The sequence below is a fragment of the Scomber scombrus genome, chromosome 8, assembly GCF_963691925.1.
Source record: "Scomber scombrus chromosome 8, fScoSco1.1, whole genome shotgun sequence".
In the NCBI taxonomy this organism is placed as follows: domain Eukaryota; kingdom Metazoa; phylum Chordata; class Actinopteri; order Scombriformes; family Scombridae; genus Scomber; species Scomber scombrus.
In genome coordinates, this window is record NC_084977.1 from 14,407,269 (window position 1) to 14,549,197 (window position 141,929).

General features: G+C 39.8%; 13 protein-coding genes and 1 long non-coding RNA gene across 16 annotated transcripts in view; 7 read left to right on the top strand and 7 right to left on the bottom strand.

Annotated features, from left to right (window-relative positions):
* Positions 1-7,380: 7,380 nt before the first annotated feature.
* On the bottom strand, positions 7,381-8,640 carry LOC133985120 (C2 calcium-dependent domain-containing protein 4C). Its single transcript, XM_062424687.1, has one exon. It carries the CDS (start codon positions 8,638-8,640, stop codon positions 7,381-7,383), a length of 1,260 nt encoding a protein of 419 aa, XP_062280671.1.
* A 10,483-nt stretch (positions 8,641-19,123) lies between these two features.
* LOC133984928 (estradiol 17-beta-dehydrogenase 1-like) lies at positions 19,124-21,602 on the bottom strand. The gene is made up of 6 exons (XM_062424444.1): positions 21,506-21,602; positions 20,952-21,113; positions 20,688-20,867; positions 20,439-20,532; positions 20,130-20,313; positions 19,124-19,279 (listed from the first exon to the last, which is right to left on the bottom strand). Exons 1-6 carry the CDS (start codon positions 21,600-21,602, stop codon positions 19,124-19,126), a joined length of 873 nt encoding a protein of 290 aa, XP_062280428.1.
* A 3,636-nt stretch (positions 21,603-25,238) lies between these two features.
* cdc34a (cell division cycle 34 homolog (S. cerevisiae) a) lies at positions 25,239-40,247 on the bottom strand. The gene is made up of 5 exons (XM_062424780.1): positions 39,837-40,247; positions 29,618-29,704; positions 29,317-29,414; positions 27,798-27,932; positions 25,239-27,671 (listed from the first exon to the last, which is right to left on the bottom strand). Exons 1-5 carry the CDS (start codon positions 40,017-40,019, stop codon positions 27,449-27,451), a joined length of 726 nt encoding a protein of 241 aa, XP_062280764.1. The 5' UTR covers positions 40,020-40,247; the 3' UTR covers positions 25,239-27,448.
* Positions 40,248-41,218: 971 nt separating this feature from the next.
* Positions 41,219-67,667, bottom strand: ap3d1 (adaptor related protein complex 3 subunit delta 1). 2 transcript variants are annotated; one of them, XM_062424781.1, is made up of 33 exons: positions 67,378-67,667; positions 63,502-63,597; positions 61,911-61,991; positions 61,648-61,728; positions 61,400-61,507; positions 61,137-61,266; positions 60,286-60,425; positions 59,327-59,400; positions 59,156-59,205; positions 58,846-58,895; positions 58,398-58,446; positions 56,841-56,986; positions 56,242-56,390; positions 55,892-56,122; positions 55,565-55,796; positions 55,267-55,412; positions 54,837-54,978; positions 54,472-54,543; positions 54,174-54,249; positions 53,788-53,987; positions 53,413-53,486; positions 51,242-51,410; positions 50,846-50,989; positions 50,364-50,417; positions 48,323-48,436; positions 47,868-48,029; positions 47,455-47,502; positions 46,244-46,433; positions 45,986-46,074; positions 45,370-45,455; positions 44,740-44,861; positions 44,380-44,459; positions 41,219-44,238 (listed from the first exon to the last, which is right to left on the bottom strand). In XM_062424781.1, exons 1-33 carry the CDS (start codon positions 67,471-67,473, stop codon positions 44,143-44,145), a joined length of 3,777 nt encoding a protein of 1,258 aa, XP_062280765.1. In that variant the 5' UTR covers positions 67,474-67,667; the 3' UTR covers positions 41,219-44,142. The 2 variants fall into 2 exon arrangements, with proteins under 2 accessions (XP_062280765.1, XP_062280766.1); XM_062424782.1 differs by lacking the exon at positions 50,364-50,417.
* A 1,060-nt stretch (positions 67,668-68,727) lies between these two features.
* hdgfl2 (HDGF like 2) lies at positions 68,728-75,930 on the bottom strand. The gene is made up of 16 exons (XM_062424046.1): positions 75,724-75,930; positions 75,114-75,190; positions 74,043-74,184; positions 73,340-73,528; positions 73,117-73,236; positions 72,863-72,931; positions 72,589-72,769; positions 72,370-72,454; positions 71,934-72,225; positions 71,658-71,791; positions 71,484-71,551; positions 71,312-71,382; positions 71,093-71,194; positions 70,322-70,478; positions 70,052-70,169; positions 68,728-69,914 (listed from the first exon to the last, which is right to left on the bottom strand). Exons 1-16 carry the CDS (start codon positions 75,793-75,795, stop codon positions 69,815-69,817), a joined length of 1,977 nt encoding a protein of 658 aa, XP_062280030.1. The 5' UTR covers positions 75,796-75,930; the 3' UTR covers positions 68,728-69,814.
* A 1,485-nt stretch (positions 75,931-77,415) lies between these two features.
* Positions 77,416-79,663, top strand: fh (fumarate hydratase). Its single transcript, XM_062423673.1, has one exon. It carries the CDS (start codon positions 77,459-77,461, stop codon positions 78,965-78,967), a length of 1,509 nt encoding a protein of 502 aa, XP_062279657.1. The 5' UTR covers positions 77,416-77,458; the 3' UTR covers positions 78,968-79,663.
* Positions 79,664-79,807: 144 nt separating this feature from the next.
* Positions 79,808-83,810, bottom strand: fam32a (family with sequence similarity 32 member A). Its single transcript, XM_062423677.1, has 4 exons — positions 83,597-83,810; positions 81,386-81,530; positions 80,445-80,498; positions 79,808-80,049 (listed from the first exon to the last, which is right to left on the bottom strand). The coding sequence occupies exons 1-4, from the start codon at positions 83,668-83,670 to the stop codon at positions 79,981-79,983; spliced, it is 342 nt and encodes a 113-aa protein (XP_062279661.1). The 5' UTR covers positions 83,671-83,810; the 3' UTR covers positions 79,808-79,980.
* On the top strand, positions 80,521-82,847 carry LOC133984381 (uncharacterized). The gene is made up of 3 exons (XR_009925409.1): positions 80,521-81,054; positions 81,558-81,656; positions 81,748-82,847. It is a non-coding gene; the product is annotated as an uncharacterized LOC133984381 (long non-coding RNA).
* mrpl54 (mitochondrial ribosomal protein L54) lies at positions 83,794-86,807 on the top strand. Its single transcript, XM_062423674.1, has 3 exons — positions 83,794-84,028; positions 85,206-85,362; positions 85,984-86,807. The coding sequence occupies exons 1-3, from the start codon at positions 83,911-83,913 to the stop codon at positions 86,114-86,116; spliced, it is 408 nt and encodes a 135-aa protein (XP_062279658.1). The 5' UTR covers positions 83,794-83,910; the 3' UTR covers positions 86,117-86,807.
* A 4,757-nt stretch (positions 86,808-91,564) lies between these two features.
* malt2 (MALT paracaspase 2) lies at positions 91,565-99,282 on the top strand. The gene is made up of 16 exons (XM_062423764.1): positions 91,565-91,788; positions 92,234-92,404; positions 92,615-92,781; positions 93,711-93,841; positions 94,093-94,249; positions 94,364-94,548; positions 95,113-95,209; positions 95,412-95,462; positions 95,940-96,143; positions 96,492-96,669; positions 96,780-96,854; positions 97,054-97,181; positions 97,508-97,657; positions 97,832-97,989; positions 98,191-98,328; positions 98,596-99,282. Exons 2-16 carry the CDS (start codon positions 92,268-92,270, stop codon positions 98,821-98,823), a joined length of 2,184 nt encoding a protein of 727 aa, XP_062279748.1. The 5' UTR covers positions 91,565-91,788; positions 92,234-92,267; the 3' UTR covers positions 98,824-99,282.
* Positions 99,283-99,408: 126 nt separating this feature from the next.
* Positions 99,409-108,647, top strand: safb (scaffold attachment factor B). 2 transcript variants are annotated; one of them, XM_062423762.1, is made up of 21 exons: positions 99,409-99,665; positions 99,985-100,075; positions 101,418-101,482; positions 101,618-101,821; positions 101,908-101,967; positions 102,074-102,113; positions 102,918-103,344; positions 103,712-103,755; positions 103,842-103,951; positions 104,076-104,225; positions 104,865-104,953; positions 105,160-105,209; positions 105,318-105,397; positions 105,538-105,680; positions 105,881-105,986; positions 106,162-106,370; positions 106,517-106,694; positions 106,803-106,885; positions 107,200-107,258; positions 107,457-107,511; positions 107,653-108,647. In XM_062423762.1, exons 1-21 carry the CDS (start codon positions 99,513-99,515, stop codon positions 107,768-107,770), a joined length of 2,514 nt encoding a protein of 837 aa, XP_062279746.1. In that variant the 5' UTR covers positions 99,409-99,512; the 3' UTR covers positions 107,771-108,647. The 2 variants fall into 2 exon arrangements, with proteins under 2 accessions (XP_062279746.1, XP_062279747.1); XM_062423763.1 differs by having other exon boundaries at positions 106,174-106,370.
* Positions 108,648-117,729: 9,082 nt separating this feature from the next.
* Positions 117,730-125,660, top strand: lpla (lipoprotein lipase a). The gene is made up of 10 exons (XM_062423672.1): positions 117,730-117,949; positions 118,836-119,029; positions 119,498-119,677; positions 120,292-120,403; positions 121,351-121,593; positions 122,345-122,587; positions 123,323-123,443; positions 123,691-123,873; positions 124,011-124,121; positions 124,482-125,660. Exons 1-10 carry the CDS (start codon positions 117,850-117,852, stop codon positions 124,531-124,533), a joined length of 1,539 nt encoding a protein of 512 aa, XP_062279656.1. The 5' UTR covers positions 117,730-117,849; the 3' UTR covers positions 124,534-125,660.
* Positions 125,661-133,615: 7,955 nt separating this feature from the next.
* Positions 133,616-139,906, top strand: LOC133985372 (lipoprotein lipase). Its single transcript, XM_062424999.1, has 10 exons — positions 133,616-133,817; positions 134,745-134,941; positions 135,253-135,432; positions 135,896-136,007; positions 136,129-136,362; positions 137,085-137,327; positions 137,646-137,766; positions 138,016-138,234; positions 138,391-138,498; positions 138,587-139,906. The coding sequence occupies exons 1-10, from the start codon at positions 133,718-133,720 to the stop codon at positions 138,606-138,608; spliced, it is 1,536 nt and encodes a 511-aa protein (XP_062280983.1). The 5' UTR covers positions 133,616-133,717; the 3' UTR covers positions 138,609-139,906.
* A 24-nt stretch (positions 139,907-139,930) lies between these two features.
* The window catches only part of si:ch1073-396h14.1 (disintegrin and metalloproteinase domain-containing protein 10), a 28,905-nt gene continuing 26,906 nt past the window's right edge, over positions 139,931-141,929 (bottom strand). The window contains exon 14 of the mRNA XM_062424998.1: positions 139,931-141,023. Within this exon, the coding sequence (XP_062280982.1) occupies positions 140,919-141,023 (105 nt within the window). The 3' untranslated portion in view covers positions 139,931-140,918. The remainder of the gene's footprint in view (positions 141,024-141,929) is intronic.

A 141,929-nucleotide genomic window follows, 5' to 3' on the forward strand; every position in this document is an offset into this window, starting at 1 on the left:
TCATATCTGTGATTAGTGAAGCTGTAATGTTAACGTTAGCATGAGATTACCAGGTGATGACATTGTATGTGGCTCTGTTTTGGAAGAGGGGGAGGTGGAAGACTGCTTTGGTAACATATGATTTTCCTGTAGGCATAGGAACATGAGACTCTGTTAAAAATAATAAATTAATTAATAATAAGTCAATGGTTGATAGTTGTGTGTGTTAGGCTAACTTCTGTATTTTGTGTCGGGCTGTGTGGGTAACTAATGACTGTAGTAGTTATAAATGCAGACCATCTGATTGGCTGATGCCCTGAGTCATGTATAATATTAATATACTCATATGTTATGACTTGGTAATTATTATTAATAACATCTTGATGATATTTACTAGCTACTGGTCTGGCAGCTGTCTTTGCACATGACACTTAACTTTGGAAGAGAGATGTTTTTTCTAAAGTATTCTACATTTGTGTTTTTGACACTGCTGTGCTCTACTGATACATGATATTGTGGGTGCTGATATTTTGATTTATTAACCAGGTCCTTTTGTGTAATAAAAGCTGGTTAAAATACATGAAAAAGTACTTGTCCCCATTTTTTATTTCATAATGATAATATTTAATGATTTTTCACTGCTGCATTGAAAATGTCCCCGATTTTCATTTCAAAAATCTGGTCACCTTAATATACCTTTATCTTTAAACTATAGCTCTCTCTTCATATTTTTTTATGGTAATAATTGTTTTATTATAAACTCATTCTGTCAAAGTGGTTTACTCCTGAAAACAGCTCTCTAGAGACCAAAATCTAATGAATATCACAACTAACAGGCATTCACTCTCCCCTCAGGTTGAATTGTAATAACTGATGATCCTCTGACTTTATACATTATAGCCTACACAAATAATTAACATTATACCTAAACATCACTGTGTTAGCATCACCATGAGTGTTAGCATGCCAACATAACCATTTGGCTATTATTATTGCTAGCATACTCTAAAGTAGTATTAATATCAGTTGGGGGCAGCACATGTAAACATAGTACAATGTGAATGTTGTGTTTATACTAATTTTACTACTGTAGTTGCTAATTTTATCTGTCTGATGTTTAGTGAAGGACAGCCAGCAAACATTTTTTTCAGAACATCTGAGAACATCGCTTTGGGAAACATTTTTCACTATTTTCTGATATTTTATAGAGCAAACAAATTCATCAAGGAAATAACTGAAAGATTAATCTGTTTTGCAGCAACAGCGTTCTTCACAGTGGTGAGACTGCACCAAAACAGTCACATTGTGGGCTGTAAAACCAAAACAATGACCTGAAAGATACAAATACTCTGTTGAGCCATATAAAACATTAATTAGTGCAGTTTCAAAGATGTTTTAATAATGTGACACTGGCAGCAGTTATTGCTGTTTTTTCCCTGATGAGTAACAGCTCCTATCTCCTCCTGCCTCCCACACATTTCCTCTCTAAACAGGCAGCACCAGGTCTGACTCCTCCCTGAGACTAATGGTGATTGTGCAGTATTTTTAACCTGCCAATTAATGATCGCAGGCAGTGATGAGATGCTTACCGTTGCCGCTTGTGTAGGCTATCCTGTAATGCTAATTTAGGGCAGAAGAGGGACAAGGGTTGAGAGGCCTGAAAAGAGGCCTGAAAACTCTGTTGGATAATGGGATTTTAGGTGGGAGGACGTTATTAACAAGACTTTGGGCTAGTCTGAGGGAGCATGAGTGTCACATTACTGTGGTGAATCAAGTAATTAGAAAGACAGAAAGGACAGCAGCAAATCAGCTCGAGATGGGGGAACGTGGTGGTGATACTGTGCTGACTTGAAATGTTGAGAGTTTATTCAGAGTTAGAGGCACGCTGCATCCTTCAGTCACAAGTATATGTAACACCATTCTTAATGATGTCCAGATAAAATGTCTGTATAGTTGCCTTTGGTGCTTATCAGACTGTGAATATGCTGTAAACAATAAACAACAGAATTGTCCTGCATTCAAATTTACCTCTAACTGTATGATCCCAAACAGAAACACATCCTTCACAGTCACTGTGATTAGAGAACAAAAAGTGTCATAGCAAGCTCTGATCAAATCTATCTTCAGTTTTTTTACTTTTCCTCTACAATTTGATTTTTAGAGCCAATACTTGGATCATTTGAACATTTGTTAACAACTCATAGACAATGTGACCCTGATTACACACTGAAACCACTGGTTTCATCTTATAGTGTCCAAATCTCCTAATCTTCTTCTGAAAAGTAAGTAAAGCTGCCAAATACATGTAGTTGAGTGGAAAGTACAATATTTCCCTCCAAAATGTAGTGGAGTGGAAGTATCATAACACAGACATAGTACTTGTAGTTACCCACATATGCAAAAACCAGTATAACATACATGTACATTTCAATTTGAGTTCCTGCATTATAAAAAGATAACCTGTCATGTTTAATAAAATAACACATTTATAAGTCATATTTAATACTTCATTTTATACAACTTGAAATTAAATAATTTTAAATAGAAAATAATCTGTGCATGTCACTGTACAAAGGTAAAAAAAAAACTTAAAAGTTAAAAGTATCTTCCTATCCTCAAACCATCTTAGTAATTCTATGGAAGTGCCCTTTAAAAGAACATCCAACAGGTTGGATTTTTTGTTGCAGCGTTACAGTAATGCACAAACTGGATCCGAAATGATCCACTAATACAGATGATATTTTTGACTGTTATTGGCTTACTACAGATATATTGTCACTGTTTATATATTGTCAATAAACAGCAACAAGAAATGTTTGATATGTTATATCTTCGTGTATTATTGTCCTAAAGGTTTATTAATTAGAGTGAAATATATATTGTTATAGGTTATTTTAAATAATTTCTAAAGTTTACTGTTCAGTATGTGATGTTATATTTACTGTATCAAACATGTTTGATTATAAAATGTATTATTCAACTGTAAAATATTCTGACCTAAAACCTTTTTATCTAATTTTATAGATATTTGATGTACTGATGTAAAGCAAAACAATATTGGCCAATAGATGTCTATTATTCTTAAATATCAATAATATATTGACTTCATAATAACGACATAAGCAGTAATATTGTGGAACTTTTCCTTTAATTAAAGTATTTCACACAACAGTAACAGCACATGGAAACCAGCTCCTATTGTTTATCTAAGTCTGGAGAGAAATTAAAGATTTTAGTGTCAAGTATCGGACTGGCACTTTTCAGTTTCATTTTTCAGAAACACCTGTCAAGACAGGAAGACTTGAGAGACACTTCAGTATACACTATATACAGTATATTAAAACAAAACTTCATTAAATGTGACTGATGACTTTTGGCTGGATTGCTATCAAATTTGTGGTCCATAGAGAATAAATCCTGATGACTTAGGTGGTCAACTGAACTGGTAAAAATTCCCCCTTGACCCTCATGTCACTTAGAATGTCAGAACAGCTTTTAAAGACTTTTAAAAACTATTGCTTGGTGATCAACGTCCCAGCACACTGACATCCTGGAGACGACAAGACTTTGGCAAGTAACTGTGCCCAGCCAATCAATACCAAGAAACTTGTTATTTACTTGCTTTTACTTTGCAACATTCTCAAATGTGAAACATAATGTGTATGTTTTCTTTCACAGTTTATGTCTTTTCTGAAACCATTCAGAAAAAAGGGAAAGTGAGACTCTGAGTCTAAAATGGGTTTCTTATCAAATATTTTCTTGTGGATTTTCCAAAACACAGGTGGCTTGTAGTTATACTTAGCCAGTACAAAGGAGTCCAAGAAAACATTCAAATTACTTCTGTCAAGTCAAGAGTAATAGAGACATAGTAAACTTAATTTCCCTTGAACCATTTCCTTAACAGAGAACAATTTTTTTCTTTATTTATTTCTTCAGAAAGGTTATGGATAACGTTGTTCTGTTCACACATGACCAAAATGTTCAACACGTGCAGAATATGAACCTGTGACGAGGCCACATTTTGACTGAAGTCAGCCCTGCCATATGTGGTCAGATAACTGTTTACTGGTTTTCGTTACTCTTTACAGTTCTGTTAAATGATAAGCCACATGAAAACAGTCAAAGCGATCACTTATAAAAATATGACTCAGTTGGACAAAATCTGCAAAACACGTCACCCATATCTCAGGTGTATTATTACAAATATTACTGTTGGCAGCAAATCCTCATCTAGAATCAGAGCACAAGGTGACCCACTAGTTGTACAATAAGAACCTACTAAAGTTTAGTACTGACACATACTGAAGTCATGCTTGAAGAAACCTCAGAGAGGGTTTGGTAACAACAGGGCTGAGTACAATTAAGGAAGTTTTGAGTAGAAAATACAATAACTGTACGAGCAGGCACTGTAAGTTTGCACACAAAGCCAGGTATGCAACAAGGATTACAACAGATCACTGACTGTCACACCATAATAAAGTCAACCAGCAGTGTCACTGTATAGAAAGTATATAGAGCATATCAATAGCAGTGCTACAAGTGCGCTAGAAACACCAGGTGAGACTAATCCTCACAGAATGAAATTGAAGCTTTGGGGCAATATGTAGGAGACCTCACTAATTTGCATCACTCTGATGTCTCTGACTTCTTTTTTCTCCGCAGTCTGTCTCCTCCACTGAGCACTCGAGGCTGCAATCACATGCAATTTCTTCTAATTCCTCAGAAGGACAGCAGAGTACACTGAGAGAAAAGAGGGCTGCTGTTCATGTCAAAACACGTAATATTGTTTTCCTTGTGGCCTCGTTTCACGTATTTCTTTCTTGGCATGCCCATCCCCATGGCGATTGAAATGCCTCTCATCAGCACTCACATACTGGTGCATAATTGGCATTTCACTGACAATTGTAGAAACTAGTACATAGTTGTATACAGTACAAATTCAACACATGTATTAATTATTTTTTAAACAATCCATAGCCATTTTACAAAATACTACATGTTGTACATAGAAAATTAACAGCTTTGGACAAAATGTCATGCTAATAATCAAAACACACACACACACTCTTTCTCTCTCATACATAGTAAGGCTTTAGGGTTTCATAAAACTTTAAGCATGTCATGCAAACGCCAGTGTGTGACGTATTCATGCCATGCAACTGGTACTCGGCACTGTGACATAAGTGCTCTCTTCTTCTCTCACATGAGACATTTAATACATGTACATGCACACAAGTATTTGTCCACTGCCAATACTTTGACTAAGGCAACAGCCTGCTTGCATAAATTGACTGTTTACATGGCTGATGTTTTTATTTTGTTTACACAGTAAAAAAGATGAAAATGACTTTTGATAACCTTGAATATCCAGAATTCGTCTACCAGTGATACTTCTGTTAAAATTAAAATGCCATCCTTCACTTTAGGAAAAAAAAGATGATGAAGAATTTGACATGTTTAACTGAAGGATGTCAGTGACAGCACATAGTTTTAGATTTTTCAGGGCAGTAATTGAGAATTGGGAGGTACAAGTGATCCTGTGGGACTTGAGTGAAGCAGAGTGGAAAGAAATGTTAAGATCTTTCACGTGGCTTACTGCGCAGTTATAACTGTATTCATGGTGTTGAGAATCTAATACTTGCCAATATATTGCCTGAATGTAGAGTGGAGATGCTGTGTCTCAATTTGGCGAGAGCCTGTTGCCTAGCTGCACAAGATTGAATCAAGGTGCCCACACTGAATGAGGCATACGTGACAGACAGCCAGCAGGTGGAACATCCATGCATATAAATGCAGCACCAGTCAAAAAGTTTGGACACAATTCATTCAAGTGGATGGGAAGGTGTGTCCAAATTTTTTACTCATTCTCACATCCTGGTCCATTTAGTCCACTTACACCAACTCACTGAGCCGGGTATCATGCAGTAAAGATGTAACTGGTGGCTATTAAAGACCACTGACTACATTTCTGAGCACTAAAAAACATTTTTTATCAAACAAGTAAAGAAACCTTCTTGTATACAATTTCAAAAATCAATCGTCTTTCAAGATTTGAAAGACTGAATGTTGCAGAAGAATCAAGTAAAACTAAATTTGACTTTGCTTTTTCTGCTTTACTTGAAGTTAATTTGAATTGAAAACAGCTTAAATGTTCTTACTGCACTGGAAGATTTTTTAAATTATAACAAGAAAAATAAACTTTAAAGATACCCTGTGGAGCTTTTGACCACTAGTAGTGCTCTGGAGCAATGATTTTGTGAGTGGGTCCCCTCACTCTCCATTTTTATTGTGCACGTGCATCATAGTACTCAATACAAAAACAACTGTCTGCTGATTGAGAGCTAGTGGCAGTAACCACTAAATATTAAACATAGTAATGTTCAAACAAAGGCAGTGAAGAAAAAGACAGCAAGCAAACATTGAATGTAAAACAATGCATGATTTAAAATATTACAAAATGGTTTTAAGAGGAAGGAAATGAATTTAACATGTTTGTTAGACCTGAATGTAAACATAACTTTAGTTTGTTTACAAGAAAACTCCACAGGGCATCTTTAAGTACTAAATGACAAATTACAAAGTGTAGAGATGTTTTGAATTAAATTTACTTTCTAATAGTTTTACTTTCTAATAAATAAGAACATGATTATCCGAGCCGAATCAAATTATGGCATTCACAGGGCTTAGACTTACTTGCATTATCAATCACATTATAATTCAATTTGTGATGTGCATGTAAATTTGGCTATTGTGCCGGCTCTGTTTGTCCCTCGCCCTCTCCTGGGGGGTGGGCCATTGCAACTGGGATCAAAGGGTCATTTGCACATCAGGATGTAGTGCCACTTCAAAGCATGCGCTGATTCACAAAAGCATCTTTGTGCTGAACACGCGGCGTAGCATCGAATCGCCTCCTGTGCTACTGTGGATTTATGTCACATTACAATAATAAAACCATGCCACATGAAACGTACACAGTGCAGGCAGGGACACAGACAGGCTGATGCACAGGTGTCGTCCAACCTTTGAAACAGACATGGCTGAGACAGTTGGCTAGGAGACAAGTCCAGAAAAAAAAAAACCCCTTTTATCTGTCAAATTCATCTTATGCTGTGGAGCCCAGCTTGGTTTAATGAGCATTCATTATTGGGAGAAGGAACCAGGCAAATCTTGACCACCATACATCCCGCATCTGCAATGTATTTTCTGAGCTTTGCCTCTTTTTTTAGATCTCAGAATAAAGTACCTCCTCCTTTTAGGAATCTGTCTCACTTCTTGGAAACTGTTTGTCTCCTTTCATCTTATAAAAACAGCAGATTGTATAGAAACCAGTGCAAACATCTTATATAACTTTTAATCAGTGTCCTTGGTTTTTTCCTCCTTTGACCTCCAGGTCCTGTGGCTTTAGAGCCCTGCAAGCAGCTTTGTTAGCGGCACTTCTCGCTCTCCCAGCAGTGTGTCCCTCTTGAGGCTGGTGCCTTTGTTTACCACTTTGAACTTAACTGACAGGTTCTTCACCTGCACTGAGCTTATCGAGTCAAAGAAGAAGTCCTCGTTGAAGACAGGGTTGCGGCTGTTCTTGATGATGTTGCTCCTTTGCTTCTGCAGCTTGCCCGGGTTCAGGTAGACGGACACGCAGCAGTTGATGCTCTTGATGTCAAAGTGCTTGTCATAAAGACTCTCCGCTACCAGGACTCGGATGAGCAGGCGGGAGGTGCTGGAGTCATAGTTGGCGCTGATCCTCACCGCCCCACCTTTGTGCAGGTTGATGGTGTGCTCTCTTTGCAGCCCATGGTCTGACCCTCCTGCACCGCCATGGAGGGAGGGGACATGGAGACGTCGCTGAATGTTGGGGCTGGGCTCAGCCGAGCTGCACTCATCAGTGGAGAGGGAGCTGTGGCGAGCGAACGTCCGCTTGGCTTTCACCACCTTTGCCTGTGTCTCATGGGTAAAGATCTTGAGCAGGGAGGCGGAGCGGGATAGCAGAGGAGAGCTGAAGGGAGAGGACTCAGCTGAGGAGCAGGTGTCACTTTCCCCACCACTGAAGTATCGATACGGATTCATGTGAGAAGAGTTGAAGTCAGCTGGATTCAGATGATTTCCTCCTTCACTGCTTTTCCCCTGAGTCTTTCTCTGGGTGTTTGGGGAGGTGATGGGGCTGGAAATGTCACTGTGGAATAGTGACTCTTTACGGCGGGTATGGGGGCTTTCCTTCAATGTCGCAAAGCCATATGAGGTTTGGGTCTTGGGAACATAAGGTAGGGACATGGCGGTCTGTGACTGGGGATCTGCATTGGTGTCTCCAGCCACAACATCATCAGCGCTCTCTATCTGTATGATGTGGCGGTTTGCCGCTCTCAACAAGTTCTTTGTGTCCCCAGCGATCTTGGCTACCAAACGTGGGCTTCTTGGGCTGCTGATCTTCTTCCCACTGCTAATGGTTTGCTCTGAAGTGGACGGCTGCAGTCCCTCATTGGGCTTCAAGCTTGGAATCTCGGGCTCTGGAGGGCAGCTGACCAGCTTCGGTGGGATGAAAAAGTCAGGGATCTTGTCAGGGGTGAGGACGTTGCTGTAGGCTGGTGCAACGCCTTTCTTGTCTCCATTTTCACCCTGTCGCAGCACACTAGTCTCCACCGACCCTCGGATCTTATCCAGAACCCACATGGTCCCACCAGACAGTGGGATGTGTGGGCGTGTGGAGTCGGTGCAGTCACGTGTATCTGCAATTAATAACACAGGGGGAGATGTAAACGATCAGAGGATGGTTAGTCCACGGAGAGAAGAAAGAAAAAAAGCTCCGAGATACAAATGCTGTCTAAGAAACCTCAAGAATTTAAGAGGATTAAGAGTGAATAAAGCAGAAAATACAAAAGCAAAATTACACCACTGAATTTGAGCTTCACTATTGAAGCTCTTGACTGGAGAACTTATGTTGTGAAAGCTCACACAAAGATATACACTGCAGCTTTAAAAGAGCATTATTTAAGTCTGTAGGCTGCTTAAATTTTAGGACAGGGACTAATAGCCAACAGATCTTACATATTATGTAGGATTTTTCTAAAAAGCAACCCACTAGAATTTTGTAGGATGTATGTATCTACAGAGACTCTGCCTGTATTTTCTTTGCTGTATTTTGCTGTATTCGGGAGACTTCTATACCTCAAGCTTTGGGCCAATAACAGCATGCAGGGTGTGAGGTCAGGACTTTAATGTAGCACCTAGGTTACATGACTGTCTCCGTCTCTCTCCTCTGCTTCACTCTGCTCTCTGTGTCTGTGTCATGGATGTATAAGGAACTGCAGGTATGTGTGTCAGTTTGACCAAAGGTGGGCCTGAGCTACACACACACACACACACACACAGTTGCAGTTGCATTCACACAAAATTCTGCAATGCGGCATCTTCCCGCAGGGTTGTGGGGAAGTCTGGATGTGTTTATCTGTACTTTAGAACATAACCAATGTGACACAGAAAAGGACATTTATATTAACATATTTATCTAATTTACAGCTTTGTCCTGCAGTGCTGCTTGCTCTCATCATTCACTCTCTACCTCACTCAACCATTGCTGCTCTCTCTCTCTCTCTCTCTCTCTCTCTCTCTCTCTCTCTCTCTCTCTCTCTCTCTCTCTCTCTCTCTAGCTTGTTGAGCAGTGGAGGAGGGGCCAACTTTGAATGTTGCATGTTTACAAACGCCAATTCACAAATCCTGCATAGTATGCTTTTAATAAGCAGCAATGTGAAATTTGAATAAATTATACAAGATCAACCAAAATTCAATTATAATACGATAGCCTATACAAAAAAAATAAAGAAAAGAAAAGAAAAGAAAGAAAAGACAGAGTCAACCTATTTTAGACAGTAGAGTGGCTTAATTTATTGGTCATATAATTACAGAGTAGCCTACAGAGAGTAGATTAAGATCAAAGCTGGAGCAACTTTACTTTTTCCATATGATTCCTAATATTTATAAAGGACACAATCTAAAGTCCCTCCTTCTATTAATCCTCATGCGTATTAATTATGTATAAAATAGGTGTGCTCTGTCCTCACTCGACAAGGCTGTTTTTGTGCATTTTATTCTTAAAAAACTAACAAAATAACTGTCTAAAACGGTTTTTTCTGCGTTATTTAAAAGAAAAATCATAAAATAATCATTCACAGTCAATTTTTTTAATATTAATGATCCAATAACAACCTAAATATTTTGATCCAAAAAGTTGAGGGAAAATATTGCATAAAAGTTACTAATTAAATGTCAGTTCAACAGGTGCGAGAAAGCTTCCTCCCGTTGCGGACCAGTCCGCTCTCCAAAACGCCTAAAATGAAATGTGGCCATGAAAACACACACACACAAACACACACTGCTTCTGTATGTACATTAAGAGAACAATATACTCACAGAGCAATAAAAAAAGGGCACACACTCTTCTCTTTCCTCTTGCTCCTTTGGTAACAGGTGTTTTCTCTTCGGGTCCTCCTCTGTGCGCTCCGCGGCGCTGCTCTGATCCTCTGAGTGTCTCTGCTCCGGAGCGCCCGTCGTGCGTTTTATAGACGGCACAGAGCTCCAGCTGACCAATAAGATCAAACAGTGCGTTTCCGTGTTTCCCAGCAGAAACAGCCAGAGACACATTTGTCATATAATCAAGGGCAGAGGAACCTTACAGGTGACTTTAACATGTTATAACCAGTTCAGTCACAGCCAGGTTTTCACAGTCAGTGCAGCTCCAAATTGAACAAATCTGATGTTTTATGATAATATTTGTGTTGCTATGACATATTATCTGAGTATCAGACATTACTGTCACATTTTCTCCATTTATTTTCGGTTTTTGATTGTTCTTAGCTACACTGTTGTTTCTCAACCCTGCAGCCTGACTCTCTCATTCTCTGAACTCAGATTGAACTTTTAATCTATCAGACACTTTATTCATAAACTCCGGCCTCATCCAATTTGTTTTTGTTTGTTTGTTTTTTCACTTCAACAAACAGCACAGAGCTTTTGTGTCAGCAAATAATTATATACAAAAAGACTGTGCCTGTTTGAACAGGAAAAGAACATGCAGCTGAGCAGACAATGCATGCACCTGTGTGCTGTGTGGTCTGATTCAATTTACAGCAGCTTTTTTTCCCACTCCTCTTTTTTGTCTGTCTGTCTTCGAGTTTAAACCGACTGATCGGTTTCCCTGGAAACTTTACTATAGCAACAAATACATGTGTCTGTCTAAAATAGGAAGGGCCCCACTGACTTCATTGATCTGCAGGACAAAAAAGCACTTTATTTGTCCAGATTGCTTGGTTTTCAGTCATGTGTCATGCAGCCCGATACAGCCACTGCTTTATCAGACATCAGTTGCACAGAGACAATAATAGCACTGCATTGACTTGTCAACAAACACTGCAGTCGGTCTGGATAGGATTTTAGAAATGTAGGTTTCAGTAGCTGTAAGTCAATACTGTATGGCGACAGTGAGGACACTGGCAACAACACTCACACATCACCTTTACAAACTGATGACTGACAAACATTTACTGTGAATAGCCCTTGAATAGGTGTCTGCTCTGCCTGTCTCTGCCTCACTCAGATGGATAATGAAAGGAGCTTGATTGTTGTGGATGGACATGGCCTTCTTATCAAAGCTAATTGGGAGCTTGCAGAGAAAAACAAGCAGCGCTTTACAATGGATGAGCAATTAGATTTAACTTGCATTTGATTTTTTTTTTCAGTCTGTGAAATGATGTCCTGTGAAATACACAAATCTTTTGTTGTGTGTTCATGTAGGAGCCATCCTTTATAGTTGGAAGACGATTTGAACGTGTTTTTAGGGACTTTAAACCTGCATTAATGGATTTTTTTTGGCCACTGTGGGGCAATTGTGAAAACAACATTCATATAACTTTCTGCCTTCAAAAGGAACTCATAGGATAAACCAGGCTAATTGTTTTATACAAAGTAACACGTGTATTGTGGATAAGATCAACAATAGCTTACAACTTATTTTTCCAAACATTTGTTTATTTTATAATATTGTGAGGAGATATCTGGACAACCCTGTTAGTGACTGTTTGTACACGCCCGGGTGGTGGGCCAATTAAGGAGAGAGTCCAGGGCCGTTTTTTAGTCCCAGTCCCTGGAAGTCATGTACACCAGGGGTCCTCAAACTATTTTGGAGTCAGGGACTCCTTACAGGGGAAAACATTTCAACGATTAATAAGATGTGCTTATTTGTACTCTTAGATGCCATTGGTACTTACTATTTGTATTCTAAAACGTTTCAACCTAAATAGTCCAGACCTGTTTCAAAGTGAAAAACAGGAAGACACTTCAGTTTAAATCATGTTAATACCACTTAAATACTTTTAAACAGAAGGTCATTTTGCTCAAATTGCATTTGGACTCAACTTAATAGCATTTATACTTTTAAAGTAATTGAGAAAATGAACAACCTAGCCTAGTGCTAATAAACCCAGACATTTAAAAGTGACCTTCAGTAAGTGGTTCAACTTTAAAATAATGTACTTATTGCTCTTTATTCAAAGCTCTGAACAAATCAAAAGAAGTTATCATAACAGTGTTACAGAACACATTATAGTAATTAGACCTATGACTTCAGATGATTTGATTGAAATATTTGCATTAGGCTACATCTTATTCTTAGCTCACACAATTTAACAATAACTCACTTGATGAGCTCACCTAAATGGATGAGATGAGTGAGTCTGTCTGTCACCACACAGTTTCTCCATCCTTGAAGTGATGAATGACAGGCAGACTCTAAGATCATTCTCTGCATGCAAACCAGCCCTGTGCTTAGTCTTGATAGCAGTCATACTGAAGAATGATGACACACAGAGGTAAGTGTTAGGAAAGGGGAGCAATATTCGCATGGCCTCAGCAGTGACTTAAGGGAGGTCCAAAAGGCTGCATAAGGCATCTGCTGGAATCAGGCCTTCAGTGTCCTATAATAGGATAAATCCAACAGCTCCTCTTCTGCCCTACCAGTAAGGAAACCCTTTACTGCTGGGGAAAAGGGGTCCTACACCCAGTCCCAGGCAACAGTATTCACATTGGAGAAGTAGGAACTGAAGTGCTCTCTCAGTGCAGTAATGGGAGAGGTGGCTATCTCACTAACTATAGCCACAGACAGGCTGGGTGTGTGTGTGGAGAAACTCAGTTATTTGGGCAACATGTCTGTTACTCAGTCTTGTATCCTTCTTCTCCATAACTCTGTTTTCTTCATGGAGGGAATGAAGCCTCCTTCGATAGAGAAGATGAAGCTGTTGTGCAAGTTGAATGCTTCAGTAAGATAGGCCAGTTTCGCTTTTTGTCTTCTATCATAAAGTTTGACATTTCACTGCGTAGCTCAAACACCTGCTGCAAAACTTCACCACAAGACAGCCATCACAGTTCAGAATGATGTAGTAGTACATCATTCCCAGCATCCACCTCTCCACAAATTTGCCAAAGCAAATGTGATTTCCGTTGACTTGATCAAATTAATTGCAGTCACAACTGTGTTAAAAACACAGACTGGACTGCCAATGCGGGCCCTACTTTGAGAATCACACCCTCTTAGCTGCAAACAGTGTACACAAGGAGCAATGTTACCATTCATTTGGAGTCGTGGAGTCTGCCAAAAACAACACTATATAGCGAGTGAACCAACAGTAAAGTTGCAACAATGAGCTGATACTTGCTTTAAAGCTCTGTAAAGCTGAGTGGAGCTGCAGAGTCAGGTGATAATTCTCAATAGGTTGATCACTAGTCATTTGATACATTGTTATTGTAAAAAAATATAAATTACTGCCCCTTTATGTCAGGTTGGTATGTTATGTCTACACCAAAATGTATGGATACAAGCTATCAGGCACATAAAACATTTAACAGTGATAAATTCTATTTTTATAACTTTTTGACATTCAGAGACATATAACATATATTAACCCACATGCAAACATAACCATGTATGTTTACACATGTGTACCTGCAAATATGCAAGCACAAAAATCCAAGTCAATAGAGGACGATAAACTTGCCACATGACATTTCTCACCAGGTGATGAAAGAGAACCCGGATGTTATGGTTCAACATGTAGTTGCAAAGATACACATCAGGGCAGCCCGAGCATAGCATGTAAACAATGTCCGCTATTCAAGATCTGAGTGGAGATAATTACACATCTTGTCTTCTGAGGTCCTCCCAGAGGTCATTGTCTGATGCAGTCAACCAGTGAAAAAAGTTACTTAACATATAGATTGCAGAAGCACATTTGGACCCTCACCCACTGCTATCTGTCATCCATAAGGGCCTGAAAGCCAGCAGAGAGTCAATCTTCATCACTGAGCACCCTATACACACAAGACCTGTTACACAAATACAACATTTTTGAAATAGGTTTCAGAACTGAAAAAAAGTAAACCTGTAATAATTAGCAATGCTGCCCCAGGATTCACAGTTTACTATTGGTTTAACTGATGCTTATTTCCATTATTTATTCATCTTTTAGTCTATAAATTGTCAGAAAAATGTGCATCACAATTTTCCAGAGCCCAGGGCAATAACAAATATGTGAACATTTAAAAAAAATTAAATATATATACAGTATATATATTATATAGATTTATATAACACAGAGAAAAGCATGAGTGGTTATTGATGTTGACCCATTTTGTCTCAGTTTTTGATGAAAATATATGTAGGCATTTAACTACTGAGTAAACATTCTCTGCATCAGAGCATTAAAATATCCTTTATGTCACCACCAAAATCAAAGAAAATTTAATCACAAAACAAAGCTGCAGAAAAATATTCCTGTCCATCAACTCATCAGCTATTTGCTTCAAAACTGCAGTTAACCACAGAGCCTTAAGCTTCATTGTTTTACAATATAAATTATTGTAAAACAAATTAAAAGAATATCATCAATATAACATAAATGGAAAAATAAATGAAAATGTATCAAAATGGAAACTGTCTGTAGAGGACTATCTGAATGCTAAACTCCACACTCACACTGTTAACAGCTTCCTTTACAAAATAATGAGATCGATACACAAAGTGTCTGAGAATCCTCAGTGTGAGATGAGGACGATGCTACAACCTGAGAAAAGGTTAATGTGTCTGTTCTGCTCTCATTAAGGGGCTGGACTCTACATCTCTGTCTGTCCGAAAATGTAAATAAATAAATAAATAAAAAATAATGAAAAGTACAAGTAGCCTATGCGACAGTAAGAGCACTTCCTCACTGGATAACACAGATCTGTTTCAGTGAGGCTGTGCCTGCTTTTTCTGTCTGTGGAGAGACAGATGTAACTACACGTCGGCCGTGACGGAGGCAATTGCATGTGGAAAAAAAGCAGCTGGAGGAGTCAATACAGTGTTTCACCAGTGTGGAGCGATATCCTGCTGATGTCTGATTGGCTTCCTGGAAGGACAGGAAGGGAGAGTTTGGGGAGGTACGCAGAAACGTGGCCGCCGGACTGAACAAGAGCTACACAATAGCTCAGCTGGAGGTCTGGTGTACCTCAAGGTTTGTGTGTGTGTGTGTCTGCACTGACTCTTAGCACATATGGTTACTCATTATGGTCGAGCAGGGGGGGGAAAAAAAAGAGGTCTGACATGTCATAGGGTCCATTTTTACCCCACTCCCTTGAATTGTTGCCATCCTCATTCCTTTCAACCCATTACCTGTCTTCGAAACAACTTGTGTTGCCTAGGAGACACCTCATATCCTGACATATGGATCAATCCTTCCTTCCCCAACTGTATTCTCTTCGTTTCATCTCACATTTTTTCACCTCTCTGGTGTGTTATGGTTCAACTGGTTTGGTCATTCCTCGAGCCATCCAGTTATCTACTGGTCAACGAGGGCTCTGACTCAGTGCCTTCCAGTCATGGGAGCCCAGAGATCGCTGCCAAAGTGCCAGCTGGAGCAGGGGACAGAGTAACACATGTGACTCACAGTCAGTGTGATACTGCTGAGGTCTGGATTGTAACATCTGACTCTCTTCCAGTAGATGGGTTTATACCCTGCAGTTTAAGCAAAGTGTTATCCTTTCAGACAAACTCAAAAACAGTGTGCGGTGTATGAAAGGAACCAGAAAGAGAGTGCGATAGAGAGCGAGAGAGGCAATTCTGCAAATGCCAGGACCATTTGGGCATCTTGCTTTTTTCGGTCCACTGAACTGGCATTTGGATTGGACACACGCAGGGCAAAAGGTCATACCTGTCCACACAGGAAACTAATTTGATGGACTCCGCAGCAAAGATGCTATATATCTGCAGGGAGGTGGGGGGAAAGGGCGGGGAGGTGGCAATCGGGGGCTGATGGGATGACCTAGGAGCTTAGGGGAGAGTGGGTTAAAGGATGCAAAACAAAAGAAAGCAACATTGATCAGAGACAGGAGAGATTACTCTGAAACGCCAGCGTATATATCGATTTACATTCTTTTCAGGTGAGACCCCTCCTGGATTGATGATTTTCATTTTCAAACACCATATTACAGGAATCCATAGGTGGGTCGACTTTAAAGGAAGAATAATGTGTAGATAATAAAGCATATAACTCATGAGCAGCAGCATAAATGGTCACTGCATGTGTGCATTACCTGAGGGTACCTTGACACTTTGATATGAGAGAGTTAAATAAATGGCGCATATAACACACACGCATGCACATACACACACTTTGTCTGTACATGTGGGAGAATAGCAGGACTGGGGGGAAAAAGGCATGACACTGACAAACTGCTCACATTGATCTAGAGACAAGCTTATGCTGCCCTCTGGAGGCATGAAGAAGTCAAACAATAAATTCTTAAATGTTTGGTTTGAGTGTCCAGGTGAGGGGAGTGTCAGTAAAATCCTTCAAGTCTCCACCATCCTGGTTATTGGGGTGACTGCAGGGTACAGGGCTTATCATATACACCCCACACACTTTCAACACACCACAGCAGGAAAGGCAACTCTCCAAAATTTGTCAAAAACTACTACTGAATGCAGTCAAACATACACCAAGTGGAAAGCTGTAATTCACCAGTTTTTATTTACAAACAAGGGAATTAATCCATCAAAGATGAGGGAAAAAAATCACACAAAGACATTCCCAGTTAATGCAGTTAATATACGATGATTTATCTCAAACTCTCTCTAAGAAAAACTCTTTGGTGGTTGTGCAATTATTCGAGCAAGAACAAATCATGTCGCACCTCAGATTTCTTGCAGCAAGTCTCCTCTGAGCCATAGCTGTTGGATAAATGCTGTGTAGACAAACCATTGTGCTGTGGATCAAATTATTTATTTTGTTCTTAATGTTTAAAAAGCACAGAAATACCAGGAGAGTAAAAGGACAAAATAATCTAACAGTTATCAATACACAGTATAATGTGCCAAAAGTTGGGTGAGCATTCCTATGTTAAATGATACAGTCAGATTGTTCTTTGTCTTTCTTTCTGTTAACTGCTAAAATCTTACTTGTGTAATCAGCTCCATATTGTGATAATCAATAACATTTAAGATAATTAAAATAGCAGGGGAGTCACATGCTGAAAGGCCAAGTTCAATAAACCCGTAAATGACCACAAGGTGGCGCAAACAGTCCCTTAGATGGCAGCAAATGGAAGGAAGACACCTGTGCACAACGTTTGCTTACTTGCCTTTGCTGATAATAAAACTGCAGTAATTTTAAATATTTTGTTAACTGAAGGGCATCCCAGCCACAGATGGCTGTAGGGGGCCGAATGACCCAAAGTAACCTACTGCTGTCTTTTTATGCACAGGATGAATGTAAAACAAAGTCCTGATGGTTTTTATAGAGCTACTGTACCATGCAACCATGAGGCTGCAGTCTGACCAGAAGAAGGATGTATGTAGGTCTGAGGTGCAGGAGGACGACCTCAAGAGTCTGGACAGACATCAATATGACTGAATGGGATATAATGAAACTCTGTTTATGAACTGTTGCACTAAAGCACTGAAAAAACTTGGCCCCAACAAATTCTCACCCCTCTGCCAACACAGGAACAAGTCTACCACCCCAAACTAAACTGGTCTGTTTACCGGCCACCCCTCCACCCCCCGCCCCTCACCCGTACCCTCCCAACATACACACACACACACACACCCACACACACACAAAATAGCACCAGCCACTTTATCATTATTGTTATTATATATTTTATTGATGTCTACCTCACCGTCTGAGAGAAACATAATTTCAATCCTCTACATGTCCTGTACATGTAGCAGGATCGACAATAAAGTAGACTTTGAACTTTTGAACTTTTGAATGCCTTGTGACGCATAACATCTAAAGCTAAAGATCCTCTATTGTTTCCCCTTGCTAAAGAGAGAGAGGTTCAGGTACAGTAATCACAACAACAACATGAACAATCTGCAATGAGTGTAAAAAAAATGATTTGAGTCATTTTAGTTTATATCAAATACTTTATTCATGTATCCCTTAATAGGTGATGTAAGGCAAGCATTTAAGCAAACAACAGTAAAGGAAGACAACATTCAATATCTAATATCATTTACAAAAGTCACATGTTCATCACATTTTGCTTTCACTGCCAGTGGAGAAACTCCTGGGAGCCTGATTATGTTTTCAATTCATGCCTTGGAATCAGGAAGTTGTCCCTGTTCACTTAAAATAGCTAATCAAAAATTACAGAAGAGGATTTGCATTAACAATGGGCCTTTTTTACAGGAGACATTTTGACATATAACAGTCAGTAGGAAAAGCATAATAACAGCATGCTGGTTGGATTCTGTGTAGCTGCTTCAGTCCTTCAGGTCCAGGAGTTGAGCATATTGGCCCACCATCACTGTCACAGTTTACTGGGGGACTTGGATAGGACAGAGCCAATGTGATTAGTAGCACATGTGCTTTTCCTGCTATGAAAAGTCAAAATGTCTGCTGTGAAGAAGGCCTACAGTATGTTCTGATAACCTCTCCGGAAGCAATATATGCCTACAAGTAGTATGTAGTATGTGTAGTATGAACACTATATATATGACAGGAATGCAAAAGCTACTGTATCACTCAAAATATAATTCTTATCAATTCTTTATTCATCAAGAAGACCAAGCCAGCAGCTAAAGTTAAGAGCCTAGCTGAAATCAAGGCATGTGCAAAAGTGGAAGTTACTGTTCCTCAGCTGAGAAAATGTGTTTGCTCATAGCTCTGATGTACTGCAAGCCATCTGGTTCTGTGATCTTCAGTTTGGTTAGAGGTGGCATGGATCCACTGGTGAAGTATCTGAATGCAGGGCTGGGTGACTGGATGCTATCTAGAAACACCTTGGAGACAAAAATAAACACATCCCATACAGTTAAATATACAGGTGCACATTTATCAATTCATATTTGCTGTGATAAACTCATCTTATATCAGTAGAGGAAGAAGTATTCAGATCTTTTACTTAAATACAGGTAGGAAAATGTTCAAAAATGTATTTTATGACTGTATGTATAAGCAGAAAAATTTAATATAAGAACTTAATATGCAGTCCCTGTTGGTGTTACATTATATTATTAGATGACCACTGATATATTTACATGTATGCAGAATTTTAATGTTGTGTTTGGTTGAACTACTTTACATAGTGTTGTGTACACTTATCTAAAGTTTAGCATCACACACACCTCAAAGATTTTGTGACATTTTGAACTGCAAGTAACAGCAACTGTCAAATGAATGTAGTCAAATGTGTGAAGTACAGCCCTCTGTGGAGGCAAATCCGGAACTGTGCAATCCACACATGTTCATTTCAAAGGAGGAGTTCATGCAGATTGGCAGTTGGTGAACATTTTTATTGAATCTATTTTTATTTCAGATTTCTGGCAAGAGAAATTGATTCAGAGCTGTATGAAAGGATTATAATAGTTTGTAAACCAGCATTTAGACTTGCTTCATACACCTTGAATTGTTTCATGTGAACATTTCGGTGTTCCAAGATGCTCTTTCATTTTCTACACTAACAACAATTTAAGAAAAAATACCAAATTCTTATTGGGCCCAATAGCTTCATCTAACGTTATAGTTACACGGCTTGGCCACTATGTAAAGTTGCCTTTAAACACCCAAATTATCTAAACCACATTTAAAACATTAAATTAACTAATAAACACATATAGACACACAACATACCTTTACAATGTCCTCAGTGTCCTGTGCTGCATTTTGGAAAACAGAGCCACAGTGCTGCAGGTATTTTTCATACATGCTAAGTGTTTGAGTATCGACCTGTTGGAGAGATGTGTCCCCGAGCTCCGCCTTCTGCAGGTTGACCAGGAAGTCGGTGTTGACTGGACCACACTCAATGAGACTCACACTGAATGATAAAGCATCCAGTCAATGGTCTCACTTAATCAAAATTTATGAGAGGGAGACAGCCAGACTAAACACTCATCAGTCTTTAAACTAAGGATACGAGATGCAGAAAACTTGCCAACTCACTGGATGTTGAAGTGTTGCAGGAGGACTGCCAAACTCTCACATGCTCCCTCTATTGCAAATTTACTGGCACAGTACACCTCATTAAAAGGTAGACCTGTGACAGAGACAATTGCCAAGAGTTATTTTGGAAATTTCATGCATGGCAGTAAGCATCATAATTTTCTTACATGATTCCAACAAATTATTACAAAAACTGCATGAGGAACATTGTTGACATTTGGTCACTGCTCAACCATTTGTTTGTCTCACCGTGAAGCCCTCCAGTGCTGCCGGTGACCAGGATGCGGCCCTGACCCTGAACCTTCATCTCAGGCAGGAAGGCCTGAATAGTCTGGATGGTGCCCAGGAGGTTGACCTCCAGGATACATCTCATCGAGTCCAAGGACTGGATCTCCAGTGGCCCCATCAAACCCACACCGGCATTACACACTACATGGACCAAAGAAAGCCCATTAACACACACAAATTACAATCCTGATCCCAACACACAGAGAAACGACCTCACTGACATACCCAGGATGTCTACTCGTTTCTCCACAACCCTGTCCCTCGCATCCAGGATGGACTGTTGGTCGGTCACATCCATCTGGAGAATATCCAAAGTGTCCTTGTGCAGGCCTTTCACACACTCTAAAAGACGCTCCTTCTTGGCCAGATTTCTCATGGTGGCATAGACTAAACAAATAAGACAAGATAAAATAATTCTTTACTAGTCCCACGACAGTGAAATTTACAGCGTTACAGCAGCAAACTGGATAGCAAACGTAAATAAAAAAACTAAAGAACAATAAAGAATTAACAATTACAAAATTAACAATAGATTATAGGAAACATAAGATAGGGACAATTTAACAGAGGAAATATTTTTAAAAAATTATTAGAATAAACAAGAATATTGGTACTGTCAGAAGATAATATACCTAAGTGTGATATTGATATTGCACACAGACACACACACTGGACTCGAATGATGTTGAACATTAAAAAGCATTCAATCAATCTGTTGCAGAATATGGGGGGAAGAAGTCGAATGAGTTGCAGTGTCATGTCCAGGTAGTTTTAGTTACCTTTGTATGTTTTGTCCGGGTTGGACGCTAGTCGGACCGCCAGGCTGAGACCGATCCCAGAGGAGCACCCAGTGATGAACACCACCTTCCTGTCCATGTCCAGAGAGCAGCTGGAGCAAACAGAAGACACCTTGAAATGAGCCCGAGGATAAGACAGACCCATGGGAAAACTCACATGTTTTCACATCTTTTGCCATTGCAAGGCCAGTTAATCCTATCCTCCAATTGTCAGCATGTCCTCCCACTTTTTCTCATGTCCTTGTGAGTAATGTTGATGATGTTTTTTTTTCCATTGACACCTGTGGAGGAAATCTGAAAAATAAAGAGTTGACACAATGACCAAGTTGTCTTTGTGTTATTTTAATAAGCACTTTGCAAAGGATCAGTGTACAGTTATGACTGAGTGTAAGTGTAGACTGATGCTGGTTGAAAATGTTTTCCTATGTTTTATACAGCAAGGAAACAAAGGAAGCAGAGTCAGGATGTGCATAGGTGTACTGGGTGCCACCAGGAACTACCCACCAGTTGCATGAAACTCCGTTCTGTTAAGAAGAAACAGAGTCAGATTTATTTCATTTAGTTATCATTTGAAAATAATTCATAGAAAAACTTGGTGCGCAAAGTCAAGTCAAGTTTACTTAGAGATGACATTTTATAGGACAGGCGTAGACTCCATGTGCTCAAAATAAAAAGCAAAAAACTGGCAAATGGGATCATACATGTCAAAAACAGGTAAGATGAGAACTCATAAGATAAGAAGGTATAACATATATTAAAACATTTAATATTACTGATTCAAAGATCAGTTTTAGCTTTCAACTACATGCTTTAAACCTAACAAAAAGCTTGTGAAAAAATAAGTTTTAGTCCATTTTTAAAAGACTACACTTATAGCAGACATTAATTCAAGTGGTAGAGAATGCAGAGTAGGACCATAATGACTGAGGGTCAAGGTTCAGTGAAGAGAGTTCTTTGCTTGATGATCTTGGGAATCTGCCTGCTATGACTCAGCATTTCAACAATGTATGAAGGAACTATTCATAGATATAAAAACACTAAGTATTTTAAAGTCAGTTATTTGTTTTACTGGGAGCCAGCAAAGAGAAGATGAAATAGGAGTGATGTGTTCAAACGCTTGGGGTTTAACAATAATACACATACAGTACAATATACTGTACCTATTGGTTTGCACTAGTGTCATTAGCACTAGGTGGCAGCAAAATATCAGAACATCAGCCCTGTACCGAATCATGAACACAGCCACACTGACCTCTGATTGCTCCATTGACCACATCAAAACAATGAGGCTGGAAACAGTCAGCTAGAAGCATAATGGGCCTGAGTTCAAGGGTTCAAGGAGGGAAATAGCTGAGTGTTGTTCTCTGATTTGGTGATTTGAATTCTTTTCCCAGGTTTGTATTTGTTGATTAGTCTAATATAGGGCTTTCATTCACTGATGCCATCAAACTCTGTTTTGATTGAAATAGTCGAACCATACAGCGATGCCTTTATTATTATTTGTATGTGTGATAAAATAATCTCACTTCCAAAGTCTACTTATTCCAATTTTATTTATTTATTTTTTTTTTTTACATCTTCATCAGCTGATGAAAGCTCAGAAAAAGTTAGTAAGTGGACCTTTAAGTCAAGAGTATCATCACACACACGGTTCCCAAGATCATGACTGAACTTCCATGCCAAAAATGTTGAAATAATGTTGAAATGGTCTTTAACACAGAAGAGAAAGGTCTGGTAAGTCAGTGATTTCAGTGTCAAGTGTTAAACTTAGATACTTTTTTGTGTCTAAATTAATGTTGTTGAGTCATCTGTTAGCACAATCATTTGGAGTTATGCATTTCACTGACTGATTATTCAGATATACGGTCACCTGACAACAAACAATGACAGTTTTTTTTAAATGTATCAATATCATATATATGTATATAAATCATATCATATATCATATATATCAATTTAAATACTAAACAATAATATTAAATACATGATATAATTTTTTAATTGATTTTAGCACAAATTATGCAGCAGTTGAAAAGGTCCAAACAATGCACAGACAGTAGAATAAGAGGAATAAGTAGCAGAATAATAAAGAGTAAGATGAACAACAAAGATTTAGTGCCAGCGCACCTCATTGCTGGACTCCAGATGCAAATCAGATTGATCATTTGGTTTCTATTAAGCAATATCATAACATATTAACTCTCAAGTGTCTGTAAAGATTCATAATCTAAACAAGTTGTAATGTCATGTCATGAAATATTTACCTGTCCACACACAATATGTGGACTGTGAGACCATAGAAAAGCTTCTCATAATATCAAATTTCCATATTCCATAACTGGCAATCTGATTTGTGTATACTATACTATTATAGCTCTACATGATCAGAAAGATAGTGATATGCTCAAGGGGTGGGATGCACTTAATAGGTGCTTTTAAAGAAAAAGGGCTAAAAGAAAGTGTTCAAACATGTACAAATCATCAAACTTTAGGCACTCTTCATGTGTTCAGGCACACACATGTAGAGGAATTTTAATAATACCTGAGCCTTATCTCCTGGTGGTGATCTGCATGGTTGTAACCATATGTTTTTACAATTTCTTAATGAACCATCTAACCAAAACTTCTGCTCCTTTAACAGTCTGAAGTTTGCTTTTTTTGTACATTTTTGACCATTCTTAATCTTTTTCACTATATGCCAGAAAGCACTTTTTAAGGACAGACCTACAAAAACACACAGAAAAGTCTTACCATTGTTTCTTCCATGTCTTTACATTTCCTGGAAACAAGAAGGGAAAAAGAAGAGACTATATCTTTTTCTTAAATCCCCTTGTCAGAAACAGAAAGATGATAATTTAGGAAGCATCAGGAAATCCTTTAGAATGCTCCACCACCCTGAGTCTCACAGGGTGACTACTGGGTACAGATATCATCATGCACTTCCCTCACACTGTAGTTCCACTAGAGTTTCAGAAACCATTACGTGAGAGTGAAAAAGAATAACATGAGTCTTACCTCTCAGAGCTAGCCCTGAGTTTCATTCATATGTCACTGACTCGCACCACTCAGTGTCTATAAGAGAACACAGGAGAGGGAGAAATAAATAAATACACCTTTAAAACTCAATTATTTTCAGCTCTTTACCCCCCTAACCCAAAAAAATTAAATAAAATCAATCAATATCTAATAAAGATCTTTATTTCAGATTTTAAATAGATTTACAAACCATAAGAAAAAAGAAAATATAAACAAGAAGAAAAAAAAAACATCAAGTGATCGTCAAAATATCCACATGTGCATATCAAGGTAGAGATTGTAAACAGTCCTTTGAAGCCGGGTGAAGCCAGAAAGGGAGACTCCCCGGGGTCAGGTTCACTCAGTTGGAAAAGGATGTTTGTTTGTTTGTTTGTTTGTTGGTTGTTGTTTCTTTTCTTTCCTGAGGTGCTTGTTGTTGTTTTATTGTAATTAACTGCTTGGGTCCCCCCCTCCCCTCAGTGATGCTGCCACCAATCAGAGCTCAGAGAACTGGAGGGGGGGGGGCGAGCAGGGAGGAAAGACGATAGAAGTAACAGTAGTTTGACAAAAATGAAATATCATTCACCCGAAACATCGAAACACAGGGTGGAAGGAGGATCATTTGAGGGCGGTGTAATGCTAATCAGTCAATTATTGAGTGTTTAATATTTAGGGATGCGTCAGTTTGGTACTGTACAACTTTTTCTGTTTTTTCTTTTTTCTTTTTTTGTTGACATTTCTGTCATCCATTGGTACATTTATTTGTTCTTCCATAAACAATCCTGGGTTTTTAACAATCAGGTCAATATTCTTAGCACTTAATACATATAAGATAGAAAACATTGCAGCTCACACCACAATTTGGAAGTAAAAGATTACATCAAAACAGCAAAAGAAGCCCCCCCCCCAAAAAAACAGACAACCCTCAGCCCATTCACAATTCAACCGTTTTAGATAGAAATCGAGGCGAGGACCTTTGTCCTTGGACACAATCCGGGACCCTTATAGCAGATCTAAAACCACAAACACGTCATAACAGCATGCTAGTGAAGAACCACATTCTCCTGTTCATGCTCAAAGATCAACCCTCTACACCCCCACCCCATGCCTTCTCTCGTTTGTGCGCTTCTTCTCCACACCTCTCGCCTTGTTAAATGAGCGCATCTTATAAACGATCAGAGAATAATCACACACACATACGCACGCACTCACACACACACAACAGAAACATGGTTACAGCCGTGATGTTGACAGTTTTATCAGAAATACTGTTGGGTGGTGGTAACGTTTGTCTTTGTCCTGGCGGTGAGACAGACAAACAGTCTACATATACATCGGACACATTTTCCTTCTCGTGAATCACTCACGCTGCTACCTGATCTCCAGTGAGGTAACAGGGATCATTGATTCAGGTGAGTCAAGATGGCTGCGGCCAAATTGGGGTTACAAAACAAAAACACATCCTGTACATGCAGTCACCGCTAGGGGGTGTGCTCTGTGAAGGCTGGTGTCCAATCTTCTTCTGCTCTGGAGACTTGTGCTACTCTGGCTTAGAATAACAAACCACCGAACAAGTACAAACAGAAAAAAACGGATACGACTGCACATGTCTGTCTCTAACCGAGGACACAGTCAGTCCGAAACCCTCGCAGATACAGACTTGGGGTTGAGAGCTGTCAGACCAGTCTGGCTCGAGGTGTTCCAGCCATTGTTCGAAAGGCTCAGCTTTACTGCCACGTTTAAAGCACTGCATATGAAGTAGATTGAAGCACTGACTGCATAGGTTTTTAAATACAGTACATTGGATTTCATGAGCAGCAGCCTTTGCCAACCGTTTCTTGATGCGTCCAGGCCTCTAGTAGCAGGTGCGTGTACGCCGAAGGCTGCGTGGTGGTCGGTAGAGGACGTTTGTGGGATTCTCATCTACATTCCATTCTTCAGTTCAGCTGTTCGATCTTACCTTTCTCACTCACATATAACCCCGAACAAATCTGACAGGTGCTGCTATAAATAAAAGTTGTTCCATCAGGAGGGCGCTGTTTGCACAGTATTTCCCCCACCTGAGACCTTGTGAGCCTGAATGCATCCCCCGACCCCGACCCCTATACAAGTCATTCAGGTCTGCGAGAAAAAGGGAGTGAGGGAAGGCACGAGGGAGTGAACGGCTTTTTGAAATGGATAACTTCCCTGTATGGAGCAGCACAAGCCCTGCGGCTCAAAAAGGTCAGAGGTGAAGCATGAAAGGGCTTCAAACCAGAGGTCACACACACACTTATACACACACACTTACACACTCGCACGGCTCAGAGACGGAAGTGACTCAGCTTTTAAACACACGCACAAAATTGCACTGTACGCCTATTTCTCCTAAATTAGCTCCCTCTGCTTGTTTTACTCTGATCTGACTTGTGGCATTGCTTTCCTCCCGACTGATGACGTCAAGAAAAGGCGCGACCGATCCTTGGCCAAATTTTTAAAAGAAACTTGGCCATCAGACAGGCTTTGTTCCACTCAAAGCCAAACGGGGGGCAGGACTTTGAGATAAAGCGCTTTGGGGGAATTCAAACCAGTTCTTGTTATCAGTGCAGACGAGGAAGTCAAATCTCAATCTGTTTATGTGTGTAACCTCTACTCAGAAATTAAAAATTAAAAAAAGAAACATAAAACAAAACGAAAACAACTGTGTAGCTTTCTTTTCTTCAATGCATCTGGTTTTAGTGTGCATATTGTTGACTGCACGTGTGACAGGTGGACAGGGGGCCTGTGCTAAGTGAGGATGATGGGGTTCAGGAATGGGTGGGGGTGCCAGGGGTGGGATTAAAGTTCAGTTCATGACAGAAGAGGGAAGGAGGGGTGGGGGAAGTGGTCGGGGAAGACGAGGGGCGGGAGTGACATCACAGGGAGACGAGGTCAGGAGTCCTCCGTGCCCGAGTCATCTTCGTCATAGCAACAGTCCTCGTCGTCATCCTCGTCGTCGTCCTCTAGGTCCTCGTCGTCGTAGTAATCATCGTATAACAGGTTGGAACCGTCGTCTGTGGGTGGGACTTGGGTGCGGACGCAGTACTCGTCCAACGTGATGGGAACCTTGACGCCGTCCCGCTCTGCGTCGGCTTTGGTAGCGAGCACCTGCTTCCTGTGAGGTGGAAAGAAACGAGAGAATGAGATAAGGCTTTGGCCCTGGTACTCTGTGTACTTGCAGCACTGACAAGCTCCCAAATTAAGTGGGAAGAGTGCTCTCTGCGTGTTTTTTTCAGGGTACCTGATGATCTCGATGTACTCTCTGTCCTTGCCCTTGCTGTCCCTCCACTTGCGGTACATGACGGACGCGTCCACGTTGGCCGGGGAAAAGGTGTTGGGCTCATTGAGCAGAGAGATCACGCTGAGCAGGATGGTCCTGAGAGAGAGTGGAGAGAGATTAAAATAGAGGAAAGGTGAAACAAATACAGGAGGAGGAACAGGAAATGGGGGGAGGGAAGGGAAGAGAAGGTGGAGGTAAGACGAGACAACAGACATTGAGAACACGGGACAAAGAGGTGTACAGAGACGGAAAAAAACAAAGACAGATGGACAGAGAGGAGGAGGGTGGGAGATGAAGGTTAGGGTTTGACAACCAATCTGCTAAACTCCTGAACATCCATTTGTCTCTGCTGTCATCTGCTGAATTTAGCTCTCAACTCCAACAGTCACTCATTACAGATACTAACAAACATTATTTATACTTTACCAAGAGACTGATCAGCATATAAAGGGAGTAAACGGCTTGGCAGGTACAGTTTATCTGCTTCCTAAAACTTTTTTCATATGTGTGATCTTCCCCCAGTTCTCTCACAAGCTTTCCTCTCTCTCTACTTGGACCAAACTGTGGGACTGTTTTGTGTTTGTTGTACTCAACCGGCTCGGGAGTTACAGAGGCATCATTTCTGTGAACACAGTTCTCTGCAGCTATGAGAGTTTGTGTATGTGAAGAATATAAACTGTACAAGAAAAAGCTGCAGGGGTTGAATAAATTAATGTGTGTCGAGTAAATATCTGAAATACAGAGTTATGAATTACACATCATGCTTGAAAACAACTGTCTAACTTTATATTTTAAGCAGAGCCAGTACCTGCAGATTATAAACTACTTACAGTAGCATTACTGCCACTAGATCTTACATAAGTGGAGGGCGATAACAAATGGAGTAAAACCTGGGACGGAAATGTTGTGTGTCTGTTGAGTCGGTCAGTTTTTAATCACATTAGCGATTTTAATAACAATGATCCGAATGATGTTTCTACTCAAAAGCTTACATTTCTCTGGTGAATTCTGGATTCAATCAGCCACTGAAAACATCCACAATGAAGACATTTCCAAAAAGCTGGTGCCTTCAGCTGCATTAGGACAATGCTTACTTTGGCAAACCAAAGATGACTAAGGAAACGTTTCAGGCTGCCTGTCATACCCCAACAAGGTCATTACTAGGATTATTTGAAATTCAGGGACACTGTATCAATATAAATCCTGCGAGGAAGGTAAGACTTGTGCTGGGGTTTGGATAGTGGAAGGAAGTACCTCTAGTAATGTTTAAAAACTGGCTACAAGCTGCAATTGACACTGACATGTTTTGCTCAGCCTTCAGCCTTTACTGATTGGTGAACGACGACATATGAGGAACAGTGTAGTTCTGTACACATCAGCATCAATGACAACACCCGCACACTGACTCCAAACCTTTTTTAACCTTGCTGTCCATGTCTCAGTCTACATATACTGGGAGGGAAAACATCATATCGCGTACCTGACGTTCTGTGTGGGGTTCCACCTCTCTGAGGGCAGCTCCCCGCTCTGTGGGTCGTCCACCGGTGGGTGCAGAATAGAGATGCACACATCCCCGTTCTAGTGGACACAAGATTATATATCAGCATGTTTAGATAATGTTTTAGTTACTACCACTTAGATGCAGTTTATACTTATAAATACAATATCAGGACACTTGTATACAGTCTTTATTAAATATCTTAATATATGAATGCTTTCTATATTTTATAATATATTTAATCTTATATTTGGTTTTGTCTCAGCATTTTAAGGGTCGTTACCTCGTAAATGTTAGGGTGCCACATTTTGGTGAGGAAACGGAAAGCAGGTGGAGAGTACGGATAGTCGACGGGGAACTTGATCCGAGCCTGAGGGCGAGAGAGGATACATATTAGCAACATGAGAGGCAGGCTTCTTCCTTTCTGACAGACAAGTCATGACTACTTCACACCAAACTGTTACCATTTAGGAAAACCGTTTCCACTAGAGGACATATCCTTTATGTTTTTTCAGCACACTTGTGGTGTCACTTGCCTAAAGAAAAAGCTACAGTGCGTACTGGCTTGGCATCACACACAGAATACTTGTGCTAAAACTATCCTGCTGATGGACACAGACACACTCGCAGTCTCCCAGGGCTGAATCCTATATGCAAGTCTGTACAATGCCACATACACACACATACACACACAGACAGACAGCTGCTGAGGAGTGAGGGCTTCATTCTGAAAGCTTTTCTTAACAAAGACCTATGTTTGCAGCACCGGCGGCAATGAGAGGCTTCTGAATGAAACACCTCCGCAATCAGAGCAGATCAGCTTCAATGGTGATTGAGAGAAAACCTAAAAATAGTAGCTGTGGAGTCATGGCTAACCCTACTGAGGTGGCTGGGCACGGAGGAGCTAATGACAGTGTAATGTAATATGGTGTGCAGGGAGGGGGGCTCGCAGTGCATTCAGCTGCCGAGTGTGCGCAGCTTAGAGAAACACCGGGCGAGTGAGGGGGCTGGTTGGTTGGTGGTGTGAAGACATTGTGGGGGTTTGTCCTCTCCAGCTGTCACTGCAACCCAAGACAATCCAGTACTCACACCCGTGTTCTGCTATTATATGTGCTTGCACTAACACCACACTCACCCACTTCACACAAACACACACACACATACTGTATAAAGACAACTATGAGTTGTGTGTGAAGGACCCCTCCCTCCTGTTCCATAAGGCGTGCTATGGGAGGGATTGGGGGGACACACACACACACCGACTACACTGATTACACACACGTCACTCACAGCATGAAACCTTCTGCTGATCCCCCGTCATACACAAGCACACGCACACACACACACACTTGCCCACATTTGCTGATTCGGCATGGTCAGCTGGTCCTCGCCACAGTGAACCAATGAGCAGGAGGGAGGGGAGATGGTGATGGGGTAGTAGTGGGAGGAGGTTGAAGAGGGGGGGGTGTTCAGTAAGAATAAAAGGGGGTTGTGCTCTATATAATAATACTTTTGCTCTAACATTAAGCTTTTATCCCTCTTTGCATGCACTGAAGCCTTTAACCCTGAACCAATCATCAACGCACAGAACCAGATGCTACGAGTGGGAGCGGTAATAGTCACAGAATCTGCTGTTGTTTACCGCACCCGTTAGAGCTGAATAAACCTGCTCTCACTGTATTAAAAGCAGAGCGGAGAGGAAACACTGACACAGTCCTGAGAGAATGCCGCTTGTAGGAAAAAAAAAAAAACACAAAACAAAAACAATAAAATCCCCGGGTCTGACGGACTCTGCCAGAAAGCTGGCGGCCCTCAGAGTGCAGGGTTCAAGCCAACATTGTACACATTACAGGCTGGCAGCAGTGCAGCACATAGCAGCCAGGAGGAGGAGGAGGAGGGCCAGGCGGCCACAGTGAGGGCTTGGTCTGTCTTCCAAAACAATATAAAAGCATCTAGATCATATCTGTGCACTGGCTGAGAACTGGACAAAGAAAATCCTAGCTTGTATAGTTAGGAAACCTCCCTCTCTCCATCCGTCCACATCATGTCTGACTCACTTTTTTTGTTGACCTAATAAGAAACAGCTTGGCAGATACAGGATTTTTTAAATAAATCCCACCCATGGTAGCTCTCATCAGTGGCCGTTCAGCGTGACTCTCAGAATTTAAAAAGGTAATGGAAATGGTGCAGAGGAGAACTAGAAAGCATCCCGGCAAAGTGTAAACCTGTGCCAGTAGGCAATGTGGGCTGTTTGTGCTCCAACCCGCCCACCCAAAAGAAAACCCAACAAAAACCCACAAGAAGTAATAGAACGAAAAGCTCTTTAGCAGCTTGACCGGAAAGTTTGAGATGTTTAGTGCACAGTTCTTTGAGCTACCTTGGAAACAAAAAGACAGTCAAACATGAAAGATAAGATATATTATGTCCAACTTTGAGGCAAATGTACCGCTTACTTACAGTATATTGAGAAGAAGAAACGGTGCATCGATATTAAATTAAAAAAAAACTGATGCTTGTTGCTGGGTGACCTGTCCATCAACACTGACGGTAAAACAGCTTAATTTATCACAAACTTGCAAGTCTGAATGCGAACTAGTAAAGCAGGAAGGTAGGCATATGCATTAAGGATAAGCATTGATCCCTGTAAGAAGGTAAGAGCATGATTTCACAACGCGGCCTATAGCCAGAAGGCTTTAAAACCATTTTCCTTGTAACATAATGCCACAAACTCTATACAAACCAGAGCTATGCATACAAATAGCATTTAGACAGGCTGCGTGGCTCCTTCACTATGCTGCATCTCATCAACCAGACTGAGGAGCAGAAACACGAGGCCGAGGAGCACTTGTGATGACTCGGCAGGGTCTTAGAAAGCTAATATCAGTTTTCTGCTTCTCTTTTGAGCTTCCAGGGATCATTCATGTTTGAACGGGTCCATATCTGTGCTCACTTTCTCCCGAGAGGTTTCTGGATCAAACACGTAACAGGTACCAGAGAAGGAGGTGTCGCTTCTAATGAGAACTCTGCTTATCACAGAGTGCTGGTACATTTTGTTGCAACATGCTACTGCTGGCTTGCAAGGTCAGAAAGTGATTTGCTCTGAGAGGTGGACATGAACTTTCCCGTCGAGCACACAAAAATACGAAAAAGAATACAGGATGTCAGATTGATCTTTCTATGAAGAATCTTTCTTGGATTGTGACCTAAAAAAAAAAGAAAAAAGAACTGCCTTGAAGAGAAGGACAGAGAGCAGGAAGGAGGGAGGACATGCCCACCCTGTGGAGAATGACAAGCGAAGTAAACCAGGTCAATGCGAAGACCCTGAACCGAACAAATCATTCTGTTCTCCCGGTGCACCTCCTTACCTTCTCTCTCACACACACCCCACACTGTTGCACTGAATTCCTCACACACACACACACACACACACACACACACACACACACACACACACACACACACACACACACACACACACACACACACACACACACACACACACACACACACACACACACACACACACACACACACACACACGACCCAGAGATTATCATGTTCATACCCAACAGGCCCCTGCCTCATTAACACAGCTCTCCAACCGCAAGGAGGAGGAAGTAGAGGAGAAGTTATAAGGATCAAAAGCTGGAGTTTTGTTACACACTGAAATTTCAAACAGCTTACGCAGTGTTGTTTCAGAGGTGTGATTACCACACGGGTGCAGGAAGAGAAACAGAGCACACAGCCAGGCTTCAGGGGAAGGTTATAAGTGTCTGCTGGGGCCTCACACTCACCTCTGCTCGCAGGAGGCTCCCCTTTCAAAGGGGGCACCATTGCAAGGAAGGGCCCTGCCTTCCCTTGATCCGGCCGTTTCTCTATTCCCTCTCTTTTCCTCTGCCCTGCTCTTATTTCTGTGTGACACAGCCAGAGGGGGGAAACATGACTCCGCCAGCCCAGCCAAGCCCTCTGAAACCGGGTTGGATCCTCTTGCCCGTACCCTCCCCTCCGCTGCTGCTGCAAGGCTAACATGGAGCCTGTGCGAGTGAAGCAGCATGAACCAGAGAGAGAAGGAAGGCAGGCTCAGACACAGTCAGCTGCTCAGCACAACTGTCAGCTGACAAATGTAGCGACAGGCAGGCCTGGGCCGCAACCGGAGGGAAAAACACACCTTTTTCACCGTTTTCTAGGAATAACTGGTCTGTCACCATTTAGTGACAGAATGACTTTAAGCTAGCACACATGAAGGCGTCCAGAGCTGCAACGATTAGCCGATTAATCTATAGACAAAAAATTCACCAGCAACTATTTTGATAATCGGTTAATCAGTATGAGTCATATTTTAATGGGAAAAAAGTTAAAAGTCCTAAATGTGAATATTTCCTGGCTTCTTTAGTCTTCTATGACAGTAAACTGAATATTTGATTTTTTTTTCTTTGCACCATTTCTGGACATTTTATAAAGGAAATAAATCATCGAGGGATTGCTGAGACCCCATTTACATCATAATTACATCCTACAAGAATTAAGTCCTATGTCGCCCCTCTCTCTCTCTCACACACACACACACACTATAGTTTATGCTGTACATCACTACGAGAAACCTCTCTATGAAACACACCCAGATTACCTCATATTTGTAGATATAGGACACAGTGTATCTTTCTGCTGTTCTGACACAAAACGGAGCTCGAAGAGGTCAAATCTGAATCGACAGTCTCTGGGGTGGCAGAAAAAGCAAAGTCATAGCTCTCGAGCAGAGTTTATGGAGCTGCACAAGTCTTCAGGGCTGCTGTTGTTTTATAAACCCAAGATGGAGATAAAAAAAAAGTGCAGTAATTAGTAATGGCTCGCTGTGAAGTCACAAAACATATCAATTATGTTTTGTGACTTATTAACTCTTCAGATATTCTTTCATTTTGATCATTTCATGTGATTATATTGTAGGTATCAGAGAAAATCTCAGAGAAGCAGAACTGGGATCCAAATCAGCAGCAAGTAGCTTGTCGGCTACTTTTTTGAGGAAATGCAAACATCTCAAACAAATAAACAACCAGTGAAGCAAAGGGAATACGCTTGGTTGAATTTTTCCAGATGAAATGTTAAATTCAGGCAAGTAAGATGTTGGTTGATCTTAAAAAAAAGAGTTTCATAAAAGCAAAGTGTCACTTCCTGATTTTACAAAACTGTCCTGCTGTCAAAAAACTGTGAGGAGAGAACAGACGGAGACGGAAGAGAAAGAAGAGCTTACAGAATAAAGGAGTCCGACTGTGTGTCAGTTTGCTTTTCCCTCTGGGCTCAAAGGTCCTCATGAGAAGTTAAATTTAGATTAACGGACAATATATTAAACAGGTTCTGGAAGTAAAATGTATCGGCCTTACTTGAGACTCACACCTGAAATCTGAGAGGCAAGTTTAAATGTCAAACTTACATACATTTAGACTCAGACTGTTTATCATTTCACAGTTTAATGTGTACAACATTTTCAGGTTTAACTTACTGTGCAACATTCAAGCCTCTTATGATGATTTATGCGCACTGAGCAATTACAATTTTGTACAGGAAGCCGATATGATCACACCACTGCCATGTTATTAATTCAATATAGGGATGTCCCGATCCAGCTTTTTGCACTTCCGATCAGATACCGATATTGTAGCTTCTAGCATCGGCCGATACCGATACCGGCCGATCCAAGCATGTATTAAAGATTAAAGATATTTACTTATTTTGTTGTTATACTCATGTTGAAAAGGGTTTTACTTTTAAGAACAACTAGCCAACTTAATTAGGTTAGTTTGAATAATCCACAATGGTTGGTAATGAGAAGCTGACCTGTTTATTCTTAACAGGGTTAAATAAACACAAAATAGACAAAATAATAAATAGTCAATTAACCACACAAACTGAATTGGCATCAGTGCTCTGCTCTTGAACAACAAGAGTGTAAACCAAGGCTTAAAAAGCCATCAGTGCAAACAATATTGTAAACTGTATTAAAAAAGTAAAACACACAAAAAAGCTGAGTAGAAAATAAATAGTGGGATGCTGGACAGGTCGCTAGGTGTGCTGAAAAACGCGGACCGGATTTAGGGGGGAAAAGCTGAAAAAAACTGGAATGGATTACCTACATCGGTGTGCTGGAAAACACGGACCGGAGTTTTGAAAACAAACTGGATCGGGAGTCCGGATCGGGATTTTCCCGTGCAGGCCGATCCGATATTGATATGCATTATTTGCTAATATCAGCGGCCGATCCGATCCAAATATCGGATCGGGAAATCCCTAATTCAATATGTTGACTTTTGATCATTGATTATATTTGCTAACTTAAACTTGTATATAAATGTCATAAAAACACTAGGCTGGTGGTACCGGTGAGGATTTCTGGCTCAGCAACACGTGGTGTGTTTACGAGAATTTTAAGGTGTCCTTTCATACATTTTTTGTGTTGTGTTGTATGTTTAATGTTTTATAAAATCAAAAATGGGTCATGATTGGGAACATTGTAGTCACAACTCATTTATTTTAATAAATTATTTGTGTCTTGTGCTCTTTGTGCGTTTTGTGCAGTTCAGTATGTATTTATCGTTGAGGCCCATAAAGGGACAGTGACTACAAGGCTAGAAATGCTGCAAGCAATATAGAGCATTAGCTCATGCTATGTGCTAGCTGCAACTACTGATAATTTTCATTTTCTGATCTACTGTTTATTTTCTCGATTCATCTTTCAGTCTGTAAATATGTTTCTATAAATTGTGGAACTAAATTAAATTCACAGTGTCTGTTGAGCCCCCTGTGATGTGTTCAGGTTGCTTGTTTTGTCCAAACAACAGTTCAAAAATTGAAGACATTAAATTTACTGTCATATATGACAAAGAAAAGCAGACGATCTTCAAATCTGGAAAGCTGAAACCAGAGAATATTTGGGATTTTTGCTTGAAAAATAACAATTATTTGACTATCAAAAGAGTTGCAGGTTAACTTTCTGTCGATGAATCAACTAATCGCAGCAGTTCAACATGTCTCTAAACAAAGAGACATTAAATACATAAATGGTATTAGTTAAAGACCAATGATCTACCAGTGATCCACCAGTAAATACTCTCAGCTAGAACACAACTTTGAAATCAGGACATTTTTTATGTCTTGGTCAGGAGTAGAAATCGTAAACCTGACAGCATTTCAGATCATTTTAATTTTACATCTACATGATTAACATTTTAAAACAAAGTGTCCATATTTAAAGCTCAGGTTAACACTGTGTTTGAGTACATAAATCAGGAAGTTTACACATCATAATCACTGAATCTACTGGACATATAAACTGAATGAATAACAACATGCAAAGTAAGTCACTGTTAAACACTGTCCACTCTGAGCACAGATGACCTGGCTGCTCTGCTTCATACATGTCCCAGGACCCTGACTGGCCCCCTGCCAGAAACCACCAGACCCTCAGAGCCTGCAGTGATAGTTCACTTGACAAAGCTGAAGACATGCACACAAAGGACTCTAAGTGCTGATCAACGCTCAGTTTATGTAGTGTTTACTTGTTTATGGTGGATCTTCGTTATCTAACAGTCCGAGTGACATTTTGATATGTCACAGTCCACTTTGTGCCTGCAGTCATGATATATTTGTCAGCTCGACTGTGTGAGCTACACCCAAAATAAAAGGCCTGACTCAGCCAGGTTTCATGTGATGTCACTACCTGCCCTGTTTCTGATGAACACGCACATACAGTGTGTCATAAGTGCATGTTTGTGTGGCTAACCTAGTCAGGACAGGCTGTTTGCTTTGTTGATTTTTTTAAGGAATATGGCGAACTGGTTGGATGGAAACCTAGCACAGAACAATGAGTCACAGCCATGCGGTGGATTTCACAGCCAGGCTGTGCATTCCTGGCCCGACAAAGGAATCCTGTACACAGCACCCCACACAGAGACACTGCACTGTCTACGGTAGCCTGGCTGTGGCCCTCTGCGTCTGTTTACAGGCTTGAAAAAGACCAGGGGCGAAATGAACAGGCTTCTAAAGTACTGGATTCACAGAGCAGCGAGCACTGTGCAGCTCAAGTGATGGTTTACAATCAGAGAGCAGTTACAATATGCTGGGACACAGTGGGAGCCGTCACTTATACATTACAATTGAGCTATTATATGAAAACAACTATGGCTAATGCGAGACTTAGCATCATGAGCCCAAAACAAAAAGCCTTTGTAAAGACACCATTTATGTGTGTTTCATTATTATTATTATTATTATTATTATTATTATTATTATTATCATTATTGGCTTCTTTACAGACAAATTTAAATCTTGTTTTATGGCCCTGACCTATATTATTCCTGTTTTTTCCCCTCAGTAGGATGGCACTATTGTACCACTTTAATAGAAACTCATTCTCTTTTGTTTAATATACAAGAAAATAATCTAGGGCACGTTTGAAGCAGACCAACCAGCGCTTTATTTGACGTTGCTAGTTGAGGTAATGAATCAAAGTACTTCATCGGACAAATACCCATGTTAGACTTGAAACAGTGAGCAAAAAACCCCTCAGTATTTCATACAGGAAAATAATACACATAACACACACAATGATATCATAATGTGATGATATAACCTCACAAAGTACATTAAGAAACTACTGTAAAACATAAATATGACAGGTAGTGTGTTTAAATTTGTATAGTTATTCTCTTCACTGGGGCAATCTATTTCCATCTAATATTGTGTTGTGCTATTTTGTAATGCTTTGTAGCAATTTTTTCCCCCAATGAAATCTGCTTCAGGATATATTTTTAAAGACATTTAAATTCAGATTAGTTCTTGATTGAGCTTTTAATAGAAATATTTTACCTAACAGTGTCATTGTATTTATTATTTGGGGACAGTTTATATCCAGAAGGCCCAACATAATGTTTAAAGATGTATGTTTAAAATAAATGTGTGGCCTTAACCAATTTTGGATATTGGTCCACATACTTGCAACATAGACAACCTCCCCCTCGTTACAGAATCTACATAATGATTGTTCAATGCTACACATGTTAAGTTGTTTTTTGATAGCAGTAATTTCATAAAATATCTTCAATTGAGAGATTCTAGAGTATGAATGTATTTGTTGTTTTATAAATTATTCTGTCTAAATTGTTTCTAAGGTTTTAAAATATTAAATTCAGACTGTATGCAGGAAAGCAGTGAGGCCTCTGCTATGTAAAATGAAATGATTAATTATTTACTGTTGTTTTGGATAGCCATTTCTGATACCTTGTAATAGGTGCACAGACCTGCTGTCTGCATCCACAATTTTTTTAGTTTTCGTTTTGAGTTAGTTGAGAAAGCTGAAAGCACATGATTTAAGAATATAGCATATCTGACCATACACATGACAAGTATTAAAAGACAAACAAACAAAAAACAATACCCTCAGCATTTTGTAACATCTGAAATTGATTTGTACACACTTGTTTACGTTTGACTCAAATGGACAGTCTCTGCTATGGCAACACATGCAAGGCCAGGCTATATTTACATTGCAGGGTGTGTAGCCCACGGTAGCAAATATGAGTCCATCTGCACGTAGCGCCAACTTTTAGCTGAACAAAAAATACAAACAACCAGTAGTTAACATGTCAAGGATCAGAGCCATGCCAGTGTCTGAACAGCTGATGTTGCGTCACCTAAAGAAAAACACGTACACCATTCAGCATTAACCTAAGAGCCAGAGAAAAAAGTTTTAACCTAGATTTTATTCAACTGAGACATTTCAGAAGCTGATAACTCTTTATCAGTATCACAAAGACTCACAGAATTAGAATAACAGATCTGTGAAACCAACATATCTTCACTCTCAGAGGAGGAAGAGTGCTTGAAAACAAACTGAATAGATTATGAGCTGTCATAAATCAGACAAACAATGATGACTGGGGCTTTCTGCATTTCAAAAGCAAGGTTTATGTGCTTTATGGTGATTTGAATAAACAAACAAAAGAAGCCTCTCCAACCTGGGGGCTATTGATGAACTTAGTAGTGACTAACACAAAGGAAATGATTGAATCAGTTAAGATGATGAACTGGGCTAATCATACTAACATTTAAACTCAAGGCAGTTATGCTGACAACCTTTTGTTTCCTCTTAATACAAAGTTTAGTCTGTCAAACGTGATGTGTCGACCGTCACTATAAAAAAAGAGAGACCTTCACTTGATCTCTATTTAAAAAGAAAAATAGGCTAAAGACAAAGAAAAGTAACAATGTTTGCTTTGTGGGAGCACTAAAATGTGATCTTTCTGACTCAACTGAGTACATTTAAAGTTGGACAAAGACGAGAAAAAGCTGTTTTTTAGTCACAATAAAACAGGAAACTGACAGTCAGCTAAGTTAACGATATCAGCCGCTGTTCATGAAGACGGGTAATGTTACATGGAGGTGTTTGAATCAACCTTTCTTTACTGGCTAAAGAACAATAGATCGACTGCTAGCTAACATTAGCTACTCACCTTAAAATAACCACCCTCGTAGTGTGTGTTTGGGGGTCCGAATATCGCTACTTCCCAGTTGTACATGTCCGACTCGTCCACCAAAGTTATCTTGAACCCTTCGACCGGCTCGTCTTGGAGACTTTTCATCTCCAGCATTAGTGCTTTTTGGGAACTGGCTACATGATGTCCATGCTGAGCCATATTCCACAACGATTTGTATAAATATATATCAGCGACCCAAGGACAAAGCTAGCTCGATACAAACAACAGCTCACAGAGAAGAAGGGGGCAGGAGAAGCAGCGGGGACGCGTTAACGTTACTTTCCGTTTGTATGCTTCCTAAACGGGACCTGACAAACGCGACTCGGCTGTATTTGGTCAGAGCTGGTGTGCCTTCCTCTGTTGTTGTGAACAATCCTGGGGAGCCCCAGTTATTACCGATCATCTGAACCTACTGCTGTCAATGCACACATATTAGCTAATCAGTTTCCGGTTGCGACTGTCGAAATAGTCTCTCCTCCCCCACCGGCATTCCGTAGAGAACCGCCCTACTCTGTCTCTGATTGGCTAGCACCCGTCGCCACCCGTCGTTGATTGGATTGGGTGAGACGGTTGGGTCAGGACGATAGATAGAACATTGATGTTCTATCTATCGCTCTGGGTTGGGTTAGATAAGAAAATCAGTGTCACAGCCAATCAGAGGCAGAGCAGGGCGGGTTTTCTCAGAATGCGGGTGGGAAACAAGAACGCTTTTTATTTAACCGGTCTGCTAGAAGATGTGTTAATTTTATATTGAACAACATTACCATTTATTTTGTTGTTATATATAGTTAACGAGGCTAAACTAGACTAACACCAAATGTTGTTAATTTTTTATAGTCCATTTTATTTGGAATTATATCAAAATTACACCAAAACGTAACATATTTCTGATATATAATGTTAAATATTTGCTGTGTATTTTATCTAAATTGTCGGAACGTATACACTCTGAATAATATGCGCTAGATAGTGGGGGTTTATTTTGTAAGTCTTACAAAGGAAGCTTGGGTTTTTATCCGTTAGCTTGACAGTGTTGCTAACCATGGCTAGCCTCTTTTTCCCTCTCTGTTTTTTTCGGGTATGTTAGTATCATGTATAAAATTAGATCGGCCGTGTCACATTTGCGCCCCAAACTACTTGTAAATAAAATAATAAAACCAAAACAAGTGGCTTTATCAGTTAAACTTTACTCAACTCAGCTGCTTACTGTCAATCAGTAAAAAAATGTCTCGATTACTTCTGCTGTCACGCAAGGTTTTCTGGGAATTGAAGTTTAAAGCAATCTCATGCTATTTATATCAAATGTCCCAGTGCTTCTTGAACACACCTCTGCTACATAATCACTCATACTCTGAAAATATATTCAACATTTTGTTTTATGTGGGTGTTTATTGGTTCACTGTAACACACACAAAAGACTACAACAGCTTCTTACAGTCTTTATTTTTAATTTCGGGTGGAGTTTCTTTAAAGGGAATGAAGATAATTTATGTTGTCCCCTTAAGAACATATTACATTTTACAGCTGGAGAATTGAGTATGGAGAAATAAAGACAGGACCTTCAAAAAAAAATAATCAGAGCCATATGAGAGTATATTTCAATGTCACAAGCCAAACTCGGTAAAATAATTCACTACAACTGAACCAATAGAGAATTAAGACAGAGTGGGTTGCCTCTCAGTACACTGCTTCACGTGACCTGTTCTACTCAAACTTAATGTTTGAACCCCCGGCCCTCAAGTCATGAAACCAAACAGAACCCCCTTCCTTCCCCTGTGTTTAATAATTTAAAAACATTCAACGATATCACCTTTTTTAAATCGTCCAAACTTAGACTAGATAAAAACACAATACCATCAAAAACAGAGAATGGTCAAGTAAACTTCATTTTAAAAAAAAAAGAAAAAAAAGAAAAACTAGAAAGAAAAAGGACAAATTGGAATGACAAGTTTTTGTTTGTGAGCATGTCCATGGAACAGAAAAAAAGGTAAATAAAAAAGTGTACATTCCTAATCATGCAATATACAAATTTTAATCAAATATTATGCACAAGAAAAATGATCAGAACTAGGACAATGTATGATTAGGGGAGTTGTTTTGCAGTTTCACTGATATCAGTCATTTTCATGAATAGGGAATACATACATACTTATTTTCTATTGACATTCCTGAAATACAGCTGATCACCTCTGTATTCAGACTCTACTACTGGAGAGGCCGACCTCATGGAATGGCTGACCTGACCTTCAGGCCACAGACATCATTATCATAGGTGTTATCTACAATAGCACACAGATGTGAAGGGGGCCTTACAGTATATATGAACAGAGACGCTACCGAGTCAGTTTTTAGCTTGCTACTACAAGGTTAAGTCGTGCTGGACCGGATAGTGACATGAGACATGAATGACAAACTAAAACATCAAATACGTCTGAGAAACTTCTAAAGAGGAGGTCATTTCTTTAAAAATGACCAGTCATGTTCATTGTAGTATGTCAATGCACAAAAAAAGTGGCAAGGCAGTTTCTGAGATGAGAAGAAACACTGGGGTTTATCTGCGTACACGCTGGCTGAGTGTCAGCCAGGTGTGGCTACTGTGGTGCAAACGTCCAAGTGGCACAGGCGCAAAAAAGGTTTCACATGATTTCACATGAAGAGAGACAAAGCTGCATTTTGCTGTTTACAGAGTAGATGCTTCCTTACAGTGGAAGCCACATCGCCTAATACTGATTGAAAGAGAACGTAAAACCACTGACCACTAAACAGTCTCTCTTTACAGGGAGAGCAACCTGATATGCAAACCAGCTGGGTTTAAAAAAAATGGAGGCAGGTTGAAGGTGTAACTATCATCCTTTAGCCAATCATAGTTAGACTTTTTTTAAAGAAAGAGGCAGGAAAGCGATGTAACATGGGCAACTCTCTTCATACCAGATTATTTTATCACTGACAAAAAATGTGGGCCATCAGCAGCATAGCGACTTCACATGAATAATAGCATCCTTCTCTGTACTTACAACAATATAATATCTTCTATACAACTATTTTCCCCATCTGTCAGTTTCAGGAGGCTGAGAAAGGTGTCAATGTCCTGACAGCAGGGTGAAACAGAAATCTCACATTACACTGTACACTCTGGTGCCAGAGTATCTTTCAATTATTTTTACACTCTCCCATCTTCCATTTCTTGTTTTATTCTGGGAGGGAGTGATCGTAGCAAATAGCTGTCAAACTGCAGTTTAGCACAGTTGGGTTTAGGAGCAGATATATTGGGGAGGGGGGTGGGGCTCTGTGAGACTTGTGAAGAGCTGTAATAGATCAGACTGCAAGGCACAGAGCAAAACCACTGACCTACTGCACAAATCACCTCTGGTGCCACACAAGGATTCTGTTCGACTAACACTAACAGATTTACTCTGAGCCTTGCCAAAAGGCAAGTAGGGCACCAGCTCTCATACTAGTTAAAGACCCATGCCTTATATGTAGCTTTGGTTTCATCTCTGCACTATTCTTACAGGAGTCCCCCACTGTCTGGTCTTCTCCAGGCACCAGGTCAGTGGAGGGTGAGCAGGGCTGAGTCCCCATCTTTCCAGCTAGGACCAGTCTTAAAACGAGCCAGTCACATGGTTTCCATTTCTACACAGAAGAGCAGCACGCACACCGATGTTTAGTGAGTGGAAAAAAAGGGGGGAAGAAAAAGGCGCAGAGAGGCTTTAGCCAAAAAAAAGAAAAAGAAAAAAATGAGACAAAAGAACAACAAACAAAAACAAACCAAGGACAAAAAACCCCTTCAAAATATGAAAAACACAATTCAACCATCAACAGCAAAAGTCCAGTTGTCAACATTACATTACATGACTGTCACAGACTGAATTGCCTACAAGTGGAGGGCAGAACGATACACAGGAAAGAGCAGAGGAGATGCAGAGCATCCAGAAACAGGAGCTCAGTACAGAGTCAGAAGTGGGGTGGCTGTTGGGGTTTTTGGAAAACCATTGAGTAAAAATGAAAGTGCATTGCAGAGAAGACGTAGCAAATACAAAGTGAGTCTGTAAAACAACATATACTGTCAGGGAGTGACCACAGAGCTCAGAGTGCAGAGGAACAACAGAGGACATTGAAATAGAAGGTAAGGGAAAAGAAATCTTGCGAATCTCAGGACTAATAAATAGGGCGATACTGGAAGTGCCAGCCGCAGTGTTTCATAACATGATTATGTTGTGTTTCAGCAAGGGAGGGGGGTGGCGTGGAGGGGTCGGGGGCACCCTGGGGCTGTTGGACACAATCAGCACTGAGAGAAGGTCTGCTTGATCTCGTCCAGCACATTCCCAAGCATCGTCGGCTCGTCACATTTAGCGTCAATTGACACTGTCTGTCCAGACTGAGAGGAAGAGGGGAGGAGAAAGAGAACGTCAAACTTACAATCTGAAAGTCAACTGGTGCATCATTAGATATTTGGTTATACATGTCTCAATCCACTGGTGAACAGAGGATAAGTGAAGAATGTCATTGGTTCACTCACAGTTTTGACCAGCAGACAGACGTGGTGACCCTGGATAGACCGGCTGTACATGGAGGCACAGGAGTCGATTCTCTCGACAACTGATACAAAAAGACCAACAAAAAAAAAACAGCGTGATGAAGGCAGAACAGACAACACATTATTACTCTGATTATTCTTAGCTCTTCTTGTAAACTACACGGTTTACCACATGGGTGGTGCTTACTAGATCAGTGCAGTCACACCCTGCCAGTTAAACTCACTATCACAGAAAATGTATAAATGACTGGTCATTAATGTAGTGTATTGTTCTGTATGTGGAACAGCCTGCGTAGGTGACAGCATTTGAGACATGTAGTGTACAGCCATGTGTTTGTATACCAGAAAAGTGGTGATGGAAGCAGATCCTGGCCAGTAGGTGGTGAAAGGGCATGTTGACACCCTCCAGTCTAACAGAGCTGCACTTCAGGTCTCCAGACTCCAGCAGCTTAGCAAACGCGTCACTGTCCAAAACCCACAAAAAACGTATTTTAATAATAACACAAGAATAACAAATAGTTGGAATTTTATTACATTTACTGCAGATATTCATGGTCCCCTTAAGATTTTTAATGATCCACTCACTTTTCCTGCACTGCCAACATCAAACCAGTATTTACAAAGGAAATATAAAAATCTAATGGGACGATAGTCCTGAAAATCACTAAATGGAAAATTACAGAAATGGATCAGGAATGGATCATCCTCTGGGGAGCAGGCTGATGATCCATTACTGTTATGAGAACTACAATCTTTTCTCTAGCATCATGCTTAGGCAAAATTGTCATCTGCTTTACCTACAAAATCTCATATACAGACTGCTGTGAAATTTGCTGAGCACATTAATGGTCTGGATGAAAAAAAAACACTATTGATTGGAATGACTTTCATTTTCTTTTCTGTTAAGAATTGTGGGGTGTAATGATTAATGTGCTGTGCGAGGAGATTCAGATGGAGACCTAATACACCCACCTGTAGCATGGGGTAGTGATTAGGTAGGAGGTGCAGGTAAAGTGCAGTTTGAAGTCCAGTTTTTCATGAGTTGAGGAGTCATCATTCTGTAGGATCACAACACAAAATATATGGATATTATCAATAACCGTAACGTGGCACTGAAATGGATTCTCTCTAGGCCTGCCGACCTATAGAGAGATGTGGGAAAAGCATTAGTTGTTGCATTCAGATGTTTGTTTTGTTCATGTCCACAATTTATCTCCACTGTGACACTCTGCTATCCCAAAAACTGGCTGTAGTGTAGGCAGGATGAGGAATCAACAAAAAAAAAGTTCATCAATGAGCTTGATTCTGACTTTGTCCAACACGCTTAATACCATTATATGACTTAATTCATGGCTGATCATGGGAACAGTTACACATTTACACAACTAAGCCAACAACTGTAAAAAGTTGAGCAAAACATTATGGCAGCTATGTTTGGTTTTAAATATAATAATCAATAACCCAAAAGAAACCAATTCCTTTTGCTTTCCTGCTATTTTTGGCATTATTCTAGCAAAGACACTCATTTTTGTTTTATTAGTTGTATGCTGTTGCCTTAACTGGTGTCTGACTGTGTTTTCATACCAACCTTGACAATGAAGGTGAGGGTTCCCTTCAGTTTCTGTGGCATTACAATGCTCTGCACGGTGAACACAAAACGTGCTTCATTGGACACCCCTGCAACACAAGCGAGATGATGATGATGATTAAGTCATCAGGCTCAAAAAAACCTTCCAATTTGAAAGTTAGCAATAACCTGATGTTAGTCAGTAAAAATTCAAGTACTGCATTACGATTTGGAAATGAAATCCTAAATTAAACAGCTGCATGCTGGATAATGACTGACCAGGTGGAAGTTGAAAAGGAACGGCGAGGCCATCATGTGGATCTGCTCCGTCTGGCCTCTGCAGCTTGGAGTTGAGAGAGTCCAGGACGTTGAACTCCATGGATTTAAGGAAGCTGTCACACTTGTTTTCAAATATAACAGACACCACAACCTGACTGCCATCTTGCAGGTTTCCCTGGATGTCATAAACCTTAGAGCAGGGGGGAAAAAATAATTATTTTAAATTTTTAAAAAGGAAGTTTATTTATACATAGGATAATTGCTCAAGCTGTCTCAACCTCTCTCCGTGCATTTAAAAAAATTAGCATAAACACAGCAAATCCAACTTATCTTCCCAACACCAAACCACACAAGACTGTTTCCAAGAAACCAGTCAGAGCACAAGGAGAAAATCACAAGGACAGAATTCTTAGAAAATGATGTAGCACTGCGGTGCTACAGAAAAATAACATTTCCTTTAACAGTTGGCCTCCGAGGCATTTCAGTGGAGAGCAACAAGAACACAGAGAAACACATCTAGGAGAAAGTTTAAAAGACGTTCTGTGACAGAACTTTAACCAGTACCTCATCAGTATCTTCCATCATCTTTAAAGAGAAAGAGAAACAAAAAATCTGCATACTATGTTTAATTGTAATTTTAAGAGGTCTCATAAATGACTTGCAGATAAATTTAAGCAAACTAAACATTAAAATTAGCATGATGATTTTCATATTCTCCATCCTAGAGAAACCACAGAGAGTTTGCTATGTGTTACAGGAAAACTCCAGTTTATTACAACCTTGATTTTATCGGTTAGATGATTTTACTCACCAATTGTATAGCTGAGATATGAGTATGTAGTGAAAAAGAGCAACACAACCACAACAGGATGGCTGAAGGCCAAAAATCACATGTGGTCAACCAGATGATCAGATATGAGAGACAAATGTGCATGTTGTGATCTAGTAAGCAGATAAGTATCTACATTTCTACATATCTTTATCTACCTTACAGCTAGACAAAGAACGTATGATACTGCTCAATACATTCATGTAGTTGAGCAACCGTGCCATGTTATCTAACCCTAACCCTAACCTTCATAGAGAAGTACAGATGTTAAGATCAGAAATTTAATTGGTGAATTAAATTTTATTAGAGGCCAACAAGCCCCAAAAAAGCAGCCCTGGATAAGTGTCCCTCCTTCAGCAGTATGTCGACTGCCATAACTCACCATCTTGATGTAGGAGTTCTCAGCCAGCAGGCAGTAATTGGACATGGGCTGAAAGGAGAGAGGAGCTCAGGTCAGATCAGGCATTCTCTGTCACTCAGTATGCTAAAAGGGCAACTAGAGCTGGTTCTACCTATCTGATACAAGCAATGTAGTGTGTGTGTCTGCAGCAGTCAGTGGGTTTAAACAGAGGAGTCATGAAGGCCCAGATCAGAATGCTGATAAATTAAACTGCATACATGTAGCATCAAGTTTATATGTGGCTTTGAGGTCAGTGACAACAGCACCATTAAATCAAGAAAGAACAGAACGGTATTACTTTCTACTTTAGAAACCAAAACAAAATTGGCCCTGTTATGAAGATGTTAGATGCAGCTAAGACAGTCCCTGTTCAAAGGCTGATGTCAAACACTTACCGGCAGAGGTTCTTCCTCCTCCACGGTGCCATTCTGCACCGACCCTTCTCCACCGTCGCTGTGGTGATGATGATGATGATGATGATGATGCTTTTTCTTCTTTTTCTTCTCCTTCTCTTCCTTCTCCTTTTTCTGCTTCTTCTTCTTGTGTTTGGAGGACTTCTTATCATTGAAAAATCAACAAGAAATAATGAATTAGAAATTCTAACGTAATTAAATCTGAAAATCTGAGATCATCACAGGGAGGCTGGTATTAATGCAAATTCATGAAACATGAAAACTAGTACAAATATTCCTCCAGAGACCACATCAGCACTGGCAGGTCGCTGGTACGTCATTTCCACAAACTTGTGAGATTAAGAGTTACCACATCCTCTCAGATCACTGTGACACAGAATCTCTCGCACCGCAGACAAAATTTCTACGCAATTATCACATTATCAGCGATGACTCACAATCTCCTCCATCTCAGTGTCTTTGGGTTCGTCAGGCTCAGAGTCTGGCGCCGCGCCAGAAGCGGCCTCGGGCACAGGGGCTGGTTCTGCTTCTGCTGCTACTGTTGCTACTTCCTGTTCACACACACAAACACATAAAAGGCATTAACAGAGAGCTACCACATCATGCAACACATATAGTAGTGTTTGTCACTTCTGTGTCAATAGAGGTAAGTGGAGTTAGTGAGTTCATTCAGTCATTCATAAAAAAAGAAGGAATTGATCAGCTCGCAAACTACTGAGCTCTGTCACATCAAATACAAAAATCTAATTTCCGAAACCAAAAGTGTAACATGTGAGACAACCAGCCAGCCAAATGAGCAAATCCACAACTTATTTTGTCTGTATGTTTCTGTGCTTCGTTTTGGTCTTTGTGCTGAATTGACTGAACCAACTAGCCACACTTGACATGCTGCTCACAAACAGAAAAGCTTGATTTACAGGATCTTAGTGACAGCCTACCTATATGCTATAGTAAACTCTCTATAAATCAATTTCTGATCCGTTATGATTGTGTGACAACAACTCTTCCACAAGGACATGTTGAGGCAATATAAAAACTCTTCAACAAAGACATGTTGAGACATGTTTCTGGGTCAGGAGAGCTCTTATGATTAAAAACAGAATTCTTCAAAACCAAAGTTAAGATGCCCAGACAGACCTGGTTTCAATAAACACACCCAGTATCTACAGATGGTGAGGTATGAGGGATGTAAAACAATGTCCGTGCTAACAGCTTTTGATTTTTAGATATGATGCATGGTTAAAAGGAACAGTTCGACATGTCAGAAAATGTGCTTATTCACTGTCTCGCACTGACTAGATGAGATGATTAATATCACTTTCATATGTCTGTCTGTTGTATCTGAAGGTGAAGCATCCAGTTAGTTTAGCATAAATCACTGGATACATTGGGAATCAGCTTGCCTACCAACACCTTTAAATCTCACCACTCAGTCTGCACTATATGTTGCCTAAGTATACAAACTATAAATTACATGTTAAAGGTGGTTAATGTATCGCACTCTCGAACAATCAAGGAAGTGGGTTTTATTCAAAATGGCCCATTTTTTCAGAAAAAATATTTTAAAAAATTGAAATTATTGCATTAAGGTAATTTTGTGAATCATAAGGTGAAGGCAACCTAAAAGGTATGCTTACATTTAGTGTTTCTCACCATCTCTTATGTTTACTAGCAGTCTTCCTCTTCACTGCTTTTGTTGGTGCACTAAAAATTTGTGTGTTACTGTCAGCAATTGTCAATCAGCTACATAGCATTAAATCTGTGGCAGGACTAGGTATTTCAACACCCATGTGTACACAGTGGGAACACACTTACAAAAACACTAGCATATCTAGTTAGCAGAAAGTCCACAGGGTACCTTTAACTCAACCCTACTTCTTATCATTTTTATAAAAGGTGTTTTTTGTTTCTTAGTGTACTGTTGTGACACTACAAAGATCAAACTGAAACAAAGACAAGAATAAACCAACATGTGACTGTGAAGGAAGCAGTCGGATAACATGTGGTGAGGCGGTGGCGACAGGAACAAAAGGAATTGACTCCAGGCCAGATTCCAGTGGAAGTTCAGGTGACCTCCACTCACTTGTCAACACCAACATAACAAGAACAACAACATCCACTGTCACTGTCACTTCAAGACATGACACCCAGCGAGCAAAACAAAAGCTGAGGTAGAGAACCACTGGCATTGTGAGACAGATAAACACAGTGTGTACACACAATACACACACACATGCTAGAAAACAGAGGAAGGCTGGAGAATGAGAGGAAAGTGCTGTGTGACCTGTGAAAGAGAGGAAGCTGTGTCAAAAAGGTGAGGTGTGGAAAAGGAGAGCAAAAAAAAAGGAGAGCAAAAAAAGATCCATATTGAGAGACAACAGAGGGAGAATGTGTGAGTAAATCAATAAAAACATGAAGTTAATAAAGAGGAATGAAGAGATGAGGGGAAGAGGGAGAGAGAGAGGGGTGCGACTCAACCTGGGTGTTAGAGGGCACTGGAGCATTTGAGAGCCAGAAATCCAGATCCGAAACCTAGAAAAGGAAGGGAGGGAGAGGAGTGCGAGGAGGTGAGAGGGTGAGGGCCAAACAGGTTCTGTATCTTACTACTATTCATGAAAATGGATACAGAGAATACGCTGCTCTATTTCATGAATAAATCAAGTATTTGGCAAGAGACTACGCAGTCAGCTCCGAGGAAACTGATACTTGATCACTAAAGCTGACTGAAAGATCGGCTGGGAAGAAGCAATGGAAGTGCTGAGTCAATGAAAATGATCAAAGATATCTGTTGGCATGTGACCTTATTAGTAGACAGAATGATATTCTTAACCTATTTTTTAATCGTGAATTTTAGATTTAGACTCTAGTTTTATCAAATCTCAGGGTCAAACTAAATCTAGGCTACAATCTCTGTTGCTAGGTAGGAAACAGCTTTGCTCCACCCTTTTGTTAGGACATACCTCAGCACTGGTGGAAGTGGGTGGTGCTGCCACCTCACTGGTTTCTTCTGATTGGACTACAGGCTCATCTGCTGGACCCCCGAGAAGATCCTCCCCCCTTTCCTCATGTTTGTGTTTTTTCTTCTTCTTCTCCTCTTTACTTTTCTGTGAGAAAAAAATCCCCAAAAAACAGGAGAATCAATTCAGCTCTGCGTCAGTTAAGGTTGAGAAACAGTGAGTCATCGTATCACAGTGGTTGACAGCTCCTTGTTGTTCTCTCCCTGCTCAAGCAGCTCCACAAATCTGATTTACTGGTTTTAAGAGGCAGTCACATCAGCTAGACAGAATTAGGTGAATTTGGTTTCTGAGAAGGAAGAGGATTAATCCTTGTAGTATAAAAAAGGCATTTAACCTCACCTTCCTATCCCTGTCTTTATCCTTCTTCTTCTCCCTCTTTTCTTTGCTGCTCTTCTTCTTGGGCTCCTGTGAAGTACCAATCTCTGCATCTCCATCTTCTGCTGGGCTTTTCGCAGCCTCAGCTGCACGGTGTGCCCTGACGGGTAGCTTCTCGCTGTCTGCGAGGGGCCTGGACAAACAAAAGTACACAGATGAACATTTTAGATGACGATCTATGAGGTGATTATGATCCATCAGCAGTAAGTGCTGTCATCTGGAAACTATTTTCCAGCTTCTTTTAATGTTTTTAGTCAGCAACAATCTGTTAGAAAAAGGCGAACAAGGGCTGTGAGGTGCAGCAATCCACCATATCCAAGCACATATTCTGCACTGGGCGGAAGCCATGTCTCATTCAAAGCGTTTAGTTAAGCCGTTCCTCTGGCAGAGCTTGGAGCATTCGACATTCCCAGACAGCTAGAAACTACAGTAATAAATTCCTCCATATTGAACCGATAAGAGCTGTGAAGTTTATTTTCCCAAAGCATGGCCCTTTTAAGTAATAACCCCATGCACTGCAGCCCCCTGCTGGCTATTCTATGTAATAACCCAGCTGTATGCCACCATAATATTAGTTTGTTTTCTAGATGGATTCTTTGTTTTATTTTTAACTTTAAAGATATAACCAGTCTTACTTGTTATTTTGTGTAGTTGTAGTTTAATTATGCATTTGCCTTTCTAAAGTAGGACTTAAGTTCAAAACGTGCCTTAGTAGAAATACTTTTGATGTATTAATTATTCACTTCATGACCAGCAGGAAGTATTCAGAACAAAAGTAAAGGCATACCTGCAGCGGTCACCAGTCAAAACGTATCTCTGTTTGAACCTGAACACTGTTGAACTTATTGAACAGTATTAAAAACGCGAGTCATTACTACTGAGGGAAGTTTTAATTGAAAGACAGCCATAGCATACAGTATATATTGTATTGTCTGGTACAGACAGTCTTATTTCCTCCAGACTTTTGCCATAAATGCTGAGCTGGATTAATTACCACTTCAACTGCAGACATCTGTGTTAGGTCTTAAGTGAAAGGCTTTGGTTAAGGATTTTAACAGTTCCTGAAACTGACCATAGATGGATGATTTTTTTATTTGTTTGTTTGTTTGTTTAAAACAGCTCACTAGCTGTTTTAAAAACAGCTAGTGAGAATCTGGAGGCATGGCAAATCTACCGAGCTCTACTGAAGAGGATCTGGGAACTGGGAGCAAAAAGGATTACAGGACCTAACCCCTGGGATAGATTTCTTAAAAGCACTTTGGAAATAAAAAATAAAAAGTACCAAAATTGCTTTAGAAGCCTATTCCAGGAGGACAGGTGGTGAAAGATGAAGTCCTGAGAACATCAGCAGCAACCAGTTAAAATGATCTTTATAAAACCATGTTTTTTCTTATCAAAGAGACTTCACTTCAGATGACTTTTCTGTCTAGCCTTCGTTACTGGAAGGTCAGAGAAGTCATACAACAGTGATCGTACTATGTTGCTGATATTGTCAAGCTTGAAGGTAAAAAAAAAGAAGCAGGGTGTGAAAAATGTATACTGGATATACTAGGTTAAGGCTGCAATTGAATAAATATATAAAACTAGAAGTAAAGAAGAGCAAAATGAGAATGCAGCTACTGAAACTTCAAATGAGGAAAGAATGCACAGCTATGTTAGTAGGAGGAGCAAGACATCTAACTGGAGAGAAAGAGAGAAACAAGAAGCCAATCCATGTACAGTCGGAACCCAGGTCCCGTGGCTGTGGTGCTACTCACCTGCGTCCAGCTGCTTCCAGCAAGCTGCCCACACAAAGAGGCAGTAATGGGTGTGTGTATGCATAGAAAAGAGGAAGCAGAAAGCAGAACGCCATGAGAGAGGGTAAGAGGAAGGAAAGGACCAAATCACTTCAGCTGTGATGCTGTGGTCGGGAAGCTCAAGATACGCCAAACAGGAAAAAATGCTCGATTATTCAGGCTGAGAAAAGATCCAAATTGAAAGAAATGATACAAGCTTAAACATCAAGGCTTCTCAGCTACAACTCTTGGGCTGATAAATCAAAGGTTCAACAAATGGTTGATTAGCTCAGTCAAGTATCTAAATGATGAGTTTCTACATTTTATATTATGTGCTACAATTGAGTTTGTTGGACTCACTTGTCCAGATCGATGTCCAGTGCTTTGTGAGGGTCATTGGGGTCTTTGTCATCATCATCACTGGGTAAGGCATTCTGCAGCAACAAGAAGGTGGAATCAATAAAAGAGAATTCAGAAACTTTATGAATAAATCTATAATCTTGACACAAAACAAAACTTGTGAAGAGATCTGTTGAGATATTGACTTCCAGACTGAGATGAGAAACCAATCAACAAAGTATCAACTGTGGCATTTAATTCTGAGACAGTGTAATGAACTGAAATCAGTAATGTGTTGTTACAATGAGTCATGATGTCAATACATTCAAATCTGTCATGTTCTTGTTTTTTCATGTTCAAAACCTATTAAATCAAGTGTTCTTATTGTGAGAATACCTCTGGCATCTCCTCTGTAACAATGTCAACCATGTGCGCAGGAGTGATGTCCTCCTCACTCTCCGGACCAGAATCATGTTTCTTCCCTCGTCCACTACGCTTTTCTTTCCTCTTCTTCTTCTCCTTCTTCTTCTTCTCTGCTCTCTCTTTCTGACGACGCTCCTCTTCCAGTTTCACATACTGGTCAGACATAGGCAGACCTGAAGAACCAATAAAGAGAAAGAACAAAAATAGCATTAATTAGGAAGTTGGCTCTGAATCATGACCGTATATTCATATAATCACCATTGCTTCTGGTGAGACAGGAGTAAAAGTAAGCCATTTCTATTTTGTGTCATTTAAGAGTCATGAGTGTTTTGTTGTCGTGTTAGAACAGTGTGTCCCACCTGGGACTTTGAGAGGCACACTGAGGTCAATCTGCACAACTGGGATGTGCTCCACTCCAGGGGCTTCCTGGTACACCTACACAGAGCAGACACTCATTTAAAACACAAACTCACACTGAACAGACAACAGTGATATATGCACCTCATACAAGAGCATAACTACATTCATCAGAGATGATGTTTTACTTATAGGCTCATACTTTTTAAACAATTCAGGTTTTAAAACAGACTGAATGAGGAGGAGATGTACTCTGTACTGTGATAAAACAGCCTAATGATTAGTGGTAATTAAGCTCACCTTCTGAGAGGATGGGGAGGCCTTGATGTAGAATGGGTTGTTTGCTTGCTCTTGCTTTCTGGCTTCTCTCCTCTGGGAGAAGGAAAAAACAGCATGATTTAATCAATGAGGGCACAGTCTACCTCAGTTACAGCATAAGCAACATCACAGCAGCAACATTGTTCAATAGCATATGCTTTATCACATCTATGTCTAATTTTTGCATTTAATATGAATGTCTTAGGTCTTATGTCTTGGGTGATTGAATGTTTTTCTATATGAATACACTGGAAGATACAATTAAACATAAATTATTAGCAGAAAAACAACTAAAAAGAACTTTAATTGATTCAATTCAGCAATACTACGATCATCGACCAGCATACCCTCGCCAGCTCCTTCTCATCCACCTCTGTGTGACGGGGGCGGGAGTGTTTGGGCTCCTCCTTGGTAAAAATAGCCTTGGGCTGTTCATCCTCAGACTCACTCTCAGATGGAGGCTCGTTGATCCATGCATCCAAGTCCAGACTACACAAACAAACTCAGTTACACATCAGTGATCAAGCCTCAGAAACAGAGATGAATTGTACTGTGGTATAAACAGAGGGGTTTCTAAACTTTTGTATATCAAATTTATATAAATTATGATAGACTTAATATTACAAACATATTTTACAAATATTAAAAATATATGAAATATAAAAGAAATTCAACATATATAATTGTAATTCTAGTTAGCTCTATTCTACAGCACTGCAAACAACTGCCTGCAAAATGACCATTAAGTTGAATCCAAGTTCTCAGCTTCTAACTCACCCTTCAGGAACAGGCACTTTCTTCTGTGCCTTGGGGGCTACAGGGTTAAGTTCTCCAGCAAACAGCGCACTGACTTCCTCTGCTACTTCTACGTCCTTCTGCTGCAGTTTCTGGATGTATTTGACCAACTGCAGGATGCAAGACGCCTGAAGACATGACAGAAGATGATGACGACATATATGTCGATTTGTCAGAGTTGTATTCAGTGTGTAACTCTGTGAGGTGTGCAGCACCAAAGCTCAACATCTCTATTAAAGAAAACACATTTTTCAAACACATGGTTCCTCCTCTATCTTACCCTCTCCTGCACCTCCAGGTTTGCGCTCTGGACAAACAGTGGCAGCCTGTCTATCATCAGCTGGCTGGTTTCCTGTGCGGTTGTGCTGTCTGTGTTCCCCTCCTGGCTCTTCAGTACAGTGGCAAACAGCTTGGCTGCATTCTGCACGTACACTGCCTGGATGTGACCCGGTAGGGTGGCCACTTTTGGCCGCAGCATAGCTTCCAGCGTCTGCAGTGGATTCTCCAAGTGTCTAAGAGGAGGAGGAAGAATTTTCATTATTCCTGGTTTAACTGCCCTCTTTTGCGCACATCTGTATGAGAACCAACCCAAGAGATATGTACATACTCTGAGAACTCTCCGCAGATCCAGGCTGCAGCGTATAACACCTCACAGATGCCGTTTCGCTGCATGTTTCCAGTCAACAGGTGGGCGTTGTCCAGCAGAGTGGCCATCTGGGCAACTGCAAAGATCCGTATGGCTTTGACCCGGATAGCAACATCCAGCATCTGAGAAGCAATGAGGTGGCCGTGCCTCGTGCCCTCCAATCGGGTCAGCTCCACCAGGATACTAATGTACCTGTCAAGCACACGTGGGACAGATGCCATTGGATGGTATGTCACAGGAGTGGAAAACTATGTCAACAAAACTTGGAGTGATACTACAGATACTGCTGCCTGTTATGGAGTAAAACTGACCATTCAAAATTGGTGATGTACTGGTAGTTGCTTTGGCTGCAGATGTCAATGATCTTGGTGAGCAGCTCATCTCTGTAGGTGGTTCCTTCTGCTTTGTCTACATGCAGCATCAGCTTCTTAACAATCTCCATCAAGTTCTTCTTTGATACCTGAGGAGAAAACAATCTTTTTTCTCTGGGGCAAAGTCAGATTGCCTCACTATAGCATTAAAATTCAGAGAGCCCAGTTGACTATGTTATATCTTACAGCACAATTTAGTTTGTATCACATAATTTAGCATTATTAAAAATTATACACTGGTATAGTGGCAAAACAATCTGCTTACTTTGCCTATTTTACAAGCCATTTTGGTCAGAAACTGTGATATTGCCTGACACACCTGCTGTAAACTACTGCCCAAATCAAGCCTTATGCAGTAAAACACCCAAGCAGCAGGTGAACTCTGGCATTTATCAGTAACTAAATAGAGTTTTTCATCCATGTTTTCTGAAACCTCATGATCTGGCATTAAAAATGTGAGTAAGCTTAAGAAAGAAATGAAAATTACCAATGTAACAAAACGAATTGATATGTAAAAAGAAAAAAACTTTTTTCCATACCATGCCATAAAGTAGGTCCAAAGCTCTCAGGCGGATGGACTCATCCTTGTCATCCAGACACTGGAGGATGAGGTCCTTATGACTCTGCACTGACTTGGGGTGGGTCTTCAGGATCTTTGACATGGCCAGCAGGCCCAGGTATTTCACTACATAAATAGAAACGCACACACACGTCCTCAGTGTACTTAATTGAAATAGATGAACTGTTATCCCTCCGTACCCTATCAAATTAAGCTTATATTTACTTCTACCTCCTGACGTTACTGTCCGCATTAACAACAAATGGTACTCATACTTATAGTGAAGAATCTACTTACTTGATTGTGATTGTAGTACTTTTTTAAGACATCAATCATACTAATTTATTATATATATATATATATATATATAAAAATTGCTGATTATTTAGTCACTCTAGCTGGTATGCATAACATAAAAAATATGTATAAATACATTAGGAACAAATTACTATCCATTTAATAATATAAAAAATTATATATAAATGATACAAACTTAATGTTACAAAGGAAAGGAACACAAAACAAAACAGAACAATGGTGAGGACACACAAACACGTACACACGGGACAACACACACACAGGACATAGTAGTTTTTGTTTTGCGTTATCCTCCGTCGTTTCGCTAGCAGCTTTTCCTACCCGCTCACCAAAATTCAGATATCTGCTGAATCACAGCCTTCTGTCGATCATCTGACCTGGCAGAGACAAATGCCTCTCAGGTTCCTGGATCAATAAAAGTGTGTGTATGTATGTGGTAGTGACCTTGGGGTGAAGTTAAAGCTGCATTGAATACACTGCAGAAATGACCAGCGATCTCAAGGGCTGCTGCAGGAGACGGTGAAAGCCACCACTTCTAAATCTATTGCTACTGTGGAAAAAGTGACAGGAGCAGTTCAGTCAAATGTTGTGGAACACTTTGCACAATGAAATGTAAGAAGAACTAAGAAAACATTTCAAAGATAGTTTACAACACGGCTGTCTTCAATTTCTTTTCTTTTCTGGGGTGATTCCTGCTAATAGAAAAATGCTTATGACATAATTTTTTTAATTCAGCGAAGGTGTTTAATTTCACCTACTTTACTCATCATATTAGAAAGTGTACAGGCTGTAACAGCCAACAAGAGAGGATGTGAAAGGATAAACAAAACCTTAAACCACAGGTTCACAGTCTACTCTATCCTACTCTACACACACAAACACACACAACTATCTATATATGGGGACGTCCAGATAACTCGAATGGCTGAATTAAGTAATCTCAGCTCCAACTGGCACTGCTTAAAAAAAACTTGCCAATGTGCCAGGGAGCACACAAGTCCTGTGCTTGATGGTAGCAAACTAGCAGCTTTAACCCCTTTCAGACTGGAGTGCCAATCCAGGAAAAAAAACCTAGTTTAAGTCTTCTCTTTGGGAAAGTAAGTTCGAGTTATCCAGAGTAAGGGGATCTACGTAAATCTAAAAGGGTGGACTTTTCCATAGTGAAAAACACGCAGACAATGAGAAAATGACACACTGCAGGCATTGACAGAGGGCTCACAGTTCTGGTCCGAGTCTTCTATCAGGATTCGCAGTTTCTGCACACAGAGCTGAGGGAAAGAGAGAGACAGAGAGAGAGAGAGAGCAGGGAGGGGAGAAGGGAAGAGCCGTTATGATCGCTGTAAACCTTTCCACACCAGTTTCAGGCTCGTCATATGGGCACACTTCAAAGAACATAAGAGTGACAAACAAAAATGAGAAATGGAGAAAAACGTATTTTTCATGAATTAACTGAAAGTCACAAAGAGAATAGCTATATGAGTTTTTCTAGCCTGTCAGTCTGACAGTTGTATACTTAAAATATGTTAAAGACAGACAGGCAGACTTGTGAACAGAAAGAAATTGGTGAAAGCATGCATTGTGGTACAAATGAAGTGGAAAGGGTTATAATCAACATCTAACACACACATGAAGTTGCTGATGAGAGGAGTTGGACCTCAGAGGCTTACCTGGATACTAGCACTGTGGTTCGGCATCCCAGAAGACAAGGAAATCAACACTACAAAACAGGACAAAGAAGCAATTAGATCTGAATGTGACCTAATATTTAGGAGACACTAATTATAAAAATATCACTAGAATTCCCAAAAAGTAAAATTTCAAGACAATTTGCAAGTTAATTGAGCAAGTTGTATATGCAAAAGCTGCTTGTTAATATGACTGAATAATAATAATAATAATTTTTTTAATTAAGTGATACTATACCAAGAGATAAGTGATACTAGAACTGAATGACACTAAAATACCACCAGTACTGACCTGCAATTACAGTGTTGACACATTCATACAGCAAAGACATGGCAGAGGTACTGTGAGAGAAAAAGGACAGGTAGGTAAGAAACAGAGAGACAGAATGATTATTATTGATATATTCATCAAATCAGACTGCTTTACCATCTGTGAAAAAGCCTGTAAAAGATTTCATCTAACCTGTGAATCAGGTTTGTCAGAGGTTCAATCAACTTCTTCCCCAACCGTGGCTCCAGAGGTGTGAGAGCCCCAAACTGTAAAATACAAAGAGTACCATGAAACATGCAGTATGAAGTCTGCAAAGCTGCCCTTTTCTAAAATGATGTAACTGTGGGCACTAGTCTATATTTTAACATCACTAAAGATGCTCAACATATTGTGTGAAAGCGTGTTATTTACTTAAATAAAAACAGTAAGAGAAGTGACTTAAAAAGAGTCTACTATGCAATCCAACCTGACTTCATTGCATTTTGGTCAACTGTGCTAGTATCAATTCCTCTTTCATGAGGATTCATTGTATGATTGGTGCAATACTGCAGGAGTGTCAAACAAAGCCAAAGGTTGTAATATTTATACATCCATTCAGCAACTCTTAACAAGCACTCACCAACGCATGGGGCTGAGTTGCTCAGAATGATAATAATGATAATGATTTATTATAAATGTATATAGTGAATTTCAAAGTACTAAAACATTAAAAACATGTAACATATAGCATAAAGAAAATAACGAGTTAAGATGAAATAGCCTTCCTTAATAAAAAGGTTTTTAAGTTAAGGCTATTTCAAAGAGTATGGTGTCTGTGCTTCTCATAGATGGTTAGGAAAGCTTTTCCACGATCGTGGTGCAGCATAACAGAAGGCTCAATCCCCCACACAGTGCAGAGCTTAGTACTGAGGGCTCTGTGCTGTTTCAGGTACCGGTGAGACATGAAACATGATCCAGGAAGGCTGGTTTGAGCAACAGAACAGAGAGAGTTTGAAGGCTTGTCAGATGCCAAAACACTGCACCGATGTTTCCAATTCTGCGTCGACCGAACTCATCTCATTCAAATAAATGAGACAGCTACATTTTTTCATACAGGGGGAGTCAGTCTCAATGCTGCCTCAAACGCAGCTGACTGTGACCAGTGGACCTACCAGCTTGATGATCTTAATGAGAACCCAATTATTAGTAGAGGACGTCATTAGTTTGAAGAAGAGTGGAGCCAGAGACAGGTAGTTCTTGGGATTCCTCCGGGCCAACTCACAGATAACATTTACTGCAGCTGACTGGACGCCTTAAGAGGAGAAAACACATTAGACAGGAACAAACATCATGCATCATTATTATGATTATTATTGTTATTGTATACTGTATTATTTAAACAAAAATGAACTCCAAACATTGCAATTACTATAAAACAATGATGCACGATAAAACAGCAGTATAACAAATATCACAGTAATTTCATTAGATGCAATTTTTTCTTAATGAATATAAAAAGTATTTCCTCAATTATGTGCAGCGCTTACTTTTTTTTTTAATACTAAAGAGTAAATTTGTTTTCACCTAATATCACAGCTGAAATATTATTTTTCACCCCCCGTTCAATGTCAGGCCAGTGAATATTGGCTCCCTGACATAAAGTAAATAAGTGCAACACCACAGGCATGGTCCTTGTTACATGCCATGAAGCCAGACAAATGTCCTGTGAGATGTTTTTTTATTTTTTTTTTATTTAGCTGCTGAACATTCCCAGACAGGCTTACAAATGAGTTTCCTTAATCTCATATTCTTAGTCGCTTAATAATTCACGGGGTTCAGGTGACAGACGATGCTATCCCCAGGAGTGCCAGCATAGTCTACGATTTAGCTACCTCTGAGGAGAAAAAGCGCATCCGACCCAAATCAAGAGGCATAGCAAAGACTCCCAGAAAAACTAGCAAACACCCTTCTCTTCATTCACAATGGTAAAAACTTGAAATGAATGTGGTGTCTTTCCTGATACCTGGGTCTGGGTCCTCCAGTTTCTCCTTGAGCCTGGGGAAAGCAGGGCGCAGGGACTCTGGGTACTTCAGAAACACCTTGTACATGATCAACACAGCTTTTTTTCTGATGTATGGTTTAGTGTGGGACATCTAGGGTGGGAAAACGGCAAAGACAGAGCGAGACTTGTGTTCAAACTGTTGAAAAAAAAGGCATGTGACAGCGTGGTGCTGTAGTAAAAACCAAAGAGGATGAATCCCTGTTGACATATTCTCCATGACTCACCAGTGTCATGATGTCATTAGCCAGGTCCCGAGCCAGGTCGGGGGTCACAAAACAAGAGAGGCCAGTGAGGGCAACACCTGTGTCATACTGGTTGGGACTGCTGAGATCCTGAGAGAAGAGATTTACAAAAAAAAACAAAAAACAAAAAACAAAAAAACAACAGTCCATGAGTCAGGGGGGAGGGGGCAGAGATAGAGGGGGCAGTCAGAGATATTTAGACACAGAGTTCACAGAAGAAAATTACTGACCTTTCTGATCTGATTAGTTGTCAGCATGATGACATCAGTGCTCTCATGAAAGCACTGCGAGGCAGCCAGGTAGCCAATCCTCTGTAAAAACAACAGCAACAAGAGAGAATTACAATATTGTGCTGCATTTTATTTGTGTAATAGTATACTACACATTTCAGGCATACACCACAATCTTAACAAAGTGATCCAGAATATGATCAAGTTTTATATAACTAATGCAGTGTTTTGAGATCTGCATTTCCAAGGATGCATCATTATACCTTGTATGTGAACTTGGAGGAGCTCATGACTTCAACAATGTTGAAAGCGGCCCAGCTGACATCATAGCCCAGCATCTGAAGCTGTAACATGAAAGAGACAGAAAAAGAGAAGTGTGTGAATAAAAGGAGGAGTGAGGGGGGCTCTAAGGTGTCCCTGTGGTGTGCAGAGAGGCTAAATGATTTGAGCTTTCGAATCGAGCACAGACACCAATCGCAAAAGGCCATCTAAACCTAAATGTAGACCCTGATTATAAATAGAAAGAGTGCTTTCATTTGAACAGAAATTATAGCCTCTTAATAGCAGCTGGCTGCTGGCTTTTTGGCCGAGTAATGACCACAATTTTTGTAAAAAATGTACAAAGTGGTTTCTAAATGGCCATATGAAAAATCCATTGTAATTTTTTTTTAAATGTTCAACAATAAGAAAACTATTCAAAATTACATGAATATCAATGAATTTGATTTAACATAACATTACACTATGTTTTAATTTAAAGAAAGTGCTTCAACACAGTTATAAAAGAAAACAGTCCATACTTTTTTCTTTTTTTTTTTAAAAATGCTTCACATCTGAACTTCATATTCATATGTTGGCAAAACTTACAGAATAGTTGTTCTCCTGACTCACAGTAGTTATTTGGATATTGCTCTGCCCTAAATTTAGCTGTTAGTGCCGAATTCCTCAGCTTCTTGGATGACTTCGCCATCTTAGAGGGTCTCTTCGACACGGCTGTGTGTGTGTGTGTGTGTGTGTGTGTGGGTGGGGGGCCTGAGTCGTCGCCTCAGTGACACACAGACACAGCACAGAAGCGGCAGCTTTATGCCCATAAATGACACCAAAATGAGGTCTCTCAGCTTAGTTTTTTTCTGTTCATTGGGCCTAGGTGCTGAGTAAAACACATTTTGGCATATTCCACATTTTACATTTGATTACATTTTTTCTGATCACATTCTGCGATTCTGTCCGTGCTTCCACCTCACAGGAATCATCGGGCCCTATTCAATGGTGAGTTTTATTTGCTCCTGATGAAGGCTTGAGCTAAAAAAAATGTGCTTTGATTGAATATTATGCTGAGTAAATAGAAACATAATGTACAAAGACTGAGGTCTGTGTGTTTTTCCCCCTTCTACATTTATCACAGTCGGCCATCATTTTCCAGTGTATGAATGTAAACACAATGTGCCACACTTACAGGTAACAGAGCTGTTTAAGTGTATTAGAAATCACTAAATTGAATGCCTGTTCCTTGCTGGCTAAATCTTTTCTTTAAGGGCAATGAATTGCGCTTATGAATTTATATGTATTTTCCCTTTCAGGGCCAAATCTAAAATTACATAATTATATTGTTTATCTGTTGTAATTGGTTAGTTTCTTTCTTTGTTAATTTTGAATACTTGAAAATGTATTATCCTGCTTGTACAACAGGAATGAAGACACTCTAATTCCATTTTTAGTAAGTTGTGCACTAAAGCAGTTTCTGGCCTGTGTGTTTTATGCATGTATATGATCATATATCAGTTCCTATGTACTGAGAAGATGTGATGGACAGAGGGAGTCAGTGGATCGGTGGAGGATGCTGAGGTTTCTTACGTAGGTGAGCTTGCACACAGCGTTGGCTTTGACAGCGATGTTATCCTGTTTGAGCTCCTGTTTGATCTCATCGATGCATGTGGAGATGTACTTGGCCTGAGGGCAGACAAAGGAGAGGGCAAACAACAGACACAAGATCAGATTAGGTGGAGTGATACCCAAAACGGGAGGCTGCTACCAAGCAGTGGAAACAAGATGGAAAATCCTGGTCTGTCTGTTGTTGCTATCTAACAACACCTGTGATGGTTTTGCAAGTCCTTAGTGCACTCTCAAGTAATGTCATGCAAGTCTCAAGTCTTAAACGTTCGGTCATCGCGTCACACCATCTTAATCTCTTATTGCCTACGGTATCAGCCAAATTTCTTCCACTATGGACTCAGGGAGGGCATTGAGGCTTTTAAGAACAGGTCACAATATTGGTATTGAAGTCCAGAATTATGTGGAGCCTGAAGACATCGAATCATGACTTGCTTCACAATCTACTATGCAGTTGTGCCGGTCTGGCTGCTATAGAAACATCAGTTTGAAGCTGTACTCCCAATGGCAGATGAATAATGGCATGGCTTTGGCCTGTGGACCAAAAAAACAGACATTACTGACACACATTGCCTATGGGATTTTCATCAAGTGCAGTGCGATGGCTGGATCAGGCTTAAACACACCACAGTAGTTCAAACAGCTCAGGCCCGGGAACAAACTGCACACTGCTTACAGAGCAAAAAAAAAAAAAAAAATTAAACGAGCTCATGAGCCAAACATTAAACTGTGTAACTCTAATTACAGCTACAGGCCACAGGTTGTTTCATGTAGGCCTTAAGGTAATGAGTGACTTAACAACTCTCCCATCCACTAAAGCGTTCTAACAAATGAGGAGCTTCACAAAGAGGCCTGAATGAATGAGTGAAAAAAAAAAAGCTGCTCTCATGATGCCTGCTGTAAAACACAAGATTTCCAGAAATAGTGACAACACAATGTATATTTCATTCAATAAACAGAGCTCAAGCTCAGCTAGACCGCTAGATAGAGCAATCATTCAAGCATTGTTGGGAGGAGCAACCTTGCACAACAAACACATACACATATGACTCTCTCTGTGTGAGAGTGTGCTGGTCATGTGTGTGCGGTCATGAGACAGCACAGTGACAGGAGGAGGTAGAGGGGGGCGGACGACTGAGCTCTGCTGTTGCTCCTGGAGAAACTGTGGCTAGCAGGGCCGGGATTCAACACACTATCACCAGACACACATTGTGCTTCCCATCACACTCTACTTAAACGACCAATTCAGAACCAATTGAAATGACTGAAATAGTTGTCACAGGGCCAAATAGCAAATATCTTTAAGCCACCAACTTAGATTGAAATGAAGATATAGTGAAAGGCCTATAGCCTTCTGAGCAAAGGAGAAGCTAAACTTTATCTTTTATACATTTATATTACAAACAGGCTTTTTTTTAAATTCTTACTAGCAATCTCCTTGAATAACACTTAGGACATCCTCACACCTTTTTTCCCCCAATATGTCTGCTGTTCTAAAGGCGTGGGAGGGAGAGTGAATGAATGAACCGTGCAAAGACTCAGCACACACATGAAAAACAAATAAGAGTGTATGAAAAACTATGGGCTGGCCAGGAAAAAGTCAACACACACACACACACACACACACACACACACACACACACACACACACACACACACACACACACACACACACACACACACACACACACACACAGTGTATTAATATTTCAGCAAACTGTCCACTGTTGGCTGGGTAACCACCACCTTATCTAGGCTGGCCAGGTTGGGTTACCACCAGCGAAAAGCTTAGGCCATACATAGGCTGAATCAAGAGATCACCCATTGATGGCCTAGAAAAACCCTAACCACGCTACATGTGCATGTTTCATATCCAAAAAAAGAATAGGCACAAATACAGACATAACATCAAAACAAATTGTGTATACAGCTGATTAGACTTGCTGGTTTAGCTCCTGCTTTTAAACTGATTCCCCAATGAGACAAATATGCCACATTGACAGAGAAATCACATCCAAAAGCAGCTCACAGGTTAGACACACCACCTCTGAATTTCACACTTGACCTACAGCTCGAGACAGGTGTGCACAGCATGACTGCTCCGTGCAACAACTATCCAGAGATCCTGTAAGATAGGCTGAGTATGATCCCAACCTATCTATCTACTACCCGACATACCAGTTTCACAGTAAGAACAAGGTTAGACACAGCCAACTCATAGCTCATATTAACGGCGGGTTAATATGAGAGATGGAAACAGGGCTGTCCCGAACAGTGCCCTCTAATGGCCCGTCCCACTCTGCTCCCACTCAGGTCTGAAGCTGAGTTGATCTGTGACAATGATGACATCACCTTCAATCACCAATGGGATGTTCAAATGGAGCTGCTGGCCTGTTGGCTCATTTCAAAACTTTAACATCAACTTTTGGAATAAGAAGTATGAATTAAGAGGGAATTCCTGAAAATTATTCCCACTACAGTGTTTATCTGAGAATCTTTTTCACACTTAGTGCTAATAAAGCATTTAATGATCTTCAAGATGATGTTGTGCTCCTTCAATTTACTCTTTTTAAAACAGATTGGATGAATTCTGGTCAAAACAGAATATTTTATACAATTTTAAAGCTGATTTGTGTTCATCTGTGAAATTATTGTTATTTCAAACAAATGTATTGTAGTATTGTGTTTAGAGCTTCAGTGATTAATTGATTACTTGCCAACCATGTTGATGACCAAATATTCATTTTGAGTCATTTTTAAAGACAAAATCCAACAAAATGTGTTATTTCAGGCTCTTAAATGTGAATATTTCCTAGTTTATTTAGTCCTCTATGACAGTAGACTGAAAATCCTTGAGTTGTGGACCAAACAAGACATTTGAGGAGGAATTTTTCACCATTTTCTTACATTTAGTGGGGCAAACAACTAATTGATTAATCAAGAAAATAATCGCCCAATGAATCAATAATGAAAATAATTGTTAGTTGCAGCCCTAATTGTTTTGCTGTATGGTTTGTTTGTTTTGAGTTGGAGTCTGGTGTAGAGGATTTATATCCTGTACCAGAAAATGTTTAATAAATGTACATGTTTGTAAAATATGCCATTTTGGGTGGTCATCTCTGCTTATGCAAGTTCAATGTGAAGCAGATTTAGCTTTAAAAAAGGCCTCTTTCACACTTTGTTCTTGTCTAACGTTATATCTTCAGATGACCACATTGTCCATTCAATGCTTAAGTGCCTCTGATATCCTCAACTCAAATGGAGAAGAGGAAAAAAAATCACTAGCGGATTAAAGACCTCTGGCTATTAACCTAAGCAACCAACACGGGAGACTGTGGCAAAAACCTCATATAAGCTAACACACACTCTAAAAGCCAATATTAGATAAAGTTAGCAGTAGGTGCCTTATGGTAAAAAGGTGTTCACATTAGCGGTACAATCTGTTATGATCACCGTTTTGCAGCGGGACTAATCGCCTGCTGAATTGTGATTATCTGGCGAGCTGCTTCCTCTATACTGGCTGTCAAGTTAGCCACGTTAGCTGCCAGTAACACAACATTAAAGTTCCTTGTTTCAACATTTGACAGTCAGCTAACGTTACCACATACTCACACACACTCACTATTTACTTAGCAAATGTAATATAAACATTAAGTAGGCTGTTGTAGCTTATGAAAAAAAAAATACTGTTTAGCTTAATTATACGTTAGCTGGTCAGCCTATCTCGTTAATTTACCTAACGATAGCTAGCTAGTCACCGATAACGGAGACGGCGATATGACTTAAAAAACATCAATGAATGTGAATTTAAAAATGTGGGTCGCTTTGTGGTCGTTTTACCTCATCTTCCTTGTGATTCCTAATGCCACGTACTAAATCCTGGAGGTTTTTATCGAACATCCGATCGATGCTCCCTTTGACAATCTTCAAAGCCATGTCTGTGTGTGACTTGTACCGCTTCTTCTCTTCCTGAGGGGCTAAGCGCCGTGCGGAGGTCTAGTGGGTGCCGAACGACCCGCTAGACTGTCTCTCATCCACCCGGGTACCGTGTGTGCAAGGTCTGCAGCTGTTTACCGAGCCCGGGCAGCTGAAGCTGAGGGCCAGACTGGGGCGTCCTGTGCTGTGCAGAGACTCTGGCAATGGATCAGTGGACGAAATGGCTGACAAAATGGCGTCTAAAGTCAGCTGACTACTTGGGTATTATGCGAGATTCTCATGTGGGGAGCAGAATGAATTAAAGGCCTAGTCCCCCCGATCTCAGCAGTTCACTTTTATGACAGTGCCCATTTGAAAGTAGACAGACATTTCTGACCTTAATTATGTGTTTTAAAGGACGGGTTCACATTTTGTTTTTCCAAGTAATGTCTCAAGACAACAGTCAGGTATCCAAATAAACATTGATACACATTTTTCTTGCTGTAATCATTCCCCCAGTTCATATTGGCCATTAGAAGATTAATGCATGTATATTTTAAGTGATGGGGGGCAAATTCCACAAGGTCCCTTCTATGCAAAAATGTATCTAAACGTTTATTTGAAGCTTATATGAAGATTAAGCTGTCCGAATGAGTCAATCTTTTTAGTGTCAAAGTCCCTCTTTTTGTTACTGTACTTCCACCGAAGTTCAACAGGGAAACACTGTCCGAGGTAACACAAAGAGGGAAGTTGATGCTAAAAACCGAATGTAAATGTGGCAGAAATAAACTTGATAAGACTAACCCAGGCTGCTGAATCATCATATAGGCTTCGGATACATTTTTAAATGCATCTTTTTAACTGTGGACACACTGGATTTTGGCATCTGTCACTTTACATTGAAAGCACATATGAAGAGGAACTTTTAATGGCCAGTGAACAGGAAGAATGATTACAGAAAGGAAGACATGTTTCATGTTCATATGGGCACCTGACTGATGTTTTAAGACAGACTTGAAAAATTGTGAAGTTACCCTTTAATTAATCATAAAATGGCATGCAACTTCTTTAAAATTTTCAACAAGTTATTCATAGGGTCACAGTAATGGGAGTGTGTAAGAGCAGCAGGCTATATTGCAGATACGGTTGTCTATCAATTCTGTACCACAAACCTACAATTGGATTTGATGTGAACCCTCCCTCCATTACACAACCAAAGCAAATTAATTAAAAGCAAGTTTTACACACCAAGAAACAAGATAGGAACAAAAACCATGCTGAGATTTTTATTCAAGTCTCAACTAAGTGATAGAAATGCTTTACCAATTTACATAGCACTAAAAACACCTGTTGTATGCATATGACAGGAAAATGTCAAAATAGGCTGCAGCTACATGAGATCTCAATAGCTTTTAAGGGCAGTTTTTGATCTGTACAGTTAATCCATTTATTATGCAAGTTACTGAAAGCAGACACTACTGGGGAGACGAGAGTGCAAGGTGTGAAACTCCACAGCAATTATTATCTTAGACAGAACTGTAGATGCAAATACCTGCAAACAAGGCTATAAAAAGTATGTGGACCTCAGTTGGAAAACAGCTGTAAGTGACTTATTTCATGGCTTTACATTTCAGACTGGATTAACTGGACCACCAGATAATTTAAAAACAAAAACTTAACATAAAAGACTCACAAATAGTACTTCACCACTCTCACAATGTCATACACACAGACAGGAGGCCTTTGTGATGTGTTGTAGGCTTTATAAAATAAAAAAAAGAAGAAAAAGAAATCAACAGATGTACGGGCTGCACAAAATCTGAAAAAGTGAAAAATTAATGGCATGGCTCCATTTCCACCAAACTTCCCCACAGGAATCATTAAAGTTCCATCTGATACTACTGCAGCCTAAATTCTGGTAAGAAGTGCTAAAAATGTAATCATTCAATATGGTATGAAAGACCAAAATTCAAGAGTTCACGTGGTAGAAAGAACAAAGTAGCCAGGAGTACGTGTACGGAGTGAGGGTCCAGGACGGGCTGAGTGTCGTATAAAAGGAAAAGTACATTTCAGAAACAGAAGGGATTCACACAGCGCCACAAACTATCACACTAATAAGCTTTCCTTTTTGCTGTGATAAATAATGGACCAAACGGTTTGAGCAACAGGGCCTTCCGGTTTGAAATCAGTATAGTACAAAATGTCCAAAACATCAACATTGGCGTAACAGATAGTGTAGGAAATGCTGTGTGTGTGTGTGTGTGTGTGTGTGAGGGTGTTGGGCCTTGGGCACTGCATGATGTCAAACAAAGAGGCCACCATCATTAGTACTTGGTCCATTCCAGTGGTTGTTAAGAGTCTTTCAGCTTTCTACAGGAGATGGCTCCATCTCTGCAGAGATGGAGTTGTCTGCTTCTTCATATGTGTTTGTCTGTTGTTCAGCAGGGCTGTCTGGGCTCCGTCTACAGAGGAAGTACATTAAATCATGATTACCTGTATATTGAACATGAGAGCTACTCACATAAGCATTGTCATGGTTAGCAAATCTGATAACCGATGAGCCATAAGAAAGACACATTGCCTCATGTGGGATGTTTACCTGATTGGGCTTGAAGCAGGATGGTCATTATTCTCTTCTTGGGCAGGTGATTTGGGCTTTTCCTCTTCTTCCACATCATCTATTTTCCGTTCTGACTCCCCATTCACAGGAGTTGAATCTAGAAAGAAATGTAAAGAATTTTTAAATCACGTTGACCAAATGTATTAATTTATGTTGACTAAGGATATGATGAACATGAGCTTGACCTGAAGAAGATAACGACGTAATGTAAGACCTACATGGCAGCGAGATCCACAGTGTGGTTTTTACCTGTGTTTTGTGTCTCCTTCACATCGTCTTCAGGTTCCTTGTCGTCAGTTTTAGGTTTAGCTGCCATTTCTCCCTTGCCCACAAAGCGAAGTTTTAACTTGTTGTAGACTTCACCAGCTTTTTCCATGACTGCAGCGCTGGCTTTATACCGCCGAATCTGTATTTTTCACGACATAAAAATAAATGAAGTTGAGAATTGACATTATTTAATTGAGAAAAGTGCCAATTAAATAATGCAGTGGACAGTAGAGGACCCTGATAGTAACACCACTCCGAATTTTGCAACACCAGACAAAGACTGTCTGAGGATAAGAAGCACTTTGAATTAAAACATGTAGGCAGATGTACTTGTATTTAAGGTTGTATAAATGTAACGGCACAGTTGATAAAAACTACTGTAAACAATAAATATAGACCTAAAAATGTTATCACAGTTTTATACTGATTCATTTAATTAAATCCAAATAGACATAGCTAACTGGAGAGTACTGGTTCTACTTCACATTCTCAATGAAAAATCAGCTTAAACCAGTGGAATATTCAGACAGTTAGACTCTGTGTAATGACATCTATGTCCTGTTCACAAAGGTCAAAAAACCCACAAGTTATACAGTATATGTTATATACTGTATAACTTCTATAAGACAAAGAATGCAACTATTACAACTAGGGCAACGTCAGTGAATATTGTGATATGGCTTATCTGGTCCAAATGCAAAGCACACATACAAAATAATCAGAGACACACAGCCAGAAGACAAGAAAATGCACCTTTTTTAGTGTGGCAATAACTTCAGCATTCTTATGGAGGATCTGGCTGGTGACGGGCACCGCCTCAAGCTCTGCCAGGGCTTGTAGACACCGCTCGATGTCCTAGAGAACACACGATATATTAAAATGCAGTTTTCATGCTTCTATAAAACAGAAAAGTGGGAAACTTTACTACTTTCACTACCTTATTACCAGACATAACGGGAAGATGTAACTTACTGGGTTGTCCACTTTGAGTGCAAACTTAATATCTGTGTGGAGTTTTTGTAGCTTTTCTTCAGGTGAAGCTTCTGCATATGGACACACAATCCACAATAATTACTTTTCCTCTTGTTGAAAAAATGTCAATGTACAGTAATTGTAAAACAAAGTGATGGTATGAAACACTGACCCTTTTTCTTTTCCACTTTCTTCTCTGGAGGCCTCTCTGGTTTGCGTTTGGGTTTTTCAGGCTTAGACCTGAGGGAAAGGAAACTCTTTGATCTGTGTATATTAAATATTTAATGAAGTTCTTCTAATGAGGTTTGCATACTGCATAGTCTTCTGTTGCCCATTGTGTACTCACCTTGCTCTGGACTTCTCTTCTGACCGCCGGGCCTTCTTCTCTTTTAGCTCTTTCTCCTTTCTTTCCTTTCTCTCCTTCTCTTTTTTTATTCTTGCCTTATTCTGGTTGTCTGGTTTCTTGGATGGTTTCTTCATCTTTTGAAGGAGAAAAACAGTAAGTTAAACCACTGCTTTTTGTCAATACATAATCTTCACACACACACACTAAACTATTTTCTACCTCTGGCAAATGTAATAGAACTGTCTTAACAAGAGGTGCAGTTCTGTCCTTGTGTACCTCAGATGGTGGTGAAGAATCAGAGTCAGAGGGTGCAGGGATCGGGGGTGGAGGGGGTTTTTTGGACTTCTTCAATGGGTGTTCATCTACACCTTCATCTGAGCTGCTGCTGTCACTGTCACTCCCTTTTTTAGCCTCTTTGTCTTTTTTCTTTTTCTCCTCTTCCTCTTTCTCTCTCTCACGTAGCCGGCGGAGCTCCTCTGCCTCCTCCTTTTTCCGGCGCTCCTCTAGCTCTCTTCTCCGTTCCTCGTCACGTTTCTTCCATTCACTGATGCGGTCTGGTTCACTGTCACTGTCAAAAGAATAACAATTTTTAAAAAATGTAAAAAAGAACAGTGTCATGCTGCATTTTATGACAAGCTTATATGTACATCACCATTTGTAACACCTTTACTCGGTGGTGCATTACAAGTAAAATCCCATAAAGCAACCTCACCTGTCGCTGTCGGAGGATGATGAAGGTGCTCTTTTGGCTGGGGCAGGTTTAGGTTTCCGTGCACGAGGTTTTGGAGCTGGCTTCTCTGTGGATTGGAAAAAAACAAGCAAAGAGCATCAACAACGGGACACTGCTACTTCAGATATTAAATAAAATCATTCCTATCACATCCAACTATATCATCTTTCAATTTTGAATAGAGGACAGAACAATCCGAACCTTTCTTGCGTGCCTGTGGACCCTTTCGGGGAGGTGGATCTGAGTCTGATTCAGACTTTGAGCCAGACTGGGATTCTGAGCCAGACAGAGCTGGTCGAGGCTTCTCGTCCTCTGAGTCGCTATCCACCACTTTCTTCTCGGAGCCGGATCCTGACTCTGAATCCGAGCCAGATGAAGCTTTCTGCAACATTACAGAGAAAGAGGAATAAATCATAAATTGCCATGACAAAACTATTCAAATTATTCTGATGGTTCAAGAACACAAATGGTTAACCTTTTTCTTCCCTCTGCTTCCTACTTTCTTTCCACCTCGTCCAGCAGATTTCTTCTCTGGAGTAAAATCCTATGGGAGAAAACAAATGTGTAACATTTAAACACTGTAAAGTGTCAGAACAAACAACACTGATAGCATATTGTGTTTGTGTATGTGTATGTGTGTGTGTGTGTGTGTGTGTGTGTGTGTGTGTGTGTGTGTGTGTGTGTGTGTGTGTGTGTGTGTGTGTGTGTGTGTGTGTGTGTGTGAATAACCTGATCACTGTTCTTGCCAGAGTCAGACTCTGAAGGGGTGGGCTCTGATTCTGAAGGGGATCCACTCTCTTCATCTCTGTCACTGGACGAGCGCCGAACCTTTTTTGGAGGAGGGGGCCGCTAAAATGACAATAACATAGTTACATTATGATGCTCACAGGAGTATGTCATGTATTAACAAATTCACTGAACAAACAGGCTGTTCAGATGTCTGCAGCATTACCTTGACAGCCGGTGGCTTTCGCTTCACCCCTCCTCCCCTTCCTCGGTCTTCACTTCCAGAATCTGAGTCAACCTCACTTCCAGAATCTGCTTTCTGAGGCACCGTGGCGGCTTCTTCATCTTCATCTTCCTCATCGCTTCCTCCTCCTCCTCCAGCATTGTTGCCCTCGCTGTCAGATGAGCTTGCTGGCTGCAGACAACCGTGATAAGAAGATTAAGATGAATTTCACATTGCAATGCACAGCAGTCTAGGAAGCCTGTCATGAAACTTTCAAACACAATCTGCAGCATATTATGCTCCTTGACATTTCACTCTGGAAATATAACTGGGGCACAGAAGGAAGAGATGCAGCAACATTCCCAGTGTAAAGACGGTCTGGTCTGAACTACAACATTTTGAACAAAGGGCAAGTTAACTTATATAGTGACATTTCAACAACCAGGCAATTCAAGGTGCTTCAGATGTTACCGTCTACTAGAGATTTGCTTGGGAGTTGAAAAACAATGAACATAAAAATCAGACATAAGGATTATGAACAATGAATAAGCTTGAATGACAAGAAAACACCAAAATAAATGCAGTTTGACAACTTAAGTTAAAGTAACTTCTGAATATACATCAACAGCTTATTTTACAATCCAAGCTAATATAATGAATTATGGATGCTTTAGGACATGAAATTTCTGATTTTAGGGTAATTTACCACAGGCGGGGCACTGTAGGAGGCATGTGGATTGTTCCCGATTTCCCATAAGCCTTCATTGAATCCCTTTCTTTTGTTGGGCTTTCCATAGCGTTCTCTGTACTTCTCATAAGCAAAAAGGTCCTTTGCTGCTAGGAATGCGCTGTGAAACAGAAAGAAAAGAAATTTGCACAATTCAACTGATATACTAACTAAAACCAAAACAGTGACAAATGTTGTCATATTTAGGATATTCTACACACACTTGTGATTTGAAAGCAGCTGACTGTGCCACCTTGTGATGGATTGATATAATGCATGTGCCATCTTGTCAAACAGATGGTGCCTGATGCCAGATCAGACATAGCAACACGTCTCTCAAACACATACTGTGCACTCAAACTGTAGGTAGTTTACAGAAAACCTTCAGAAAAGTGTAAAGCCTCAGAAAGGAGACTGACAAGCAGTGGTGTGAGACGAAATTATTTGTGTTTTTTTGTTGTCTCACACCACTACTCACAAAGAGGAATACAACAAACAGATGAGTCAACGACTAAATTTAAAAATGGCCAAACTGATTCAATAATGCATGACTAAGGAGCACCTGTGCAACAGTCAATAGATTTAAGCCAATAGTGATTTATTTCACCCTTTAGTTATAATGATTCCATGGTGCAATTGCAGACAGTTAAGCTTGAACAAGTCTGTGCACAAAAATGAAATAATATAAAGATATTATATGATTTAATAAGACAAGATGGGATTGATTCCCAGAGGGGACATTTGCATGCTACAGCAGAGCAGAAAACAAGGTAACAGATAAGAACTTAGAGTAATAAGCACAACAAAATAAAAAGTAAATGGGAATCAATCTGTTCACATTATTAACACACAATACTTGAATTTCATGACCTAAATTGAGGTTTGTAAAAATAAAAATAAAGTTGTGCAAAGTATGTGTAGGAGTAATAGTTCTGGTATATGTAGCTATATCTATCTATCTATATATATATATATATATATATATATATATATATATATATATATATATATATGTGAAAATAGTTACTAATAATAAAGTTCTGTACTTACGTTTCATGTGTCCCAAAGAAGAAAATTGGGATTTTATTAGGAGGTGGCTTTACTGCCCCATCAGCCACATCTTCAATCTGTAAACAAACAAGACTTTTAAGTAAAAACTCAAGTGGCAAATGGAAGATATCGTATAAGTTTCCTGTGGGCCTGAGACTTCATATGTTTACATCAACTACTGTATAGTTATGTTGGTAATGTCTGTGGGGGGAGGAAATAAAGCTTTGTAGGTTTAATTTAGATTATTTAATTTGAATGAAAATGTGGCGCAGAATGAGTTAGTTTTACGTGAAGTCTGATTCATTTTTTAAAAATAAATATTAGTACAAATATCTCAAACGTCATTTCCAAAATAACGCTAGCTTCACTGCTGTAAGGTCTACATGCACATTAGGCCAACAGCATCTCATGCCAATTATGCTGCTTGTACACTGACTGTGGGCCTGTAAGGCAGCCTATCAACCCAGCAAACATCAACTTATATATCGGTTTAATATTTATCCATGTTAGACAGTGCCGAGGATACACATAGGACCGTCTCCAGCGTCCCATGCAGAGCAGCCCACCCCCTCCTCCGCCTCTCCGGCTGCTGTTAACGTCCCTTGCTTACCCTGGCTGGCCAGTGGGGGTACCCCTTCATTTTAGCGAAGACCAAGTCTCCGGGCTGAAAGTTGTGCGGCATTGTCCTGCTCCTTTTAGCAGCCGGGGTCTAAAGCGTATTCGGTCGCGTAACCTTTTTGTGTCTCTCTGCGTTTGCTGTTTTCAGGTCGACACGAAACCTGGAAACGATGGGGTTAGCCTGCAAGCTAACAGTGCACTGCCGTTACCGCGAGAAGAGACTGTGGGCGATATTTTTTTTCCTAGGATGGCGAAGTTAAACCCGCCCTACTCGGTCTCTGATTGGCTGTACCCGATATTCTTATCCTTTTCTTAACCAATTGAATTTCTCAAGCTTAAACCTAGCCAACCTAACCAACGAAGGCAGCGACTACTAGCCAATTAGAGGTAGAGTAGGGCGGGTCATGACTTGGCTGTCCTAGAAAAACAAATTGGCGGACGGTAGCGTGGAAGTAACCACAACAGCACAAACCACGTCCGGTACAATGTCGTTGTCACCCTTCAACATACAAGACTTACTGGAAAACAGACAGTAGCGACAAAAAAACGTGAAGTTTTTGCAATCAAATAAAAATGCTGAATATTGCTTGATTTTTGACATGAAGTATATTCATTTTCACAAAAACTTTCAACAAAGTAAATAGTAAAATCAGGGGAAACGGTTTAAAAATCCAGTTATTATTCTTTAGAATTACAAATATCTGAACAAAGATACAACTACCGATAACAACTGATACCACAGGGATAAGAAAGCTCTAAAATATGATCACTAAATTTAAACAGATCAAACATTAGGTGACCATAAGAGACCAGTTAATTGTCCTTTGATCTTTATATCCTATAAAATATAAAGATCAAAGGACAATGGGACAGGTACATCCCATTGACAAATCGACTTAATCTTCAAAAGAGACCTGAGTAATTATTTATTTGTTAATCAAATAAAAATATAATTACAGAAATTGTTACAGGTTAGAGGACCGGATTATATACATTCAAATATATATGAGCATATACCATTACCATTCAAGTTAATGGGTAAATGGTCTCATACATTTGGACAGTACTGTATAACATGAAGAATAACAGAATGAGCAGTGGTAAGTTAAAATATTGAAATTAAAAACTGGTTTGCAAGGCATTGTACACGACCGCAGTTTTAATACTTTATCATTTATTTATGTTGATGTGTCAAGGTCTCTTGAACTCAGTCTTGTATATTCTGTGTTTTCCTTGTGACCACATATATTTGTGGATATAGAATATGTCATTCAAAATCAGATCTAAAAAGAAAAGGAGAAAAATAAAATCTACATAAGAATCTCAGTCCTATACAAAATGTTCAACATCAGTCATAACAGATTTCCACATAAATATTAATTAAATTAATGCCTGCTTCTACTCCAAAATCACAAACTAAACAGTATCCACAAATCTCATTTATACACTTATTTAAAAGTTGCTTTCTTTAAAATGACTAAATTATGTAAAGTTACTGAATTTTATTATGCTTCAGTGTCATACCGGAAATGTAATCGTACAACGTTGTGACAAACTTCACTCATCCGGATGAAGCAGCCTGATCATTTCCACGCGATTCGCCAATCAGAGCGGAAATCCCGCCCCTGCTGCTCCCCTATTGGCTGTTGTACGATCACTTTTACAACCACCCAATAACAGAGTACAGTGTGAAGGACTGCGTTGACCTCCCCCCGGATTCACCTCTAATGCGAGCCATGTTTCGGTCTCTGAAACGCGTCCAGCAGTTTAACTGCAACCTCCTGACTTTGCAAAGAGTCAGCGTCAACTCTAAACTCCTTATCTGCACGTCCAGAATGGCCAGCTCTGAGTTCAGGCTCGAGAGGGACACCTTTGGTGAGCTCAAGGTCCCAGCTGACAAGTACTACGGTGCTCAGACAGTCAGATCTACTATGAACTTCAAAATTGGGGGACCATCTGAGAGAATGCCGCTCCCAGTGATCAAGGCCTTCGGTATCCTGAAAAAAGCAGCCGCTCAGGTTAACACGGACTACGGCCTTGACCCAAAGATAGCAGATGCAATCAGTCAGGCTGCAGATGAGGTTTCAGCTGGCAAACTGGATGATCATTTCCCTCTGGTGGTGTGGCAGACTGGATCTGGAACTCAGACCAACATGAACGTCAATGAGGTGATCAGCAACAGAGCTATTGAGATCCTTGGAGGAAAACTAGGCTCCAAAGATCCCGTCCACCCTAATGACCACGTCAACAAGAGTCAGAGCTCCAATGACACCTTCCCCACTGCCATGCACATTTCTGCAGCTACAGAGGTCCACCAGGTCTTGCTGCCTGGTCTGCAGACTCTGCACGATGCGTTGGCTGCTAAGGCTGAAGAGTTTAAAGACATCATCAAGATTGGGCGCACACACACTCAGGATGCTGTACCACTGTCACTCGGACAGGAGTTCGGTGGTTATGTCCAGCAGGTGAAATACAGCATAGAAAGAGTGAAGTCGGCCATGCCCAGGGTGTATGAGCTGGCAGTAGGAGGCACAGCAGTAGGAACAGGACTCAACACCCGCATCGGCTTTGCTGAGAAGGTAGCCTCCACTGTTTCCTCTCTGACAGGCCTGCCATTTGTGACAGCTCCCAACAAGTTTGAGGCTCTGGCAGCCCATGATGCCTTAGTAGAGCTGAGCGGGGCACTGAACACAGTGGCTGTCAGCATGATGAAGATTGCCAACGATATTCGCTTCTTGGGGTCAGGACCCCGCTCTGGCCTGGGAGAGCTCATCTTACCTGAGAATGAACCAGGAAGCAGTATCATGCCAGGTAAGGTGAACCCTACCCAGTGTGAGGCCATGACCATGGTGGCAGCCCAGGTAATGGGAAACCATGTGGCGGTCACCATCGGAGGAAGCAACGGACACTTTGAACTTAACGTCTTCAAGCCTATGATGATCAAGAATGTGCTAAACTCTGCTCGGCTAATCGGCGACGCATCCGTCTCCTTCACCAACAACTGTGTGGTGGGCATCGAGGCCAACACCGAGAGGATCAACAAGCTTATGAATGAATCTCTGATGTTGGTCACCGCACTCAACCCACACATCGGCTACGACAAAGCAGCCACCATCGCCAAGACAGCACATAAGAAAGGCTCGACCCTGAAGGCTGTGGCTGTGGAGCTGGGCTACCTGACCGAGGAGCAGTTTGACCAGTGGGTGAAACCAAGTGAAATGCTGGGGCCAAAGTGAACAGCACAAGAAACACTACCAAACAAAGAAAGTGGGGAAACTGAGTTTTCCCCAATTTTGAACTGTAGCTTTTGAACTGTATGTACAAAACATGCTCTGAATCCTTCTTAAATTAATTCATCTCTTAAATAAATATTTTGAGAATCCTTTGCAGTTGTTTGATGCAGACCTCTTACTGTCTGTTTTACTGGTTTATACTGGTATGTTATATCTGGGCAAAGTTCTATTGAGATTTAAGAGTTTGATTTAATGTCTTACACTTGTTAGTCCTGTTAATACAGTAAGTCACACATACTTGGGAGAGGGATTTCCAATCACACGACTAAATCAACGGACTGTATTAAATGGGTTAGTCACGTCTCTGTAATTCTTACATTGAAGTGTTCTGTCAGGTTTATTTATCCATTGATACAGTTATACCTGTTGTGTTAATATCAAAAAATTGATTTCCACCATCAATTCCATTTTTCAGTGTAGAAACAGCATTTGTGTATTTGTACATCAGCTACCTGGTTTCATATTTTAAAATGCATGTGATTCTCATTATTTTGTACCTTCAAAGCAATTCAGATTTTAACATTGTGCCATCCCAAAAGGTGTCACGATAGATTACTGTAACATGTTCAGGTTTACAGTATGTGTGCCATTTGTGCAGCTTTCCAGTTCAAATAAATGTGTTCATTAAGTGCAACTATACACTGGTTTCAGACTTTTTTTCTTTGTAGTTCACATTTACAACCACATTTAAATGTAAGAAATATTAGTTTATGTGATGTATGCTCAAATAACCAAAACAATGTATTCTGCAAGACTAAAAAAGAAACAAGAAAAGCAAATGTGTTCACTCAAATTCTTTATTGTATATAGCAAAACACCAAATGGCTGCCAGTGAAAATGAATTTTAATGGAAAATATATAAAACAAGTAATAACAATATACACTTCAAAAATGTTACCTGGCAGCTTTTTGTATAATTGGGAAACAAAACAACAGAGTGAACATTTTCTCCTCCTTCATTTGGTCCAACTGACTTTGGGAATATCATAATGCTCTGTCAGGGTGTCCAGATGGCGATTGAAGTCCTGCAGATAAAAGGATATAAGGTTTGTTATTACTGGGTAGCATGTCTCTTTTAATTCATATGAAAATACTTGAGCTGTAGTTTCAATATAGATTATATATGGATCAACTAAAACAAGAATGAATGTGCTGTTACACAATTTAGAAGTATACAAGCACATGCAAACTAAAGAGGACAGGTGCTGGGCTGAAACTGAGCAAATGTAGAAAAACCCCTGAAAAACAGCTGGCACACAGCAGGGCTCCAATGTTCAATTTGAATGTATTGCAATATATAAACTGGTGCAATAAATTAAATCTGGACATTGGAGCTTTGCATTGTGTGAGCTTTTTCTCAACTGTTACACAAGTTTGAGTTTGGACTGAATGGCAATGTGCAAAGTCTGATAGGACTTGCCTCAACTCTGTGTTTGTGTGTCTTTGATGCTTTGTTCAAAATCCTCTCCATTTGCTGTAAGGAAATAAAAAAGAAAATAAATGTTAAAAACTTACATTAGAACATTTTTAAGTACATTATTACTGTCAATCTTCACCACCATACTACAACTGTTCAAACTCTATTCAAATTCACACAAACCCAGAAAATACTGAAAAAATATGTTTAAAGTAAAATATACTGTGTATGCAATTTTTTAAAACAGCTTACCATGTTTTTGGGTAATTGGCAAGTTGATCAACTACCCCATTAAAATCTACTATATGTTCATTTTATGGTATGTTAGTACTTCGGCAAAGAGGAAAGTTCAGAGTAACACAAAAGTTAATGATCTACTAATTCTGATGTTTCTGATCTCATTACTAAGGAAATGCTTTTTGTGAACCCAAAAAAAAAAAATTTAATTCAACATAGGACTGTAAAGTTCACTTTCCAAAAGTTCACTGCCCTTTTGGATTTTCATTTATGTTGTGGTGTAAATACTACTTCAGGTTAATGTTTATCCTTAAGACAACTCCTCTATGAGCTTTGACTATAGCTGCAAAATGGTTTGTTCTTCGCTGCATTGTGTGTAAGTATTAATCCTTATACTAATAAAGAACTGTGGCTGATACGGTAAAAAAAACAAAGATGCAAGTTACTAACAATAACCCCAGCTTTTATTTATATATTTATATCACTTGTTTTTGTGGGAGTTGTGTTTTCGCTTGCCTTCTATTTTCTTACTCTTATGTACCAAACTTACTTGGCAATAAACTTGTTTCTAATTGTGATTGTTGATAATGTAGTTGACAATAAAAGTAGATACATATTATGAAGCTAATATTACTATTTTTATTAGCCATGCCTCTCCCTCAAATCCTAAACATGCAGCTCTGAAATGCTGGATAACATCAACTCACCCTCTTCTCTTGCATCTTGTCAAAAGCAATTTGTGCAGGTGTCCTTTTGTCAATATATGCTTTCTTGGCTTTCACCTCCTCATCGTTTTGATTGTTCTCCACCTGCTCCAAACGATGCTTACTCTCTTTATCCTTCTTCTTCTTCCTGAACAAAAGGATATGCACCAGACAGTTAGTACATCAACAGCTTGCACAGCCATCCACAAACAAGTAAAGAAACCGAGATGAAGCGGGGGTGGTATGAATAAACATTCAGACATTTAAACAAAAGGTAGAGAAGTTATTTACCTTTTGAAATACAATCACACAATATATTTGTAGAGTAAATTATCTCATCTCACTCCTCTTATCTTTCATTTCAGATTTCACCAATCTGAAACTGTGTTTTAATGAGTCTCTGGATTCTCCTTGGTAATCTAGTGCAGATTTGAAAAGTCTACAATAGTGTCTTTTTTTTGTTTGTTTGTTTGATCGTTTGGGGGATTGTTTTATTTTCTAAATCTAGACCAGGGGCCTGTTTCAGAAAGCGGGTTATGTGAAAACTGAGTAAGTTAACCCTGAGATGAGGGAAATGCTAGATTATCCGTTCCAGAAAGAGAGGTAAGTGAAACAGTCACCATGGTAACTGACTCTGTGAACATAACCTGCCAGCGAGCAGGTTTTCTTCAACTAACCCTGAGTTTCTCTTCCTTTTTAGCTGAAGCCTGCAGACTGAAGGAGCTGTCAGACATGGTGTGTCATTTTCTTAAAGAGTCAGTTGATACTGAAGCACAAATAATCTCCGTTGGAGGGTGAAGAGACCCTCTGTTTGAGTGTTTCCGTTTTTCTGTACAATCAATCATTTATCTGAACAATATTCTCAGCCCTTGTATGGTTCGTATGACACATCGTGGACATACTCTCAGTTCAGAACAAGTTTTTTGTGTTGCACTTTGGGGTTTTTGCCAATGGCTCTCTCTCTCTTTCGTATGGCTTATGGTTTGTACCTGTTGGGGTCTGCACGAATATTAAATGCGCTGCACACACATGCACACACACAAATTATAAATGTTGAATAAGTGGACCACTCGAGACAAAACGTTTCTTTTTTTTTCATTAATACTCACACATTGACCCTGTCAGTAATTTTCTGCCACGTCAGCTCATGTTCTTTTGCTGCTGCTACTACTGTATTGCTTTCTTTCTTAAATATATACTCATTATCTGCATGCATTAATTAATATTTTTAACTCCTCTGGGGAGAAGTAGGAGGACTGAGCCCTTTGTTTCACCTGTTGCCATGGTGAATCACGTTATCTGTGTACCACTGATGAAGGCTTGGTACCTCCTCATGCACGAGCTTCACTCAGGGTTACCTTGACTCAGAGTTGATTGAACTAACTGTTATCACCTGTTCTGAAACCCAAAACTCTGAGTTTGACAGCTCAGAGTTAGTCAACCTAGAGTTAAAATTTTAACTCAGAGTTAGTTAAACCTGCTTCCTGAAACAGGCCCCTGGTCTAATGTGGTCTGGATGGAGAAATATCAGAAATCACTCTTCTTTCAGTTTTCATAGGCAAAATGAATGCTTTAAAAAATCTGACAGTGAGCTTAAACAGCGTTAAGGCTTTTGCTACTATATCTAGCACTAAAAACGGAGAATCCGCAGCTCAGTATCATTATGTATGCCTCCCTTAACCTAGAATAGTTAGTTAACTTCAATGTCGTTGAAACGCGTGTCTGTGAACCATTTTTGATCTATTGACTAGCTATGCTAAGTTACAACCTACGCCCATACTTACGTACTAATGTTGTTCAGGCCTCTACGTAGTACAATGTATCATGTTTGGTCTTGGGCATGTTTAACATTGTGTATCTCAAAATTAACTAGGCATTTCAAGATCGTGTGTACATCCTGTTGAAATTGTTTTGATTTAACTAAACTGGCTAACATGGATTAGCTAATACTTCCTAGCCACTCCTGTGTGTGTTATTTTGGTCTCAGAAGGGCCACGTGTTTTTTTTTTCGCTGTATATTGTTTCTGTAATGGGTTTACCTAAATATTCCTTCAGTTTGTTTCAGATAACATTAGCGTAACATTTTGTTTTCTGTTAGAGAACAGGCTAACATTAGCGTCGCACCCTGACTGTTCTGTAAGCTGCGGCTGTCTACCGAAGTCATTTTAACACGTAAAGAACTGTATCTTACTAAAATCAGACAAAAATACTTACTTTTTCCCAGCTGAAGAGGCTCCTGCACCTTTTAAATTCAGGGCACTCTTCTGAACGGTGGCGTACTCCGACATCTTCGAGAAGGACGTCTTCTTCTCCTTTGTTTTTAAATCACCAGGCACCTGTGGATCAGTGCTGCCACCCGTCGGACTGAGAGGGAGCGACACAAGCGTGATGTGTGTCTTCCAGGCCAGAGAGAGGCAGTACAGATTATTTTTCAGAGCTTAAACATCAATGCACAAAACGGAAGTGGAGGAAACTGAATGTCAAACTGTAGCATGGTGAACAGTGCTTTTAGGTAAGCTACAGTAAAAATGTCTGGGTATAGTTTGTTTAGGATAGCATTGTCAACACAATGCAACGCTGCAACATTGCTCTGCAGGACGAACATATTGAACAGACTGCAGACGTGCGGATATGCGAAAAAAGTTGGTGAGTAAAGATTATTTTCTCTTCAGAATCAGGATCATCTTTAGTCAAATATGTGTACACATATAATGCATTTGACTCTGGTTTAGTGGATATCAGGGTACTTGGACAAAACCACAACAAGGTGAAATCGTTTCTGTGAACTGTAAACGGGATACAAATAGTATAAAGAACTGAAGAGTGCTGCGATGAACATTAAATGGTAATTAAATGGTACTTTGTATAACTTACATTATTAGGTTATATCCTTCAGGGTACTTTAGTGACAGTTTTAATTTGGCTGATGTAGTGAAACAGTATAGTAGGGCTGGGCAATATGGACAAAATAGAATATTTTTGACCAAATACCTCCATATTGATATTGCAGCAATATTAAAGGGATAACTATTGGTGCTTTCACAGAATATTTAAACAATGAGATTTTTGAATCATTAGCAATGTAGATATGATTAAGTATGATTAGGTGGGTAAAGACAAATAATATAATAGCTATAATAGTCTGATAAGTTTAGAATATTGCATCACTTTACTGTCATGCAGCCTCTAAAATCGAATATTATGATATCCAAAATCAAAGATGATATGTAAGTCTTATATCACAATATAGATAGAATATCAATATTTACCCAGCCCTACAGTTTAGCTAATTAACTGTTTATAAACTCAGAGAGCACTTTTAGGTGCACCTGTGTATATTAAAGCAATCCAATTGAACAACGCTGTTATGAATTCTGCTTTTACAATGCGTAAACATTTATACATGGTCAGAAAGTTGATATTTCTACTTTATGTTTATTGTTGAGGTAGTAGTCGGTGGCAGTGGTGTACTGGAGTGCATTATGTTGACCTCAATAACATAAAGTAGAATTATCACCTTTCTGACAAACTGAAAATGTATAAGCTTAATAAAAGTAGAATTTATGGCAGAGCTATTGTATTGGAATGCATTAGACTTAACAGATGTTCCTAATAAAGTGCTCATACTTGTGAGTGGACATCCCTTCACAGTTCATCCACCCTTCTTAATCACCTCTATATGAATATGAAATAAAAGCCCTTTGTTATAATCAACAAAATGTTAAATGCATGCTTTTTTTTCTCAGTAAGTTAATAAACCAGTCTCAATTAACACATCATATACCTAACATCATAACACAAATCTCTTTCTCCTGTTGTTTAGCGGCCAAAAGCAAAGCTAAAGGCATGGCGAAGGAGGCACCAAAAGGTCCTGAGGTGTGTAAAGACCCTGTCAGACTTACATCTTATGCAGTAGGGGTCAACATCTTCAAGCAAGGAGAAGACCCCAAACTAAAGCCCCCTCAGGAGTATCCGGAGTGGTGAGGACGCATATTTCTTTCATTCCTTCCTCTATTTACCATTGCCTCTGATCTTAGAAATTTAAAATGTCTTCTTTTTGTTTTGTAAAATTTAAATTCCTTGTTTTTAAAGATTTGTTGAGAAAACATGTGTGCAAGTAGGGCTGGGCAATAAATCGTTACTGTATCATGATATTTTATAGATATCATCTTATATATAAGTGTTGTCTTTACTGCTTTTAAAGGCTGCATCACAGTAAAAAAAAAAAATTCTGAGCTTAATAGGTTGTTCTATTATCTGCTGTTATCCACTTAGTCATTATATCCACATTACTGATGATTATCAAAAATCTCATTGCATAAATATTTTGTGAAGGCACCGATAGTCATCCCTACAATATTGTCAAAATATCGATATCAAGGTATTTGGTCAAAAATATTGTGACATTTGAATCTGCCCATATCGCCCAGCCCTACATGCAAGACATTACAAACAGAAACTGATTGATTAACTGATTGATTGATTGATATATTACAGTCTAAAATAGCGGACACACGTTGATTTCACTTGAGACTGTCTCTGGATGAGAAAGGGCATTTCATGTGTGTTCACTGATCCTCTCTCTTTTATCATTCACTTAGGTTGTTCCAGTTGAATCTGGGAAAGCCCAAAGACGTGCATGACTTGGAGACAGACACCTGGGAGTACTGGAAGCGTCTGAGGAAGGGAAACATGTTGCGTCACAACAGACTACACAAAGGGAAGAAGTTTTAGGCCTTCAGTGGACTTCCTGTATAGTGACGTGCTTCATACTCTTGTGGACTGAATAACCTGACATTGGTGTATGTCCAGAGCCTGTGTCAACTTCCTGAATGAAGTACTGTTCGATCGACTCTTTCCCACTTGCTACCTATCCAGTGGGTTATTTGTGATTATGCTGCATATTCAGTGGTATCCATGCATTGGCCCTCTGGTGATAAAAGCTGAAATAAAGCTTGTTTCCCAATTAGGTTTTTGATTATACTATACGACAGTATGTAAGTAAGGCCTAAAAATAAGACCACCAGAAAGGCTGATAACGTCATTCTTGAGCTTGGAAACAGTAGTTGAGAAAACAATCTCTCGTCATTGTCTGTTTAACAGCTCTTGTATCACTTGATCTTCCTCAGGAGATGGACTTTTCCTACTCGTCATTGAATTTGATATCTTCAGATTTTAAAGATCATGTGAATCAGTTGGAAAACACAAAAACAGCAACTAAATGCACCATGTAGAGAGATTGCTTTGCCAACTTCAGGCAGGTAGTTATACTGAATATGTTGCAAAACTTTTGCATTGGATCAAATTAAATTGTACATGCATTCATGTTTTTTGTGTGTGTCCATATCCGAAGACAAATTACCTGCCATTGATATTTCGTTTTTGCAGACTTATTATGAATACATATGAGTAAATATCCTTCAAATGTTGCCTTTTATTCTTGCAGATTGCGCCATAACTTTTAAGTCAAGTCAATTTTACATATGGACAGCAGTTAGGAAAAATTCCCCTTTAACGGGAAGAAGCTTGGAGCAGAACCAGGCTATAGGTTGGCGGCCATATACCTTGACCAGTTTGAGAGAAGGAAAGAGAGACACAGATAAGGACAGCAATAACGATAGTAATATTAATTAAAGCCGCAAGCGGCGATGGCGGGCCCTCGCTCACCCATGCCACCGCGGGGCCTGAGGCATGGCGGGGCTGTGGCGTGAAGCAGAAAGTGAGAAAAAACCTGGAAGGAGGCCAAAAATGCAATGTTTCATTCATCCAGTAGGGGGAAGTCACAGGTAGTTACACATATGGTCTGGTGTGCTCTGGTGTGTTCAGGGCGGCCACTCATCAGTCATGTGAAGTTTGGAGTGAATTGGACAAAGCATGAAGAAGTTATGAGAGGATGATGGTTCATCCACCAGGGGGCAGTAATGGGATGCATGCAGGTGTGTTCAGGGTCAGTCCCTCATCACACATGTGAAGTTTCGTGGAAATCGCACAATGTTGATGCAAAAAATGGCACTTCCTGTTTCCACTAGGGGGCGACATGAGCGACACCCCTATCAGATGGAAGAGGTCTCCACCCTGGACCTGTGTATCAATTTTCATGATGATACGTGTTCAATAAAGCCATCAAAAAGCCAAACGTATTTTCATGCCGAGGAATTGATGGTAGCCACGCCCCCACAGGGACGCCATTACTCGTAGCTTCACAGTGTTCATAATGTAGCTTCACCAACTGGTTCTGCATGTTTTAGAAGTGGAATGAAGTTGATGGGGTCAACTATGTATTTTTCATGAATTTAAGTTCACTTCCTGTTACCACCGGGGGGCGCTATGAGTTACGTGGGAAGTTAATATATCGGGACAGTCAGGGCGGAGCCATCATCATGTCCAGCAAGTTTGAAGCTGATTGGATGAAGTATGTGGGCGTGAGAGCCACTCGTATGTACATGGCGAGCACGCCAAAGTTAGTTGAGCCCTGGCAGACACGCCCTTTGACCTACGGATGCGCAGAGCACAACTTAAGCTCAGCTAGGTCTGGAGATGTTGCGTACCTAATTTGAACTTGATCGGGCGAACGCTGTGGGAGGAGTTAATTTTAGGCGGGAAAAATCAAAACCAAAAAGGCCGACTTCCTGTTGGGTTGAGGTCATGAGGTCAAGAGGCTTTTTTGCATATGTGGGTATAATACATATGTGTACCGAATTTTGTGAGCATAGGACAAAGTTAGCAAAATTCCCTATGGGCATTTTTGGACTTTGTAGGGGGCGCTATTCCGCCATTCTGCGTCGACCATGTGCGACCACCCAAAAATATCGAATTTCGGATGAGGCCGGACGTCCGTGCAAAGGTATAAGCATTTTCGCATTTGGGAAAGGGGCGAAATTGGGGCACGAAATGTCGGAAGAATAATAATAATAATAATAATAATAAACATTACAATTTCAATAGGGCTTTCGCCAGGCGACTTGCAGTCGCCGCTCGGGCCCTAATAAACATTACAATTTCAATAGGGCTTTCGCCAGGCGACTTGCAGTCGCCGCTCGGGCCCTAATAATAAACATTACAATTTCAATATAGCATTTTTCCCCGGGGGTCTTCCATACCACATGATTACTTGATTACTTTGGGGTCACTTGCACTTGCAATAATAATAATAATAATAATAAACATTACAATTTCAATAGGGCTTTCGCCAGGCGACTTGCAGTCGCCGCTCGGGCCCTAATAATAACAACAGAAATATGACTAATTAACCTGGTGTCTTCCCGTCAACCGGGCAAATGTCTTACCGGGTCAAAATTGAGGTATACATTATCACCCAATTCTGTGTTACTTTTTTAGCCAACTTCATTCCAAGTTATTACCACAGGTTTTACACATATTTATGGAAATTATGGTCAATAGGCCTCAGTTAAATGAAACTATGCCTCATTTTTTGAGTTAACGCTTGTTGTCCTGCCGGACTCAAGTACTATAACTGCGGTAAAGTGAGCCACTGTTTGCGAGAGTGTGGTAAAGTGAGCAGCTGTCTGATTTTCGTTGCGTCTGAACTAGAGTAAATACGCTAACCATGGTCCTAGAGCAAAGTAAAGGTCCTAAAAGATACATATAGCCTATGTGCTTTTGCTGATATGTGTTCTTTATGAAGATTGAACACATTCCTTATGTTTAATTAGGTGTAAGTTTTATTTTACCGATCGTTTATCAGGTGAATCCAAGTGATTGTTTACTTCCCCGTAATGGTATTAAACCCAATTATTAGGGCCCGAGCGGCGACTGCAAGTCGCCTGGCGAAAGCCCTATTGAAATTGTAATGTTTATTATTAGGGCCCGAGCGGCGACTGCAAGTCGCCTGGCGAAAGCCCTATTGAAATTGTAATGTTTATTATTATTATTATTATTATTATTATTATTATTATTATTATTATTATTCTTCCGACATTTCGTGCCCCAATTTCGCCCCTTTCCCAAATGCGAAAATGCTTATACTTTTGCACGCACGTCCGGCCTCATCCGAAATTCGATATTTTTGGGTGGTCGCACATGGTCGACGCAGAATGGCGGAATAGCGCCCCCTACAAAGTCCAAAAATGCCCATAGGGAATTTTGTTAACTTTGTCCTATGCTCACAAAATTCAGTACACATATGTATTATACCCACATATGCAAAAAAGCCTCTTTACCTCATGACCTCAACCCAACAGGAAGTCTGCCATTTTGGTTTTGATTTTTCCCGCCTAAAATTAACTCCTCCCACAGCGTTCGCCCGATCAAGTTCAAATTAGGTACGCAACATCTCCAGACCTAGCTGAGCTTAAGTTGTGCTCTGCGCATCCGTAGGTCAAAGGGCGTGTCTGCCAGGGCTCAACTAACTTTGGCGTGCTCGCCATGTACATACGAGTGGCTCTCACGCCCACATACTTCATCCAATCAGCTTCAAACTTGCTGGACATGATGATGGCTCCGCCATGAACGTCCCGATATACTAACTTCCCACGTAACTCATAGCGCCCCCCGGTGGTAACAGGAAGTTAACTAAGATTCATTAAAATTACATACTTTGCCCCCTCAACTTCATTCAGAACCAGTTGGTGAAGCTACATTATGAAGACTGTGAAGCTACGAGTAATGGTGTCCGTGTGGCGACGCGGCGACCATCAATTCCTCGCCATGAAAATACGTTTGGCTTTTTGATGGCTTTATTGAACTCGTATCATCATGAAAATTGGTACACAGGTCCAGGGTGCCGACCTCAACGTCTCCATTCGCTCATAGGCGATCTCACTCGTGTCGCCCCCTAGTGGAAACAGGAAGTGCCATATTTTACATCATCATTGTGCGATTTCCACAAAACTTCACATGTGTAATCACTGTCCCACCCTGAACGCAACCGCTTGTGTTTTGTTACACTCTACTGCCCCCTGGTGGATGAACCATCAACCTCTCATAACTCCTTCATGCTTTGTCCAATTCACTCCAAACTTCACATGACTGATGAGTGGCCGCCCTGAACACACCAGAGCACACCAGACCATATGTGTAACTACCTGTGACTGCCCCCTACTGGATGAACGAAACATTGCATTTTTGGCCTCCTTCCAGGTTTTTTCTCACTTTCTGCTTCACGCCACAGCCCCGCCATGCATTATCATTTCATCTTCTTCTTGATGTCACAGGTACACATTTGGTTACATTTCACTGCAGCAAAGTAGAGAAATCTCTCTTCAAAAATGAATCAACTCTATTTACAGTATCCTGACCTTTGACCTTACGTCAAATCAATTCCTTCATAGGTTAGTTCATCATTGTCTTTGCATCTTCTTCCTGATATCTTAATCTGTCACAGACCACATTTGGTTACATTTCACTGCAGCAATGTGGAGAAAACTCACTTCAAAATCACCTCCAAAATGAATAAACTCTAATTACAGTATTCTGACCTTTGACCTTATGTCAAATCAATTCCTTCATAGGTTAGTTCATCATTGTCTTTGCATATTCTTCCTGATGTCTTCTATCACAGGTTCAAATTTGGTTACGTTTCACTATATGTTGAGAAGATCTCACTAGACAGAAAAATAAGTACAGTAAAAAAAAAGAAGTAATGCAGCAGATCAGTAAGTTGTCAGTTTATCAACACAATAGTTTAACTATTTCAGTTATAGGGTATTATTATTTACCATTACACAGCTAATTCTTAATACTCTTACCGGAACCCTGGATTTCCCGGTTGTTTACCACCATTTATTCTGTTTGAACAGCCGTTTCTGAAGTGATTATCACTATTATCACTAAGATACCCGCATACACCTTAATTTTGTTATTACCAGTATAATGCTATGGAAACCCCTCTTAACACTTAATACCGCAATTATTTCTGTTACATATTACAATTACTTTTATTAGTAATCCCACTACTACCCACTGTAAAGACCCCATCACAAAACAATAACAGTGATAGCATGATGACAGGTACGGAAATAGAAGTGGGATAACTAATAAAAGTAATAGGAGAGTTAAAACAGCATTATTTGTAGTTATGTTGGTCCCAATCCTAATAACATTTCTAAGCTGTAAGTAGAGGGATTGATGTATTGTTGTTTAATAAAACGTGCTACGCAAATAAGTCATAATGGAAAAAACTTTAGGGTGGCCAGGTTGTAAAACTGAATTGTTGTACTGATGGCTTCAGCCTGGTAACTATGACAACGCTTCATGCAAATGACGGAACCTACCGGGGATGGCAGAAATGAGGAACCGAAATGAGAAGCAAATCATGAGAGGAACACAATCGTGTAAGACTGGAAGACCGGTAGGGTACAAAATGCGTCAAACATCTCTTCTTAGATGAGGCACTCACTCCTCTCTTTCTGCGGCTGGGATCTGTCTAACTTGAGCTCCGAGTTTTGGTGAGTTTTCTAAAGAAGTAATCTTTAGATAAATGCAATGCGTTGATGGCGGAAGCAGAAGGTCACAGCGCAGTTTATTAATACGCGTCGTGGTTTGATCTTCCACAGAATACACCTCATCGTTTCATTTTCTAGCCTCGCTGACTGCCTCCTATAGACCACTTATTTCCTCAATAGGATTTGGTGTCCTGTTGCAGTTAGATTTTAACCGCGCCACGCATGTTCATATAGCTGACCACGGGAAAACCCTAGGCAGCGATTACCACTTGTTAGTTGTGTGTGGGCGATTTACTTCTGTCATGAAACCGCTGTAGTAAGTCATCATTGTCAGTCACATCCCGAGGAAATCACTGGACTCACGACGTGCTGCTGAGGTTGATAGTTATGGTGGTACAGATTTAAAGCGCACAAAGTTTCAGTTTCTCTATTTGTTTGTGCAATTAAGATCTCAGGAGTTTTAAGTGGTGGCACATGCGAAGATGGAAGAGTGGAAAATGAGCATAGGTATTCTGAGTGACCAGATCCTCAACAGGCTGGCCAAGATGTTGGACAACTCCACCTGCGGATGGAGACAGCTGGCCAATGCGGTGTCTGAGCAACCCAAATTCCGCTGCAGGTGAGACACTGAAGGCATCAAGCCATGTACAAACCTTTTTCATTGTTTGAGCTTTTACACTCTATCCTGTATTAGCCTACATTGATTTTCTTTTATGTATGAAATGATCAGCTAAGCCCCCTTTCTAACGTCTCATTAACATCTCTATAAGTGTTGTTGGCCCTCCCCAACTTTGGGCCCCTTGATCTGACACCATTGAACTCCCTGCAGTGAAAGTGAGCTGACCAGCTGCTCACTCCAGGTGCTGACTGCTGCCGGCAGCCCTGGACGGACACTACTGGCTCGGCTGGCTGATCGTTCCTGCTCCCTGGACTTCCTGCTTCACTGCCTGAGGAAGATGGATCACCAGGAGGCCATACAGCTCCTCACCACATCAGGTAAAAACCCTTAAAAACAAACAAACAAAACCTGTACTTTAATCAGCTTTGAAATGGTTGACACACTTCTGTAATAACAGTGAAATTATTGTAATGTTTAAACTTTAAAAAGACTTTAAACCCTTGATTTAAGCCACAAATGTTCGTTTTCTTAATGGCAAATATGTGTTAATTGAGTTGAAACATTGTTCCAGAAAACAAAAGGGACTGGAGTGCACCCATTAATTCACAGCCTTTAATTGTACAAGCAGTAACATTTCAACACTACACACTGTGTCTTCATCAGAGTCAAAGTGGACAAAGACATGCGGCACACAACATATGTTATCAAATTAGACAAGATGTGCAGTTGTCATTAGATATTTGGTTGGAACGGGGTTTCAAATCTATTGGATAATAAATCCAAGGGTGCAAGGGTGTGTGTGTGTGTGTGTGTGTGTGTGTGTGTGTGTGTGTGTGTGTGTGTGTGTGTGTGTGTCTGTGTGTGTGTGTAGTAAGGTGTCCTGATCAGAGTGCCTGTGTACATTTAAGTATTGTGAATAGACATTTCTCCCTTTGTAACACAGCTGTGATTAGTAACATTACTGTACTCAAGCCTCTGTTACATTTAGGTGTCACAGTAAGTCATGAAGATAAGCAGCATGCACAAGACCAGGAAAAGTTGTTACATCCTGGACTGAAAATATTGCATCAATATGAAAATAGTTTTTGCACCATCCTAGAAATTACATTAGTTCTAATAAACAACATGAAAATGGTTGAAGGCTGTGTCAAATATAACTTTGACAGCAGAGGAAAGTTAATTTGGCACTGGTTTATTTTTCCGATCATTTTTGTCTGTAGAAGTGATTCCTTTGACAAGTTAGTGCCTGTTAAAGATACACCTCACTATCCTCTGATGCCAAATTTTGTATGCATGTGTGTTGTAGTGGCAGAGCTGATCCAGATCACAGTACAGCCTCAGTCCCAGCAGTCCACAGTCGGGGGCAGGGTGGTATTGACCTGCAGGGCCTCTGGTGCCCCTGGACTCACCTACCAGTGGTTCAAAGGCAATAAAGAGGTCAGTCCAACATCTTAAGATTACAGAAAGTGTCTTGAGATTTCAGGTCAAACTCTTGAGTTAAGAGGATTGTACTGTGTTTCTTTTACTGGTGAACTAACTGTTCCCTGGTCAGTTGAATGTAAGCTATTTGTAAGACACAAAGGCAAAGCCAGAGAGGATAATCTTTTTTTTTCTTTTGTAAATTCTGCTTGAAGAGTGTTATCAGTATCAGTTAATAACAATAGTCTATGATTATTTGTCTGTTTTAGGTTCCAGATGAAACTGGAAAAACATCAGAGCTGGTTCTGTGTCCTTTGGCCTTGGTGCACCAGGGTCACTATATTTGTAGGGTCCACCATGGAGAAAACTTCATCTTCTCCCAGTGGGCTCATGTTCGCTTGGTCAACTCTGCAGGCTCTAGTCCAGGTACAACACTCTAACACCCCTCTCCTCTCCTCTCCTCTCCTCTCCTCTCCTCTCCTCTCCTCTCCTCTCCTCTCCACTCCACTTGTGATGTGTTGGTAAATTCTGTAATCTCAGGCTGCAGCAGCCTGTTTCCAGGTTCAGTGAGTGGGCTGCATATCATCTGTCACCCCCGGTCCCAGTTGGTGTCTGAGGGCAACACACTTTCCCTGGAGTGTGATGCAAAGGCCAACCCTCCTGCCCAGTACCAGTGGTACCACAACATGGTTCCCATGCCACAACACCAGACACATTCACTCAAAGTAAGTGTATTCGCAGAGTCGGCCGTGAACTTCTTACATATGTGTGTATCACAATGATTTTATGAAATCTTCTTTTAATTATAACTCATAAGAGGTGGAAAAACATTACAATCAAGGCAAGAAATATGACTCAACAGCAGTATTGTCATAAACGTGATATAAACAACAACAAAAAATATCATTATATAAAAGGCAGGAACTTTGTCAGCTTGAGCTCAATGTTGCTATTGTGTTTGTGTTTTGAGAAGAGTGTTAAGATGATCATATCAAGGTGATGTAACTTTGTCTTGTACAAGATCAAGCTAAAGGAAATTTCCAAATATCATACTCCTAAACCAGTTTGGTTGGTGGATCTCCAGCTGAGTCACCCCTCAACAATGACACTGACTAAAATGATCCAAACATTACAATTAAGTTTCTCTTATATCATTATATGAAATAAATTATATGCAGCTATGTCTAGACTTTTAAACCAAACGAGCTGATAAAGAATCCTCCTATTTGGTATGTTTATATCACTGTGCTGTGTGTTAGTGATGTTGTATGTCCTTGTATTCTTTTCAGATCCCGTGTGTGACCACGGCACACAGAGGACAGTACGAATGTAAGATATTCAATTTGTATCATGAGGCGTGGAGTAACCCAGCAACAATCACCATTGGTGAGACCCAGATATTTTTCTATTTTCCATATTTAGAATTCAAATGCAAAGAGGTCTTAAAATGCAATCATTTTATTAATATCAAGCAAAGACTATTTAACCTAGAAGGAACTTGTAGACTAACATTAGATGTGACACATTAATAAAATCACACATGAGCAAAACTGCAGTACAGTGCAATGAATGACTTCCTGTTTTGCAGGCCCCAGTTCCGATGATGATGTGTCCTGGGTAGAAATTGATCGCGGTCGAGGTATTTATTTATTTATTTTTTCCTGATAGAATATGCAGGAGTGGGTAGAGGAACTACAGTATTTAGATCCTTTTAGTTCCTCCTCTGTTCTTCATCATTGAATCACACCTTAGTTCTTGTTTTTCATGTAGTTCAACTGAAAGTGGAAAGTAATGTGTATGTGGTTCGCAAGCACTGTAGAAATTAAAATGAAATGTTGAGTTGGTCTGATGTAAGAGGAAACAGCATGCGAATGTTTTTTGGGGGTTTTATTTTATTGATGTTGTTTAGACTCACAGGAAGTCCGTAGGTCAACCACCGGACCAGGAATACATCCACTACGAGAGATGGGCAATCCACCGCCATTAGCCAAGCATTTCTATGGTGACTTTTGTGCAAACAAATAGTCACAATATCTGTAGATCACAACATACACTGCAATAAGAGACATTACATGATTTAAAATATATATAATTGTTGTTGTCTTCACCTCCACAGCAACAGACAAAGTTGCTCTCCTGATTGGTAACTTGAACTACCTCTACCACACTCAGCTGTGTGCTCCCATGGCTGATGTGCATGAGTTGACCAACCTCCTCAGACAAATGGACTTCAAGGTGGTTTCCCTGCTTGACCTAAACTGGCAGGAGATGCACAGTGCTGTTACGGAGTTCCTACTGCTGCTTGACAAGGGAGTCTATGGTTTGTCTCTTTACCATATGGACTATATGTTCAACAAATGTGTTTTGTTTGTGACTGTACTTTTAAAGACTACTAAAGTTATAAACTGCTATAACCCTACATAACACTATATTAAATCAGATATAATATTCATGTTCATGCTTTCTACTTTATTTATATTCAGGATAGGTTTGGAGATTGTTTAAAACTTTTTGATATAGCTGCAAATGCACCATTTAATTAAAAAAGAATTACTTACTTTGCAGAATTGTTACAAAGTATGAAAGTGAACACACTTTTTGAAAGCAGACCATTTATTAACAACATAAAAAAATCTGACCAAGCATTCATGCAGTCCTCCTTCCACAGGCTTGCTATACTTTGCTGGTCATGGTTATGAGAACTACGGCAACAGTTTTATGGTTCCCATCGATGCGCCAACCTCCTACACATCAGAGCACTGTTTGTGTGTACAGAATATACTCACCAGGATGCAGGAGAAAGAGACTGGACTCAACGTGTTCTTGCTTGACATGTGCCGCAAAAGGTATGAAGGTTGTTGTTTTGTTTTAAATGAATGAATGAATGAATTTGACCTACTTTTCAGATTAGATCACATGTTGTGCATATTTGTGCTTGAAATATTTTCTGTTTTAGAAACGTAAATGATGATATCATTGTCCAACCGGCACTGCTGAAGGTGACCGCAAACATAGTGTTTGGATATGCCACGTAAGTTGCTGACCCCTTCGACACTTGACTTTTCAAACTATATTGGTTTCACCCTGTTTATTCACGTATTGCACTTTTTGCTTTGAATGAGTTGAGTGTTTGAGACAAGAGTAATATATGTAATACATGTACAAATTACTGTACGTATTGAATATTCCTGCTTTTGGCTTGTTGCTCATGTGTGGCTGTTTGTGTTTAGATGCGCTGACGCAGAAGCATATGAAGTGAAGAAGGAGGACGTGTCCAATGGCATTTTCATAAGCTTCCTCAAACGGCGGGTTTGTGAAGATGAGAAGGTCACAGTCATGCTAGACAGGGTGGCTGAAGGTATGTAAAGTGCACATGTTAAGTATGAATTTTTCAGTCTTATAGATTTGCATTGACTGTATGAAGCTGTTTTGTATTTAGGGTGTGATTATGCTTGATGTTTCAATGACATGTTTAAAATTTCAGTTTTAATGCTGATTCACAGAGGGCAAAAAAAAAAATGCTGCTGCACTGCTCTCTTTGTGTTGCAGTTCTGGACACATACCACTCAGTAACATTACACCATAGACAGCTGATGGAGCACACCTGCTTTGACAACTCTGTGCAACTGTTAAACAGCGCTGATTAATGCATATTGTGAACTAAACGTTTTTTACTCTTACCAGACATGGGACGATGTCGGATCACTCAAGGGCGGCAGGCTTTGGAGCTACGCAGTAATCTATGTGAACGACGTTCCCTCACTGACCAGATTCAGACCTCTGACTGTTCTGCAGCCGATTCAGCTCGAAACCTGCAGTGGGCCGTTGCTCATGGTACCCTTTTTTTTAGAACTATGAACTTCAACAATTAAATATATATAACATTGATGTAATTATGGGAATTGAGATTATTTTACAGGCACAGATTAAGCTTTGTTTTAGAGTAACAATATTCCTTCAGTATGAGGGAACAATTAATGAACTGTAATCAAATGTATTTCTTCATAGTCCTGCCTGAAAGAACTTGCCTGAAGTTTGAATGTGGGGTGACGGTTCAGCTCGGGTTTGCTGCTGAGTTCTCCAACATCATGGTTATCTACACTCGCATACTTGAGAAGCCCAAAGACATTGTTTCCTGCTCTGCTCAGTTTACTGATTTCCCTGAGGTAGATATATTATGACTGGAGATTATGACTAGATTGGAGAGTTTAAAAGACACACACATGGTGCATTATGACTCATCAAGCTTGTGATCCTGGAAGTAAAGCAAAAACAAATTTATAAATATTTCCACTTGTATCCATCTTTCAGTGTTTCTCAATATGCTATATTTTAATATTTTTTGTTACTTTATGTGACTGTGGCAGGATGTTGACATTGACCTGAAGAAGAGTAATCAGGAAACTCTGCTTGAGGCAGGCAGTTTATTATTGATCAAGGAAAATCTTCCTTCTCCGGAGGTCCCTAGTCTCTACACGCGGATTCGATGCCTGCAGAGACTCAAGGTCAGACAGTTGTCATTGTTTTCAGAATTACTTCTCTTATTTCTGTCCTAGGAGAAACTTGATAAATGTTGAATACCATACATAATACCATATGGAGACAATCTAGTAGTACTGTAGCCAGGGATGAGGCATAAACTCCAGTTTAACTATTTGGTCAAAGTTTATGTTAAAAAAATATCTTATTAAATCTGCAATTGAGAGAATAATTAACTCTTAAATTATCCTCTAAAGCTAAAAAACACATTCTGCTTTTCACTGTGTTCACAGAGGGACCTCACATTCACCGTCTGTCTTCACTACACTTATTCCAACATGGATGAGGAAGTAGAGGAAAGACAAACATATAGAGTTGGAAAACCTCTAGTCTCCAAACTCAACCTCCATGAACCACGACTGCCTCGCATCTCCTCCACCTCTTCATCCCTCAGCCTCAACTCCAGCGTTGCTGAGTGCTCATCCTTTGCTGAGGCCTTTACCTCTGTTGGGTCAGCCTAATGGTCATGTTATACACAAACATGCAGGAATCTGCTACTGCTGACACATGGTGATGAGAAATACAATTTCCATTCCCACTAAGTATGATTAAACCTATCATTTGACCACACCTTGGTAATAAAACAGTACAAACGTCAAAAGATGGGAAATAAAACTTGTGAGTTTGCCATTTTAGTACATTTGACACAGGACTCAAGTTTGTGGTCAGTTGAGCTGTTCTTGTCTTACAGGTATCCATGCATTAAGTTTTTGTAATATTTTATAAACATTTTTACAATAATGTAATGCACTATAATGCAATTCAAAATATAACACAATGTCTATCAAGTCTGATATGTGTTTTGTTTGCAAGGGAAGAAATAAAGCAATCTTTGAAGATTAATTGTATTAAACCTTGCATGTCCTCAGCTTTGTGTAACGTTTAATACATGTATGTGCATTTCTTGTGTCCCCATTTTAACAGAGAATGTATGATTGCAATATAAAGTCTTTTATAAATGAAAGCAGCTCTCCTGTGCTGGTCTCTGCACTATAATTGAACTGCGCATGCGCACTGACGTCAACTAGCTACGGCCTCCATTTTGCAGTAGTTTTGCAAGCTAGCTGCTCCCTTTGGCGGTGCAGCATTAGTTAATAAAGTGCATAGAGGGATTATTTCAAACTGAAGATATATTTTCACGGACAAAACAATGGCTGATCCATCAACAGAGGTGGAGGTTCCGGAAGGCGGAGAGGTTCGCAAACTGTCGGAGCTGAGAGTTATCGATCTGAAGGCCGAGCTGAAGAGACGAAACCTGGACACCACTGGCGTCAAGAGCGTGCTGTCGGAGCGCCTGAAAAAGGTCTTGTGAAACAGTCAAGAAATTAATTGGATGAATGTAAAGTTTACCTGATTATGCAGAAGGCTGCGAAATGCATATTCTGTCTTTGCGAATGAACCATGTCAGGCCAATGTTTAATCAACGCTAATGTTAGTATGCCAGGCCCGTTGACACGAACTGTTGCTAACATTTGCGCCAAACAGCTAAATGTTTCCATGTCTTTTTTTCTTCTTTCTTTTTTTTTTTTTTTTTTAAATGTGGTGGTGCTGTTTTTCAATTGTCCTGTATTGTGACATTACAGTCAATGAAAGTTTGTTATTGCTCCACCCTCCGTAAACAGGCAATTGAAGAAGATGGTGGAAATCCTGATGAGATTGTTGTTGCTCCGGAGTCAGCCGGGAAGAAACCTACACCTAAACGGGCCACCAAAGGTATAGCTTAACAGGAGATGTGTGTGAAGTGGAGACCATGTTGTAGCGTTACTGTCACTGTCTGTACAGTCTGTTGTGTCTATGTGTGCACATGCCCCTTTCATTTCTGCTTAACCGAAACTATGCTGAAGAGTCCTTTGCCAGTTGACATATGATCCTCTCATCTCGTGGTACCTCATGCTGGTGCGCGGTCACATGAACACTGTGGATATATAATATGATCTGGATACGGTGCCGCCGCTCAGCCTAGCCTCCAGATTCGCCCAGTGGTCACTCGCGGTATTGCAGCGAAAAATCCCCTTGTGGCCCAAAGTAAAATATACCAATTGACCACCATTATAAAAGAGATGTCTGTAAAACTATTGACAGGACACCTTGAACTGCAAATAATAGGGACAATAGTTTGTAGTATTTGATTTCGGATGCAGGGTATAGGCTGAGTGGGAGAAACAATACTGTGCATATTCAGCAGGTAGAATACCCCCAGAAGTAAACCTGGAAGCAATAAACTTTTTTGCTCTTGTGCCAGGCGAGCAATTCTTATTGGACTAAATAGGCGCAATATTTGAGTCCAGTATCCAGATCTTACATACATCCATGATGAACACAGAGGCTTGTGATAAGAAATAATAAAATGTTTCAGTGTTTGCAGGCATTATATTCACTTACCAATTAAATTACTATGTAATGTTGAGTAGCTGCAAGTCTACAGTACATGGATGTGCACTCCGTTGCCACTTCACTAGAAGCACCTTGTTAAAGGTGAAGCAGTATAACAGAACAGAGTCATACCTGTGTGAAGGTAATAATGCCCTGCAGCAGGGGTATTGGAAAAAAAGTGCGAGTGCAAGTCAAGCCTTGAATGTAATGGAAATATGGCATTCATGTTTGTTTCATGTATTAATTTAAGAAATCTGATCCGATGTTGTTGTCTGACGCCATTTTTCGCCTCTTAGGTGGAGTGGAAGCTTCACTGACATTTCAGTCACATGCTAAATGTGTGTCACGATTTATTCCCCAGTTGTGGTTTCTGTGCACTTTGTTGCAATTTTTTTCTCTTTTGCTTCCAAAAAAAAAAAAATTCCCCTCAAATTTCTGACTTTTCCACTTAATTTTTTTTGCTGCAAATTAGTAAATGTATAGAAAGATGGGCATAAACAAACTATGAAATAATCACAGAAGATTTTGATTTGCATTCATGTAGGACCTGTTGCAGGGTTGTGGTGTCGGGTGGAAGTTGATGGCCTGACTCATGTAGAACCTGACACAGAAAAGTTTCGTTCATAACCTGCGAGACACCCAATGACTTGGTCTAAACTAAAGCATATTCTCTATTCTCTAGATTCAAGGCAAGAGAATGATGAACCAGAGGACAGTACTATTGAGGACGATTCCCACGATGGCCATGTAAGATTGTTGAAAATGATTTTCATATCTAATTACTAACATTATGCTTTTGCTCTGGATGTTACTGTTGGGTTTTCTTTTTTGTTTTGTTTTTTTAAACAAATTTCTCCTTTTCTTTATCTGGACGAACTTCAGGATGAACATGAGAACATGCAGGAAATGGACATCCTCGACATGAACATCCTGGATGAGACGGAGAATGACAATGGAATACCAGCTGAGGACGATGATAATGATGATGATGAAGTTGAGAATTTTCATGGCGAGGAAGACGCAGCGATGAAGGAAGAACATGACAACCGAGCTTCCGAGTCGGAAGAAGAAGCAGGAGTTCCAGAGGTGAGAAACTAGACCAGAAACCTTTCTACAAATGTTTAACTTTGTAACTAGCAAGTTTTAATGTTACTTGTATGTATTTTTGTCAGATTAAGGAGTCCGAGATCGTTGATAAAGATGAATATATGACGTCCTCCTCAATCAATATGGTATGCTCCCTTACAAATACTTCTCGTATGTAAATCTTGAAAACAATCATAAAATTAAATGTTTCAAACTGCTCTTTTCATAAATACATCATCCTTTTTGTTTTAGGCTCAGGATCCAGAGGCAGACGACGTGAAAGAAGAAACAGGTACTGTAGAGAAAGGGTTAGAAGAAGGTGTAGGTATCTTTTCTAGTGTTGAGCTTGGAATGCAAACACTTTGTTTAGTTTCAACCAGGAAGAGAGACTGGAAGCCCAAAGGAAATTGCTGGCTTTGTGTTGAAATTTGGTTAACCATAGTTCATAATTTCAGTGTTAAGATTGGTCAAAGTTATCAATGATTATGTTGCAGTACTGAAACAGTGGTTAACAATTTGATGCACATTGACAGCAATTGAATATCATGGTCAGGGAGGTGTGAGCTGTTGCAGATGATTGCAGTGTTTCTAGGTCGCCACTTGAAGAGCAAGACAACGAAGATGCATCAAGACTCATCAGCGATTACAACTTTTTAAAGACACTGACTCAGAAATGAGCTGTTTGTGACACTGCTGGACTTGAGCTGAAGTTCTGGTCAATGCAAATGGACACTGGAAAAGTTCAAGGCTGAAAGATGACAGACTGCAGCGAGCCTCTACTGCCTCACTGCTGATCTTGTGGCTCTCTTCAGCACTGAACGCTTTGTCCGCTTTGGATCAGGTGAACAGAGTGAAGTGGTTCAACTTGAGAAATGAGCAAAAGTGTGTCCCTCTAGTTGCTTGGTTGTCCTCCAGCTTTTGGGTTCTCTTCCAGTCTCTCATTAGGGTCTACTTCATCGTTTTAATAACTAGTTCTAAGAGCACAGGCCAGTGGTCATGACGTTCCTAATCCAGGCCTTGCCAGTTCCTCGTTAACCATTGCTGTGTTTCAGAAGTGATTAAACTCTGTGCCATTCTATTCCTGTTAAATCCGTAGAAAATGACAAAGTAGCCGGGTCTTGTTTATCTGAGCCGCTTAACGAAGATCAACCCCAGAGCCACGAGACGAGCCCTGAAGAAGAGCAAGCTGTCACCGCCGGAGGGGAAGACAATGTGTCCGACACTGGTGCCAAAACCGACAAGGCCGCCTCTGGAGATGCGGAGAGCGACAGGGATGTCTCAGAGACTGACACCAAGGAGGTTGGGGACACGCATAACGTCCCAGAAGAGACATTTGACAGTGAAAAGAAAAGCTCGCAGGCTGTTAGTGTAAGCGAACAGGGCACCGGGGGTGAAACTGTTGATTCAGAAATGGGGTCTATGAAGGGTGAGGCGGATGAGAAGACAGAAGAGAAAGCTGCTGCGGATTCAGCCTCCACAGTGAAAGAGTCCTCTTCTGTAGAGGGCGATGATCAGAAAAAGAGGTTTGTTGCTTTCTGTCTACTAGAAACCAAAATGGCTATCTCTGTTGCATTGGCTCCTTTGTGCTAGCAAAATTTGGATGCTCTTTTGGAGGTAAAAAATGTTGTTCGCATTTGTCTGTTTTCATTTCTCATCACTTACACTCACGTATCCCACTTAGTTACCCATTGACAAGTAATGTATCGGAACTGTCACAGGGTATAGCTCCATTTATTCACTGTTAAAATCACTGCACTATGGTACACGACGGGTGGATCATTGTTGATATTGTATTATGTCATACTACACATGCATATATAGATCTGTATGAGGAGAGATCGCAGGTGTCCTCACTGTTGTATGTTTATGGCTTTCTTTCTTTGTCTCTAGTTCTGAGGAAAAGGATGGCAAGGCCGAGTCAAAAGATGAAAAGGGTGAGTTTATTAAGGGAGGTCTTTCCTGCTGCAGTGCTTCAAATGCAATGGATAAATGGTCATTAACTTACTTTTTATGTGCATAGCCGCTGGAAGTGGTGCTGCAGCAAGCAGTAGCAGGAATCTGTGGGTAAGCGGCCTCTCTTCCACTACCAGAGCGACTGATCTGAAGACCCTCTTCAGCAAATATGGCAAGGTTGGTATCTTAAACAGGTTAGAATTTACAGGCCATTTAATCCATTTAATCAAAGTTATTAGTAAAGTACTAATAACTGGAGTTGTTTTCACGTTTTCTTCTCCTTTTTGACCTTTTCCTGCAGGTTGTTGGAGCTAAAGTGGTGACCAATGCTAAGAGCCCCGGGGCTCGCTGCTATGGCTTTGTCACCATGTCCTCCACAGAGGAGGCCACCAAGTGTATCAGCCACCTTCACAGGACTGAACTGCATGGCAGGATGATCTCTGTGGAGCGGGTAAGTGTTAAGGGAACGCTTGTGCATACAGTCCTCCAATAAGTAATCTCACCCAGATAAACGCCTTACGGATCTCGGTAAGATCTTCATTTCATCATTTGTGTGTGAAACTATTTCCTGTTATTTAATTGAATCACCTCTGTGTGCAGTTTGAGTTCTGGAGAGTGTAATGGATTTATTTAAATTAAGCTGATGGATACAATCCTAAATACACTGGCATGCAGTCCTATTTAGAAACCTGTATAACAAATAAAAAAAGTAATTAGGCACACCATACAGCACATGCTCATTAAACGTGTTGTAATGTCAGCTACATGGATTTTATTCAGGCTGTAATGCAGCCTACCTGCAAGTTATTTAATATGTTAGACATAGGAATGTATTGTCTAGTATTAACCATCTGCTATTGTTTTAGGTAAAATACTGTCCAGAACAATGAATGCTGACAACAAGGAGGGCTTTTTTTTGTTGTTTAAAAAGAAAAACTGCTCTTGAATGACACAAAAGTTATTTTCATTGAAAAACACAAATATAACACCTTCAGAAAAGGTGGTGGTGGTCACTTTTATAGTATGACGTGATCAGTGTGAAACTGGATCTCTTCTGAATAAATCATTTCAACCCGTTTGAATGTTAAAGGCTAAAAACGAGCCAGCCGGGAAGAAGCCAGCAGACAAGAATGACACCAAGAAGTCTGGCAGTGACAGGAGACACTCAACTGACTCAAAGTAAGACTGCCTACAAGCTGCCACATGTTGAAAAATGAGTGGGCCTTTGAGTATCAAGTGTTCATGTATTTTCAGCATGGCTTGCCCAAGTGGTAACCTACAGCCATTGCAGATTTAACACTCAAAGCCCTTTTTTACATGAGGAAAAAACAGTCATGAAACTGTTAATACACAGAACTCTGAAGTCACATTCATGTTTTTTGCAGGTCTGATGGAAAGGATGAAAAGTCTGAGGGAGAGGGAAAAGATGGCAAAGGTGAGAGAAGTGGGATTATTTATAGCTTGTATGTATCAAGTGAACACTTCAACTATATAAAGTATCTACTTATATTCATGACAATAATAATGTATGAGTTTTTAACAGGGCGTAATGAGAGGACTGTAGTCATGGATAAGTCCAAGGGAGAGCCCGTCATCAGCGTCAAAACCAAAAGCAAGGAACGAGTAAGTCAACGGGTTTCCCAATAAAAAACATGAAACAACTGAATATAATTTGTTTTACTCATTTCTAGATACACTAAATGTATCTGTGCCAATCTATGGTTGTTGGTAATTTAATTTCTTCCCTTCTCTCCTTTCTCCAGAGCTCAAAGAGTCGGGACCGCAAGTCACTCAGTAAAGAGAAGAAAGACATCTTGTCATTTGACCAGATCAAGGAGCAGAGGGAGAGGGAGAGGCAGAGACAACGAGAGAGAGAGATCAGAGAGGTGGAGAGACGCAGATACACGTAAGGTTCATGCAAGAATTAGCTAGAAACTTCAATCTCATCTCAACCCACCATAATAAGGTTTAGGGCAACCTTATTAAAATGAATGTTGGTCTTTTACTTAGTTTTGGATTATTATCTTGTGGAGGTTCATAGGAAATGGACACTATCAACCTACTGCCTCATCTGTCTTATAAATTCATTTATTGATTTTCTTCTAGTGACCGTGATCGTGACAACCGTCCAGACCGTGAGCGTGAGAGAATCCGTCTGTTCAGGGAGAGAGAGGAGCGGAAGCACTTGCTCAGGAAGAGAGACTGGCTGGAGGTATAGTAAAATAGCTCGTTTCCATCAGTATTTCTGACCCCTTCCTGGTGCAACTTACACTCTGCAGTAATTTGTAACCTGCTGAAAACATATCCTGTTATGTTTTATGTAATTCCTCATTGTCAGCCCTACTTTCTTATGAATTACATATTGACTCTAATTAACCCATGAATAGTTTAATTCACAGGCTGAGAAGCAGCGCCTTGACCAGGACCGCATGGAGCGTCAGTTCCTGGAGCGGGAAAGGATGCGTATAGAGTACGAGAGGCGGCGCGAGCAGGAAAGGATCCTCAGAGAGCGTGAAGAACTGCGACGACAGCAAGAACAGCTGCGCTATGAACAAGATCGGCGCCCCGTTAAGAGGCCTTATGACGTAGACGGCAGGTAAAGGATGACAAGACAAAGTGTAGTGACACTTAACATAATGAAACATAATGGATTTATTTTATAGCAGAGGTTCAACTAGAGATGCAGCTCAATGAATGAGTTTCATTCTGGATGTTGTTGCTCACTGTTTTTTTTTTTTTTAGGAAGGATGACTGGCCTGAGAAGCGCATGGCCATGGATGACCGATATGGCCGTTCAGACTTCGGTCGACAGGAACGTTATCAGGACTTTGACCACAGAGACCGAGGACGTTACCAAGACGACATGTTGATGGACAGGCGGGACAACACTCGTGGCCTTGGTGCAGACAGAGATGGCCAGGTAAGAGGCATAGTGAAACATATGAATGGTAGCAGCTTAAATTTGATGCAACTGCACAGGAACAGTGTGTGTGTGAGGTTTAACTGTCTGTGGTGTCTTTTCTTGCAGCATTTCTCAGACAGGTCAGAGAGACATGGCAGAGATGGCCGAGAATCGTGGACTGGAGGCTACGACAAGCGCATCAACCCCAGGTGACCATCACTCTGAGCAATCAATGTGCATGTCAGATGGCATGATATGACTACAGGGTAAAAGCTCAGAGAACAGTGTTTGTATGCAGCAGGGGGAGAATGGGTCAGTGCAGATGTGTCTGCATCTCTTTGGGATAGCGTGAGAGAGAGAACGTGAGAACAGGGCGTGCAGCTCCAAAAATTGAAAATTAATTAGTAGCAGGCAAAGTTTTATTTGGGCAGGCCACCACAGATACATTTATGTATGGGAAGCCCAGAGTTCCCTGAGGGGTAATAATGTGAAAAATACGTATTGTCTTTCTTTTTTCTTTTAGGGAAGGAGGTCGAGACTGGGACTCGGGACGGAAGATTGATGGAGACAGAGCATGGCAAAGTATGAATATTTGTGCTTTATATTGTGTGAAATGACTACTGGTAGCTTCAAGTTGCACAAATATAGCAACAGCCTGAAAGAAAATGGTGTAATGTGTTCTGAAGCTGCTTATAGTTGGTATCCTGCTTAATGGTGATTGGTAGAGCTATGAACACTGTCGTTTGTCGGTGTGTCTGATGTTTTGCCCCTCTGTTCCAGGTAGAGACGGTGCTATCCCAGGCCAGAGCCACATGGCACGTGGAGGAATGGCAGGGTGAGCTGGTTTTACAGTTGGATTTAAGTTTCATTTTTGACATAATCCTTCTCAAAGAAAAACTTCAGTTCATGAGAGCATGCCACTGTATTTGTTGTAACAATGTCACTCATTGTGTGTTTTTGTGTTTTTGGTCACCAGGCGTGGAGGTTACATGAACACAGGAACATCTCAGTCTCTCTCTGGAGCTCTAAACAGACAGAACCAGCTAATGCAGGGCAGTGGGCTGCAGGGTGGAGCCTTCGGTCGGCGCTACTGATGCCTCTGTCTGTAGACAACATCTGGACTGTTTGAGGAGGTCACATCAGGGAGGGTGTGACCATCTTGTTTTTGTACAAAAAAAAAAAAGAAAAAAATCTTACGAGGAATTCTTTTTCGCACAATTCCTTTCCTTTTTCCAATTGCGATGGAGACCCTTATTTCCCTGGTCACTTGATCACCTGTCTTGTGTTTCTCATGCAGTCCTACCTACCTTGCCTGTATAACACAACCGTCTGCTTACAAAAGTGTGTTGTATAAGCGGGCTGACCTGTGGTGGAGTCATATCAGAGCTTTGTGCTGTAATTTCAGATGTTTTATAGACACCTGGATGGACCTAACCTCACAGTCTCCTTGCTGTATCCCAGTCTGTCTGAACATTTTGGAAGTTCTCCACTCTGTAATGTATGTAAGCCCCTCGTTGGCCAGTCAGATGTTCAGTAAAGCAGAGATCTTCATCTGCTTCTTGTAATTAATGTTCTGAGCTTCAAGCTACTTTTTGGATGTCATCTCTTATTTTAGGATGGTTGGTGAAATTTCCAGGCCGAATAAAAGGTTTTTAAATTAAATGTTACATTCTAATAATTCATGCTTGTAAGACTTTTTTTTAAATATTTCAAACCAAACTCTTTTTGTACATAGTAGGTTTTGATTTGTGTAAATGTTAGATGATGGTGGTAAATACCCCAGGAATCTATCGAGTAAGATCGTGTAACTCAAATATGTTTTTAGGTTTGTTCATAAAATTTTGTTATGTTGTCCTCATGTTGACACTGTTTGGTTTCTTTGAATGCCAGTTCAGTGTCCGAGAAAACCAGCTGCTGGTATCTCTTGGGGCTTAATTTGTAAAATGCACAAAAAATAAAAAGTTTTTCATCTTTTTGCAGTGGTGCAACTGAATCAAATTTTCCCTCTGCCTATTTTTAAAACATTTTCTCAAGTCAGTTTCTGAGTATAACATTGTGTAGTTATTAGAATTCACACAACAAAATACAAAAACAGTATATGAGGTGGCATGACACTAACAACTATTTTTCCCCCTATTTATTGTACCACAATTTGTTGAAATAGTAAAAAAAAAAAAAAACATATAGCTCATAAATATTCTTGGATCATGCACAAAGCCAGGCCCTTTGTCTCAGTATTGATTATTTAATTTTGAGTCACCAGTTTGGCATATGATGGATATTGTTTTGTACCCTGCAAATGTGAAATGGTTGAATTTCCCTCCAGTCATATCTTAAGATGAATATAAAATACTTGGAATAACAATTTATTTCAAATCTGGGTTTTCAACAATAGGTTTCAATCCTTCAAACAGCATGTACTCTTCCCTCATTAAAAATTCCAGAAAGTATATATAGAAAGTATTTTTCATTTCAGAAGTGTATCCGCTCGACACAAGATGCTTTCTGCTTCACTGTAAAATCTGTTCTCTGTGTGTGCACCAGATGCTTCGGGTTTCCACACACATCACATTTGTATAAGCCACAACTGGCTTCCAAAACTAGTTGCAATGTCACAAATCATGCTTGTAGGCCCACCCCTTAAAATCAGATTTTCAATGAGTGCAGAGAAGCTTTCTACTTTTAACAAATGAATGTGAAAATGGCCTTCACGTGTCAAACTGCACATACATCATTCTGTACAGTGAAGCTCAAACATCCAACTGTAGGAACAAGAAGAAAATCATATTTTTGAGTGGAGGGGGCACTTTCAAATGATCCTGCATCCTGAGAAAAGTCCCTTGTTGATCCTTAAATATTACCTCATTATACCCTCATTATACCCTAAAGAACTTATTGAAAAAATGTATCACAGGATTAACCCTTTCATAAACTACCAGCCTGTCAGAGCTTGAGGAAACACCACACCATGCTCCCACATGTCCAAGAACCTGATGAACACCTTACAATGATATGCACCTGTAGTGCAAAGAGTAGCCATGGCTTCGGTTGAGTAACTGCATAAAGTTTGTTTTAAACATGGTACCATCTAGCCACCATGACTCCATCACAGAGTGAAGAATGTGGATTTTGTGTTTTGTGCATTAAAATTTAGGAAAATGGAGGAAAAATTACAGCGGCTAATAAAAATGTACATACTGCACAATGTCTCAATGTTGTTTTAAGACAGACGCTGTCCTTTAATAACTAAATTACAAAATCCTGTCACGTTTTCTGCACACAGTGGGTATTTGCACTCCGGTGCCTTGAACTTTTCTAAATGGCCGAGGGACTGTTACTCAACTTGAAGTCCCGAGGGATATATAGCACTTGGTTTGACCTGCAGCCTAGACTGAAGAAATGAGGTGAAAGCTAATGTCTGCAATTGCAAACCTCGCAGGGGGCTTAAGAGGACAAGTTGTACTCCTACTACTGTATGTCTCCTCATTGGTCACCTCAGTAAAATGATGTCATCTCATGTAAAATTCTCATAACAGAATAGCACCTCATCTATATAATCCAGGACTACATACTGTCTATCTGAGACAGATGTGTATATTTTGTCAGTTTGCAACAATGCCAATTTCACCCTAACATGCATCCACCCCAAGATGCGGTTTCAGGAAGAGACCTCAAACAGAGAAAGGAAATATCAATCATATTGCTACAAATCCTTAAGTCCTCCATGTCATTTTACTTTGGTCCACTAGGGTGTATCCTAAACTCACAAATAGAAGCTTAAACTGGTCATTTCTGTTTATTTTTAGGCATGAGGTTGATGTTGTGGTGGTTATTAACTGGCTGGTGGGACAATGTAGAATCAGCTGAATCCATACACTAGATGTGAGAAATTTTTGCATCCCTGAGGACATGAATGACAGAGCAGTGCTATGTAACCAAAGTAGAAAAGAAATGGAGACAGAAGACAGGGGCATAGAAGACACTACTTGTGGGTGAGAGGATGTTGGAGGAAAACTATCCAGCCTTCATCTACCAGTGTCCCTGCAGCGGGTTTGCCATTTTTCTCTCTCCTCTTTCCCCAAATGACTGCTTGACAACTGTAAATAGTCCACCAGATGTAGAATGAACAGCTTAGGTCAACATGACCACGACCACTGGAGAAACGAAAACACCTCACCTGGACACACACTCAAATTTAAAGGCAGAAAAATGTGCACGCAAGCACCCGTTCACACACTCACACTGAGGTCAGTGTTCAAGGAATGCACACACACACACACAGATAGACACATACCACCTGATCCTCGGTGTCACCCCATGCTGTGCGACATCAGTTACCCAGATTCTTGGCCTCAGCTAAAATGACTGTGTTTGTTTTCTCTGATATCTGTCTAACTGAACTGTGTCTCGGTTTTTTTCTTTCTTCCTCTCTATACCAGTATCTATATCTATTACACAGAAACACAAGTTCATTGCATGTAGCTGCAAATATGTGAGAAGTGTAACGTAACGTTGATCATTTTATTATTTTAATAATAAATAATCTGTTCATGACCATATGAAGAGCAACAGTAGGTAATGTGATGACTACAGCAGCCAGAGCTTCACCTTTTTCCTGCAAGTGAGAAACAGACAAACATGGTGGAATTCACATCACATCACACAGCAGGTTGTCAGTTTGGTCCTCTCTCTTTAGCGCCAGCAACTTTTATGAATGTGAAGTGCCTGCAGGGGAAAAGCTGAGGCTGGGTCGAATGTTTGTGTTGCATATTGTTTGATGATACGCTCATGTACACAAGCTTTTCTATATGTTAGTCTGCAAGGCATCAGACCTGAGACCACCGCAGACGCATCCACCAGGACCTTCCTTAGACAACGAGAGAAAACAAAGCTGAGACAACATGCTTAGTGTGTTTCAACAGTCAATGTTTAAAAAAGCAGAACAGATTGATGGAAACATAAATCTAGATTTTTTTTCATCCGTTCTATGCATCCTTTCTGTGTGTCTTTATCAAATGGCCACACTATCATGTAGTCCTAATATGATTGCAATGTGTAAATAGAAAAACACAGTCCATTTCTAGGTGTAATCTTGGTCATGTTTTCTTAAATCTGCATCTGGTTTGATATTATAAACACTGGACAACATGGACAACTGGAAAAATCCAGTTGTCCAAATTGCAGTGTTGAAACAACAGGCCTCTCACAATGGTCTAAGCAAAATGCCCAGACTCCATGCCAGGCTGCTAGGGAGTGGCAAAGGGAGGAATGATGCAAACCATGTTTCCTGCATGCCAAAGACATCAATCTCAGGCAGCAGCCAGACTGATGAAAAGAGAGCAAAGGCCGAACCTGAGCCAAGCTGGGTCATCAAAATCTGAGACCTTACTGTGGAGAGAAACAAGCTTATTCCTCAGACTAAGCTTCTGTCAGCAGGGATGGAGGAGGAATGTACATGTCTGATGCAAGAGAGAAAACATAATTTAGCAGTTTATGCTCAGATAAAATGAAGTTGCGACATAATTCAAGCAATTTAAAAAGGAAAATTAACAAGAACTGAAATGAACATAGCAAGAAATACATTCCCAGTTGCATGTTGCTGGTATCCTCTGGAGCAGCTGAAATAAAGCAGTTATGAAAGGTTTTCTTATTTCTCCTCAGTTGGGACATTAATGAGTTGGGACAGTCCAGTCAGACCAGACTGCTGCATGACTGCTGCATGGAAAGTGCCCCAAATCTCCCTGAGCTGACTGATCACCGGCATGACCAGCTGCCTGCATAGATGAAACATTGGACCCATTCAGGCTACTGGTGTGCTGCATTCCACTCAGTTCAACTACCGACACATATGTGCACAACTGCTTATGTAATGTACATGTGTGAAAATGTGGTTTTCAGTGGGGGCACGTAAACCCAGCGGGAAACTCTACTGACAAGACAGAGTTACTGGAGCATGTGTGCATTTTAGCCTGTAAACACATTGATAGAATAATATGCGTGCTCACTATATGTTTGCATATCATTTTTCGAGACTCTTTGTGTGCGCTTGCATGCATCCATAGCAAATGTGTGAATAAGTTTAGCATTTATGTAATGGACACAGTGCTCTGTGGAAGATCTGTACAATGTGTCCCTGACCTGATTTACAGAGGAAACACAGCAACAGATGTGCCCATAAGTTCCCCTATAAGTGTTTTACACAGCAATGTATATAATGTTAGTGTGAAGGCAGTATCAGTTGTTGTCATTATGAGGGAGAAATGTAGTTTCCACTGTACATACTGTATGTACAATACATACATGTAAAGAAATACATGATTATGTACCTGGCATTTATATATATGTATATATTTATATATATACACATGAGGTCACCCCAGCAAACACCTGGCTCGCATGTAGTGTTGGCAGAGTAAAATACTCTGCAGCCTCCTCATTGAGATCACTTCACTGGCGTTGATAGAGGGAAAAAAGGCCTCTGCAAAAATAAAAACAGCTCACAGATGTTATTTCATCTCACTGGAGAAAACTTTCAAGAATGTATTTACAGTACCAGTCAAAAGTTTTGACACACCTCCCCATTCACTTGAATGAGTGTCCAAACTTTTGACTGATACTGTATGTCTGATTTTACAGAAACAATGGTTGTTAGTTTGGACATTTCTGTTCATATTACATTATGTATTTAGTTATTATCATTATTATAATTAGACAATAACACAAGACTTTGCTGTCAGCTCATAATATCCGATTTCAGAATGCCTCAGACTCACTTGGTTTTTCGTCCTGCAAAGCTCTGTTTGTAGTTGTGGAATGACAGGACAGTGAGGCCTGAAGGGTTCATCAGAAGGACACAGGCAGTGTGGATACAAACAAGAACTGCACTCAGTGTATTTTAGAGACAAACTCTTTAATGCACCGTGCAACACATCTTTACACACACGCCTCATGCATCAATCAGTTTCCTCGTAAAACTGCCAGCAGAAGTGTACAACACAACCTCTTCATGTCACCTTTGAATAGAGGAATAAAATATCACCCTCTACACACACGTCTCCTCTTCAAGTCTTTGCTCTTTTATGACCTTGTGTGTCTTTAGTAAGAGACTCATAAAAAGACTGAACTCCCACTGCGGAGCTTTTCTTTCACTTTGTTCTACCCAGACGGTCTTTTGAATGGGCACTGGCGTCCACAATCCACTGTGGTGATGGCTAATTAGAGCTCTCAGTTTAGCTTTCATGCCACGAGTGAAATGTAAAACAAACCTTATTAATGGTAATCTGTGAGTTTTTATTTACTCTCTCCAGCTGGCTCCAAGGTCTTAGCAAAATCTCCCGAAGGTCTTTTTCATCTCCTGTTGTGTCTGGAGGGTGATGGCAATGAAACAGAGTGGAAATAGTCAGATAATGGAGAACACAGTGAAATGAAAAAGCAATGAAAGCATGGCCTTGCATGGTTAGTGCTGTGTCCTGCATGAAGAAGTTAGATATATACTGTATGTACTGTACACACATACGTACTGCCATACTGTAAACATTAATGAGGGGATGGTAGCAATGGAAAGAAGCAGAAGAAGAGAGAATAAAACAGTTAAAGGAAGAAAGGAGAAGATATAGGTTCAACTGCAGATCAAGATCAAGCCACATTACAACTAAAAGTAAAAAGAAAATATATATTAAACAAAGAAATCATCAGCTAGATCTACTTTCTGCTGGTTGTGGATGAAACGCCTCATTTAGTGAGGTCAGCCTGAGCCACATACTGTACACACATGGTGTAACCTCTGTCAAACACAAAGGGGCCCCTTAAAATTTGCTCCCCAGCAATATTTATGCTGCATCGTCCTGTGAAACCGAATCCCTGTTTTCCGTTTTTCCTAGAATCAGCCTTCTCAGTGAGTCATCAGATTGGCCGTTTATATTGAGGGTTTCACCATTCGGAGGGTGTGAGATCGTATGTAAACCTAAACATACGATCATGGGCTTTGTGGCTCACTGTGTGGGATTTTGTGTGGTGCACTTGTGGCTGTATGTTGTTATGATTAGTTTTTAAGTCACACCTGTGACGACACCTGCATAGAATGTTTGCTACAGTGCTCTACTCTTTTTATATCTTGTAAACATGTGTAAACACTGGATGCCTGGAAAGAGAGAAAGAGACACATGTAAGAAAACAGATGGAGTGTATTTATCACTTATTTAAATATTTGCAATCATTTCTGCAGCATCACATGGAGCTTAAACGGCCAGAAAGAGCTTCGTTACAAATTAATCTGTCTAAATTAAATGTATTTCCACGTTTGCACTCAACATACTGTAGCTGCTCTGTGTTTTCCAGGCTGCAGCCAACATAATCTGTCAGAAGTGCAAACGGTAATGTGAAGCAAATGCCTTTAGGTTTATGGTTCAGATAAAAAAGCAGCAACAGCAGGAGAGTGAAGGAATTCCACCTCAGCAGGAAATCTATGTTCTCTCAGCAGTGATCTTTTAATTTCCTCAGCAGATCTCAGAATCAAAGCCAAACTCATTTGAGTGCAGAGGGACTGAATTACATTAAACTGGGACTTTATCAGATCTGTATGCAGGCCAAAACACCACAGGCAGTTTGTCAGACTGTGTGTCTGTATACCTGTCTATTATTCTCAGCTATTCATCTAGCTACATTCCGTCTCCCTCAAACTCCCTTGCTGATAAGTACACAGAGTATTAAACAACTTCCAAGCTGAGATGTATTCCTCTGATACGTTCCTCTGTGAGAACTCCTGTTCCATGAAGCTATACGTCATTTCCACAATGTTGCCTAGCTGGGCTTATCTCATACAGGATATTTAACAGTCACGCTCAGGCATCTCTGCCCTGTTGTTGATCGTTGTCAGTCTCCCTTGGGTTCAAGTACAGTGACCGCAGTGAATGTTGAGATCACAGGCTGAGGGATGGGCGTCGCTCTTCTCTCTAATCACTAGGCTGGGCCTACTGGTCTGGCCATAAGCATCACCCTCCTGACAATCACTGGCACACACACGTATACAAAAATATATCTAAACATACTATTTTTAGAGATTACAAATATAATGATTACTAAGGGAAACTGTTTGGGAGTCTTTAATGACCGAAAGTGAATAAGTGTCTTTTTTTGTCTTTTATCCTTCCAAACTCAAAGTCAGCCGTTTTTATCAGCAGGTAAAAAAGGAGGAAGAACCTTAAAGTTGCTTTGTTCTACAGGGTTGTAGCAATAACATTTGCTTACAGTAAAACGTGACCTTGGCATCCATCTGTAAATCAAGACAATGTAGGTTACACAGGAAACAACATGGCCTTTCCTCTGAGTCATGCTGTACACGTGATATCTTAATCCAAATCTCATTTAGCGTGTCTGATTAAGAGACATTTTTCCCATAGATTAAGATAGTAGGGGGGCAAGTATCAAGTTTGAAAACACGGATATTTTATCCTTTAATATCATTAGTTGAATGAGGGTGCTGACACCAGAGAACATACAATAATATTATTGTGGAAAAATATCTAGGCCATAAGTCAGTCTGTTTTTTCCTCCTCTGAGTGATAACAGAGGTGTAACGTGCCCCCATGCAGGTGTTTTGGCAAGAAAATCATTACAATTTATTGTTATTTGAAAAGAGACCAAGTACATTAATCATCATTCAAACAAATGTAAATATACCTGACATAGCCAAAAGGCAAGTTTTCATTGGCAGTCTCTTTGCTTGATGTTGTTAGGCATCCTAGAATAAGACATATTATAAAATATACATCACTACAACACTCAAACACATTTTTGTTCTCATCCTACACATGTTTTTGATTTCTTCACTGCCCCCAAGTCCCACAAAACATCTTAACTGCCACTATAAAGAATGCACTGTGTCCAAACATCTTGTTTTCATTTTACGTTACATGATATGAGATGGGAATGTGCTTTTCTTTAGTTTTCTTTAGGTCTTAAACCTTTCAAGCTTCCTTTTTTTTAATACAACGTAACAGCATGCATGAGACAAAGCATTGTGGTATGGTTTGTTATCCTGCTGTACTTGGTCAATGTTTCTTAGATGTAGACTGCTCCCCAATGTTGAACCAATGGGACAGGGGGCTTCGTATCATACCCCACATTGCTCATAAGATCCCTCTGAGATAGTCACATCTGTCCTGTCCTCTGACAGGACTTTTTTCTTGTTTAGGCCACACTATCACTAAAATCAACTCCTTTAAATCTCATGTTATTATTAATCTCATTATTTTTATAATTATTATTATTATTATTATTATTATTATTATTATTATTATTATTATTATTATTATTAAGACAGAATTATCTATCCTAAGACTATTGATTCTTATAAAAGAAAAAACTATAATAGGACAAAATGCTAAACACCTTTCTTATTATCATTAAACACCTTAAGGCAGTGGCCTGTACTATTATATAATGAAAGATAAGAAATGTAAATGATACATATTTATTTATACATTTTTGATTAAATTAAACACCTTCACCTCTGCATTTACTGGATATGATAATACCTTTGTTGTCCTGTGAACACCATACATCTCCAAAAGCTGATGTATTTTCAGCTGTGTGGAAATGCACTTCTTTTCTATTTTAGATTATTCAAATTCTTTGTAAACAGTATTTTTACTTTGAAGAGTAAAATGCATGGCTTTCATTGGACAGTGATTATGCTACTGACTTAAAATGGGATAATTTGAGGCTAATTCTGGCTTTTTCTTCTTTTTTTTGGTCATCTTTATCACTCAAAATATTAATTTCGCAAAGAACATTTAAAATTTCCTGCTATTTCGCTCAAAATACTTTTTTGTTAATTAATATTTGATAACTGCGGTAACGGTAATTAAAACCCTAGAGATGTAGTAACTCGGCTCTCCTGAGTGGGAGTTTGTGAATGATTTCCTCACGGTGATTCAGAGCTGGGACAAAGTTTAAACTCCGCCCTCTAACCTCCAGCCAATCGCGTCTGAATATTCAAATTAGCCACCCATAAAGATGACTTGGAGAGGCATCTGTGACAGACCATAAGAAACTTCAGACCATAAGAAACTTCTGACCGGTGCTCTGTGTTAAATTGGATATCCAATAATTCGACCAACTTTTTATTCAGGACACCTCATATTGAAAAAAACCCCCAACAATTCTCAATAATATGGGAAAAGAAAATATCTCTTTTTTGACTGTTTGGATAATTTTGGGAGAAATCTGTGCAACTTTTTCTTCTGACCCCGAACCCACGACTGGTGTATTTGGTAAGACCAACCTATCAGTAGGCTGTTTCAGGCTGAGTTAGTGTATTGTTTTATGGCAGGTTATACTTTTACTATTATGATTCCTTTGCAGCGCTCATGAAGTAAATACATCCGGGAAGCTGGTTAATGAATGCATGATGTTTCGTGCTGACCGACAGTAACCCCGTGAAAAGATTTCATAGTTCAAGTCTGCAGGTCTGCATCCCATTTCATCCCATTCAGCTCCATGTGTGCATGAAGAAAAGCCGCGACTGTAGTAGGCCTTTTGTCTGCAGATCATGTTAAAAAAAACGCATTCTTGTTTAAAATACAGTCAGATTATTATCGATGCTGCAACATAAAGACAAACCAGTATTAATTGTTAAATTAGACATACATTAGATCCTTAATAATGACATTTATCCACATAAAACCTTAGATTTTTGTTTAGACATCTGGAGCCACAAAATGGACTCACTGAAAGAATCAGTTTAGTTCAGAGGTAAAAGTTTGTCCAATCTAAATTCTTTAATTGATTCTTAGCAATATTTCGAGTCTTTACAGAGACTTTTTCTGGTAGAAATGCAGTGGAGTCAAAAGGGGGCGACACTGCCATGCTCTATAGCCCTACACTGGTGCTCATTTAATATAATTGAAAAGAGCAGCGTAGAAAAGTTGGTTGAAAACAGTTAAAAGTCAGTGTTTTATTTTGTCTCCTGGAAATACAGTATAGACTCATTTTGATTAAACAGAACAACATTGTTTCAAATTGCTGCATGGCTGTTATATGTACACTTTATAATTAGAAGGTGTAATTAGAAAGTTATTAAATGCACCTTTTACTTCCTGAATGTTTGGCTTTCATGCCACAATAATGTACTATACACTGTCTATGTGTCTGTTACAGTGAACAGCACCGCGGTTCCCCTGCCGACTGAATGGATCAGAGACTACAATGACATTGTGTCCAAGTTCTCCGTGCGCTCAGCAGACATCCCAGATGATGATATGTGCTATCTTGTGGCCGGCAGTCCTGAGACCATCGCAGAGTGTGAATTCAATCCAGAAACCCAGACCTTCATTGTGATACATGGCTGGACGGTATGTTAAAGTTAATGTCATTTTTGTCAGGTTTCATCAGTATGCATTGCTGTAGATAGTGATGTAGTGAAAAAAAGCCACATGCACTATTTGAAATGTACATATATGTTGCAGAAGCATAAATTAAGCAGAGGTTGAGTCTTGCCAAAAAATGTTGAAACAACCAACAAGCATATAATAAATGTTGAACCATGTCCAAACAACAATTCAATGATGATCAGTAACAATAAAAAATAAAAATACTTCAAAATTCACATTAGTTCAGAGAAGCGAGGCTGAGAGTGAAGTGCAAATAGTCCTCCTATAATGTGATTTGTAGTCAGTCATGCAAAGATTTAAACTCAATGACTCTTTGGCTGCTCTCCAACTACCAAACACAGATAAGGGCTAAGGCCAGAATGAATCATGACATACAGCAGCTGACCCCATGAATGTGTGTGATGGTGTATGTGTTGTCTGTTATTATAGGTAACAGGGATGTTTGAGAGCTGGGTGCCCAAGCTGGTGTCTGCTCTCTTTGACCGGGAGCCCACTGCCAATGTGATCGTGGTGGACTGGCTGACCCGCGCCAATCAGCACTACCCGACCTCTGCAGCCTACACCAAGCTAGTGGGCCGCGATGTTGCCAAGTTTGTCACCTGGTTACAAGTGAGTGTTTTCACAGGCTGGTTAACAGCTGGATAACATTTTCTGCATCCTCTTTGTCTTTAAGTGGATTTGGTCTGATGATCCAATTATCTCTACACTCTATGTTAATATGCCAGCAGAGATAGTAAATATGTCGGTTAATGGTGACAAATGTATAAGTGATGATGTAATGTTTTTGAAGCCAGCAGTGCTGCTGTGGATATGTTTTACTCCTGGTTATGATTTTAAACGCCCTATAAAGGCGTTTTACAACTGTGTCTGAAGCTCACAGCAGCCTCTCATTACAAATTTCAGTATTTAGGGAGTTCAGCCTTTGTTTGAATAACTTCAAGGAAAAAGGGGTATTGGCAATGTGTCATGCTTTCATGTGTTTGTCCTCACTTTATGTGACTTCCAAGTTTAAAGCTTGCAAGGTTTTGGCAAAGCATAATTTACACAAAATAATCCATGCCCTGGATTATATCTCACACTCATTTAAGACTTGAACAGAGTGCTACAGAGCTCTGCCAGGTACAGCCTGTAATTAGTTGTAATGCTTTAATAAGTCTGCAGGGCTGTTTTAAGGCCTGTCAGCTTGTTCTTCTGACACAGTCCATCCATCCTCTCCCTTTCAGAATGAGCTGCAGTTGCCTTGGGAGAAGATTCATCTGCTGGGTTACAGTTTGGGAGCACATGTGGCTGGAATTGCCGGAGACCTCACTGACCATAAAATCAGCAGGATCACCGGTAAGGAAAGCCGCACACACATAACTCTGCTGCAGTCATTTATGCCAACTTATAAAGATCAACACTTCAAAAAACGTTCTTTTCCAGTGGAGCTTAACAAATGCATCATATGCCCACTCAAAAAACAGATCGATAGTATGATAATGAAAACACAGTTTCTGATGTCTTCAGTTTGAATTAGTCACATTTTATAGAAGTTGATATGATAACTTAGATAAATTTGAGCTTTTTACATAGTAGCACAATTAAAGCATTAAATTCTGAAAAAAAATACACCATTGGTTGTTGGATGTACATGTATTTACTTGTTATGATTATTTAAAACTACGACTCCTTAACTCCACTTTACAAATGCATGACTGTCTGTTTTAGCTGTGAGCATTTTAGCTTATTTGATTAGAGGCTATAAATGTCTACATTCAGTCTCTGAGTCAATGAATTCATGCATTCAAACATAACATAATAAAGTATAAGATCTAATCTTTGCAGACTTGCTCGTGAGAACAACTCAGCATGCCAATGAAATATAATCTGTGGGCCATTACATTCCAGGCCTGTATTGTATGTGTGCATGTAGCCAGTTGGTGCCAGTCTGTGGATCCAATCCCCTATTTGTCACTATGAAGTTTATCCAGCTTTGAAATCTCCCTGACCTGCTTAGAATAATGGTATGTTTACAGTATTGTGATCTGAGGCACCCATTGAGAGCCCGCAATCACTGCTTCACTTTGTTCTGAGCTTCATTGGCTCTTCAGAGGTGCACAGGATGTAAAGAGGGCAACCTAAAATTATATTCAGATATATTTATGTACAGTGGAATAACTAGATCTGCCTGTTCTTTTTTGTTTGCCTTTCTTTTTTATCAACACTTTCTTTCTTTATGCAAAACCGTGCACAATCATTATAAACAAATTCTTCAAAAAGTAAAAAACATGACCTCATTCTAGGTCTGGATCCTGCCGGTCCCACTTTCGAGCACGCAGACAATCAGAACACCCTGTCCCGAGATGATGCCCAGTTTGTAGATGTCCTGCACACCAACACCAGGGGCTCCCCAGACCGCAGCATTGGCATCCAGAGGCCTGTGGGCCACATTGACATTTACCCCAATGGAGGCACCTTCCAGCCAGGCTGCGACATCCAGAACACATTGCTGGGAATTGCACTGGGAGGGATCAAGGGTCTCCAAAGTAAGTCATCCAAACACTCCCCTCTGTTTGTTCTTCACTGCACTTTTGCTACAGATGATGATTTTAAGACTCTTTGAAGAAGTTTTAATTCATATATAACTTATGCTGTCATACTGGCAGTAAGGTAATACAGTCAGTGTCAAGTTTGCACTTGAACTAGATGTTTCATGCATTGTCATTTATTATTGAAGTGTCACATGATTTTTTTGCTACAAGACTACTGAGGCCAGAGGGGACTGAGTGTTTATCATTCACAGTTTATGTGTTGTTCAAAGTCTTTAACTTTTTACTCCAGTTGCTTAGACCTGGTGGCAGCAGTCTGCCACACCTCGTTTGTGTGTCACACTGCACCACAGATACACATCTCTGCCCACATTGCCCACAAGTGAAAGATCATGTTGTTGTGTACAACAGTGTTGTAAAAGATAGGATCAGGTATTTACATGGTGTCAACTGACACTATGACTCTATAAAAGCTTTCAGAGCCACAATTAGAATATGTCAACCTCCAGTCATAACACCACCACAGATTCACAGCTCTGTTGTGTGTAGAGATGAAAGTCTTGGTTGATGTTTTTCTGGTTCTCTCCCTCAGCTGTTTCAACTGAACAAGGTGGAAATGTAATCTGGGTCAAAATGACATGGAAAGAGTTGTAAAAGCCATTCATACGAAAGATATTTTCTTTGTTGCTTGGTGTCATTTGGGAGATGACATAGAGGTTTCACAGTTTTTGTGTTCTGTGTGCTGCAGATATGGACCAGCTTGTCAAGTGTTCCCACGAGCGCTCCATCCATCTCTTCATTGACTCTCTGCTGAACATCCAGCAGCAGAGCATGGCCTACCGTTGCAACTCCAAAGAGGCCTTCAACAAGGGCCAGTGCCTCAGCTGCCGAAAGAACCGCTGCAACAATATCGGCTACAACATCAACAAGGTCCGCACCACCCGCAGTGCCAAGATGTATCTCAAGACGCGTGACATGATGCCATACAAAGGTAAACAGCAGGAAGAATGACATGTGTAGCATTTACTGTAATAGAAAGGAATGCGTTTAACTACTGAAGTCTACCTGGATTAATGTATTTTTGCAGGATTACTGGGAGTTTAGTTAATAGATGAACATGCATAATACTCAATGTATGAGCTACTGTTGTTGAGTGTGCTTTGTGTGGAGTAAAGCTAGACTTGATACAAAGGCACCACATGTAAACAGGAAAATCGTAACACAACCACAGATATCTAATGTGGGCGCATGTGTGCAACAAGTGGCAAGTATTCAGAAGGTCACAACTAAAGGAGGTCATGGATATTTTAGTGCGAAGGTAATGTAACACCACTGCATGTGATACACTAGCAATGGAAAAGTTTATATAAGAATTATATTTTGGCATAAGTTCACAGCATTGCTGTTGCCTGTTCAGTACATAAATATAGGAATACATAACAGTGTGTGTGAATTCCAGACCAAATACATCTTAAGAGTAAAAGGATTTTGCACAAATCTGTGTTTAAATGCAGCACTGTGACAGTCACATGAAGACAGAGAAAGACTGAGGTTACATAAAGGCTTTTCTGGTATTAAACTAACTTTAAGTAGTGGTGTAAGGGATGCTGTTTAGTCCCTGGGAACTCTCACAAGTATGAGAGAGTACCTGAATTGAAACTGGCTGGAGGTTACTCACAGAGTAAACATGTGCTCAGTAAAATGTCTGTTTCTTCTTCTCTTGCAGTTTTCCATTACCAAGTAAAGGTGCATGTCTTCAGTAAGGACCCGCTGAGTTTCACAGAGCAGCCAATCAAAGTTTCTTTGTATGGAACCCATGGAGAGACGGAGGATATTGCCCATGTCTTGTACGCATATTTAACAGTACAATTTGTTAACATCAAACAAACATACACACATGCACACGTATATCTTGCATATAAACAGTAAACAGATAGTCAGCAGGAATGTCTACAACCACCTCTAAATAAAGACTAAAAACTAATTTGTGCTGCATACATCACATGCTAAGATATGCCAGGGATGCTTACATGTAGAGGACAGTCCAAGGTTTTCTCCTGACCTCTGACCCTTGTTCTTCCTTCCATCCTGCAGGCCGGTCCTGGAAGGTAACACCACTCTGTCCTTCCTCCTCACCACGGACGTGGACATCGGAGACCTGATGATCGTGAAGATGCGCTGGGAGAAGGATGCGATCATCAGCTGGTCAGACTGGTGGGGCAGCAGCAAGTTCCACATCCGAAAACTGCGCATCAAATCTGGGGAGAAACAGTCCAAGTGAGTTCAGAAAGATATCATTAGCTAGAGTAAACTACAATAGATACAGTGACATTTAGGTGCTTCAGTCTGGTGTTTTTTCCTGAAATTTCATATTTTACTTAAAATTTATTGTATTTTGCTATGTGTGATTTCAGGTTGATCTTCAGTGCAAAGGAAGGGGAGTTTGCTTATCTCGTCAGAGGAGGAGGAGACGATGCAGTCTTTGTCAAGTCAAAAGAAGACACTATGAGTCGTAAAGAGAAACTGTAAGTTGAAGAGCAGCTTCCTGGAGTCTGGAGTGTACCATCTTAAACAAACACTTTTTGGTGATCATTTATAATGAATTAATTGATGCATTCAAAAATTAATTATTTATATATTGTCCTAACAATATATAAATAATTAATATAATATATAATAATTAATAATATATTATTGTTAATTTTAAATTTCGGTTTTGGTGAGAAAAAGTTTAAAAATGGCATACTGCAGACTCCGTGCATTTCTTCCCATGATCATATTTGTTTGTCATTTGTCCCAATATGAATGAGCAAAATGATACAGTGGTTACAACCATAGAAAAGACTGCCTGACTCCTGCTCACTGTTGTCTTTCCTTTTTTCCAGGATGCACAAGCTGAAAACACAGGGCAGTCAATTTGGGCAGAACGATGCTTGAAGTTGCACTTGAACACAACTCACATCATGCACATCATCCATCTCTACATACACAGCCAAAGATGGACAGCGCAACACTGGGAAAACCTTTGCAAGCAACTGGAGACATATTCAATGATACGTTTTTCTCTGATTCTTCCTATTTTTCCTTCTGACTTCAACTCCCAGCGCAGCCAACATGACCTTCATTTGTTTATGCTTTTATATTCCATATGTACTGTTTATACAGATTTTTATGTATTTGGTGTGTTTTCTTTGCCTATGTGAACTTGGATTATTGATTGCATAAATGATAAGTGACAGGCATAATTTAGACACATCCTTTTGTTTTGTTTTGTTTTTTTAATGTGCAAAATGATCTTTTTGTCCCTATATTTTTCTCTACCTAACCACTAATTGCCAACAATCGACAGGGACCAAAGAAGTATTGACTATCTACTGAACGGAGAATCACAGTGGTCTTTGTAAATACTTTTTTTAATCAGTATTATATATATTTTTTGAATATGAGTGATATGTTAATATCTGATCTTTTGAAGCCTTGCTTGTTCTTTTGGTTATTGTGTCACTGGTCACTTTAAAAGGCTCTCTGTCCCCTCATTTTAATGTAATGGTCACTGAGATTGCAGTCTAGCAGGGATATACATTCTTTGGTTTTGGTCCCTTCTTAAATGTTCCAGTAATGGCCAAGTGCCCCTTAAATACTTCATAAATGGGTCAACAGTCTCACCTGAAACAGTTTACCTCAAGCTCAGTCTACAATATGCCCTCCTTTTGAAAGGTCAAACAGTACAAAATTGCTGATAAGCATGCAAGCCTTTGTCATTTGTGATGGACTGGCCTACATGATAGCCATAATACATCTCAAGAATACGTCATATTGTATTTATTGAACGTACATTTATATTTGTATATTAAGCTGTAATATATTTTGGCAGGCTTTCATTGTTTTCTGTATTTTTTATAAATGAAGTGTTCTGTGATTTTATGCACAAGGCTTGGGAATGATTGATCAAATTGGTCACCATGCCGGCTGTTGGGTGCATTTACTTTTATGAACTGAAATGCAGTGCACTGTATAAAGAGCCCAGGATGGTTTAATAAAGATATAAGATACATATGCCGATATCCCTGACTGCTCAAGTTGCTTTTAGATAATAATTAAATAATTAAATCAAATACTGCCTTGAACAGCCAACCACTGCTACATAATTCTAATACTGCTACTAAATTCTGCCTGGAAGCTCAGTGATTCTGAAAAAGGTGAAGAAATGTCAGTGGATAAATTGAATAGAATGAAGTTCTTGAATATGAGAGTAAAGACAGGCATAATTACAACTCTCGTAAAAAGAGTTCTATATAGTTACAAACGTGTTTCTTGTTTTGACACGCATTTGTAATGTTTGTACGACACAAGAATCTTGTTCTGAAATGGGATCTGCAGCCTTTCAATAAACTGAACAGTATGTATCCTTAAGGTCTGACCAACATATTGAGTACATTTCACACTTTGTCCCAGAATGGAATACTTTGACAGCTACTGGATGTACTGCTGTGAAATCTGCTAGAAATTCCTGGTCATCAAATAATGAGCATTGCCACTTGTGCAGCTGGGCTTTCAAACAACTTAAACGGCCAAATTCCTGTAAGTCTCAGCTGTACATCTTTAGATTATGCTACTATGGCACACCAACATGATTGGGTGAGCTTATCCTGACAAGGCAAATAAATCAGACTTGTGCTATACTGGTCTCTTCACAGAGGATAAACCCTTCTGATTTCAGTAACACCACTGATATGTCACTGTCAAAAAAGCAAAAAATGTGACTTATTGGATCATACAAATAATATCAGTACCTGCGCATCAATACATTTCTTTTAGATTAAACCTATCATACTTTTCCTTATTTTCAGCCATATATATGTAATGTTACAATGTCGGATGTTCATATTAGATGTGACTGAAGTGTCAAATAATGAGGTAAACGTACAGTATGTAGAAGTAATATCTGTGAGCAAAAAGCAGCAGCTTCAGACTGCTCTGGATGCTCAGTTTCCAATGTTTTTTTCTACTTTAAGTCCAAGAAGATGTTGGCTCGTGATAGATTTCTTTTTGGGTCATCTATTCCTCATGCAGCATGCAAGTTCACTGCTCTGCACCACTAACATCACAGTGCTTTTCCATTGTGTAGGGGGTAGTCACGCGTAGCCATGACTCAAGTTGATGTTTTGAGTGTTTTTCCGTTTTAGAGCACTGCAAAGTAAAATAAGTTGTTTACCTAATGGAGGTGTGCTGGTCGTCTGTAGCTTTTCATCAAACATCATCACTGTGGCTGCTTCTGCTTGTACTCTTCCTCCCTGCATTGTTTCTAACTGATCCACTGAACAAATACCTCCAAATATTTACATATTTTGTATTGACTGGTTTTCAGCACCACTCATGAAACTCCACTAATTCGGTGAAGAAGTCTAGTTTCCTGTAAATTCTTTACAATATAAGTATTTTGTTGTTTAGTCATTTAAAAGTTGAAGCTGCAAAGCAGGAAATATTGGGTTTACATCTGCGGTAACTTAAGACACTCTGATGTGGCTGCCCCTTGGCATGCTTCCAGAAAGCTGGCTAATCAGAACAGAGTGAGCTCATTGGGAGAAGGGCCTTAAAGAGACAGGAGCTAAAACTACCTGTTAAAGACAGGGCCTGAACTGAGGGGCTGCATAAAAGTCCAGTTAAAGATAAATAAAGAGTTTTAAAAAACAACAACTGTGAATCATGCAAAGCTACTCTAGTGCAGTGAATATATAAAGCTGGAAATGGGCATAATAGGTCCCCTTTAAAACTAGTGGACAGTGGACCCATGTTGTGCCTTTAAGTAGGTGGTTATTGATATTGTGCTGCTGAACTACCTCTCCCTCATGGCTTGCAACTGTGCTAACAGTTGTGCTCGTCACACGCTAAGGTCGCTGTAAATCAGCCAACATCTGAAGCCACTTAAAACTTGCATCCAACATGTTTTAATAGAGCAGGATTAGAACTTGTTGTTATCACTAAGCCAGCTTTGCTAAAAATTCAAAACATATTACCTAACACTGAAACAATCCACAGTATGAGTAAGAGCAAAAGAAAAAGTTGAATATCTGATTCCTTAAGTTTGTGGATTAGTTTCTCTGAAAAGAAATTCCCTCTTGACCGTGGAAACGGAGGAAGTGGAATGAGCAACAGTTGGGATCTGGACAAAGTTAATGAAATGAAAAATGGTATGATGACCAACTCGTGTTTGCTACACTTTTCTGTAATTGGGTTTTTTAAAATCCAAAACTGGGATACAAAGGTATTAATAATGCATATTCTCATCTTTATACTTGCTTTCATACTAATTCTCAAAGAAACAAAAATACAAGAGGAAATTAGGTCTCACTCTGGACTGCCAATGATCCCTTCATTATATTTTGATCCCTTTATTCTGTACAAATCAGCATTTTATGATTTTTAAACATGGAAAGAAAATCAGTTTATCTGTTTTGGTCATTGGCATTTTGACCCCCTCTCAAACCTCCAGGTTCCACTTGCTTTTTCAGTATTAGTAGCATCATTACAGCTAATTCTTGGCAAGGAAAACGTTTTTTCTTCAGTATTTGACCATATTGACATTCCAACACTGGAATAAAATATATGTATGTGTATATATATATATATATACACACACAAAATATATGTATAAATATAAATATATACAGAACAGAAACAGTATTACTCTCTTGGTCACTGTGGAATTCCTTCGTGCCTTTGTGTTGGTGCTGGACAAGTGATATTGAATGAAAACAAAGTAGTCATATGCACATCCACAAAGCCTCGGTGGGTTAGGTGCTGGATTAAGGAAACAATTAAACAAGCTACATGAAGTGCCCACAGACTGAATCAGAGCTCTCTTTTTTCTTTATTTGCAACTTTTTTTTAATAGCTCTGATACAGTATGCTGGTGCTTCTTGTATCTAGTTCACATCTTTTTAAGCCACAAAGATGACTTTCAAAACCCTGTCCATACTCTTCACTGATCGGCCTGCTACGAGCCTGGCCGCACACTGTACTTATTAACAGAAGCATCTTAGTTCTGATCATCAGTGAATCAAAGAAGATAAATCTGCACACCAGTGCTTAAAAAGACAATATACGCTCAGGAAGATAACATAGATTACATTAAAATAATAGCTATATAAATTTGTTGAAAAACATGTTTTTGCTGTGCAATATTTTCTTTCCAGATTGTGTTTTTTGAATGAAGAAAACATGACCATTTGGATCTGGACATGTGCAACACGTTAACATGTGCCATTCCTAGAAATAACTCTTGGAAATACATAATGTCCAAGACATTTTGTTGTTTCCAAACTGTAGGGAGGAGTGGTCCAGTCTTGTGCCTTCCCTCAGTGTTGGCTCAAGCATATCTCAGCTGCAGAGGTCTGGCGTCTGAGGCTCTCTCCTCATCACTTCAGCAGTGTCTCTCCCCAGCAAGGACAACAGGATCTATAGTATCAGCGGTGAAAACATAAATACAGTCACTGCTTTTTAAGAAAAATATGTTGTCATGTTAATAGAGGAGTAATAACTCATTTAGCCAGCTGGTTTTCTGTTACTCTGCTGTACTCTTCTAACTATTAACAGGGATGTTATTTTTAGAACTACATTGGAAACATATACTTTATGTAAAAATATATTTAGTGAAACCGTGTTTATTATTTCCATTGAAGACTCTTAATTATATGTTAATAATCCTCTAAATTCTTCAGTCACACATACATTGTTTTTGGGAAATTATTTCACAACTTTGCATTAAAGTCCCCCTCCACTAAATTTTTTTCTCCCTTTTTTCCCTCCGATTCCTTCAGCTGGATGTTTGAGCTTCACTGTGCATGATGATGAAGATGCAGAGTTTGACACTTGAAGGCTGTTTTTCCACATACAGTACATCGGTCAAAAGTGGGAATTTTCTGTGTTCAACTAAAAAATTAGTTTAAGGCTTCAAGAATGGTTTCAGTCAGCAACTTCCAGATGATTCCATCTCATATCCATCTTCTTTTTAACTTTGTGTGTATCATCACTGATCCCAGTTTAACTCTTTCACCAAGTTCAGCTTCCTCCTTTTCTCAAAGCAGGGTTGAAAAGGGAACAGCTCTGGGTTCAGAGCAGTCCATTTAGTAATCAAGGGGTTGGTGGTTCAATTCCTGAATCTTTCTCGCAGCACGTCAAAATGTCTATTGGTAATACCCAAAACCCCAACTTCTTCTCATGGTATATGAATATGTTTCTAACTGTGTGTGTGTGTGAGCATGAGCCATACGTTTTAATAGATTCCTGTCATGTGCAAAATCATTTTCCCTCCATTAATTTATCTTTATAGTTTTTCCATTTACTAATTTGTTCCAGCTTACCTTGCTTTCCAAATTTGCCAAAGCTCAACACTAAGATCGTTGTATCAGTACATCTTGTATATAATAATGTAATTAGACATTCTTTAGCTGCAGTAACTGATGTTGGACTTCGCTCAAATATGACCTACTGTTATTATTACTTGCTATTATTGTTACTTGTTACATTTCACATTTTAAACTTTTGCCTTTGTATAAAGGTACCGTTGGGAGTGTCAAGCTGGCAGGCTGACTGATTGGGACAACTCTGTGAGCACTAACATGATGAGTGCAAGCCCAGCCTGTGCCGAACTGATGGTGCCTGTGTGGACCAACATAATGGCTAAACGTGTCAGTGTCAACCTGGATTCAGAGGTAACAATATTAATAATATTTCAGCATTGTGTTTTTGAGACATATTACTTGGTAATCAATTGAACCAGGACCACATATTAAAGAGAAATACAACAATTTTGGAGCCAATCGTTTTTTTCAGTGTAAACATGTCTGGAGGGGATCTTTAACAGGTTTTGTATGTGTATTAAGAGGACCTGTAGGAAACATAGGTCAGATATGTAAACAAATGATAAGTTATAATGTCGGTGGTTTGATGTAACAATTTCCACAATGCCTACAGACTTTACTATTAAGTAGATCTTTACAGTGACATGCTTGTAACTTTTCAACCATTACCTCATCGGCCTCCTGCCCAGTGTATCTTGGCTTCATGGGCCGGAGGTTTTGGCGACAAATCAGATTGCTGAAGCCAACTACTCTTGCCGGCATGTTAGCAAATTATCTGCAGCGTGCATGTAACAACTCTTTTGTTAGTGGGTGAAATGCTCTCTGCAAAAGGTCAAAGGTCAAAGTTATTAAATAATATAAACTACAAGAACAGTCTGTGATTGCAAGTTACACTGCAGGCCAGCCAATAACTTTTGCTAATTGTCAAACACACCATCCAAATGTTGCAAGTATGTTTAACAAGTCTGCCAGTATGTTGCTATGCCAGGAGCCTGTGCACTACAACCTGATCCCAGTCATAAACTTTTACATAATGATATGTTGCAATTAAAACTATCTCCAATATTTGATAATTATTAAGATATTCAGCATCGATAATTTTCTTTGAAGCCCCTAAAACTTAATTTCAAATGTGATCTATTTCTCTATTACATTATTCATCACTAACTAAAAAGTGATAATGACAATAATAAAGTGAAAATTCAGGAGAAACAAACATTACCAATCTTAAATTTGATAAGAGTTTAAAAATAAAAAAACATCCTTGAAAGTGAAAAGTGTCTTTCCAAGAACCCTTCATAATTAGTAACTGCAGACAAAACCAAAAGTTGTAGACAGACAACAGTGTCTATGAAGTGTTCATTTGACCTAACATGTCCTCTTCTTAACTGGTTTTCCTCCAATATCAATAGCCGGGTTTACATGGAGCCTAATATTCCGATTAGAATCGGTTTGGAAGCACAAACGGAATGGAAATGCTCCATGTAAACACTTCAATCGTAATAAACAGGCCCAAACAGAATGGAATTTCATTCGGTTTCAGAGGGGTAGAATATTCCTTTTCCCACACCGATCAAAGGTAAAAATGTTATCATGTAAACGGTGAAATGGAAAGTTGTCTCACTACTGACAGGATATTAGTCACTTCCCTCAGTGGTTTTAAAAGATTTTCTCAGGGGTTCCACAAAGATCTATTCTTGTACCGTTGCTTTTTAGGGTGTACATACTCCCATTTGGCAAAATTATAAAGAAACATACTATATCCTATCATTTATATGCAGATAACACACAGCTGTACATTTATCTGCCATCTGATCAACTTAGTCTTATAAGAGCTGAATAAATACTTGTGTTAGATACAAAAAACAGAGACGGGAAATGTATTCACACCTAGAGTCTCTGTATAGAGAGAAAGTCAGGAACCTGAAGTTATTTTGGACTCTTTGAATTATTTCAGGAACTTAACCTGGACATCATTTTTATAATTTACCAAAAACCTAGAGGATTGATGTCTCAAGCTGACTCTGGGAGTTGGTTCATGCATTCATATTTATCAGGTTAAATTACTGTAATGCTCTCCAATAGAAAAGCAGTCAGTGTCCTTGCGCATGCACCCAAAAACAATCACATGAATCACTTTATTGGCTCACAGTGCAATGCAGAATAACCTTCAAACCTCCACTTTTTTAAAGCACTTAATGGTTTGGCTCACTGACAACGATCACCTCAGGTCATCAGGTGGTTTTCTAACTGTACCCAGAATAAGATTGAGATCTGGTAGGAAGGGAACTTTTAGCTACTTTAGTCCCAGATTCGGGAATAAATTGCCACATAAAAAAAAAAAACTGAACACAGCTTGTTTTCTCAGGCTTATTATTAGCATCAAAAGTATGTCTTTAAGATGGCTGGGTGGTTTGTGGTTTGGATAATGGGTGGTTGTCAGTTTTGTATGTTCTTCTATTTTATTTATTTTAATCTTATCTTCCCGTCTCTGTATGGACTTTAAAGCCCAATAAAGTTTACCTTTACTAAAATGTGCTACATAAATAAAATCCCAATAACCTTGCCTTAATAATCTATAATGTGTAATTAGTGCATTTGTAAAATTAAAGAAAGAGATAGAACCGGATACTTTAAAGAGTTCAACAAGCAAAGAATAACTCAGCTTGAAACAGATTTGTGCTGTCTCTCTCTTATCTATGCTCTGATGCCAAGACAACAGGACATCCAAGAAATGGGGGCCCCAAATGTCCTTTAGAGGCCCCTTGTGTTCAGCCAAGCAACCCACGTCCAGGAATGTTAGAGAAAGCCAGCCATGTAGGTGACCGGTGACAAGGTTAGTGTATCTGCTGCTGTACAAAACAGTCCAGGTCTTCTTCTAAAACACACACGACCTGCTTCTCCAGCCTGCCAATGAGCAGACTGTAAATAAATACTGACAACAAAATAAACCCCCAAAGTGCATCAGTGATTACAGCCTGAATATACTGCACTTAATATAATATTTACTGTAGATATCTCTCTTATCTGTCTCTTCTTTTTAAATAATCCTGCAAATGTTTCTATTTCTGGCATCTATCCTATATTATTAGAGTATTATTTATTTTGTGAAGATTGAACAGTGTATTACTTGTATAAAATGTGGTATATAAGTTAAAATTTTCATTATTATTATTACCTTTTTCATTGGGAGACACTTTAAGAAATTAACATAAGGTTACAACATGCAGACCTGTTTGCAGTTTGTTTTTGTTTTACCCTTAATCAATGGTTATTAATTTAAGATAAGATGTGAAATTCCATTAAAAGATGAAAATAATTAAGCAATCAGCTAACCAATCACTCAGTTGTGATAAGTTATGCAATCAGCCCAACATGCAGTAATTCATGCCTCATGTTGGGTCTATTACCAGGTCCACTGAGTGTAGAAAGAACATTAAAGATAAAAAACTGGTTTTAATGAGAAGTCATGCTGCCGGCCAGTGCTGGCATAAAGCTCTCCTCATAAAACAGTCAAATGATTTACTTAACACATATTTTTCCATTCCCCGCCCTGGGGTCAGCAGCCAATGGGTTGTCGGAGGTGCTATTTAAGAAGCGGCCAGTTTAAGGTGGTTCAGATATCAGCGCTCAACGCGCAATAGGACGCACGGAACTATAACTGCTAGAAGGAATACACACACTCTTTTGCTACGGTGTCAGATTGGTTTGATACATTTAAAAGTTATTTTCTCTAAAAGGAATAAGCTGTAAAAGAAATGAAAGCGTGGCGAGATCTGTTTCTTTACTTTCTGGTGTTGAACGTAGCTGTGCAGTATGTGACGTCTTTGGAAGAAGAGCTCACCGATTCTATTTTTGGTGAGTTGCCAGTTCAACCTCATCCACATTTACTCTCACACACATCAACAGACTGTTTAATGCGGGGCTGAAAGGTTTGGGTGTTAACACCGGTCGCGAAGGAGTGTTGCTTGAAGGAAATGCGTGTCTAATTCATGCACGGTGCTTTTGTATGAGCCAGGTGTGTGTGTAGTTTGGACTCTGACAATAACATGAACGCTCTGTCTATATGACACAGGCTACTGTGTATCACGTGTCTATGACTAAACCTGTCTTTGTGTTTTTTGGCGAATGCTCAACTTCTACTAACTACATGCATGTGAAAGACAACGAACATGTTTGTCGCTCTCTCAGAGAGCCAATACTGAAGAGTAGAGGACAAAGTGACAGATACAGGCTACTATGATCTCAACAGGAATGACGCTTTCCAAATACAATCATGATCATTTATGTTTACAATAACTACTCCAATCCATTCCCAATGTAAATGTCTGTGTGTGAGGTTCATCCACCACCCCACCCCCAACTCTGAATACCAGTAAAACCCCCAGTCAGTTGAGTCAGCTGACTGTGTTAGGACCACTGATACTTGGGCAGATTATAGTCGGTGAGATGGCAGGAACAAAGCTGGGAAAAACTCTTGGTTGTTTCTATGGAGCTCAGACTGACGAAGTGAACTCATGTAACCCCTGAGGATTCATCTAGTCGAAGGTGGAAGCTCATTTACTGTGGGGCCCCTGAGGGGCCAGAGCTTATTGGAGCCAGCCACTCAGTTATCAAAGCGTCTCGGCCCTCCCAGCTAGAACATTAGATTAGATTTACACATTTAACAAAAACATCAGCTAGACAGAGGGATCTTTATTCTCTTGTTCTCTTCTTTTTTAATTAATGCTAAATGTTTGGTCAAGCAAAACAGTTAATACGTTTAATAAACTTCTTTCCTGTCAGGTAACTTCCTCGACCCTCTGAAAAACCTGTTTGACCATAAGGATGAAGGCAATCAAACTGTTGCCAAGTTCTCCCTCCGCAAGCCGTCCCATCCTGATGATGACCTGTGCTACATCATTCCTGGCAAGCCTGATTCCCTGGCAGCCTGCACTTTCAACACCACCTCTAAAACCTTCCTAGTAATCCATGGCTGGACAGTGAGTGAGATGTTTCAGCCAGTTGTGACTTGTTTCTGCTTTTAAACTGCCCCTGAGGACGCCATTCACATGCCTTTGTTTTGGTTTAGAAGAAACACCTGTGGCTGCTTGTATTTCACTATTTCAGCAAATACTGCTGCTGTGATGTCTCATTAAATTCAGACAACTACATTCTCAACAAGCAATGACATGTTTTTGTTAGCAAATAACTTGAAGTAAAGATCATGTTGAGGTGGTGTGTAGACTTGACTAATGACTTTAATGCAATGTTGTGGCAAATTCTAAGTCAAGTTTTTTGATTATTTCAACAGCTGAGCGGTATGTTTGAAAGCTGGGTGGCCAAACTGGTATCAGCGCTATATGAGAGAGAGCAGACAGCCAACGTCATTGTGGTGGACTGGCTCAACTCAGCCCAGAACCACTATGTGGTCGCAGCCCAGAACACCAAGGCAGTGGGACAGGAAATCGCTCGCTTCATTGACTGGATTGAGGTCAGTGGGAGCATCAGAGTATAAAAAAAAATATTTCAAATAGTTAGAACTATCACATTTGTTGTGAGGAGAAGGCAGTTTTTCAGAAATTGTCACTATTGCAAGAACATTGTTGCCAAAAAGATATTTATTTATGACTTTGCAACTCCAAACTTTGTGACTTATTGCAAAATGACAAAGAAACACGTGACCATGTGTCTTTCCATTCAACAATAAGCCAGCAAACATAAGGAAAGTCATTAATAAAGGATATTTTCCACTTAACAAATCACCACCAACAACCATTAGATAGTAAATTATTTATTCACATTTGCACCTGGATGTGTCAGGATACTTTTCTTCTGCAGATATTTGTCACTAATATAAAAACTGTGGTAATAGTATGAATAGGTTGTTAATGAGAGGGGTTATTTGTCACACTTCTTTTGTTAATCACATTTTTTTATCAATGTACTTTTAAAAGGAAACCACCAACATGCCTCTTGATAACATCCATCTGATTGGCTACAGCCTTGGAGCTCACGTGGCGGGATTCGCTGGCAGCCATGCAACCAATAAAGTTGGACGAATAACAGGTTGAGACACATGACCTTAAATATTACATGTTTCTAAAACTCATCCATTTAATCTGTTGTATAATTAGGTTAATTAATAATTGTTTAATTTGTTTTTGACACTCCCTGTCTCTGCCTGCAGGTCTGGACCCAGCTGGTCCAGACTTTGAGGGTGAGCACGCCCACAGGCGCCTTTCCCCAGACGATGCTCACTTTGTGGACGTCCTCCACACCTTCACGCGGGGCTCCTTGGGTCTCAGCATTGGGATCCAGCAGCCTGTAGGCCACGTAGACATTTACCCCAATGGAGGCAGCTTCCAGCCGGGCTGCAACCTCAGGGGGGCCCTGGAGAAGATCGCCAACCTTGGGATATTTGGTGAGAATAACTATGACAACTGCAAAATGATTTGTTATTACTTTGTCATGTTTTAATTTAATTTTCATTGTGTGTATTGTAGTTTTTAAAATGTTGAGTATCATGCCAATTGTTGAGTTTAAACTAACACATCAAAGTGCCTACTAAAGATTTCCATCACAAAAGACTACAGACTATACAGACTTTACAGTACTGTAATAGTACAGTTTTTTTCTTTTAGATACTATGATACAAGTTAATCATTCATCCCGAGCGGATTGTTTTTTTAAAACAGATTTTAGACGGTTAAAACAGCCTCAGAGTTTGATTTTGGCTTTACATAATGCTAATGCATTTCTGTTACATATTTGATAACTAAAATAAAGCCAGTATAATCTCTTATCAAACAATCATGTGTCTCATATTAGTTTGAACACACACAGCACACAGCACACAGTCCAGGAGTCTTAGCAGTGAACATTGTTCGTGTGAGTTGCACAATAATCCCATTCACACCAGACTGAAAGTAAACAAAGGGCCCCTAACATGGCTCAAGAAAGTCTGAAGAAAATGTAGAAGGTCAGAGATAATATCAGGCTTTTTGGCTGACAGGTTAAGATATTTTTATCTAGAGTGAGGTCAGTGATGGACTGGAAATCTGACCAATTGGCCTTAGTTTCTCAATGTCCTTCAGTTAATTATAAGCAGCACATATTAATTATCCCTCTGTGTTTTCTCCTCAGCCATTACTGATGCAGTAAAGTGTGAACACGAGCGTTCGATCCACTTGTTCATTGACTCTCTGCTGAACGAGCAGGAAGCCGTGAAGGCGTACCGGTGCGGCAGCAATGACATGTTTGACCGGGGCATGTGCCTCAGCTGCCGCAAAAGCCGCTGCAATACGGTGGGCTATGACATCAGCAAGGTCCGCAAGGCGCGCAACGTTCAGATGTACACCAAGACACGAGCCTCCATGCCTTTCAGAGGTACGTGGTCATATGAAAAACAACTTTTTCTTTGAAGGAAGTTTTTATATTTACCTGGAGTCTGATGAATGACTAATATTGCAAAACCAAGTTTACGGTTTAGTCCTTAAAAGGTTTTCTCATAAAAATGTCTTAAGAAGTTATTAAAAAAGAAATGAACTATTCTCTGAGATCAGCAATTTCAATTGTTGGTGGCTTTTACTGCAAAAGTTTGATCACTTGAAGTCCCCTGGCTTAATTTGCTAAAATGACAACATTTTAATTGAAATGGTTTCACTACGGCAACGATTAAAAATGCTGATTATTGCTCTCTTACAGTGTACCATTATCAGCTGAAGATCCACTTCTCCAGCAAGGTGAACCATTCCGAGATGGAGCCCTCACTGACCGTCTCACTGTACGGGACCAAAGGAGAGGCTGAAAACCTGGAGCTTAAACTGTAAGTGGGCCATTTAAAACCCTTTATAAAAGAATCACAGCACAGTGACTTGCATCTAGCAATGAGTTATATGAGTTGTTTTGGAACGGGTGCACTGTAGTCAAAGAAAACAGCAGGAGGCAGTTCTCTTTGCTTTGTGTGGTTATGTCACAGTTTATGGTGCGAGAGTTTACAAGGCTTAGCTAAATAAAACATTATTACTGCCTACGAGTAAAGTACTGATGTTTCTCCTTTATTTGTGTTTGGCAGAAAGGAGAAAATAGCAACAAATAAGACACATTCATTCCTGCTGGTGACGGAGAAGGATATCGGGGAGCTCTTGATGTTGAAGTTTAAATGGGAGGAGACAAAGGACTGGTCGGCCTCCAACATGTTGAAGATGGTTTCTTCTTGGTGGTCCGGGGACTCAGACAATGCTAACATGGAGGTTCACAAAATCCGCATCCGAGCTGGCGAGACCCAGAAAAAGTAAGTCATGTTATAGTGTGAAAATGACTTATCAAAATTAGACAAATAACACATTTTTTATCATAATTTCTTGTAATAATTTGAACATCTTACTCATATCTTGCTGTTGATGAAGCTACTGCATAACGATGTGATGTCATGTGATTTTTCTCACAGGGTGTTGTTCTGCGTAAAAGACCCTGATACTCAGAATTTGACACAGGAGGTCACATTTGTTAAATGTAAGGCTGCATGGAAGACCACTGCAAAACAACCCCCAAAAAGGTAAGTTAGCTTCTGCACTTCCCCATTTTACTATTAACACATCATCTGTTGGCTCTTAAATGATAATAAACTTTGTCTTTTTCTATAGAGTACCTCTGGAGGACCACTGACGTTGAGGAAAAGACCCCAACAGTTTAACTCCTGTCTGTCCATTTCAGCACTTCAACACAGCACTAATTTATACACCTGTAACTTATTTTATTTCTCAAATTACAAAAAAACCCTTCACCACCTTGTATGTATATGTGAAGTATGTGTTTTATTTAAAGCAATACGTATGTAAATTACTGTATATTTTGTAAAGAGTTATTTTTACTACATGTAACTGTAACTTCATTGTTGTACAAAATGAAAGTAAATTCTTTAGTGTCCAAACAGTTGGATAACACTCAAAGTTGTAATACTGAGAGGATATAACGTAATAGTTCTGGAGATAGTGATGTCAGATTGTGTAAAAATGTCATATTTATAACAACCACTGTGAAAAATAATGTACTCTGTGTGTCCATGGTGTCCTGTACACTGTTGTTACCATGCCACTTCTCAAAGAGAGGTGGATTTTACATATTAAGCTCTTCTATGCAATAGGGGGCAGTTTATTAAACTTTATGCACAGTATTATCTGACTAATGCTTAACCTAACAGAGCATTCACCACTGTGGCTCTCAGCACAACAACATGTGACTATGGGACTTGTATCAGTGTGCCTTACTGTAAACATTCGCCAGCAGCAAGCTGTCATAAATCAAACCTTTGTTGCTGTTTTCCACCTGAGCGTGCTTTATTATTAGAACTTATAAGAACTTTTGCAACTTTTACTGAAACACATGCAAGAGCTGCTGCACCTCTGCATCTTTACAACTATGCCTCTGCATGATGACGTATTACTTTGAAGCTGTTACCTCAAACTCAAAGTGCCTGACATTTTGTATACCATGGTTCTAGTGATAAAAGTGAATAAGGTATACAATGCTAAATTAATGTCAATGTTGCTACTGTATTGTGAAACTGATTTTGTCTGTGCATGTGACTTTAAATCTCAATTAATGGTCTACTATTCATGATTAAATTTCCATTTCTGTGGGCAATATCTAAACCTCGGCTCTTTAGAGATCGGTACTGTAATCATTGTGAAATTCCACCTTAAATAAAAGTGGAGATGCTTTACTTTTGCACTGAAGAGAGGGGACGAGATTGCTAAATGTTAAAGTTACTTGTAAAGTTGTTTTATTGTAAATACCATAATGCATATGATAATAGATTTTGTAGTATGGAACACATTTTCTTGTTTCTATATTTTTACTTCTGGATTGATTAAATCTGTAAACTGCATTTTCTATAATCCTTTGTACATATTTGTAAATAATGTCACTGTACTGTGTCAATTCTTTAATAAACCAAACCTGCCTTAGAGGTCATCCTGAGCGTGAAATTTGTTTTATGGCTGTGTCCGTGAAAAATTATGATTACATTGGTTTTTTTGTTATCATAAAACATTCAATCATTATCAGTCATATATGTACCAGCTCAAGGCTGTTTAACCCTGTTTTTTAAATATGTTATCTGAGCAAAAAGTGTGTTTGATCCAAACAATTTTAACAATTTAAACTCTCCCTTGTCTGTTTTGATATATAAGTGGTTAAATTACCCCAAATAATCTATGTGATTTCTTTATGTCCTTGCAGTTGTGACACCATTAGCTGATTAGCTGTCAAAGTGACCTAAGCAATAAAATGAATCAGGATACTAAAATGCACGACCAGCTTTATATTCATCATAAAATATGACTTTTAGCTCTGACATAAATCACAAATGGTCAATGACTACTTTTTGAGGTGACAAACATGTTCATTATCACTTTATTAACTTAATCATGAGCATTTTTCCCCACTGCAAACATGCAAGTGATGGCCAACATTTGGGCCAAAAGTCCTGTGGCAGTGACTACTCATTTCCATTTGTCAACTCCTTCTCCGCCTGTGATGATTTAAAAGTCAATACAGTCTCAGTGTGATGGAAACCTGGATTTTCATCAAAGCTGAACTTAGCACTCAAGTTCAAATACAACAACAAGGATGTTGCAGCCAGAAACAACAAACTGCTTGGATGTAGATGTAGTGCTTCAGTAAGTGGCCCCTCTGAGGGGCTGACAGACAGTTGACAACAACAGCAGCTTTTTCCACAACACATGCATCTCACAGACAAGATATGGCAGACAAGAAATGACAAATGCTTATTAGTTAATAAGCATGCGAGGCAATGAGCAACTGCAAATAATAAACCCTCTGGAGGTGGGCTAAAGTTGATTAAAAAAAGTAATCTCTTCAATGTGGCCTTGACAAATTAATAGAAATTAAATTGTGCGTCATTGTGATGGTGCTTGTTTTCCCAGATGTGATGAGGATGAAAAGTCAGAGACATTACTCCAAGTTTCTGGTGTCCAGTTTGCGGCCACAGAGGCAGACGGTGCAGCCCATCACTCCAGACAGTGTGAGGATAGCCAGCAGAATGGCCCACCAGTGAGCCTGCACAGAAGAAATCAACAAATGCACAGCTGTAGTAATTTGATTATGATTTCTATTAAACTAAAGGGATACCACATGACCTTGGATGATTGTTGACTGTATTTCCTGAACGGGCTTGTATCATGTTATTTAGAAAGTGCTTTTAAGTGCCAATAAAGTCCAATAAAGTAAGAAACATGCTGTTAGCATTACTTTCATAACTACACCCTCATACAGTATATGCTGTTACCTGTGCAACAAGTTCATTGAACCTTTTATTTTGAGGTATAAATAAGTTTATGTGCATTTGGCGTCACATTCTTGGTTGAACTTGGTTCTGCTTTACAGTGTTTTAGAAAAACTCTTTGGGCCCGAACCAGAGTAGATATACATATCTTATATTATTTACAAAGCCACTGAAGGGATCATAGATTCACACTGAAAATCCGTTTTTGCAGTGATTATTCCATATAAATCATGAGTCTTGAGTCATGAGTCTGAGTTTCCAACTAAGTACAAACTCTTATCTTATATCTACATTCCTAACTAAATACATTGAAAGCTGTATAATTTTCAATTGTTTGCTACAAGAAATAGCCAATTTACCCTGATTTTCCATGACAACACAATGAGTCAGCAGCCCAGGTATGATGAAACAACACATTGGTCGCTGAAGTGAAGGGTGTCTGATCCATGAGGAGCTCTTAAACCCACATTTGCATTCCTGATTCGCCATGCTGTCATGAGAAACTAAACCTCAAAGCCAGCTTGGACTGAAACATTGAGGACAGCTGAACATCAAGACAGGAAATTTAAAAAAAAAAAAAAAAATGCTGCCCTGAACTGAGGATGTGACCTCAGGTGAACATCTGCTGCTTCTTGAAAAAGATGACAACTTCAACCGCAGAATAAAGTTAATGATCATTT

Coding starts and splice junctions, on each gene's coding strand:
- LOC133984928 (XM_062424444.1), bottom strand. CDS start 21,602: ATGGACAGGAAGGTGGTGTTCATCACTGGGTGCTCCTCTGGGATCGGT. Junction 20,868..20,951: donor GAAACGAGTAGACATCCTGG/GTATGTCAGTGA, acceptor TGGTCCATGTAG/TGTGTAATGCCGGTGTGGGT. Junction 20,314..20,438: donor CTGCAACACTTCAACATCCA/GTGAGTTGGCAA, acceptor TTTATCATTCAG/TGTGAGTCTCATTGAGTGTG.
- fh (XM_062423673.1), top strand. CDS start 77,459: ATGCGAGCCATGTTTCGGTCTCTGAAACGCGTCCAGCAGTTTAACTGC.
- cdc34a (XM_062424780.1), bottom strand. CDS start 40,019: ATGGCTCAGCATGGACATCATGTAGCCAGTTCCCAAAAAGCACTAATG. Junction 29,705..39,836: donor ACGAGGGTGGTTATTTTAAG/GTGAGTAGCTAA, acceptor TCTCGCCCTCAG/GCTCGGATCAAGTTCCCCGT. Junction 27,933..29,316: donor AACCCCACACAGAACGTCAG/GTACGCGATATG, acceptor ACTCTCTCTCAG/GACCATCCTGCTCAGCGTGA.
- lpla (XM_062423672.1), top strand. CDS start 117,850: ATGGGAAAAGAAAATATCTCTTTTTTGACTGTTTGGATAATTTTGGGA. Junction 117,950..118,835: donor ACCCACGACTGGTGTATTTG/GTAAGACCAACC, acceptor TGTCTGTTACAG/TGAACAGCACCGCGGTTCCC. Junction 120,404..121,350: donor TAAAATCAGCAGGATCACCG/GTAAGGAAAGCC, acceptor ACCTCATTCTAG/GTCTGGATCCTGCCGGTCCC.
- LOC133985372 (XM_062424999.1), top strand. CDS start 133,718: ATGAAAGCGTGGCGAGATCTGTTTCTTTACTTTCTGGTGTTGAACGTA. Junction 138,235..138,390: donor GCTGGCGAGACCCAGAAAAA/GTAAGTCATGTT, acceptor TTTTTCTCACAG/GGTGTTGTTCTGCGTAAAAG. Junction 138,499..138,586: donor GCAAAACAACCCCCAAAAAG/GTAAGTTAGCTT, acceptor CTTTTTCTATAG/AGTACCTCTGGAGGACCACT.
- fam32a (XM_062423677.1), bottom strand. CDS start 83,670: ATGTCGGAGTACGCCACCGTTCAGAAGAGTGCCCTGAATTTAAAAGGT. Junction 81,531..83,596: donor GCCTCTTCAGCTGGGAAAAA/GTAAGTATTTTT, acceptor CCTTTTGTTCAG/GAAGAAGAAGAAGGATAAAG. Junction 80,499..81,385: donor ACAAGATGCAAGAGAAGAGG/GTGAGTTGATGT, acceptor ATTTCCTTACAG/CAAATGGAGAGGATTTTGAA.
- safb (XM_062423762.1), top strand. CDS start 99,513: ATGGCTGATCCATCAACAGAGGTGGAGGTTCCGGAAGGCGGAGAGGTT. Junction 99,666..99,984: donor TGTCGGAGCGCCTGAAAAAG/GTCTTGTGAAAC, acceptor CTCCGTAAACAG/GCAATTGAAGAAGATGGTGG. Junction 103,952..104,075: donor TCTTCAGCAAATATGGCAAG/GTTGGTATCTTA, acceptor CTTTTCCTGCAG/GTTGTTGGAGCTAAAGTGGT.
- ap3d1 (XM_062424781.1), bottom strand. CDS start 67,473: ATGGCTTTGAAGATTGTCAAAGGGAGCATCGATCGGATGTTCGATAAA. Junction 61,992..63,501: donor CTGTGTGCAAGCTCACCTAC/GTAAGAAACCTC, acceptor TTCATGTTACAG/CTTCAGATGCTGGGCTATGA. Junction 61,508..61,647: donor CAACTAATCAGATCAGAAAG/GTCAGTAATTTT, acceptor CTCTTCTCTCAG/GATCTCAGCAGTCCCAACCA.
- LOC133985120 (XM_062424687.1), bottom strand. CDS start 8,640: ATGTGGGTTCTGGATAAGATCCGAGGGTCGGTGGAGACTAGTGTGCTG.
- malt2 (XM_062423764.1), top strand. CDS start 92,268: ATGGAAGAGTGGAAAATGAGCATAGGTATTCTGAGTGACCAGATCCTC. Junction 95,210..95,411: donor CCCAGCAACAATCACCATTG/GTGAGACCCAGA, acceptor CCTGTTTTGCAG/GCCCCAGTTCCGATGATGAT. Junction 97,990..98,190: donor AGTTTACTGATTTCCCTGAG/GTAGATATATTA, acceptor TGACTGTGGCAG/GATGTTGACATTGACCTGAA.
- hdgfl2 (XM_062424046.1), bottom strand. CDS start 75,795: ATGCCGCACAACTTTCAGCCCGGAGACTTGGTCTTCGCTAAAATGAAG. Junction 73,529..74,042: donor CCTACAGTGCCCCGCCTGTG/GTAAATTACCCT, acceptor GGTTGTCTGCAG/CCAGCAAGCTCATCTGACAG. Junction 72,932..73,116: donor CTGGCAAGAACAGTGATCAG/GTTATTCACACA, acceptor TTTCTCCCATAG/GATTTTACTCCAGAGAAGAA.
- mrpl54 (XM_062423674.1), top strand. CDS start 83,911: ATGTCTGGGTATAGTTTGTTTAGGATAGCATTGTCAACACAATGCAAC. Junction 84,029..85,205: donor CGGATATGCGAAAAAAGTTG/GTGAGTAAAGAT, acceptor CCTGTTGTTTAG/CGGCCAAAAGCAAAGCTAAA. Junction 85,363..85,983: donor CCTCAGGAGTATCCGGAGTG/GTGAGGACGCAT, acceptor TCATTCACTTAG/GTTGTTCCAGTTGAATCTGG.